The sequence below is a fragment of the Molothrus aeneus genome, chromosome 16 (assembly GCF_037042795.1).
Source record: "Molothrus aeneus isolate 106 chromosome 16, BPBGC_Maene_1.0, whole genome shotgun sequence".
In the NCBI taxonomy this organism is placed as follows: domain Eukaryota; kingdom Metazoa; phylum Chordata; class Aves; order Passeriformes; family Icteridae; genus Molothrus; species Molothrus aeneus.
In genome coordinates, this window is record NC_089661.1 from 6,622,367 (window position 1) to 6,766,545 (window position 144,179).

At 38.3% G+C, this 144,179-nt stretch overlaps 3 protein-coding genes and 1 non-coding gene across 11 annotated transcripts; 2 read left to right on the plus strand and 2 right to left on the minus strand.

The window, feature by feature from the left end:
• Positions 1-19,117: 19,117 nt before the first annotated feature.
• PLA2G10 (phospholipase A2 group X) lies at positions 19,118-28,384 on the plus strand. The gene is made up of 4 exons (XM_066560842.1): positions 19,118-19,217; positions 23,585-23,750; positions 25,253-25,359; positions 27,778-28,384. The coding sequence occupies exons 1-4, from the start codon at positions 19,169-19,171 to the stop codon at positions 27,936-27,938; spliced, it is 483 nt and encodes a 160-aa protein (XP_066416939.1). The 5' UTR covers positions 19,118-19,168; the 3' UTR covers positions 27,939-28,384.
• Positions 28,385-29,021: 637 nt separating this feature from the next.
• On the minus strand, positions 29,022-38,514 carry BFAR (bifunctional apoptosis regulator). Of its 7 annotated transcripts, none has more exons than XM_066560840.1 (8): positions 38,266-38,514; positions 34,391-34,668; positions 33,383-33,581; positions 32,873-33,042; positions 32,104-32,248; positions 31,675-31,845; positions 31,024-31,226; positions 29,022-30,208 (listed from the first exon to the last, which is right to left on the minus strand). In XM_066560840.1, exons 2-8 carry the CDS (start codon positions 34,654-34,656, stop codon positions 30,016-30,018), a joined length of 1,347 nt encoding a protein of 448 aa, XP_066416937.1. In that variant the 5' UTR covers positions 34,657-34,668; positions 38,266-38,514; the 3' UTR covers positions 29,022-30,015. The 7 variants fall into 7 exon arrangements, with proteins under 7 accessions (XP_066416937.1, XP_066416934.1, XP_066416933.1 ...); XM_066560837.1 differs by having other exon boundaries at positions 34,391-34,721; XM_066560836.1 differs by having other exon boundaries at positions 34,391-34,721; positions 38,144-38,514.
• A 105-nt stretch (positions 38,515-38,619) lies between these two features.
• PARN (poly(A)-specific ribonuclease) lies at positions 38,620-80,266 on the plus strand. 2 transcript variants are annotated; one of them, XM_066560998.1, is made up of 24 exons: positions 38,620-38,696; positions 38,967-39,044; positions 39,887-39,966; positions 40,319-40,386; positions 40,481-40,562; positions 41,209-41,269; positions 41,573-41,738; positions 41,943-42,008; positions 42,760-42,798; positions 44,610-44,652; positions 45,282-45,362; positions 47,159-47,215; positions 48,046-48,123; positions 49,209-49,252; positions 49,740-49,782; positions 51,456-51,531; positions 52,595-52,705; positions 52,791-52,860; positions 58,425-58,480; positions 61,148-61,234; positions 65,773-65,847; positions 71,345-71,534; positions 77,629-77,822; positions 79,368-80,266. In XM_066560998.1, the coding sequence occupies exons 1-24, from the start codon at positions 38,678-38,680 to the stop codon at positions 79,418-79,420; spliced, it is 1,917 nt and encodes a 638-aa protein (XP_066417095.1). In that variant the 5' UTR covers positions 38,620-38,677; the 3' UTR covers positions 79,421-80,266. The 2 variants fall into 2 exon arrangements, with proteins under 2 accessions (XP_066417095.1, XP_066417096.1); XM_066560999.1 differs by having other exon boundaries at positions 38,659-38,683.
• A 63,280-nt stretch (positions 80,267-143,546) lies between these two features.
• On the minus strand, positions 143,547-143,618 carry TRNAT-CGU (transfer RNA threonine (anticodon CGU)). Its single transcript has one exon. It is a non-coding gene; the product is annotated as a tRNA-Thr (tRNA).
• Between the last annotated feature and the right edge of the window lie 561 nt (positions 143,619-144,179).

Below are 144,179 nucleotides of genomic sequence, written 5' to 3' on the forward strand. Positions count from 1 at the left end.
TTCATGAGGGCCAGTGGAGGGGCAGACACTGATCTCTGCTCTGGTGACCAGTGGTGGCACTCAAGGGAATGGCTGAAGTTGTGTCAGGGGAAGTTTAGGTTGGATAGAAGGAAAAGGTTCTCCCCCAGAGGGTAATTGGGCACTGAAAAGGCTCCCCAAACCTGACAGAGCTCAAGGAATGTTTGGACAGGGCTCTCAGGCCCATGGTGGGATTCTTGGGGCTGTCCTGTGTAGGACCAGGAGCTGAACTCAGTGATTTTTATGGGTTCTTTACAACTAAGGATTTTCTGATTCTGTTTCATTTTATTCAGCATTAGTGATGGCAATGTCAGTAGTGCAGTTGACCAGTCTTGTACAGATGCCCCCACAAATACTGTGGTAACTGATGTGACCTGTATGGTAGGATTGCATAAAGAAATCTTTAGAAGTTCTAACCAGTATAGTATGAAGATTAAACTGCCACTAATCAAGACAGAAAGGAATGCAGCCAATTTGTAGTTTATCAGGTGAAGTTATGCTGATGGAAAGTTTGTTGATCTTGTGAGGCCTAAAACATTAATTATTAATAAATTAATGTATTAAACATTGTTCCAGTCTAATTATCCTAGAGGAACTGTGTCCAAAGTGTTGAAGCTTCGCCTTGAGGCTTTTCTCAGCTCCAAAGGGTGAATTACCTCCTGCTGATCTTAGCCCAGTGATTCTTGAGACTGTGACAATTCAATCACAGCAGTCAAATATTAAATTGTAGTGCTTAAGTGTATTAATTGTAGTGCTTAAGTGTATGGTATGGCATTTAAGAGATCCCTGAGAGTCATGGTGAATGAGAGTCATTGGCCCTTTGCTTACTGCAGGATCTAAAGGGACATGAGAGAAACAGAAAAAAAAGATCATGCATAGAAGAACAGTTATATCCATGGATCATAAACCATGAAATAGACCATAAAAATGGTAAGAAGGCTTATCCAATTCCAAATTGCAATTGTTTAAACACTAAGCAGCTTAAGAAAGCAAGCAGTGTGATCATTCTCATCCAGAACAACAAACCACTGCTGAGGCAAAACCTTTTGGCTGGTAGTAACTCAATGAAAATATTAATCTTAGCTGTTAATCCTTTTGATTTATAGGTATTACATAAATCATGCTGCTGATTTTTCCAAGACTGCTGTGAGATTTGCTGCATATTATTCATCTGGAGAGAATGGCCTGTTGGGAATTCCTGACTGCTTTGGGAATATTTCAGATGTAATACAGACTGCAAATGTGAGCTTGAAAATCACATCCGGTAAAGTTCAATTACTAAAATGTCTATATAAATATGCTGCCTTTCAAACTGTTAGAAAACAAAATAAATTTTGGGTTAGAATTAGGAGGTTATTGAACAAGTATCTGACTTTAAAAGTTACATTCCCATAAAATCTGGAATAAATTTATGAAACAAAGCAAGCAAAGGAACTTCTCTTGAACTCTAAACAAACTTTTGGAGAGGAGACAAAACCAGTCTGACGTTTTATGATTCAAGTATTATAAATTGTTTTGGAACCCATACTTATTATGTGCTTGCTGCTCAAGAGGATTACATTTGTGTGAATGATAGTTCCAGATGAGTGGAAGACAAGAACGTTTTTCCAGTGTATTCCTTAATCTGCAGCATGGGAAGTCCTTATCATGACATGAGGATTACAGTTCACTGGAATTTCTGATGTGAATAATATTTATGTGTGGAGATAATTTGAGGAATGTACTCCCTTCAAAATACTTTTGATTTTGCTGTTCCAATTTTTTTTCAATTTGAATCGATTTCTTGATCTTTCCCAGGCTCAGAATTACATACTAAATATATGGATGGTGACATTGCTCTCTTTCCTCCAACAGTGGTTATGGAATATATGGTTATTCTAGCTCTGCATGTGTCATGGGGAGGTAAAAAAAATCTCCTTGAATAATTAAACCTGCAAATTTCCATTTTTTTCCTTTAAACATGTCTAAAAAGAGTCAGATGTGATCAGACATGAATTTATGTTATAACTACTACCCAAGGAAATATTCCACAACAAAGAATGTATACAGTCTATAAATTTCACCAAAACAGAGCTTTATACAAAATGAGAGTATGAAAAGGAAAACCCCTTTGGCAAAGTCATACTTGGGGGTACTGACCTGAATTAACCAAAGTGAAATACTTAAACCATATGAAAACTTTATGAGAAGAGAAACCTGCAAAATTTAACTGAACTAAATTAGAGTATGCACAGTTCTCTTCCAATGGTCACTTAACTGAAATACTGCTGTTTAGTCAAGGTAATCATGTGTATATTAAATATAGTTCTAGTGTAATCCATTCTAAAAGTCAATTTGCAGTGGCTGTTGTTCGGTTTGCTGCCACCACTTGACACAGCTCTTTGCTTAGGATGCCCAGAGGTGAGTGAGCATTTCTCTGTGCAGAACAGGAGGATCTGTGGCACATTCTTGTGGCTGGTCAGCATATGGAGGAGGACTCTCACTAAAGGTGCTGCCAGGATTAGGGTTTGTGTCTGCTTTTTTGTTGGTAGTGATGGGTTCTTAATATCTCTGTGATAAAAAAATTGAGTATAGCATGCAAGTTATGCTCTTTGTGGTACTTTATTTGTTCTCTCATGTGCATACCATGCTTTTGAAAACCTTGACCCACTGCATCACTGGAACAGCAACAGGTTTTTCTTTTTAAATGCTATTGAAATTATACATTATAATTTCCAGCACTTACAGTCAAATTATGGGTTTGAGCCATGAAAATAGGACAGCTTTTACTGTCTAAAAACTACATCAGAACTACATCAGTCTATATGTTTTTCTAAATCCATGCAAGAAAAAATATCCTATAGCAGACAACACTTACCTGTGTATGAATGAAGAGGTTGTGGTGGTTTTTTTTTACTTTTTTTTATTATTCTTTCATAAACCTCTATATAGTATAACTTGGTTACCCTCAGACTTGAGCTAAACAGTGTATCAGAATCTTCCAGCTACACAAATGGATGCTGCAAAGCTGTGTTTGTGACTTGTCAGTCTAACAACCATTGAAGTTCAGTTGCTTTTTCCATACCATTCTCGCCCTGGCAGAGACTGATTTCTGCTGTCGCTGGGAGACTGACCGTGGTGGAGGGGGAGCAGAATGTTTGACAACAGTCACAGGACAAGTTAAACTGTAACTTTTGTGGTATGAACCCGAGGTTGCACTGAACCTTTAGTTTCCTTGGGAAACTATTTAGCATTTTTAACATTTAATTAAGATTTCTCGCACGTTAAAATTTTGTTGGAATTGGTGGAAGCCACTGAAACACCTGTAGGTTTTTTACAACAGATAATATCTTGGATTGATTTCAATGTCTCAATCGTAATCCGCAGCAAAAATGAGCCCCCTTAAAGAGCCACTCGGTACCGCCTCGCCGGGATTGTCTCAGTCGATCCAAGGGGAAATTCTCTGCCACGGGCCAGCAGGGGGAGCGAGTCCCGCCCGGGGCGCGTCTGAGCCGGCCCACGGCAGGACAGGAACAACCATTCCTCTGCGCTGGAAGGTGCAACGTTCAAAAGGATGGCTTGAATTTAAAAAAATAATAATAATAATAAAAAAGTCAAGCCGTTTCAGTGCAGTGTTTGAGCACAGAAAGCAGACATACTGAGCGGGGCTAAGCTGGGATGTGAATGCCAGCCACCAGCAGGAGCATTAGTTTCAGGCCTCAGGACAGCCTCAGAGAGAGTCATGAGTAAAATACGTTGCATTGTGACAAAGTCATGGATGACTGCTCTAATGTGAGCAGAAAGAACACAAAGCCATTTTTCAAATGGGTGACTGGTTAGAGATCTTCTGTTAGCCAGAAATAAAACAAAAAGGGTGTGGGGTACTGCCAGTCTCTGTGTTTAAACCTTCTCTAAAGGGTGGTAACAATTATAATGGCCAGGTAGGAGATGGATCCATGTTTTTTTCCCCAGCTAGCTTTACTCTCTGAGGTGTCTAAGTTACTCAAACCTCTCAGTATGTTTGGCAGCAAATCAAACTGCACCATCTCACTTTGGCAGGGGGGAGGATAAGAGACAGAATTGTTTGGCTGTGGGTGGTGTTACAGCTTAGATTGTCTCCTGATGGTGACACACACACTTGGAGAGGGGCAAAACTGAAACCATTCCTGAAAATGTCTCTACAGCAAATAGCCAAACCATCTCTTCCAGCACACTGTTCTAGAAATGCAGTAGTTAGTATTTTAATTGTCACACTCAAGGTGCCTAGCTAAGATAGCCTTCCTAAGCATTAGTTGACCAAAGTATGTAAAAATTTGCAAATAAAGCTTTTTGCTGGACTATGAAATTCAAGATTCATTTGCAGAGCCACACAGACAGAGAACTTTGAAAATTAAATTCAGTTTTCTACCTTACTGAGCCTTGACATTGCATACTCTGAAGATCCATAAATCTTTTAAAATGCTTTACTATTTGCTTAAGAGAGTCATATTTGTGCAAAATTTCTTACAATTGGAGAAATGTAGCTGTGTGGACAAAAAGGCTGTATTTCAATAGGAATCATATATACCTTGCTTCAATTCTTGATTTAACAATAACTTACTTATCCTAGCTATTACAGGTAATGAGCAATCAGAAGTTCAGATAGTTCTGTGAGCAGTTCTCACTTCATGTCCAGTGAGATAAAGAACCTTTCTGAAAGTGCAGGATAAGCACATAATGTTGTTTTTAGTTTGTCAACTCTTCTTTCAGAGACACTTCTCAGTTTGTTAATATTATGTTAGTCTTTCAGTTTCTCTAAAAAAAGAAAAACTGGAACTTTTCCTACCCTTTAAAAAGAATCCTTCTTTCCTTGTCATTTATTATTGTTAGGAATGATTAAACGTAGCAATCTATGTCCTATGTTATTTGATTATTTTGTTCTATTCCATTTTCTCAGAGGTGCTGTCTTATTTGTATGTAATAAACAGGCTTTAGAGATTAAGGTGAGGAAAATTACACCTATTTTCTGACCTGTTTGCTAATATAATATTTACTCACTGTTGTAACTAGCTAACCCATTATCATGAGCTTCAGCTGTTTACATCATGTCTCAATTTTAACATTTTCTTTTCTGTAACTGTGGCTGCACTAACTAATTTAACAATATAAGGTGTGTCTGATTACTTCCTTTGGAAGACAGAGACTGTCACTGCATCCACTGCTAGCATGAAACTCAGGAAGTGTTTTATTCAATGCATAATGCTCATGCAGCCATACTTTAGAGCTATGTTTTAGTTACTTTCAATATCTTGATTTTTCACCTGACCTCATCCATATTGCTTTGCTTTCTATTTAGAGGTTAACTACAGCAGGTCTTTAATGCTAGAGAACTCTGCTATAACTAGAAAGATGGAATAGGGGTAAAGTGAATTGATCTCTTTTCTATCACAGGTTATATATAAGATTTAAATCTTCCCATAAAGAAGATGGGGAGGGGGAACCAATGGTTTGTTGTCTAATTCAGTTAAAGAATGGTGCTTTGCCAAGTAACACAGCAGAACTGAGGAATACCTCTCTCCACAGGGAGTTCCCTGCCAGAATTGACCTTTCTTTGGTTTTTAGCTTTGCCAGGATCTAGAAGATCTCAATCTCTTGGTAATGTCAAAGGAAAGTTAGTGTGCCTTTTAGGAGTGTATATTTAGTACAAGCAGTCCAAGGGAGACCAGAGAGGAAGGTGTGTGTTGGTGCTGCTGGTTTTGCACGTGCTCATGCCTGTGTGCAAGCAGACTCATCCAAATCAAGCCTTTTTGTAAAGTAAATGTTGTATAGCTGTTGAATGCTCAGCCTCAATGCACATTTCAGGGGTTAACTTTGGAACAGCTTTAGTGTGAACACACAGATTGAATGTCATGGTTGGAGGACACCTTCCTGTCTTATTCCCCAAAGGAGTCCCATGCTCTGAGAGAGCTCCATCAAACAAACCAAAGCACAGTGCACGAGGACAATCAGTTTGGCTCAGTTGTGAGCCACAATGAAGTGCTAAATCACACACTTGGTGAGATGGATTGCTCTGAGCATGAGTGATCTCTCTGAAGCAAGTTTTGCAGGAGACTGCTAAGGGTTGCTTATAATCCTCTTGAAGCTGGCAAGCAGATTATCCTTTTCGTAGGTGAGCTAAGTAGGTTAAACATCTTCAAAGCCTCTAAACTGTTTCTCTCGTATCCTGAAAGCTCTTAACACATCAGCACTGAGTCTGCTGCAGTCTTAGGTCAAAGAGGCTGAATGTTACACCTCTCTTCCTCGCTTAACCATAGCCATGTGGCTAAACCAGAAATTTCCCAACGATCATATTGGCTCTTCTGAATTCTCAACTCTCTCCATGTGCGATGGAGGAAGCTCAGGCCTTCTATAGAGAATGGCACCATGATGCTCACTTATAGACCAATACCCTAATTCCTGCAAACAGGATAAGCATTTCTTCATCAGCTTATCTTAACTGTCATACTTATTCCAAAAGGTCAAAGAGTCGTCCAAATGGCAAAGTATCTTCAAGCTGTCTGTGTATAAAAACATACTTAAGGAATTCTTCAGCTTCACTTCTGACACTTTGCAAGCAATTGGAGTTTGAAGTCCCTAACAGTAATATTTGTTTTTTGCTTTCTTATGTTGCAGAAATACTGAAAAAAAATTAATAATGTCTCCTGAAATGTGGTGAAACAAAAGCCATGCTACAAAACTAACAATTTTATATATATACCGAATAATTCTGAATCTAAATAAAACTTTAAAAAAGGAGTGGACAGACTTGACTAGGATCTTTCAAAGAAAATACCTCTGCAAAAACACCAGGAGAATGAAGTTAGCTGATGCATTCAATGTACTTACTTCTGGTTTTATATTGCTGAGCATCAAACTGATAAGAGCTTTCTTTGTTTTCTTTACAATCGTTACCAAAATACAGGATTCAAAATGCATCTTCTTCAGAGGGCAGGGGCAAAAAGAGTCCTCCCACCCTTCTAAAACACTCACACTTCTCCAGATTAAACTTCTTTGTAGAATTCACCTTTCATTCCTTCCTGGCAATCTTCATTTCAATTCTTTACTCTTCTTGGGCAAATAAGTGTTTTAAAATACAAAAAGGGTAAAGAGTATTTTAATTGTAATTTGTTAAACTAGAAGGATTAGCATCCTTCTAGTATTAGGAAACTTTTTTAAAGAAAGTTAAGGAAATCACGTAAGTAGAGTAGGAAAACATGAGAATTCTTTGAATGCATCCCTAAAGCAACCTGTGCTAGTGGAATGTGTCCCTGCCTGTGACAGAGGGGGTTGGAACAAGATAATCTTTAAGGTTCCTTCCAACCCAAACCATTCCATGACCCTATGAATGCTGCCATAGATACCCTAGGAAAGTATTTTCCATAAAGAATTGTGCATCACATCCCCCTGTCCTGCATTCAAACCAATATGAGCCTAAAATTATAAAATCTCAGGCTAAAATTGATTTGCCATATAAGCAACACAATGCTTGGAAATTAGTGGTTCCTCAGAGAATTATTCTGAAGAAATTAATATATCTAAAAATAAAGTTAGCATTTTTTCCTCTTCTTTGAAATAGTCAGTATTCCCTAGTAAGCACACTGCCCAAGACTTTTGGGAAGCAAGTGTGAACTACTGTTTTAGCACTGCCTAATTTAGTAGTGCCGACAGAACTGCAGCTGTCAGCTGGATTGGAAGCATCCCAGAATATACAGATTACTCCTACAAACTGGCATTATCAGAAGTGATGAGAGTTCCATGACAGTGGACTGACAGACTAGCTCAGTACCCATGGCCCATGGAGTTCTAATTCTGAAGTATGGAAGAGAATCCAGAGGCACACAGAGCTTACAGCAGCCATTACCCATAATGGCACAGATGGAGCAGCAAAGACCTTTCACACACTCTTAGTGCCCACAGCTATTGCAAGGTAGCACATAGGTATGTGGAGTCATGTTTTCAAGAACAATTGTAGTTGCAACACAATTGCTCTGCCATTAAGATTGAAGTTGCTACAACAGGCAGAGCCCTGCTGTTTCTCATACTTCACTCTAATCAATTTTTCACTTTTTACATGCTTTTGAAATATGTTTTATAAATCCATTTTTGTGTTTCTAACATTGTAGGCTTTCACAAAATTTAAGGTTTGAGTTTGTGTGCTGTAAGACTCAAAACAAACCTTGGATGGTTGAGGTTTTAACTTGAATGCTGCACTCTCAAATATGGCACCCCACCCACGGGCTGCATAAAAAGGAGGTTTTTGATTGACAGGAGAGTTAACGTTCTTCCAAACCTCAGTCTGGAGCATGTGTAATTATGCTAAAGCATTGTTAGAAGCTATTTTAAAAGGAAATATTCCCTGCCTTCTGAGGCTTTTCTATATTCATGTAGTCTGGGCATGTCAGCCTTTCTTTAAAACCCAGCCTTGTTATTCTTGATCAATAAGCAGAACTAGCACAATTTAGCACAGAAATTGATAAGCAGCTGGGCTCTTCACATTTTCAGCTTGCCACTGACTTTGTAGAGAATTTCAGTTATCCTGAGTCTCACTACTTAAATTTGTAAGATGGGACTTATGCAGCTGTGATTATTTATTTAAAATGTACTTTCTTCTGTAAACTGCTGAATCTCAGGCATTAGATAATTTTATACATTTTTGTTACCTTTTAGGTATGTACTGGTTTAACTGAAGTCAGAACCTAACCTGTAACAAATGCTGTTTATATTTTCTGAAGACTAAACCTTCTCTGACTGTCAGTTGAAACATTTTAGTATTGAATTTACTACCATGGCTTCCTTTTCTCAAAGGTCCAAATCATTGTTTATAGCAAATATTTCAATTAACAGCCTGCCTTTTTTCTGAGGGGTTAAAAAAGTTGTATTTATTATTTTTTCTTTTTTTTACTATAAAAATATGACACACTCTGAATGTCTGTAGTCCCATTTTACTGTAAGTCAATCAGTTTTAAATAAATTTTTCCCTAATTAGGTTGGCCTGTCTCTGCCTCTGGTGCCTACTCCATTCAGCCTTTTTCCAGACACAGGCCCCTTACAAGATGCTCTTCTGATAACAGAAGAGGAAGTTCTTTATCTTCTAATGTTGTGTGACTCCAAATTTAATTATATGCTTTAAGCAGGTAGAAAATATGCCTTGCTCAAAGAGAAATGACTTGGGCTGGTATAAGAAATTTCAGGGCCTGTGGCATACAAGTCAGATTAAATGATCTGACCTTCAGCTCCTTGAACAAATGACAAGGGACTTAAGAAGCCAAAGATAAAAAAATGATGGGCAGAGGCCAGAAAAAAAAAAGTGATGAAAAACAAAATTCAAAGACCAAAACCTTGAAAGGAGCAGCACAGCAGTAAGCAGTGACACTTGTTTCAAGGCCAACCCTTCTCCAAGGGATTGTGATGCTTGGTGTTCTCACATAGGTTTCTAAGTCCAGTATTTCAAGTAAAATTAGGACTGCTGCAGCTCCTCCTCTTCCTTCAACTTGCTGTCATAATGATCATAAAAGGACCCACGTAATTCCAGTCCTTCCAGTTGTGCAGTAATCAGCGAACTATGCAGATTACAGAAAACCGAGCGAGGGGGGATGCAATAGGTGTGCTATGGTAGAAAATGTTTCTCTCCATACATGAAAGGAATGATCTTTTAGTGCTTGTATTATTTAGATCTTAAGATGCATTCTCTCCCCTAGGAACAGGAATTAAGTCATTGCAGAGAATTTACTGCTTTACATTGCTTTACATTTGAATTCAACTTTATTGTATGAAAATACAAAACATGTTTGCACACATCCATAGACAAACTATGTGTTGCTTCAACAAAAATAAGTAAATGAAAAAGCCCAGTTGATGGTAAGAAAAGGGATGTTCAGCAGCATCTCTGCTGTGAATGTCCCTGCATTTGGAAGAGTGATGTGCACTATTGGCCGTTGGGTTTTTTGATAAAAACTATACAGGTATTTTTTGTGTGGCTGTCAGAAAGAACCAATCTAAACAAAAATTCAATCTAGTATTTTATAGAATAAAAATTAGGCCTGTTTATATAATTAAGTTGACCCTCCATTCTAAATAAGACTTCAGCATAAGTGAAGATTATCTGTCCCAGGCAAATCCTTCCTAGGGATTACATGGTGCATAAACTAATAAGGGTTTATCTTTTCTTCTTTCTGAGAGGGGAGATAACTAGAGGAACTTTAAAACATTAATGTGGCATTAAAGAATTGCAAACAGAATTAGGAAATTAGATGCTTGTGAGCCTCACAGCAGCATCAAATCACCATTACGTTTCAGTATGCAGATGCTATGTGCAGACACACAAAATTCTGAATACTCCATGTACACAGAACTGTTTTGCTCTGTGAAGTAAAAACGTCAAGTGTGCATAAGCTGTTTATTTTAAAAGGTAATCTGAATATGGTCAGCATAAAATTTTGTATGTACCATATTACTCCTATTTTTGAGGTATCATAGCCACAAAAAGAAGCTAGATAAAATTTTTATTATTCAGTATAATTTAGATGAAGATACTTGTGGTTACGTAACTGAGACACAATTAAAATGTGCTGGTTTACACCCTAAAAAGGTAAAAATGTATTTAGTGCCTACCATCTGAAAGACTTTTCTGAAGACTGCTATATGGCAATTTAGGAAAATGTCTGTTTATTTAAAAGGCATTCAGTGAAGGCTATAACCTAGGCTTGGAACTAGAAAGCTACCAAAGAAGGCGTCAGAGGAGTGAACTACTTTACTTTGTAAAACCAACAGCCACTTTTTGACTGCTGGTTTGAGATCACCCTTGATTGGATGCTACGTATATGTATTGTAGGATAAGTACTACAGAAGAATTTAAATCTGTTTAGTAAGATTCACACCTCTAACAGCTGAAGATAAAAAAACTAATTTTAAAGCTTTCCTGGGACTGGTTCCTCACTCCCTTTTTTCTTTCTGTCTTGCACATCCTGATGTCAGTCAGCAAGGCCTGGTACACACAGTACAGCAAACTCCCTCATTCTATGCAGTAAATGCAAGGAGGCATTTTCTGTTTGGTATATTGCCATTTCATGGCATTTGCTCTCTTCATTTTATAATGGCATTTCATATGCAATTAAAACCTTTTCTCCTTTATATGTAGGAACAATAGTCTTCATAGATGTTATTTGAAAGAATGCAGTTCTACTTGTTTAGGTTGCTATGAACTTTATTAGTCACAGGATCTATAGATAAGAGTTTTTCTAGATGGCTCATGATGAAATTCTGTAAATATAGTATCACCATGAGGAACTTGTTTTATATTAAACCAAGGAAGCAATTTATGTATTTGGATCAGGTCAGAGACTCACAGAATGGGTAAGGTTGGAGGGGACTGCAGTGGGCCATCCAGTCTAACTCCCCTGCTCAAACAGGGTCATCCTGGAGCACGTGGCACAGGATTGCATCCAGCTGGTTCTGGAATATCTCCAGTGAGGGAAATTTTGCAATCACTCTGGGCAATCTGTTCTGGTGCTCGGTCACCAGACGATCATCCTCCTTGTATTAAAATAAAATCAAAAAGAATGACCAAATCTGAAGACTCCCATGCCCATTGGTGTGCTGGTTTTCAGTCTGTACTATGGAAATTATGCAACAGTTCTATTTGTCATTGAAGATTGATGATGAGTTAAATATCATCTTCCCTGAGCACTGTCACATGTAGAAGGTACTGGGATTTCAATTCAGCAGCTTCCTTCACACTCCACTGTTTCCTTAGCTCCTTGTGGCAATGAGTCTGCAAGTCATTTGCTCATAAGTGTCCTGAATATGTCTTCTTTTGTCCATAACTGATCTTTTTAAAGGAAATACAAAGTCTATAGAATTATAAAATCTTTCTTTGTTTTCGGAAAATGTATTCTTAAGACAGTAATTAATACTCCAAAGAAGCATAAGCTTAACTCTTTATAATTATAGGTTATATAAATTGTTCTAATTTGTTTATATTGTATAGTACCCATGGCATTTGTTGCATTCCAATGCAATACTGAGTCCCCACTTCTCACTGAAAATCAAGCACCTCCTGGTGCCTAAACAACATTTTATTGAGCATTAGCCTTCCTGTTGTGCACTGGCACTCTGTGCCTGCTCTCAGCAAATGACTCTTGCATCTTGTGGCTGATTTGAAGTATCTGGTTTATTCAGATATAGCAAATCATTATGTTGGTGCTGACAGTTCTCTGCTTCACTTACTCCTCATCCCAACTACTCTGCAAAAGTAAAGAATAAAAGTTGGGCTCCATCCCACAGAGACCTGGAGATGAGAGATTCAGGACCTACTTGACAAGTGACACATATTCAGTTCTTCAGCACTATCCAGCACCTTTTTGATCTTACATGTCTTAAGATACAGGTTTTCCTATACTCACTGTTCTCCTACTCCTAAATTCTCTAGCTAATCCCCATGTTCCCTACCCCTCAGTACTTCCAGGGATTTTTTGACCCTCAACAATAAATTCAGTAATTTCCCAGTTCCCAAAGTAGTCTGGATGGTGGTTAAACACAGAGGGCTCTTGTGCAGATTAGCCTGGAACAATCAAGGCCTACATTCCTTTGATGGAACATATTATTTAGGGATTTTATCTTGATGGGTTCAGTTGCCATAAAACTGCACAGATGCTCCTGAAAGAAAGCTGCAAGACAAGCAGCCCAGACCAATAGGGTGTTCACTGTTAACAGGGTGAGGAACAAAACAACTAAGAAGTGAACAAATAAACAGGGAATGAAAATATCTTAATTTTATTTTCAAGCAGTTTAAAACATTTAGAGACAATGAAAAAGCCAGTAGATATGGTAAAAGTTACACAGAACTGTGAATTCCTTTTCATTTGAATATAGTGAAATATAGTCTGCAGTCTCTATAAGTCCATGTTCTGTCTCTACCCTGGATACTGCATTCAATTCTGCAGCCTCCCCCCAGCCTCAGTAAAAATAGAACTGGAAGAAGATTCAGAAATGGTCAACAGGGACAAAGGCATAGAAAAGGGATTTCATAACAGTGAGTTAAAATGGTAGGAAAGTATGAAAATGGCACTGCTTCTGTTTGTGACAAAGCTGTCTAGATAATAAAAGCAGGCAAAATCTCAAGTCTCTTTGAATTCAGCACAGATGATTTCCCCATTGCATTTGCATCTTTTACTTGGTGATATATGGAAAAAATTAGTATCAATTAATTTGTTACTGCAGAACAGGCCTACTGCCTTCCCTGCCTACAGGCCATGGTTTCATAAAAACCTTTAGGCAAAAGGAAGTGATATTTGAGTCTCCTTCCTTGGCAGGGTGGAACTGCTAATTTGAAGGTATCTCTATCACATCACAATATCAGAATTGTGTAGGTGACAAGGGACTGCTGCAAGTTTTGTAGTCCAACTTTCTCCTTGTGGCAGGTCCCATTAAAGCAGGTTGCTTTTAGTCAATTCAAATGAGTTATGTGTATCTCAAAAGATGGAGTTGCCATAGCCTTTCAGGGCAAATTGCTTCAGTATTTGATCCTGAAAAAAATAAATTGTTTCCCATATTGAATTTCTGAGGTTGTGCTCATTGCTTCTTGAGCACCTTTGGGAAAAATGTGCTCAAGAATGTGCATCTCTTCTACACCCTTCCATTACAAAGTGCTTCACAGCACGATGATCTCCACTCACCATCTTCTTTAATCCTGGGCAAATCCAGCTCTCTCATCTTCTTGTATGTCATGATCTGCAGCTGCCTGAGCAGTTTGGTAGTCTTGCTTTAGTGTGTCAGTGGCTTTCTTAAAATGAGACACAGTGCTCCAGATGTGGTGTCACAAATGTCAGATGGAGGGGAAGAATCAGTTCCCTCCAAACCTACCAGTGGTACTCAGCCCAGTTGGCAGCTGGGCACATTAGCTCCAAGAGCACACAGCTGACTCACATTCAGCTTGTCCACCACAACCCTCAGCTCTTTTTCTACAAAGCTGTTCTCCATCCAGTCAGCCTGTGGCACTTGGGGGGTTATGCCAACCCAGCTGCAGGGCTTTGCATTTGCCTTTGCTGAACTTCATGAGGTCCCCAAAAGCTCATTTTTCCAGTCTGACTAGGTCTGTCTGAGTAGCAGCCCTGCCTTGCAGTGTATCAGCCACTCCTCCCAATTTGGTATCACCTACAAATGTGCTGAGAGGTCACTCTATCCCATCATCCTGGTCATTACATCAGCCATTTCAAGAATCCAAGTTGATGTAACCTATATAAAGAAAGCAAGTCAAATATCCTTCCAGAGATATGCTGGAGACTTCAAATTTTGTTTTAGAAACATGCACACATTGCATTGCCAAGTCTTTTTCTCAAGATATAAAAATAAGAAGTAGCCTTGGGTTCCACAAGAAGCAGGCCATGAGTCTTTTTTTGGATCCAAATGCTGAATGTAGAACTTGACTTAGAGAGTGCAAATCTTCTGGAAGGCAGAGATGACTGTCAGAACCTAAGAGCTAAGCAAGCTGCAAGTTATTTATAGAGTCCCCAGCATCCCCAGTGTGTGCCTTTGCTCAAAGATAGACAAGGTATTTCCATGCCATAAAAATGGACAGAACTGCATTGGTAAATAGGTGATGCTCTGAGGATGTTCTTGCAATCTCACTGCTTGCCTGGGTGGTTGGATGGATGGAATGGACTCTGTGCTAGCAGCTCTTGTACTAAAGGAGCAGAGGGGAGAATGGGGAGCAGGAGAAAAACAAAACTAGAAGGAAGAGAGAAGAAAACTGTAGGAGTAATTCAGCTCCTCTGCAGACATTATAGCAGTTTCAAGAACATTCTGTAATAAGAGCCTTTCCAGCACACAGCTGTCTGTTATGGGCAGTGACACACTGCATGGTGTTTTTGCAGCATGGACAGAGTGACACTGCTGCCAAAGGGTAGGAAAGGACAACACTACAGACATGATCCCCAAAATTCTCTTGGGACATAATGTGCCACTCAGAGACTTACTGTTACCAGAGACATTACAAGTTATGCTATAGGCTGGTAGAGTCTTAAAGTTGGATTTTGTTGTGTATGCTAGAACTGGATTTGAGATAATACATTTACAGTGCAAAATACTATAAAATGGCTCAGCAGAATGTTTTCTAATCTTCCACATGGAGCTTGTCTCTCCAAACTTGGCTTTATAACTCTTCTATGCTTTGGGACAACATTTCTAACAACATGAGCTGAAGAAAACATTGGTAAACAGGAAGCATTGGTTGTGAAAAGGAATTAAGAGAAGATGAAAGGACATGAAAGTGAGGAAACCCAGCCAAACCTCCAAAAACGGGAACAAAAGCACTGAATGTTTCCAAACACTCAGATAATTAAGGCTGTTTGGTTTGGGTTTTTTTCTGAAGACAACAATGATAAAGAAGTTGTGTACTACATGGACATTCAATATCTGAGGGAACATACACTTGTAAAGGACATATTCCAGGCAAAACCTGTGTCCCAGTCCAATGTTTAAGAAGATGTGGGATAACTCTGAGGCATTTGCCAAGTATAGCAACAAGTAAACACAGTCATTTGACTTAACTGCTGGGAAGCAACTCTTCAGTTCTAATTATTCTGATACCCTCACAGTAAGGCATGTGCTTCTTTCCTTATTTTCCTCCAGGAGACAGTGCCACAGAAGAACCTAATCTGGGACTTAACATGGGATGCAAAACATCAAATTCCTGTTTTCCAGCTCTGCTACAGACATCATAAAGCACCTTAAGCAAATCATCCTGCCTCCATTCCCATCTCTAAAAATGGGAAAATAATTTCTTTCACCATTCTTTATTCGTTCATTGATTCAGTGAGGCAGCAGGTATGCCTGATGGCTTAAATGCTATGTGCTATATGCTAAAAAATGCTCTAGGCATTTTTTAGGACTTTGCTTGGACACCTACAGACCCTAGTACTTCTGTACTCATCAGCAGCAACTTTACATTGGTTCACAACAAGCTAAATGCAGAGTATTTATAAATTTGACCAAGGTAGGTGCCATGCTATTTCATTACTCAGGAAAAATAACTGCTGTTACTAAATAAAAAATTTTAAAGGAACTATTATTAATACAAAAATACAGCTTTTCAGCTGTTAAGTCAGCAGTAAATCTACTGTTACACTTCTCCTAAGATCACTACCTTCACCTGATCAGAGGGTAGTGGATAACTTGCACTTACATTAACTATATTTTAGACCATTGTAGCACTTTTCATGAACATTTTAGCATTTTGGGTTATTCTATTCTGTCATTTTCCTGCATGTACATAATCCTGCACCCTGAGAAATGAGGCTTTTAGAACTCATTTAACAAGTTTCCCTATAACAGTGTTATGCTGTGAGAATGTTCCTCAGTACACAATTAGATTAATCTATTTCTCAGATTTAAAAACAGTTAAAGCAGTCAAAAGGCTCATGCAGCCTTTTTTGAGAAAGTATATTTGAAAAGCAAACACTTCTCCCCGCCTCTGCACAGCTCCAGTTGACAGACAGAAAGAATTCATCAGTGAGAGGGAAAATGCCATTTGTCACATAGGACTTAGGCCAGTTTCCAAGTGCTTCAAATAGAAGAAAAGAAACACTGCAAAAAAGAAATATGACAGGTCTACACTGCTACATAAGTTTTTAATTAAGAAATTTAAAGAGAACAAAATCTAATTTTAAAAATATGACTCAATCATTGTAATCCATAGGAACTTCCAGTCTGTTACTGGTATATTTTCTTAGCCATATGCCTGGCAATTAACTGGACAATCTAGCTCTGCCTCAATAAAAGTATTTCCTTCTATCAGATTTCCTCCCCTCTCACTGGGTGTTCTCCTTTGAACTTTTACTATACTCACAGGAATCAGAACTCATGACTTGCATTCCTTACTTCATCACTATATAGGGTTTCAGTCCCTACACATCTTTATGTACTTTCCGTGTAGTTTGAGCATTTCAGTCTCATTTGATTTTTCAGTGGTTCTAAGGCTACTTTCCTTTCTTCAGAGAAAAACATATCAGCTGCACTAACCCATTGCATCAGTCAGCGTCCTGAAGAACAAGATGAAATGTTATTCATCTTGCTCCCTTGGATACTGTTTTCATTGTCATATGCAATGGTATGCTGGATGGGACAGTGTTCAAGTGGAAGTTTCATTAGGCAGCTCTCGGACACACTGAAGTGTTCTAATAGGTGTGACTTATTGACCGGAAGAGTGGGTAAACAAATGAGGTGTAAGTGACAGTGCCAGACCAGGGTAACAGTAATTAGCGATGTGACTCCATGAGTAATAGCAAAATTGTCCTGACCCACTTGATGGCAATAGCAATGAAATCTTTAAAAAATGTAAAAAAAAAAAAATCCCCAATAGATGGGTTTTCTACCAGCACTTACAAGGCTCATGAGCACCTTTCTGGTTGCCGCACAAGCCACTTCACTCTTGTTCCACTCCAGCTGTGTTGGGGCACACAGTGACAGTTGTGCTCCCCATGCTGGCCAGAGCCAGGCACAGGGGTGGAAGGAGAGGGACGGGCTGGCAGCATTGTCCCAGCACACAGCACCTGTGGCTGCTTGGTACAGATCTGCAGGCATCAGGGAAGCCTCCAGCAACCTTCCCCTCTCTGCAGAACACCAGCAGAGAACCCTGCGTGGGAATCCTGCTTGTTTCTGCTGTGTGGAGTTCCCACAGGCACCCTCCGCCTTGCAAAGTGCCATGCACAGTCCTGGCTGAGCTGCCACACCTTGCCTGGTGTTCTGCAGGGGTTGCACAAAGGCCCACTAGGTGTTCAATGGCATATCAACATCCTGCCTCCAATCAATGTTCCACATTTATCCCATGCTACCCTCACTTCAGTGCCAACACAAACATTTCAGAGAGCTTGGATTAATGAGAGTGTTACAAAAACAAATCTGATCTGTCTGTGCATGCTTTTTGTTTCTTGGAATCATATCACATATGATCTTCTACCTCTCCTGAATAAAGACAAATGTTATAATGCAGAAGTCATAGCATTTTAATGCAAAATTAGAATTATTCCTCCGTATGTGCATGAAAAAAACTATTTCATTTCTTTGATGAAAATACCATACACAAAACCCCCCCACCAAACTGCCAGCTTCTCTCCAATAGTGAGATGACATGACAAATAAAAAATTCTTTGTAAGTTCCATAAATAAAACTGGTTTTATTTCTCTTTCCATATCCTAGCAGTGTAGGCCTCAATGGGATCCTATGGGGGTAATATCCTGGAATATAATAATGCCAATAAAACAAGAAAAAGTATAAGCACCACAAGACAAAACACATGCACACAAAATCAATACTCTAAATTTCAGGGCTCCTGATTGCTTGAACAACTGACAGGAAATGCACTCTGAAATGGTTTCAGTGTAATAATAAAAGGTCTGAAGAAATAGTTGGAAAGTATGAACACAGAAAAAAAAATCACATAAAAGCAAGTGGTATTGTCTGTGTGTTGAGAGAAGCAATGAAACTGCTTGTAATAAGACACCTAGTTGTATGTTTTACAAAGTAATACAAGAGTTGGAAAGGGAATGGAAAAATATGCAAATATACAATGTATAAAAAAATTACTTTGAGAGTTTATTTTGTTTGCAGTACAATTAAAAAGTTTTTATCAAGCTACAAATACCCGCAACCAGTTTAGGAGTTGGTTGTCCTTTAGTCATCCAAGGAAAGGAGCAATCAGTAGATGAAGTCTGGCTGATGCAGACTCCAGATAGAGCACGTCTTCAGCACTGGTTATAATTAACCACTAGACTAACTTACAACACAGTTCCTGCTTTCCTCTTCTAGATCTGGATTAAATTACCAAGGAACTGCTGTAATTCAAAAAGAAAATACAGCTGCCAGAGCAGGAAGGTGTGGAGGAGCGGAGAGGCGGCCCCATCAGAGACCTGCGGGGTGTGATCCCCGTGCCTGCACCGCGCTCCGCTGCCCGAGTGACAGCTCCCAGCTCCCGCCAGCGGCAGCTCCTCCCTTCTGGCCAGATGGACAGCACAGCCCGGACCTGGGCTCGGGGGGACCCGGCTCGGGGCAGAAAGCCGCCTTTTATAGCCGGCCCGCCGGGCTGCGGCTCACACCTACACACTGCGCCGCCGAGCGCAGCGCCGCTGCCGGGACCCGCGCCCCCGCCCGTCGCTGCCCATGGCGCCGCTGCCCCCGCTCCTGCTGCTGCTGCTGCTGCCGGTGGCCGGTGAGTAGAGCTCGGCACCCACACGGTCCTGCCCGCCAGGGCAGCGGCCGCGGGCTCTGCTGGATGCGCTCCCTTGGCCGGACCCGGCCGGATGGGGATGGCAGGTGGGAAGACGGGTACAGAAAGGAGTGTTGGGAGGAACGCTCCCGGCAGGTGCCCGTGTTCCAGGGAGAGCAGCCCCTGTGACAGGTGGGCAGCGCTCGGGCACAGCAGGGTGGGACTCGCCCAAGGGAACCCCCGGTTGGCCGCTGCCAGCGGCGGCTGGAGCCGCCCCGACAGCCCGGCCGATGCTCAGACCGCACCTGCACACGGCAGCGGGGCTAGAGGGGCGCACATGACTTCTGTAAAGCTCATCGGTAATGTTCAACTCCGCTAACGAAATTCCGTGTTTCAAATCAGATTGCAGCTTGCACGTGCAATGACAATATTTCTATAAAGTCAGTAGCTTTACCCCTGCTCTTCTCTGGGTATTGGAGTGAGCTGCCACGGAGCACTTGAGTTACTAAGCAGTTCGGAAGCAGGAATTGCTAGGACTGAGATCGCCTACAAAACCCTAACTGGGTTATTCTGAACAATGAATCAGTCTTCATGAATGAGTTATGATGTGAGAATATAATTAAAGGACCCCTGCCTCACACCTTCACACAGCCAATTAGTCACTTTGCAAATATTTAATTATTTTTTTGTTTCCTACATCCTATTTATTAATCAGTGTTAAAGACTGGTTGTAACAATTCACAGTCCATTTCCTCATAGGTTTTCTGAGGTATTCATCAGTACACTATCTGATTGTACTAATTTCTCTGAAACTATATTATCATCCCTCTTTTTCAGATAGGTATGTGGGCTGACACAAAAAAGCATCCTCTAATTTTAGGTTCCCATGGTGACATGGTAGAACCCAATTTAACTTACAACTACATAAAATGATGTGGAACTCCAACTACTCAAAGCCTGGTTCTCACTGAGTGCTGTGGTAGCTTGGTACTCCAACCCTGGGATATTCAGCAGGTTGGGAGCCTACTATTTGTAAACATCAATAGGCATTGTTTTAAAGTGATTAAATTAACTTCATGCTGAACCTTTGTGACAGCTGTAAGGATAAAATCCTGTCTTCCAGAATAGCAATCAACTGTCTTAAGTAAAAGATTCTCTTGCAGGTTTTCTTATACATTCCTACACAGTTTGCAAATTCACCACACCAAATCTTGCAAATAGCAGGACCCTAAAGAGCCTCAATTAATTCCTAGAACAGATTCTGGGCACAGAATGGAGCAGGGTCTGGGGGAAGGCAGTCCTGTGATTAAAGCCCATAAGGTAAGGTGCTTGCATAATGGGGCCAACTTAGGGCCCACCAAGCTCCCTGCCCCAATTCTACTCCTGACCTCAGATTGCCCCTTTGATTCCTTCTGCATTTTGATCATCCTCCAGACTTCCTCCTTTGCATGGGACAAACCCCAGAAGAATAGTAAGGAAAGCAGTGAAATCGCTGTTTCTGCCAGCCTGGAGTGCTCATTACAGAGCCTGGCTGCGCTCCGATAGCTCTGAGTCAGGCACCTCAGTCACCCACTCCGTGGGCAGTCAGGAGCACGGGAAATGCAATTCACCTGTTTCCCAACTGGTCCAAAGTATCAAGACAGGCAAATTTAACCTTTCAGAAAATTTACATGTGACCAGAATTTGTGGAGATAGCATGTAAGTTGTGTGGGCAATAAAATGAGGTGAAAAAGGCCATTCCTGATGGCTTATGAAACAAGAGGTAAAAAGATAAGCAAAACCTAAGGTTTCTATAAGGCATACAGTTATTTTTTGCAAGATTTTGGAAATGCATCAGAAAGTCTGCTTATTCCCAAGTATCAAGTTGAGAACTACTGGAGCACTATGACTGCATAGAGATATCCCTAAAGGAATTTTTACACATATTTACCATAAAAAATGTTTCTGTACCCTCAGTCTTTGAAAGAATGGCTTAAAAATTCTTTTTAAATCCACAAAACAGCATATATACTATCATCATCAACATATTGATACTCTGATTGTTTCCATAGCTCTGTGCATGGAAACAGATGGTATTTCATTGCTTTTATTAACTCAGCTCATAAAGCTGTTGAAACAGAGTATCACATTCAGAGTATCTATGCCATGCTGGTTTACAACTGGATGTCCAGATACTGTGACACAAATATATTACAAGGACAAAAAGTTTATGTCCTGTCCTTTAAGACACATGACATATTATACTTGAGCTCCTCAGGTCAGAGAGTTCATCACTTCTACTTGTCATGGATTTAAATCAAGGGACTGGGAATTGTCCCAGGTTAGCAAACAATTCTCTGATGAAACCAGGAATAGGATTTGGAAATTCTTATTTTCTTCTTAATGACTTGTATCTCTCCTACACCATCCTTCCCCAGTTACCAGGAACTAAGACACAAAAATTCTTCACTTTTTTCAGAATCTCCAAGATCATGCAGAGCAAACACAGCTCTGCCATTAACCATGGTTCCTCCAGACATTACTGGCTGTCTACAAGAGTAACCATTACTGACATTGAAGAGCATAACCAATTGTCACTTGTAATGCTGTGGCCTTATTGCAGGGTTTTCAGCTCAGAGTTTACTGAACTTGTACTGACAATGAAGATAACACTCTCAATGCTATCATAAAACAAATCTGTTTATAACCAAATGGATGCTTCTGCTACCCAGAACCAAAAGTTCCCACTAAACATACAGGTAATGTTTAGGAACAGGAGCCATGCACAACAGATCCTGTGGACTGTCTCAGCAAGGAAGTTCAGTGCCAACTCAGCAGTTTTGAAATGAAACTGTAATCAACTACATAGCAAGGAAGCTTTTCTTAATTCCTCAGGATATGATTGCTTTTAATCAATGGCCAAAGCTGCATGTGCAAGTTTAAACACCCTTGTTTCAACACTTCTGCCCCTAGATCACATGCCCAGAAAGCAGGAGAGACAAGATCTGGGAGTGGTCACCAGTCAGGAAAGTGATGCTGCCTCAGATTCTTCCTAAAGTGGTCTTTTTACCATTCTCACACACAAACCAATTTAATTTCTTACTGAGGTGATTTCATGAGGTGTTTAAATTCCACTGTTTCATGACATTACAAGTGTCAGAGGTCACCAGCATCCCACACATTTCAAGTTACTCAACTGTGCTGGGACCGGTATTTTTTCTGTCATATTTTCCATTAACTGATTATAGTTAATCATATAATCTATTATTATATAATCTATTACAAAAGATTACTCTATTATGCTATTATAATAGATTATGTGCTTATGCAGATTATATAAAAACTTCATAATCATATAGTTATTTTGTAGGAAAGTAACTATCAAAGCCTTCAACAATGAAATCTATTTTTTTTCTGCTGTCTGTCTCCATCACAGGTATTATCAATTATTAAATCTTAATGCCTTTTGTAATCTGTAACCAGTACTGGAGTTTAGGTTTACAAACTGTTCTCCCCATACCAAAATATGTAATTAGTTTAATTAATAAGAAACTCTAATCGGAAGCCTTCTAAAATGAATTTGTTTTGTAGCCATTCAGCTTCTTAAAATTTGCTGTAAATAGCTTGGAGCCTGCACTGCAAGGAAAGGCTGCCCATCACCATTGGGGTCTTCAGTGTGTTAGTTCAATCTCTCAGCATGACATGAACCCCTAAAAATGTCACCCAGAGTCTCAACAGTTTTCTGCTGCTTGGGATCTCTTGCTTTAGTACTGATATGGGATGGTTAAAATAGAGTTCCTAAAGTAAATTTTGTTCCGGAGAAATAGCAGTGAGAATCACTTCAACAACAACCCCAAAGAAAAGTAAACAGGAAAATAACTAAACCCCACCTTTCTCATTTCCCTGGAAAAAACTCCAAGCACCCATCTATTTCCCTGCCTTACATCCACCACACCATCCCCACCAGTTATTTGTCTAAAAATGAGGAAAACCAAAACCCTATCATAAAGGACCATTTCCTTCCAATGTAAAGCACTACATTCTACAAAATAATATGGGCAAAACTGCACATTATGTAAAAGAGAAAACACTGGAGCAGCTAATCTTAGCAACTGGGTGGGCCTGGGCCACAGAACATGTTGGCCCTCAGCAGCTGGAAATGACTGGTCTGCCATTGTACACTGCCTCCATGGCAGGAAACCACTGCAGCTGTTCTCAGGGTTCAGTATTCTGCTCACTATGGACTGGGTCATGCAGCGTGGCCCCAAAGTGTCAAAAATAAAACTGGATTATTTTCAAGTGCTGTCATTTCTTATCAACTCTTTAAAAACCCAAACGATCCCAACTATTTTATATTTGCATGTTGGATTGAATAACAGTTTTTCTTGCAGTTTCTAAGGGCACTGTTGGGGAAGGCCGTGTGAGAAGCCGAAGGGGAATCCTGGAGCTGGCCGGGGCCATCCGGTGCAGCACGGGGCGCTCGCCCTTCGCCTACCTGCGCTACGGCTGCTACTGCGGCCTGGGGGGAAAGGGATGGCCCATGGACAGAGTGGACTGGTGAGACAACCATTTATCTGAACGATTCGGTGCTGAATGCAGATGGCAAGTGAAAGGACTAAAATATAAATTAGGCCTATCTGAGAGAGGGAACGAAATTTAAACACAGCTCAGATTGCTAAGAAATTCTGAGGCATCCAAATTGTGTTGCTGTAGATCTACACGATCTTGCCTTTAATTCAAATTCTTATTGCATTAGTACAGGATTCACAGTACAACTGACTTTCTTTGCTGTTGTGTTTCAGCAAAGAGTTAAATAACTAAAGTCTTGTTGGAGAAGCTTTAAAGTTCAAACGTTGAAGCTATCTAAAGTAAAAATCAAAAAACAAAGGCAATAACAAATCTTTTGATTTTACTATCTTCCATTAGATTAGACAGTTCCATTCCATTATTAGTATTCAAAATAATACATAAGAATTATGCAAAATTCAACCTGCTGAAAAATAATTCTAAAACCCAAACCTTTCCATTTAGTACTAAATCATAGCATACTGACTATCATCAATGTAACTTATAATTGAACATTAACTGACAAGAAGATGATTTTGGGTTTTGTTCTGGTTTTGTTGTTGTGTGGTTTGGGGTTTTTAAAAAATTTCTATGCATGAAATGGATTTACTGAGCTGTGTTGTTCAACTGTTTTGTACCACAGGATCTTTACACAATGATTTGTGGGGAATGACCAAGTAATTACTTAATAAGCACAGGAAAAATAGTAATTGCAAAGTGAGAGCTCACAGCATTAACTTTTCCTTTTGCAGACACAAGTTCCTCAGGCAACCTAAACACCATCTACCTAACATAATCTGATGGTTTTAGTCTGTCAGGAGGAAACTGAATGAGTGAATGAATGAATGAATGAATGAGTGAATGAATGAATGAATGAATCCACTTTGTGGATAACTCCAGTTCTTCCAGCAAGTCAAAAAGAAAGGATGTCATTAGTTTGCAGCAAAAACTTACAAGCTGCATCATTACAGGTCCTCTACTTGCTTTTCTGGGCTTGCAGTGATTCCACAGCAGAGACACTACACCAGCATATTTTAATGCCTTTTTTAAGCATTAAATGCCATTAATTCTTACCTGTACTGTTCAGTTTCACAATGTCAATAGAAAGCCTAAAAATTCTTTGTGCCAATTATGACAAGAACAATTTTGAAACAACAATTTTGAGCATCTTTCCAAATTTTCTGATGATAATGAGCTAACAGTTCATTTTGTGGAAGGGGCTAGGAGAAAAGCATTCTCACATGTAACTGAGAATGCTCTGTGGATTCAAATAGCTCAATGTATATCAGACATTTTTCTCATCACTTATTACATGAAAAAGTAGTAATTTTTTCCAGGTGATCTATTAAACCATTACCCTGGTTTGGTTCTTGAGCAGGTAATGCTTGTACACTCACTGATGTTGAGTGTTTTATTATTCCACAGCTGTAGTAACCCACTGATAAACCCCACCAGACTGTGTGACCATAAATCACCATCTCTGTTCCTCTCAGGTGCTGCTTTCACCACGACTGCTGCTATGGGAGGGCAGAACAAGCAGGGTGTCAGCCAAAGACTGAAAGTTACCACTGGGAATGCAAAGACAATTCTGCTGTGTGTGGTGAGTGAGCACTTGGGAGTTTTTTGGTGTTATTGGTTTGGTTTGGTTGTTTCTTAGTTCTACTAATTATCTTTTAGAAAGGTATTTTCTTAATTAACTGTAAAACTCTTAGTTTACCATCCTTCCTTTTGTGACTTTTTTTGCCAGGATATATTGTGCCTCCAGAAAGCACAGCTAAACCAATCAACTGAATGCAGTTTCTTTTTCTTAATCCTCCCTCTGACTGACATAAGCAAACAAAACTGTGAGCTGCAAGCATCTATTGCCTTTTCAGAAAACACAACCACAACCATCCTTTTACTCAGCATTTACATTTGCTGAGGAACCCACGTTATGCAACTCCCTGCAAGTCTCCAGCTGGAGAGCAACTACAAACAGGAGACAGGAAAATTGTAACAGTTTAAAAAGGATGTTTTCCCTACTTAGCAGAAAATATTCCCCACTGTTTGTAAGTTTATAATGGACATGTTTTTGGCATATTTATCCTTGATCAGTTGCACTGATGAATTGCTAATTATAGGTTACAGTTTCAAACAATGAGGTAATAAAATATTTGATGAGTATGTTTATTTCTGGAATTTAAATTAACAAATATTAATTTGAAAATATCTACATAACACAAGTGTACAAATTGCAACAGATTGCTGACCACATCCTGATAAATTTTGTTGGATTGTTCCAAAATATACTTGCCATGCTGAGGTAAGGGAAGGACAAAGAAATCACAAAGAAAGAAAAACTCCAAAAAATGGTTAACAGGAAAAAGCAGCTTTTCTTTTGCATTATTTGTTCATAACTCCCAAAGTTTTAGCAAATGCTTTTCAATATATTTAAAGACTCATTAAAACTGTAGCTTCTCACAAGCCCCCAATATTTACAGGGTTTTTTTCTCGCTACATTTTTATATTGGTTTTTTGTTTGTGTGCTGTTTGGGATTTTGTTTGCTTGTTTTGTTTTTAAAATCAGATGCTCAGTCAGTTACTTTGGATATAATTTTATGCTTCTACCTAGAATGCAAATGCGCTTAAAAATTGGTTATTATCTGCACTACAGAAATGCAAAAACACTTACATAAACTTGTTTAAAACAAGTCTGAGTTTCTGACTACCATGTTTTAAAAGCAACAGTTGGCCATTTACAGAGAACACAAAACTCTCATTTCATACTCAATTTAGAATTTTCCTGACCTGAAAACAAATGAAAGTTTGGACATTACTTCCTTTCCTCTTTCATAGTCAATCTTTGCTTTTCCCAAGTGTCTACCTCACTCAGAATCTCTACTTGCTCAAATCTTGCCCTGCCCCAGATGGACAAAACATCTTGTCTCACACTAATTAATCTCATTACAGTCCACCCTGATTTGGCTGTAAAGATTTTGCTCCTGACAATATTCAAAATACTGGCCAAGATATGAGGCATGGGGTCAGGAAACCAAGTCCCTGGCATAGCATGGAGAAGATAAAGTCTGGAGCAATACCAGGAGAAGAAAGAAGAAGCAATAGTTCTCAGTTAACATGTTTTCATTTTTTATCCTATCATGTTGCTCATGCCACCTGTGTTACTGAGTAGCTAGCTGCAGCATAAACACATTTACATTAAGAATACTTCCCTTTCATGGCAGAATTTGAGTTCATTCACAAACTGAACACTTGTTCTGCTCCTGGACAAATCTCAAGCAGTGATTTGGCTAAGCTTTTAAAATGGTAAACACTCAGACAAAATGTAATCAAGGATTCTTCAGTTTACAGACAGTTACAGAGAGAAAAAAACCACACACTTCTGGGTTGGCACACTGAACCCAAAATACATTGCTGTAGAAGAAAATGTTCATGCCAAGAAGAAACACTCATGCCAAGAAATCTGTTAAGTTACAACACTACAATTATAAAACAAACATGACAAGACATGGATTAATCACACAAACACAGTTTCCCTAACTTCTTACTGAACCCCTTAATAAAAAAGGTGGGCAGTTTAGGCTGGACATGGAACACCTTTGCATGCCATGTATCTATCCCATGTATTATTTTTAATGCTATATCCTAGAGTAGATTATAAAGGGTATGTGAATGGAATATCTTCCCAAAATCAAGTTTCACTAGAGCAAGAGGAAAGGCAGGGAGGATCCCATACCACTTTCTAAAGAGAGATCAATTATCAGAGTTCCTTTATTAAAAAACTGTAAGAAGAGTATTTAAGACTTTATCTGGCTGTTGTAATTTCACCTGCCAGGATCAGTGATTAGTGACTGATGCACTAGGACTGATTCTCAGTCTTACCAAAGCTCAGTTCCTATTGCACTTGAAATGTAAGGCATTTGTACTGCAAATATGGAACATGAGGGAGCAATTCTTGGTATTCCATTGGGGATTTTTAATTTCTTCGGACTAATATCATACTCACTGTGTTTTCTTTCAGACTCACTAGAAGATAAATGTCAAAAAATGGCATGTGAATGTGACCGTGAAGCTGCCAGATGTTTTTCTAAAGCTCCCTACCACAGAAAATACCTTTTGTGGCCAGACTTTTTGTGTGGTGAGATTCAGCCTTTGTGTAGGTATCAGATACATGACTATTGAATATATTTAAATCTAAAATGACTTTTTTTTTGGCCACAGTAATGACAAGAAATGATTTTCCCCTTTCTTGATACTCCTTCATTCCATCTCAGCCTCTCCACCTCAAAACGGGCAAAGTAAACATTTTTCCTGTTATTTACTTTCTCCCACACACTTATCATTGACTAAATAGAAATCTGAGTTTATCAGCTTAAGGAGTAACTGACAATGTTAATTTTTGTTTAATTCAGATTCACAGATTTTTCAGATTGATAATATCATTCACTATCAACTTTTTATCCCCCCTCCACTGGCTATAAGATACAAATCAAACTTCTCCACTAACAAATTTTAGCATTTGTTAACTTTGAACTGACTGGAAAAAGTTCATGAAGTGGCAGTGTCAGCACAAAGAGCCCTCTCATCTACATTAAACACTTACTACAAAGCCTGATTTAAGTGTTGAATTTCATTCACCTGGAGTAATGCTACCTGCATTGAAGAATCATATGATTGGGGTTTTTTCCTAGCATTTACTTTTTAAATTGAGTTTTCTAAACAGCTGATTATTTCATAAGGCTCAGACTCCTTACTCTATGTACACCCTGAATTTCCTGCAAGCACAGGGAGGAATTCTACCCCTAGAACTTTAGAGCCAGATTTTAAAATGCAAATGCAAACCATCACCAAAACAGAAACATGAAAAAAATGTAGAAGTTGCTGGGACCAAGTGGCTTTCTCACAAGTGTTTGATCCTGCACAGCAAGAGTTTATGAAGCTCAGAATTACATACACCTCATCAGGATGTAAAGCTGATTCTAGCTAGGGTCACTTCAGATATTTTTAACCCTTTAACCCTTTGGGAAGAGAAATCAGTACCCTGAACTGATAAATAATACACTGTTTTGTACCTGCTGATTTGAAGATTTATAGATCCAGGAATGTTTTATGTCTACTTTCACCCACCTCAACTTACTCAAAGATGCAGGGCTAAAGAACAAGTTTGCACAAGTCAAAGCCAATGACATGTACTTCAATATTAAAAGTAATACATAAAATCAAAACCCAAACAAAAATCAAAACCCAAATTCTCTATAGGAATAGTGAAGATTTCAAGAGAGATCTTTAATCATGAAAAATATTCATAGGCAAATTTAGTTCACATTACTGACACAAACGAAATAAACAAAAAAACCAAACCAATGCAGACTACAGGGGCACAAAGTTCTTGAAAAAAAAAATCTTACCTTTTGATTCAGTCAAAGGAACATACATTTACAAATGTCAATCCTGCTTACACAAATAACCTTCCAGTCAATACTTGCTCACAGACATAGATACACACATTATATTGCCGTAAGTAATTACAGTGTCAGGTCACTTTTCCAAAATAATCCTTTTTTGTGAGATATTTAAGAATTAGCAACAGAATTCAAGAAGAGAGAATGAAAGGAGCTTTGATGAAGTCTAACTGAGCTGAATAAAAAATTTCCATGGTAATTATCACATTTTCCAAGACACAAGAAAATTCAAGTAGCCTTTGCCTTCAATTGCAGGAATTTTGGAACAAGCTGTACTGTGAGACTGTATAGGGCAGTCACAGTGCTACATGTAAAGGAGACTGAGATAAATGAAGTTCTTTCAAATCAAGCCTATCCAGGAAGGGCATTCCTTTGGCAAACTGAAGTTGAGGAACACACTGCTGGTATGAAATGCTAAGTTTAAAAAGAAAAGAAAAATCACTGTAGCAGTGCAGAAGACACTGACTTTAAGGCAGGCTTGAAAATACACAGAATGCTCAGGACAGAATAAAGAAATTTATCTGATACACATAGGGTGAGATGTGAGATGACTGTATGAGTTTTACATGGCTATACAGGAATGTGCTTTTTTTTTTCCAACAGAAATTTAATTTTTCCTTCATCCTCCAATTTGGAATCAGCTGGTTTAAGAGTAACTTATCTTAAAGCTTTTTCATATGTTTAAAATAACATAATCCACGATTTTCACTGCCACATACATAAAGAAGAAAAGCAAAGTTTATTCAAAATGTCCATTTTTAGAAGCTAAACAGCTCAAGAGTTCCAATGCCAATCAATCACTGCACTTGTGTCTCCAGACGCCTTATTTCTGTAACCACAAGATCAATGTTTATAACGGGGTTAAAATACAAGGCCCAGTAAAACAAACAATTGCAGACAAACTGAGGAATAAAAGGCCAAAAAATGGCAACAAAAAGTCCCTGGGTTGAGACTTTCCAGAAATGTCTCCACATTCTGTGAGGAATAGTCCTGTGAAAAAGGAAAGGGAAAGGCTTAGAGGAACTTTCTGGTTTGTTTTTACCCAGCTGTAAGAAAACCTAACAGGTGCTACAGTTTTGCATTACTTAGCCTGTCCTCGGGTAACTGTAAAAAACACCATTTTGCACTCCAGGAAAAGCTTCCCTAGAACCCAGTAGCAGCAGATCTGAGGAGGAAGCAGTGTCAGTGCACTTAGACCCCAAAGCCAGCAGGTTCCAGTTCCCACCACAGCTCAGCCGCAGGCTGTCCCCTGCTCCCGCTCTGGGCACGCTCTGCCCTCTACTGGCTGGCAAAGGGAAAACCCAGTGCACACCAAAACAAGAATTTCTCCCATACCATTTCCAAGTATCACACCAACTATGAATGTTAATATGTTTGAATTAAGACTGAAGTAGGAACAGAAAACAGAAATTCTGATAAATTATCAGAACTAGTGTCAGCATAACTGAATTTATTTATGATTCTGAGGACTCATCCCATAATAACTACACTGTCTCATGACTAAATTCTAATTTATTTAGTTCTCAGCTGACAGCTAATACCATAAGAGGCAGTTCTCAAGGTAAGGTTTAAGGCACCATAAGAGGTAGTTCTCAAGGTAAGGTTTAATATCTCCCAGTGGTTAAGAACATGCTTGTTGCTGTTTCCATATTTGCTACATCTGATGAGTAAAACCACCTCTAAGAAACCCTTGGAAGCATGCACAGAAATAAAGATATTCCAGTGAGCAACTGTGAAATTGTAAAGCTGTTACTTTCTAAGGCTGTGTACTTCCCACCCTCTTCCACAAGCTTTGTAAGACTTACTTCAATTCTCTTCTTGACCACAGCCTCCAAAAGGAGAATAATTCCAGAACAGAAAGCAACATGGCATTTACAATTATAAATCTTGAGGTCCAGTAATGCACATCTAGCCAATCCCAAGCAAATTCAGCTATCAGCTGGTATGGCAAAAATAAATACTTTACAGTGAATTCTCTCCATTGCCTCCAAGAAGGATCTTTAAGGTCCTGTAAATTAGAATAAAGAGACTGTTAATCAATTTTCTATTAAACTTACTTAATACTGGCTTATTTTCACTAGTCTTTTATTGAAAAGCTGGGGGTTTTATACACTGAAAGCAGTAATTCATTATACCTGCTAGTAGGCAATACTGTAATGCAATAATTTCCATTAGATTAGAACATCACTTTCTGTAGTCATGTGAGGTTGAGAAGAATCAGTTTCACACATTTAAAGTCTTAAAAGCCTAAAATCAATCCTATTAAAGATAATGGTTGCAACACTGGTGATTGCATACAATAAAATCAAAGAACCACTTACTCTGTAGATCTGTTGTTTTTAAAGTCATAGTGTAGAGATGAAATGATGAATAATTACATCATGTGTTTTTATGCTGCTAGTCTTAAAATGCTTATAACTAAAGCAAGTAGCATATTTAATGCTTTGAATACTTACAACTAGTTTTGTGACAGTATCTTCATACTTGTCTTCTTGCATAGGACAAATTGTGTGGATGAAAGGTAGGAAAGCTTCTGTGTAATCAAACAAATACAGGTATAACATACTGAGTCTTGGAGAACTCTTCAGTGCATACAGAAGAAAGAGTGATTTTCCAGGGTTTACGGCCTAAAAGATATCAAATTATTAAGTTTCAATCAGTAAAATAATAACATGAAAGGGACATGCCACTTAGATTTTCTGACAATCATTTTTCAAAGGTTTTTTTTTTTTTTCAAATACAACAGGTCAGTAAACTTAGCACTTTTTACACAGGTAATTCCATTACTTTAACACTCCTCCTGGTTTTAAGAGAATCTTCTTTTAAAGGTATTACTTTAAAAATAATTAATATACATGACATGACACCCTTTATATAAAATTTACCTTATATTCCCAAAGGTTCTGTGGTGGTTTAACACCTAAAGTTTTCACACATTCCAGTTCTGCTATAATAGCTCTCCTGTGGTTACTGTTCTCTATACTGTAAGGCTCTTTGGTGAAATCCTCTTCAGTCAGTGTTAGGAGGAGTCTACAAAAGCAGAAGAATTAAGAATGTAAACAGTGCCTATTCACCAAAAAAGATGACTAACAAATACACAACTGCATACTGAAACAATAAGCTACTGATACAAGGTAGCACCTTTTGGGTTAAAGAATCAGAGAATACTTTGGGTTGGCAAACTTTGGGACTTTAAAAGATCATCATTACATTGCCTATCAAGTGTTCTATGCCAACTGCATCTCAGAGCCTGGGTTTTAAATTTCCTTCTTTTCCAGTTTCCTCTTGCCTGCTTTCAGCACGGCTCTTGGGTGGAATACATATGCATATATAGCACATGCACATTTCCACAAGAAAGGAAAGGTGCAAGGGGTGGATAATACATCAGTAGATTTACTCTTGGTATCATTTCAGTCTGCATTGTCAGCATTTTAACAAGTTCTTAGACATTTTTCAGGTAGCTTGCTAAGTATCTACTACTAAAAGTTTTCAACAGCAACTGTTAAAATTTCTTCTGAAATTTATTCTGATACATCAACAGAATGTTCCCACAATCTATGTCACACAGTATGGTCATTTCACAACAAGACACCCCTCATGAATCTGTCACAGTCCAATCACATAATAGCTGTCCTTGACCACAAGGCCTCTCACCTTCCATTCACTTTCTCCAGTAAAAATCCTTCTTTGTAAAGTGAAGCCCACGGGCCCAGCTGCTCCAGCCACAGTATCACTTCCTCAGCAGTCCACTTAGCAACAGGCTTGTGGACAAGAAGATCATCTTCAAATTCTCTGCTACTCCAGTGATAGCCAAGTAGAACCACCTACAAAGAGAAATAAACAAAGCTTCTTTACTTGCAAAGCAAATACATGAATGATATAAATAAACACACAATAAGAGGCTCCACACGTAGAGTCTTCCATTTCATGGAGACTAGAACACTCAGGTTTTAAGAAAGTATTTTGAAGTTTTACCCACTAACTTCCATTTGCTGTACACTGCAGTTGTAGTTCCTGACAGACAGCTCTGAAGGCCACTTTACTTACTCTGCCCAGCTGGAGTCTCTTCTGTGCTCACAATGTTTTTACTGTGCATGTAATTCAAGAATATTTGATTGCATGCTTAAGGAAGCAAATAGGGAAAACCAACCAGATGAAACTTACTGCTACACAAGTTAAAGCTGTCAGAACGCCTGAGAAAAACCCTCCTCGAGGATTAATTCTTCCTGTGTTTGGAACTGTAGGCATCTGGTCGTTCCCATGCTTTTGGAAAGTTGCTAAGCTGCGTGCTACATCACTGTTCTGTTGAATATCTTCTTTTCTTTGTTCAATGGCATCAGAAAATAGCTTTTCAATAACATCCCTGATAGAAAAAAATTTGTCATTATACTGTAACCATTGAGGCTTAATATTCAGAAAACAGAGTAATTTTTGGATTTTTGTTTTCCAGCCTTTAATAAAGACTTAAAAGCAAGAAAAAATTAGTTATTAAAGCTTAGTTAACTTAGAATTTTATCAATCACTGCCAAAAAACCATTTCCTTAGCTTCTAAAGTTAAATATCACATAACTCCCAAGTTATTTCTTATATAAAATTAGAATTCTGTGTGCTACTGGCAAGCCTCAATTATTAAAAAATGCTAAACAAAAGACAACATAAAAACCTACAATCAATCCTACCATCTATTTATTTAAACATTATTAACCCCAGAAAAAGTATTATTAACAAAACAACTTGTGAGTAATTCAAGACAGCAAGTAGATGTTTTTAGTTTTGTTCTGCAATATCACACTTCTTCCAAAAAACAATTCCAATTACAGAAATTACTACACAATTACCCAAGATCAATCTAACTCCGAATTACTAGAAAACAACCAGCTATATTAGAAGACTGAGGTTCCCGCCTCTCCATCTCCCAAAAAATGTAGAAGGGAGGGGGAAAGCCCTCCCCAAAACAAACCTGAAAACAAAACCAAGCAACCCCACCCCTTAATTCCATGTGCTTGAACAGTTCATTACAAGTGCACAATCTGAAAGTCTTTAGGATTTAAATTTCTTTGTGACAGTTCAGATTACCAGTTATCTGTATCTGCAGCAAACTGAGGAAACCAGACAGCTAATTTCTGTGGTTTCATTTATGTAAAAAAGACATTCACAAAATAGTTCCCTCACCTGAGGAGGATGTTGACTTTGGGGAATCCTTCCCATTTTTCTCTGCATTCCGGGCATTCATTCTTCTTGGACGACACCCACCACAAGGCCAAGCAATGCCTGCAGAAGCTGTGCCCACAGTTCAGGGTGGTGGGATTGATCAGAATGTCGTAGCAGCAGTGGCACAGGAACTCACTGACTGATATCTGCCGGCCCAGGCCAGGAGTAGCACATGGTTCAACTTTTGCCCTCTCTGTTTCCCCTCGTAAAGTCTCACTTTCTTCCATTTTCCTTTATGCCTTACACAAACAGAAAGCTCTCTTAGATCTTCAAACCAGATAAGGCACTACTTCTGCAAAGCAACATGAAAACAGCTATTACAGAAGTTTAGAATTGTGAGCAATGTGATTTATCATTGCACCGCTTTTGACACTCGGATGGTTTTAAATTTTCTAAGTAACTCAGCCCTCCCCAAAATAAAACGTGATCTACTTTTTCAACAATATATTCATTGCCAACTACAATCAAAAGCAGATTCTAGATGTAAATAGCTGGGCTCAATCTCCCTATGCTTTCTTCTCCCATGTTATAAAATGAAAGTGAAACAAAATAATTCACTATGATTCACTATGACTTTTGACAGTAGCTTTAATCAAAGTTTTAGTAAAAGAAACCAGTCAAAGAAAATATAATTTAAAAGTATAATCAGGATACAAAAATAAAATACCAGTATAATGTAATGATCTAATTCACTTCATCCCTCTTCTTTCAGAGTATATGGAATAAAACATTACTAACAGAGGTCAATGCTAGACATTGCTGGGCAATGTTAAAAAAAAAAAAAGTTTGATCCACCAAGTCATATGCTTCATAATCATAAGGGATTGACCTGCACACCTTGTCAGCCAAGGTCTAAACTCCACATTAACTTTACTTGTAGTTACTTTGTTAACATTACAGAAAATGCACAGATAAGAGTTTAAGACAGTTGCAAGTTTACAAAAAATATATTTGCTTGATGTTCCTACTCCATTCTCTTAGTCAGCAGTATATTTCTTAAGAAAAACACTGATCCAGATCATTCACTCATCACTCATGATATGTTAGAAGACACCAAGAACTAGACAATTTTCTTCTCAGACACTACCAAACCAAAACATGATTACACTCTCCACTTTGTGGCTCCTGCTTACCACTAAATTACCAACTTGTCACCCAGATCAAACACGAAGAGGTAAACACGCAAGCAGGTAAAAAACAGAAATTACGAAAAAAGCACAAGTTCAAAAACAGAAACCGATAGTGAAATCAGAAACCTTAGACTTCCAAATCTGTATTTTCATGGCAAAGCACGGGCTGTTTGCTTTCTAAAAACTGAAACGGCACTTTTAAGAGGAGAAATAAGGACAAGATTTTGCCCCTAAAAACATCCTTTTAGTTTTCCTGAAAGAGGCAAGAGAATTTCTGTGGAAAATACAGGAAAAATATTTCACCGCTCAGTCTGCGCCAAGTAAGAGGCAGCAGCAGAATGATTCCCAGCTCCTCTCCTGTCTCTTCCCAGCTCCAGTTTCTGCACCCCGCGCTGCTTCTTCAGGCACAGCACTGCTGGTCCGGGTCCGGGTCCGGGCCCGCGGCGTTTCCCGGTCGGACCGGCGGGGGCGGCCCCAGCCCGATGCCCGGCACACGCTCGGGCCCCGCGGCGCTCCAGCTGCAGCCCCGGGCCGAGCAGGGGCCGGGCCGGGCCGGGCCCGCGGCGTTTCCCGGCAGAGGCGGCCCCGGCCCGATGCCCGGCACACGCTCGGGCCCCGCGGCGCTCCAGCTGCAGCCCCGGGCCGAGCAGGGGCCGGGCCCGCCCCGCCGCTTCCGCCCCGCGAGCACGGCGGCAGCGCCGCTCCTCCCTCGGCACGGCCGCCGGCCAACACCGCCGCCGCTCGCCTTTTATTTCAGGCGTTATCAGCGGACATGAGCGCTGCTACGCTCCATTTCTGGGAATACACACACTTCTGTATTCGTGAGAACTGAGGTACGCTTGCTTACTGTACACTGCGCACCCAGACAGCATTCCTTCGCAGAAATTATTCAAGGTTGATTTTACAGTAGAGATTCGAGGTGTAATCTTAGGAGTAAATGAGACTTTCAGGTGCTAGTTTTACTGCAGTGCTAACGCATCGTGCACAGAGACTATTCTTACCACGTAAGAGTCAATCTACACATGCACAATTACTTCTATCAGTCACTGCTCCCTTACTGAAATTCTTTTTACTAGTCCAAAAAAATTTGATTCACTCTCTACAACACCCTGACGGGAGGTTGTAGCCAGGTGGGGATGGACCTCTTCTCCCAGGGAATGAGTGACAGGACTTGCTTTACTCTGCACCAGGGCAGGTTTAGGTTAGGCATTAAGAAAGGGTACCAGATATTGGAATGGGCTGCACTGGGAGGTGGTGGAATCACCGTCCCTGGAGGCGTTTAAGGACTGGACAAAGCACTGAGTGCCACGGTCTAAATGGTGGTGTTTGGTCACTGGTGGGACTCAATGATCCCAGAGGTTTTTTCCAATCTAATTGATTCTGTGATTTTTTAAAGTATTCCTCTGAGATGTATTTTTTCAACTGTCAAAAGTGACATTTTAAGATTCTGTTTCAGTTTGATACAAACTACAAGCCCAGTTCAAATGACATTTAATTATTCCAGCCTATTTCAAGAAAGAAAATAGTCTCTCATTGTTTTCTCTCTCATATTATCCAGATATGATATGATTTTTTTCCAGAGAACCAATCAACAGATCTTTAAACTACTCTAGCATGAAAGAATTCAACCTCTTCTAGATGTGAGGAAGTGCATCTAGATCTAGCCTAGTATGCAAGATGAAAATGCGGCCCAGAATACTTGTTCTAGAATATAGTTTTTTACTACTTTTTTGTGTCTTTTCACTTAGTTTCACATTCAATGTTCAGTAAAGTAAAAGAGCATACAAATGTTTGATAGTCTGTGCAGCAGACTTGAATGATGTGAAAACATGGCCTTTCTGTTCCAGTTTATAAAACTTTTGACATATAAAAGGCCATGGAATCTTGAACTAACTGCTTATATTGTGCTCTCATTTTTAGGTGCTCCTTCCACTTACATAACAATGCATACATGTTGAAGTAAAAAATGTCTAATCTGTAAGACACAGTACTTCAACTCCTATTGAAGTACTTAATTACAGTATATTACTGTTTGACTTGCAGTTTATTTTGTGGGTGAGGGAAGCAAAGAGTTCCCAGATTTGTCAGCTACTTGTGGGAAAATGTCAGGCTTCTAAAACAGCCATCAACCAATTTAAAGTGCCATAAGCACTTTAATTAGAAAGCGCAGAAATGCATCTTAAAAAACTGAGGAGTAACATAAAAATTTTAGGCTTCAGCCAATTTACTGCAAAATAAAAACTTCTCTACCATTTTAACTAACACCTTACTGGGAGTCATTTAATCATACTAGATGAATTGCTGGGAATGTCTGTTGAATAAATTGCTTATACTGAAAAGGCAAAGCTTAATATTGAAGAATCTTTAAAAGCTCTCTCCGTTACATCCTGCATAATTATTTATCTTTTTCTGTATGCAGAAATTACCCCGCACAATTTGTGGATAATTTTTCATTTGTTTCCATTATGCCGGAATTCTGGAAAAGATGATTTATGAGCCATGTGAACTGCAGCCCTGCAGCACAACCTCTGAACTCTTCTGGCGCCAGTGCCCACAGCTCCTGCCCTGTGTCCCTGTGCAGCACCTGCTCCGGGGCAGCTCTTCCCTGCACGGCGCTGCTGCGAGCCCATCCTGCTCCTCTTCTGCAGCGAGCTCTCAAAGTGCCGCTTCTAACAGGAGAACGCTCCTTCTGTAATACGGCAATACCTCCAGTTCCGCTGGAATTATCATCCTTAAGGCACCATCGCTAGCAGTTCTCCACCGTCCTGCCGGTGTCTCCTAGGCAGAGTCCCATGCCTTCCTCCTGGCTGCTGCTAGTTTCGTTTTGAGGGCGAGGCCCACATCCGTGACATTTCACCACAGAACCACGGCTGGTGTAAGACTTCCTTATCCCCCGGCAGCCCTGCCGCGGCCCGCTCGGAGCACAGACCAAGCTACTGAAGGCGCCGAGCCCGCGGGCGGACAGGGCGGGGCGGCCCTGAGGGCTCCGCCCCGGTAGGAAATGGCGGCGGCCCGGGCTCACGTGCGCGCTCACGTGCGGCGCGCGGGGCGGCCCCGGAAGCGCTCGGCGGCGGCGGCGGGCGGTGCCGGGCCGAGCTCCGGCGGGCGGGGGCGCGGGATGGAGGTGATCAGGAGCAGTGAGTGACAACCCGGCCCTGCGTCCCCAGCTCTGTGCCGCTGGCGCTGTGCTGTCCCGGTGTCCCTGCCCTGGGCTGGCGGCCGCTCCGGCCTCAGCCTCTCCTTCATGGCGAAGGGGTCCCCATTACCCCGCTCACCCATGAGGCGCAGCCCTGGGCGGGGAGGCGCGGCCCCGAGGCTGGGGGGGCGGCGGGCAGGCCCTGAGGGGCGCCGGGCTCCCGGAGGATGTCGGTTGTAGTCTCAAATGTGTTTTAACCCTTTACCCGCAGATTTTAAGGATAACCTAAACAAAGTGTATGAAGCCATTGAAGAGTCGGACTTCCTGGCCATCGATGGAGAGTTTTCAGGTACAGTTGCACCTGTTTTGTCACTGTGAACTGTTGGCAGTCTCTGAGGGGAGGTGGTTTGACCTCGCTGCCTGAGTTCACTCCTGTGATGTGTCTCAGGGTTGGCTTGAAAAAGCTGAGCTACCACAAAGTGATTAAACCACCTGTTACATGTGCAATAGCAAGGGTTTGGTCAGATAAATGTCATACTTGTGCTCCCACAGAAATCTTTCAGCATGGCAACTGATAGTTGTTGCAGCTCAAGGTAACAAAACCAGAAGGTGTTATGTGTGCCATGGAAGCACACGTTGGGACTGGGATAAGTGAGGGAGATCCCGCAAGTGTTAGGACAGGGAAAGGCAGCACTAAGAAGGTGTGTGCTTGTGAAACCGTGAGAGTATGGGCAGCAGAGAGATGCTTTAGTCGGTACTTCACTTTTGGGATGCAGAGTTCAGTTCACTGATGAGACTAGGTTTTGTTACATGTGGTGTTTGTGGAAGTACAGTTGTTGCATAGTGCTTAAGGTGACTAAGTTATTCAATAAATCTCAGGGTAACACTCTTCCCATTTTTAGTTTGGCTTTGATCCTGCATTGTGTTGTGAAGCCCATTTACATTAGGGTACTGGTAGGTCTTGGCTGCTACTGACATATTGAATAGGAGCCAGAATAGAGAGCTTTTGCAGAAGAGTTTTAATTCTAGAATGCCCCTATTAAAATGAGTAGCTTATTGCAGTAGTATTTTTCTCAAATTAAATAATCGTAATACATGCTTTAAGTGAAAGCAATTGCCAGTTGTTGCATTTCTTTGCTGTGGTTAATTTTGAAAAGCTTACCCAAAGCAAAATATGTTCTGCTTTTTCAGGGATCAGTGATGGGCCTTCAGTTAGTGCATTAACAAATGGCTTTGACACTCCAGAAGAAAGGTATCAGAAACTTAAAAAGGTAAAGTCTTTACATGGACTAAAATGAAAACTGAAGCTGCTGTGGGTGCAGCATCTTGTTTGTATGACCAACAGGAGGAAAGAGAGATGGAACTTCCCTCAGTTCTTGTCTCTTTGTGGAATGGAGCTGCATACTAAAGTTATCTTGGGCCAATAGGAAGATGATTAAATGGGGATGAAAACTAGCAGAAAAACTCTGGTGTATCTACTTTCAAATTACCAGCAAAATAAACGTTGGTTAAGAAGATTCACTTTATTTTGAAATGGAGAGAAATCATATTTGGATGCACCCTGGTAATATTTAAATGTGTACATGTTTTATTCTCATGCAAAATTTTTCTTTCATTTTACAGCATTCCATGGATTTTTTGCTCTTTCAGTTTGGCCTTTGCACTTTTAAATATGATGACACAGAAGAAAAGTATGTTATTCTCTTATTTCTTGTTTTCTTAATTGAGGATTTTCTAAAGTAATACTGACAAGCTGTATTGACATGTAACTCATCTTTTCTACAGGTATATAATGAAGTCATTTAATTTCTATATTTTTCCAAAACCCTTTAACAGAAATTCACCAGATGTCAAGTTTGTCTGTCAGGTTAGTAGAAAAGCAGTTTAATTTTATTTGGTTAAGGTATACCTGAAACAAACTTCAGCTTAAAAGGTAGAAAAATGTAAGTTTCTGGGTTGGGTTTTTTTCCTTATAAAATAAATAAGCATCAGTTAAGAGCAATCCCAAAAATGAGAGCTTGAAGGGAATATCCTTGACTTCAGTTTTTAAAACTTGTTATGTGTGATTTCTGGAATTTGAGATAATGTTCCAAACTTGGCAAGACGATTCTATTTTTTTCCCTCTTCTCATTGAACTTCCAGTTTCCTTGCTTTTTTAATCCTTTATTCTCATCTGCTTATCTTGCTTTCATTGCTTCCTAGGCAATTGCCAACATTTTTCTGGTCTCAGATTTGTTCTCCTGAACCACATTTTGCTTTCTTTTGTTTCCTCTCTCCACATAGTTTGTTCTTTCATCTTTATTCTTTGCCATATTCATGGTTCTTGTACCTTATGGAAGTTGAAAATCAATAAGAAAAGTAGCAGAGCCTAAACTCTCAGTGGCTTCTTTAGGGTCACAAACTTGGTTGTTCTTGGCTTTGGACTTTGTATAATTTATTTAAAAGTGTGAAAATAACTTAAGTGATGCCACAGCTACTTTTACCAATTGTAAAGCCTTTTTCTCTTGTTGCAGAGTTCAAGTATAGATTTTTTAGCAAACCAAGGATTTGATTTTAATAAAGTTTTTCGCAACGGTGAGTTGTTTTGGTTTGTTTTCAATTTCTTTCAATGCCTGCAAAATTTGTGATGACACCTTTCATTGTTTTCTGCAAAAGAAAAAAGGCTGCCATCCATGATACTGTCTTAACACGTAATGAAGTTCTTGAATTATTCTTATCCAGTCTACTGTTGTGCCAATGGTGACTCCCTTTCCAAGAATCACTGAAAGGGAAGGTTTGCTTTCAGTCTGCAGGGGTGTAACAGAGGCAAATGCTTCAATCCCTGTACATCTCTAATTAGTCTCTAATTATGATGAGCTTTTCCTTTGTTTTTGTTAGGAATTCCGTATTTAAATCAGGAAGAAGAGAGACAGCTAAGGGAACAGTATGATGAAAAACGTTCTCAAGCCAATGGTGCAGGATCTCTGTCATACATTTCTCCTAATTCCACAAAGTGCCCTGTAACAATTCCTGAAGATCAGAAAAAATTTGTAGAGAAAGTAGTGTAAGTAGCCCTATTTAATATCTTCTGATGTTGTTAAAACTAAAATGTGGACCGTGGTGATATTTTCACATGTTGAAGCCATGTCTCTTATCTGACTGTGTGTAAAATGCTGCTCTTTTTGCTATTTCTTGTCTTTTGGAGAGAGCTGTAAACTTCCAAAAAATAGAGTAGTAGATGCAGAAGCAAATAATCTGTTTCTTCCAGGGAACAGATAGAAGACTTATTAAAGAATGAAGAAAGTGAAAGTTTGGAACTGGAGCCATGTACAGGGTCAGTTTCTGAAATTGCATTTCTTCTAAAAATCTTTTTTAATTTGGTCATATGGAATTAGGGGAGTGACAGGGAAGAATATGTTTACTTGGGTTAACTGTAGCAAAATCTACATTTGACTAATTTTTGAATGTTAAGAACATGTGATAATGTGTACAGGTGTTGTAATTTATTTTGAGCTGTTCTGCATGTAGTGGCAAAATACTTAAGTATAGTCAAGAAATGTCTTTTATGTGTGAGCTGCCTTTTGTTACTGCTGAAGTGATCCAGATGCATTTTATAAAGAAACTTTTAAAATCTATTGAGCTATTGGTTGTTCACAGTTGGCAGTGTGTGACTGTTTTAAGTAGGTTTCCTTCCCAAAATTCTATTTAGCTTTGGAAACTAGATATTTGGAGAGTATGATTATTTAAAAAAAAAGTTAAAAACTAATTTAGGAATAGTAGAACATGGTGAAGCTGGGGATAAGGTACCGTCACTGTATCTGTACTGAGTGATCATGACTACAGAATACTCTCTGATGAGAGGATACATGGCTGACCTTAAAACATGATGTAAATGCTTGTACAGTTTGGCAGCTGAACATCAGAATTCAGTCCATTTCTTCCTAGCCTATAGTTCTGCTAGCAGTGACTCTTGCTTGAAAAAACTTTCTACAAATGAACACTTAGAGTCAGCTTAAACTGGAAATTGTTGCTAGGAGACACTCTGTAAAAGGATTGTTAGTAACATGATTGTCTTTTGATTTTAGATTTCAAAGGAAATTAATTTATCAGACCTTGAGCTGGAAGTAAGTTACTGGTAATACTGCCTTGCTGTATATTTTTAGTACTTTTGATAAGAAATCTGGGTAAGATATATATCTACGTAACCTTGGTGTGATTGATTTACACTTTATTTTTCCCTTTAAAAGAAGACTTCTGTAATGTTCTGAAGATGAATTACATTAAATTATTTGTAATGATTAATTTAGATATTAAAGCTTAATATTTGTTTTATCCTACGTAAAATCTCTGAATAGACCAGCACAGCCTAGAATTATGTAACAAATGCAGCATGCTAGGTTTTTAGTGAGCAGAAAGTGCATGTGCTTATATAGATTGTGGGCTTTAACTGAAAAAATAGCACTTCTGTGGTAGGTACTGGTATGGTTATAGTTTTCTGTTGGATGCCAAGCATAAACACTTCTGATAACTTTGTATATTGCCTGAATGTATCTCTTAAGGCCTTAGGGGAAACTCCAAGGCTTTAGAGTAAGATTTTCACTCTTCTGACTGCAGTAGTAAGATGTGGAAAATATGCAAGTCTTTTTTTGTATATTTAGTTAATTCAGTGTTTCAGCACTGAATCTGCCACTCTGATACTTACACTGGAAGCAGATAAAATAAAGCTTATCTCTAGAAAATAGGATCTCAAGAAGTGAGCTCGAGAACTAATCTGAAAAAAGCAGTTGTGTTTTCAACAATTTTTCAGTGTCATTTTTTACCATGTCTATAGCTTCCTGTAGCATGTAGTTTTGTTTGTCTGATACTTATCATTACATCTTCTCTGAGTGGATGGAAGAATGTGTTCTTGTGCTTTTTTAACATTCAGCAGTGTTGCTTTATGAGAGCACAGCTGTGTACACTGTGTGTGTGTGTTGGAGAGAGAAAGCCAAGCTGTGAAGGTAGCATGGAGCTAATTAAAGCAGAAGAATGAAGTTATTGATTGCCCTTGTGTCCTGGCCTCTTCACAGGTCGTTTTCCCTATTGAAGTATTCTCTTGTGCATCAGCGTTTTGATGCATCCAAGGTTTGTGGCATGAGGCAGCTCATAAATGAGATGGAGATCAAAACTGTGTGAGGAGTCAGGGTGGAAAGGACACAACAGTGTTTGGAATGTGCTCTCCAGTACTAAATCTGGGAGTAGCCAGAGGCCAGGGAAACTTGCTGGTTCTGAAGTGGTTGTGCAGTTGTGGTTAGTTCATTATAATGAGATTATGAGAGTAATTGCTACTGGTTAAGCAGGAAGAGGCAATATTCTCTTACTTTTGCTATCAGTTGGATGCTCTGTGTATGGTGTTATTTGGAAAATAAATGTGATTGTAGTGGTGTGATGCAACCCTGTAGCAGAGGTGATGACATTTGAGTTAATAATTCCTACTAAAATCTACTGGTAGCAGAAAGTTCAGGGTTGTTAATAAGTCCTCAAATAAGTGAGGTAGTAAAGAGATGCCGTCTTCAAAGAAGCTGTCTTGGAGTTGCAAGTAAATGAAAGCATTCTTGTTTTGGATTTCTTGAAAGCAAAGATTCTAGATTGTAATGAAATATCTATATGATATTTACTTAATATCACCAAAATAAGAAATTACAGGTTCCACAATAGCATGGGAAATTGTGTAAGTGCCAGTTGCTGTTAGGTAATGTAAGGAGGCCAGTTAAACTAGCCTATTGCTTCAAAGTTTGCACAATTAAAATTAAAGAGAAACGTGTAATCGTTCTTTTATGCCTAAGACTTACAGAAATAATTAAACATGAAATTACTAAATTACTGTTGTGGTTTCAATATGCTAAATGCCAAGTGAATAACTATTAATATTTACTTTTCATTTGTTTTGATGTAGGTATCCAAAAGGTATCCACGTGGAAACTCTGGAGTCAGATAAGGTAGCTAGGCCTGTTACTGCCTCTAACATTTGTTCTATTGAAAGGAAATTGTATTCTCAGTTTCACCATCTCTCCTGATTTTTAGATCTAACTTGAGCTTTTTTATGCAAATTCAAAGCATTTGAAATTGAACGCAGTGAACTAGTTTCTATCTGACCAACATATGGAGTGTGGGCATCTATTTGTGTGGCTTAATACTACTTTTTAAATGGATACGAAAAGGTGTTTTAAAATACAGTGGGTCTGATGTGCAGTATTAGTTCAGGTTGTGATCTCAGAGGAAAACCAGCAGCATCATGTGCTGTGTCCTCACTTCCCAGCATAGATCTCTGCTTCAAAAGGTATTTGAAACAAACTATTTACAAGGAAATGCTGATAATCTTTTTTGAGAAGTAAAAAGTGGGTTTAGAAAAAATTAGGTTTGGTGGATGAAGCAAATAGAGCTTTCTGAAATAGGCTTCTGGGAGTAGGTGATAATGTGGTGCCCACAATAGAAACAGCTGTGTTGCCAAGTAACTGCTGCTGAGGTATGACAGTTTTCTTTACAATGTAAATTTACAGAAACTTGCAGCAGCCTTAAATCTGAACTTCTCAGAGTCATTCCTCAAACTATACATTTTTTGTTTTAGAAGGAGAGATATATTGTTATTACTAAGGTAGATGAAGAGGAACGAAAAAGAAGAGAGCAGCAGAAACAAGCAAAAGAACAGGTAAATAAATTCAATGCCATTAGTTTGTGTGAGAGAGGAAGGGTGAGAATATCTGACTTCACTCAGCAATGCAAAAATGCAGGATAGGGTTTGGTATTGTTTCCCTTTAGTTCGCTGTGGCTGGCTGAATTTGATTTTATAAATTCTACTAGATAACTGAGGCCTTGCAACAGAGCAAAAAGAGTTGCAAGACTCAAGTTTGTTTTTTTTTTTGAAAAAAAAAACTCAAGTTTTTTTTTTGAAATCAGAATTTGTGGAATACTGAATGAGTATTCTGGAGTTGTGACTACCTCCTTATATGACTCTCTGCTCTCACAGAAGTGTGTCTCAGTAAGAGGAAACACCAGTTTCTTGCAGAAATTCTTGAGCAAGTTGTTACATGGTTTGGATTCAGAGTCTCCCCTTCTCTTACAAAGCTTGCTTGCTCTTGGCTGGCTGAGTTAGTGTCCTTTACAGTGAATGTGCCTTTTCCTGATAGAACCACACTACTGTGGTAACAAACTGACCAGGAGGTCACCCCTGGTGTATTCAGACACTCTCACTGCTTATTAGACTTTTATTTTGCTTACTGAGTGATGCAGATTTCAGGAGGTCATAAGACTTGAATTGTGGGAGTTCCTGATCAAACTCCTGTGATTTGTGATAAAATCAGTGTGGGTGGAGCAAACAATACTTCTATGCAGATATCCTTTTAAGAGGAAAAGAGATCTCTAAAGAGACATTAACTAATATGACATCTCTTTATCCAGAAGGCAGGTTGGGAGCAATTTACCACTACAGCAGGGTTTTTAGTGGGGGTATTACTTGCTCAAACAGCAGCATTCAGAGCTGAACTAAAGTAACAGTGAATGTTTTTATTGAATTTTAGTTCTGGTTGAATAAAGACAGATAACACAAGGCAGAAATTGCTTCCCTAGACCTGAGAAGGAAAAATCTGTTACAGAGCAGTTTGTGCTGTAGTCAGAACCTCCCAAATTAATCAAAAGTCAGTCTATACAACTACAGCATTATATAATGTGAGTTGCACATTTTAATTTTTCTCCTTGGTTTTGTTTATATAAATAATGAAGAATGTTTCTTCCTCAATCTGTGGTAGTGTAAAAGTATGGGCTGATTTAATAGGAGTGACAATCAGGATTCACCCTGTTGCATATGTAACAATGTATGTAAAAAGTACAGCTGAAAGTACCTAGGTTAATTTTAATTCCTTGGGAGCTGTTTGCAGTGTCACAGCTGCTGAGCACTATTGGAGATCGTGTGCTGACAATGAACTGACTGCAGCTGTTGCTGCTCTGGCTGGGGAGAGGTTTCCCTTCCTTGCAGCAGCCTTTATTTTGCTGTATTTTGCTTTGTGGCTAGAACACCAGTCATATCATCCGTGTGTTTTGTCTGCTGCTGAACAGCACTTGCACAGTGCCAAGGCTTTCCCTCCCACCCTCCCCCAGGAGCAAGGAGGCTGGAGGGGATGGCCTCTCCTTATCCATATCCACAAATCTTATTGTCTGCTTTTGAATTTCAGGTGAGGGGAGTGAGCAAAGGGCAGAGTGGCTGCTTGGGGCAACCCAGGACAGCAGCTTGTGACTCATCCTACTTGACAGTGAACTAGAGCTACATGTAAAATGGAAATTCTGTGAGCAGCATCCTGCTTTAACCTTTTGTGTCTTCCAAATATTGATACTTCCTTCATGTCTGTTCTTGGTCTGTTTGAGGCAAACTGGGGGCATCTGGCAGTTTGCAGGTACAGTTGTAGCAGTATTTGTATTTGTGTCTCGCTAATGTCAGATTCTTTCTTACAGGAAGAGTTGAATGATGCTGTAGGATTTTCCAGAGTTGTTCATGCCATTGCTAATTCTGTAAGTTAATGTGATTTTTAAACTACCTTTGTTTGTGAGAAAAAATAAATAATTTAAAGAAAGGATTCTTTTGCTGTTATATTTTGGAGGAGAAGATGAAATATTAGTTAAAGTGGCATTTTAAGTTTATGTTGTTTCATTTCTTACAGCGGTTGAGTGTAGTAGGTTAAGTAAGCTCAAACTAAAGAATGACATGAAGAATCTTAGTATCTGTAAGAGTCAAGAATAGCAATTTCTTAGAGCTCTGAGGTAAATGAGCTTTGGTGGATTTTTCTTTCTCTGTTCTGAAAAGATTTTGGTGTTTTTTTCCTTTTTTTTTTCTTGGCAGTTAAAGGCTGTCAAAGAAGGACTGTTATGTCAAATGAATGAAAGTTAACATTTTAAAAAACTGCTTGAGCTTTTTCAAAGAGCTTGCTTGTACAACATATGGCACGAAAGGTTCTGCACTGTGAGAAGCCAGACCATGCCCTTAATAACTATTGCATGTTATAACCATAAGGAATATATTGTGTGTTGTTGTATAAGTAAATTAAAAGGTAATGGACAGAAATGCCTTGACTTCAATCCTAAATAGATGACATTTGGAAACCAAGTAGCTCTTCTAGTGCATCTTCTCAACATATGAAGGTGCTGTGAAAGCCTGTGATAAATGGTGGGGTAGAGGAAAAAGGAGTGGCTGCTCTGAGAGAATGAAGGAGTGTGTGGGGCAGGCAGAGAGCAAATGGGGAGGTTTGATGTGTTCTTGTTCCCATGTGCCCTTGGCTGGCATCTGGGATAGAGGTTTTCACAGATGCCCTGTGTAAACCAGGCATTTAATGTTATTTTCACAGGGCAAGCTTGTTATTGGGCACAACATGCTGCTGGATGTTATGCACACCATACATCAGTTCTATTGCCCCCTACCTGATGTAAGTAATCTTTTGAGTGTTCAGATGATGAAATAAGTGCCTTAATGTATTTGTCTTTTAATATTATCTCCACGCTTTCTTCTGAATGGAAGAATTGGTCAGCCTGTGAACAAGTGTCGAAAAGTCTTTTAAAAAAATCAGTTTGGTACTTCTGGCCTTATTGTCATAAATATTTATGTAGAAAGTTTAGATGGATTGTTCTCCTTTGCATTTTTAAAATGTTCAGATCAGATAGTAGAATTGTGGTTTTTGCTTATGTCAGGTATATTTGACTGATGTGTTATAAGATACTGGTATGGAGCTTCAGCACAATTATGTGGCATTTTCTCCTTTGTAGTTTACAAAATGGAAATGTGTGGTTTTAAATAATACAGTACACTTTCTAAAGTGATAAGCAGTCTTGTAGCAGGATGATGTTCACTGAGATGAAGAGTTATAATGTCAGAATAATTAGAGGGAGCACACTTAGACTGCAGCAGGGCTGTTCTAACAGTTCATGACTGGACTATTCAGTTAAACTAAGCAGTGTATTGGCACCAAAACCATTGTCTGAGGAAGCCAAAGGTCTTATTAGAAGGATGGCTCACATGGTGTTTGGGGAAAGACTTGATCATAAGATGGGAAAAAGATGATTGGGACCAGTGTGGATGTTGTTGGAATGTAAACAGTTGTCAGTAGTTGCTGTATTTTTGACCCTTGGCAGATCTAAACCTGTAGGCAGTCCCGCATACCTGGAGTGGCTGCTGATATTCCATTGAAATACAAAATGCTGGGAACACTTAGAACAGTTAACTGGGCTGGAATCAGAAGTAGTCTAGGGTATAAAACAGGATAAGGTGTTGGCAGTGAGAGAACATTTTATTACTAATGACAGACAAATCAGAAATACTTAGTCTGTACTGGTGTGTAATTGCAGGTGGTGTCTATGGTAGTGCTGACAAATACATCTCTTACAGTGAGAATTCAGTAACTGTAGTTCACTTTTAGAGGCTGGTTGGGTAATTGTAGCTACTGCTCTCTGTCCTCCTGAGACTGCAAACAGTTCACTGACTTGGATTTTATCTTCTGGTTTAATGTTAAATTAGGACCTAAGTGAGTTCAAGGAAGTAACATCATGTGTCTTTCCCCGGTAAGTTCTTAGTTCAAACTTTCATCCATTTCAGTATAGTTGTAGCAAGCTGATGTTTTTTGTCCTAGCCCTGTACCCTAGCTGTTACTGGAAAAGAAATTGGGATCAAGCTAGATAAATACAATTTTTAAAGTAATTTTGAGCAGCTTTTTTCCAGAAAAGCAGTGTTGTTGGTTCACTTCTTGGCAGTAGTTGCACCCTTGCTGTTCCCCTGGGTTTGGCATCATGTTTGGTGTTTTGAATCTACGCTTCATTTGGAACAAGATTTATTTGCTACTGATTGTTTGCATCTCTTGCTGTTCCTTGGTTGCTCTCCTTTTTCATGCTGAACAAAGCCAAGGAATGTTTTGGCTGTTCCAAATCCAACAGTAATTTTCAGTAGGGTGTATCTGCTGTTTCCCAGCTAACACACTAAAACATTTTTTGAGGGTTTGGCAAAATGGGCATTCTTCTGTTACAACCTATTTAGCTCTTATTTTGTTTCTAGGTTACTGGATACTAAACTGATGGCAAGTACACAACCTTTTAAGGTAAGTTAATATTATAGAATGATTTGAAGATACAAAATTGCATTAATACATGTGTATTGAAACAAATGGTACTTCTTTGTGGAGAAAGATGGTGAATAATATTTTCTGTGACGCTCCTTTTATTGTAGACAAATGATTTTTCTTTACCCCTTATCTAAACTTACAGAATTTATAGAATGCAAATTTTTACTTTCCTACTAGTGGCTTTTGTCAATTTTGTTTGAAGCATTATGGTAACTTGGCAGCTTTGAATTCCAAAATATGTCAAGTTTTTGCTAGGTAAAATGTGATTGGTAGATTATTTTCTTCTTGTTAAGTAGCATGTCCCCTCAGGAGATAAAAAATGCTGTTCATGAACAAATAGGATCTGGAAGCTGCTTGTATATTCAAAGCCTTAGAGTACTGTGAATGCTGACTTAGATTTGTCTGGAAAAATGCTTTATCATCATTAGGTTCTCTTGTGGCCTTTGCTCAGTGGGCAGGCAGCAGGAGGAAAAAAAATTACAGGTTTCTCTGAAAATCTCTTACAGCCTGAGTTTTATTCCTCTAAAGAAGTATTGAGATAAGTGTTCATAAGCTCTTGTTTTCCCAGGTGCCCTTGAATTAATTAAAAAACATGCTGAGGAAGCAGCATCTCTCTTTGTGCATAGCTCTGTGACTCCAGAGCATTGCATAAAGAAGTGCTATTAAATGCACTTGTAGGTATTGTCAGGTTTGTGTTGCACACTGCTGTGGTAAGAATAGAGGTTTGGCATTCTGAAAAGTAAGAAACCTCCACAAGTTTTATGTTTGGTACAGCTATGTGATATTTGTGATTCTACAGCAGATACTTGGGATTTTAGCCTGCTGTTATGAAACCCTGCTTTTGGGATGCCAAATGAATGCATCATTGGAGCTTGTTCATTGTACATAGCTCTTGATAACTTTTCAGTCTGCAGACTTGATGAGTGTAAACAGCTAAGCTTGATTGAGAACCAAAGGAAATCTGGTCCTCATAGATCTCAGACAACTTTAGGAAAGATTGTGTGAGATGTTCTGCTTTCTCTGGCTGTTGATTCTTCATGTTTCTGTTGTACTGATTGACAACATATATTTGATTAAGAACTTCAGTAAGGAATTCATCTGTAATACATCTTTGTGGCTCTTTATTCTATGCATATAATTCATCAGTAGATTCACGAATGCTGCTCAACTAAGTTGATGTGTAGGAGCAAATTTCTGATTGTCAGACTCCTTTCACTGTCTGTATTACTTTAAATCAGCAGTATTTACACTTCTAAAACTATTCAAGAATGTCCAGTCAGCAAGCACATTTCAATACTCACCTTGAATACCTTAACCATTATGATCAGTATTTAGAATGCTTGCCCTGCTGTTTGTGCTGCCTTTTCCCTTGTCACATGTACCCTGCATGAAACCAGATACAAATAGAAATACTACTTTGGCATAATCCCTCAATAATTCTGAGCAGCATTAATAAATGTTTATGATGCAAGTGAGGCAAGGTAACTGAAATTTGTCTTGCCACACCTCTGGTGCATTGAAATAGGACTATGTGCAAATCCTTAGAGAACACCAGGTGGCAGCAGTAAATTCTCGTTTGATCCTGTTTGATTTCAGTTTCCAGGGAAAATGTGCTTGGCATTGGCAATTAATGATGGCTTTTCTTGCAGGAGCTCATTAATAATACATCACTTGCAGAACTGGAAAAACGTTTAAAAGAGGTTCCATTCAGCCCTCCTAAAGTTGGTAAGGATATATCAAAATGCTCTTTATTTCTGAAATGTTTTGATGATTTTTGTTCTTGATCTGAATTATAAATTCCCTGCTAATACTCAGTGTTTTGAGGAAGGGACTTTAAATGAAGGCACTGTACGTACAGTGCAATTATATTTAGAAGTATACCTGGAACTTAATAGGAATCTAGACAGAAAAGAATGGATGAGTTCAGTGAACAGCAATTTCATCATCTTTTAATGATGGATTTGTTTTCTTTTAGGTTAATTTGAAATTTGTTTAAAACTTTCATTTGATGGTTGTCCTTTAGATCAAAGCCAGAGCACTATAGGAGGCACTAGGACAAACAAAACTAAGAAAACTTCTACAGCAGCAACCAGTTGTGTGTGTTCTAGAAATTACTAAAGTTCTTTTAGTAGGAAAAAGGGGGTTTTGCCTTGAGGTGAACAGAAGGATATTTAATCAAAGGGCAAGCTTAGCTCAAGGGTCTGGAATTTTTCTAAAGCTGCTAATTTAGAAAAGGGAGAGCAATACTGTAGAGTGGAGTATGCTGAAAGGGAAAGTTTCAATGCTTGATCAAAATCATGATGAGCAGTACTTTTTTATATTGCTGAATGTGCAGAGCATAAACACCAAGTGCATTTGTCAATAAAGACATCTTTAAATCACTCCTTTTAGTCTTCATTTAAATATCTTGAAAAATCTGACCTATCTATCTGGTTAATAGTGAAGCTTTTAATTAGACTGTTCTCTTAAATGCAAGTCAGGAAAAAAGAGACTCTTTGTGGGGAATTCTGCTGTCACTGTCTTACAATTAATGCTCCATTTTGGCTGAGCAGGTCTGGGGATTAAGGGCTTTTTAATAGGAAGGACTTTCCATCTTATGAACCTATTCTAATTTTAAAATGCCAAACAAAACTGCTTTTTTACGAACTTAAGAATATTCAAAGATTCCGCAAGTTGTATAAATTTCCCCAAGTGATGTTATGCTCTAACAAAATAAGCCTGTGGGTAAGCATACAGGGCTGGCTTTATCTTCTCTTACAGTTATTTATAAATGCCTTTTTCCCCTCAGAAAGTGCAGAAGGATTTCCAAGTTACGATACAGCATCTGAACAACTCCATGAAGCAGGATATGATGCTTACATTACTGGACTGTGCTTCATTTCCATGGCTAATTTCCTAGGTACATGTGAAATCTTTTCCAAACCTTCTTCCTGGTGCTCTCTGTAGCTGCATATTACATACTGAATTTATTCTTCATTCATCAGGTTCATTCCTCAGTCCTCCGAAAAACCATGTGTCTGCTAGATCAAAACTCATTGAACCTTTTTTTAACAAGTAAGTAGTTGTATGAAAAACCTGCTAAAACAAGGAAGTACACCACCAGCTGCAGCAGATCTACCTCTAGCCATGGAATCAATAGCTAACTGCATTTTTCTTTAAACTGAAGTTTTTTTGGTTTTCTGATTCATCCTGGTAATGCTGGAGAGGCTATGAAATAACTACCTCTTCTTTTGAGGAGGATGGTTTACTTTCTGCTGACCTGTGAAAGGAAACTTAGAAGAGTACCTGGACTGCTTTAATGGCTTTGCCATTATTTCTGGAGTAAACTTTGGAAGTGGTGGAACTGAAGAAAAACTGGTCAGGTGTTCTTTATGTTGTAGGACCCTCAGTAACTGGTGAAAACTGAGTGTGCTCATCAGGCTGGAAAAACTAAAATATCCCTATGGTAACGTCAGTCCAAATAACACAAAGCATTGGTATTGACATTGTTGGGTAACCCATTTTTAAGATGGCATAAGAAATATACATGTATGATTTATGGGATGATGCTGTAAGCAGTATTTTGCTTTTGAATTGAATCTTCTTGCAAACTCCTTGAACAAATTGAAGTAAGACTTGGGGAATCTAGAATTCTTTATTCACAGAGTCAATCCTTTACGTAATTAATCTGTAGATTTTACCCTAGGAAACTTCTAAAGATGCTGCAATCTGTCACATAAAGAAAAAAGACTTGAAATTAAAAAGATTCTAGTGCTTACTCTGTCTGTTTAAATTCAGGAGAAATTCCATCCTTTCAAACCTGTAATACAAGAGTTGGCAAAATTAATTATTTTAGCTTCAGATGGCCCACACATATGAGAAAATAATTGTGATCAGTGGCTTTCACCTTTCATTGTTCTGAAAATCATATCTTTATAGTGACAGCAGCTCTGTGATTCTCTTGACACTGAGACATGTGAGTCAGCAACTGCATTTATTTTAGCAGATGCTACAAATATTCCCTAGATGAAACAGGGACCCACAGTGACTGCTTGATTTGAATGTGAGGGTGAAGATAGAATTGATCAGCACAATTTCATTTTAGGATGGGATTTGTCACTAGGTTTTTGGTACACACATGCCAAGTAGTAAGTGCCAATTGAGCAGGATAATTTTTGGTTTAAGTAAGAAACCAAAATTCTTCCTAGAAATGCATATTTGCAACAAGTACAAACAGCAACTTCTAGAGCTGTCACAATAGTACATTCAATTTAAGCTTTTCAAATTAATTGTTTTCTTGAAGTGTGACATTCCTCTAGGAGTGGCATTTCAAAGTTGTGAGAGTGAGTGAGAAGAAGCCTGCTGTGTCTGTTCTGGCTTCAGGGTTAACTGCCTGACTGTAAAGAAAGGAAGAGTTAACAAACTGTAGGGAGAACAGCTCCCCCTTTTTTTTTTTTTCTTTTTTAAGCAAGAAATGAAAATTACTGTTTGCAAGAAAAGAGTGTTTGTCCATTCTGCCATTATTGAGAACTTGTAGCTTCTTGTTTTAGAAAAGCTGTGTATTATTTTTAAATCATGGAAACTTGGAAGACTTACCATGTCTTACCTTCACATAATTTTAGAAGCTTTGCCATATTCTAACTAACATCTGCCACATCACCTAAGTCAGAGCCTAGAGGTGAGACTCTCTCACCTTTTCCTTACAGTGAACAGACCAAGGCTTGTACTTTTCAAGCTAGTTGTCTTTCTCCTATAATGTAAAACTAGCAAACCAGAATAAGACAACTCTTTTTTTTCTTTTTTTGGTTTAGATAAAGAATGTTTAAGTACATGTCAGAAGTCAGAGCTGTGGGGTGTTTAAATGAACAAGTCTTTTGCTCTGTTCAGTCAGTCCTTGCAGGGCTCTGTGTGCAGCACATGGTGTTTTTAGCCCCTGTAGTAGCACCCAGGGCTCTGCACAGTTCCCTGATACCCCTTGGTGAGTGTGCTGCTCCTGGGCCTTTTTGGCAGGTGTGCTCTGGGCTGCCAGCCAGCTCCTGTGGACCTACTTGGCTCCAGTTTATGGTCTAGCCTCTTTCCCCCGCTGAGCATGCTCTTCCTGCTGGGGAGACAAAAAACTATCTTCCTCCTTCCTCCAGAAGTTCTACCTGATGCTGTGGGCAGCAGTCAGAACAAGGAAAACTTTTCCTTTGTGCTGTAGTCACATTCTTCAAGCAAAACACAAACTACAACATGCAAACAGTAAGCTGAACAAATGACAGTTATACTTTGTGACACAAGTTTTTCCTGAAAGAAGCTGAGCAGAGGAGTTTAGTGTAAGGCAGCTGTTTAGAAGCAGTGTTCTCAGTTTGAACTTTTTAAAATAGACCATGATTTTTTGGGTTGTGTATAAAGTCTTAATTTCAAGACATCTGTGTATTAGATGTTAATACTTAACTACAGTTTAGTGATTAAACTTTCACGTCATTGCTAGGACTTTGGAAATGTTTCCTGTTTGAATGGGCTTGTCACTAATGTGATTTAAATTAGTAAATTTAAAATTAAAAAATCAAGCTTTGATTTTTATGAACTTAGCTTTCAAATGAAGGTAATGGACATCAAAGTTACTCTTGAAAACCTTTCATTATGTCAGCAAAATTATGGAACTTCCTGGCTGGCTGTTCAACAATGATGGCCAGGATATATGTTAATGTTCATATAGACTAATGATGAACATAGGTAAAATCTTTAGTTTTAGGGCTTTTGTGAGAGTGGAACTGATTAAAAACAGACTTTCCCTTAGGGTTGTTTGGCTCTTTTAGGCATAATGCAGTAAGTTATATGATAAACAGCTCAATAAAGCAGGAATTCCAGAGATGCATTTCTGTAATCTTTATGCTTTATTGTATATACAACATCTTTGAAAAATCCTGTTTGTCTGCTGTGAGTAATCCCCAATGAACATTTATGAGTTGAGATGATGGGACTCTTTATTGCAGTATCTAAACTCTTATGTGTATAATTTGGATACTGTTATTGTCTCTCATACTTTCGAGTTGGTTTGAAATTTTTTGACTGGTTTAGGTCAATGGCTCTTCCATTTCTTCCTGCCCCCACCCACAAGCCCCACAAACTTTTAATGACAATGTTCTTTTGTATCTCCTTGGGTTGTTTGAATGCTGTTTATTCTTTTGATGTAGCTGGAGGCAGGGGGTGGAAGAGGTGTAGAGAAATGAGAACACCATGTTTTATTGAGATGAATAGCATCATGATCTGTAGAAATAGAAATTAGCTTAGAAATGTTTTTATACAATGGATACCAGAAACCAAAATCCGTGCAAATCACTTGGGTTTGTGCTATATTTGTAGAGAGTTTCTCATAGAGAGCTGTGTTCTCTGGCATGTACTGGAAATCCCTCAGCTTTTCTATATTAATTTACTTTTCTTTGCAAAATTACTGCAAAAAGAGATTGGTGTGTTTTTGTGTAGTTTGACCAATGAGTTCCCACTCTCACTGTAGGAATAAAGAGTTGCTGTTCTTGTGCTTGCAGCCACGTGTGGCTGAAGTAGTCACTGACCTGGACTGGTAAACTGAGCTGGGTTAAAAAAAAAAAATCTCTTTTCTTTTTTCAGCTAGGTCTGTTTGTGTGCACAGTTCACCACACACCTGTGAAAGCTTTCATCCTAGCTCAGTGCAGAGGAACAATGGTGACTCCTTGAGACTGTTTATGCACTGCTGTGACTGGCAATGATGGCCTTCCTCTCCTCGCTCTCTTTGACTTGCCACAGAAACAACTGTTTTCCAAGTGGCTCCCTCAAAATACCCCAGAGTTCTTACTGAGAAATGGATTTCTGTCCTCTGCCTGTGTGATCTGGCTGTAGTCCCTAAACAGTGTAGGAAATAACATTTTTTAGCTTGGTCTGATTTGCTTTTAAAGAAGTATAGCTATGGCACTGATTCTCACAGCACTAACTCACAACTTCATGAATCCAGCTAATTTAATATAGAGCTCATGGTGTCATACAGAAAAGTCTTATCAATTTAAATGTTCTGCAGATAGATGAGGAATCTTAGAACCATAGTTATGGATACTTAATTATGGATTCTGTTGGAGCTCAGTGTTCATAATCCATGGGGTGTAAGTTAGTGCTGCAAGCTGCAGCTACTTCTGTTCCACACCTGAAGTGCACTAAAATCAGTATTTAGGCTGCAGGGAGTGTGTGTGTATGTGCTGTTTAGTGACATAATTGTTTGGCCAAACAAATAAATGTAGATTTGTCTCAGGGAATAAAAAATTAATCCTAATTAATTTCAGGTAAATGTATTTTTTGGCATAAGTGTGTTCTTGCAGTTGGCCACTGTATTGCTTTCCTCAATATGATAAAACCTGAGGGAGGGAAGCTTAACTAGTCTTCTCCCCAGAGGTTTTTGTTGTGTTTTTAGTAGACTTCATCTTTATTTTTATGAAAACGTACATCTTTATTTTTATGAAAACTAACTATTTGAGTGCTTTCAAAAGTAGTAGATTCTGAGAAATTGGCAAAAGTTTGTTCAGATAATAATAAGTCAGCTTAAAAAAACCCCCTTTTTTTAAATAAAACCTCCCACTTTTGTTGAGACTCAGAGGATAAATTAGGTGGGCCAGTGTGTGGCACAAGTGGTGCCAGTTCTCACACCCTGTGGCTCACCTGTAAAGCTGCCATACAGTACATTTTACCCCAGTGTTTGCTTTTTTTTTTCTTTCTTCTGTTGGTAGCAAAACCAAGGTAACAACTGCATTCCAGTAGACTTATCAGTGATACAGGGAATCATAAGGGCATGATATTCAAACTGTTAGGAACTACTAGTGACTGTGGTGTGATACAAAGAATCTCTAGGGAATTACAGAACAGAATTACGTCTGTTCACATCAGTTAGTACTTAGTTGAATGCTGTAACTGCAATCTGAAAAGCATTTTAGAAGCTTTTTAAAGTTATGAAAAAGTTATTTATTTTAGCCTTCCAGTGAACACTATACACAGCAAATGTTTTGTAACATCAAAGTGGCATCTGTACCTGTGACAGGATTTTAAGCTGTTCATCTTACTTTGGAAGGAAATAGTTTTCAGAGCTGAGTAAGAGCTTTTCTTGAAAGCATTTCTTGAATGTTCTGAGAAACTCTTCAGATACATGTCAAAGAGGAAAAGACTCATTCCAGTTATCTCCAAAGAAGTCATGATGGCTTTTGCAGTTTTAGGGTTTTAAGATCAGTTCTGTCTAAAGCATGTTGAAGTGCTCAGAAAATGGGGAGATTTGTGTGTATTTGGAATGATGGCAATGTTTGCACCACCCACTGTGCAAGGGGCTCTTACTGCACAGAGCTGCCACTTGTTAAATGTCCCGTCCTCACTTGTCCTTATTGGTTTTAGCAGTAACAAATTGGGCCTTTTTGCCTTTGTTTTCTTGAATAAGTAAAATTCCTGGCATGATGCCAAGTAGTTTGAATCGGGTTGTTAGATAAGAGATTGGGCTTAGAGGGTCTGTTTTGTTTTAATGTACTTTAGGATAAGTTTGGGATGGTTATTCTGCTTCTTTAGAAGAAACATGTAAAAAAACTATAAAAAGGAAGAGGTCTTCGGGCAGAAATTTGCTAATGATTCTTTTCCATTTTGCTTTCTAGGCTCTTTCTTATGAGAGTAATGGACATACCATATCTCAATTTGGAAGGACCAGACTGTAAGTAGCTTCTCTCATTGTAAAAGTAGTACCATTCTGACACCCTTCCTGGAGAAGGAAGTGTAAAGATTAATTGTGTATGTCTAAAGCAAGGATATCAGCATATTTATCAGCTGTGTTTAGGTTATTAGCTACTTATGAAATGATTTAAATGTGTCTGCTCCCTTGTTTTCCTTTAACAAAATACTAAACCCAGAAATTCTTCAACTTTGACCAGAGAATCTGCATTATAAAGGGGACTGAAGAGAACAAATTAAGTTAATGTAACTAAATGAGAGAGTTTGAAATCAACAGCTTTATTGTTGTTTTGGGTTACTATTCTTATGTACCATATCACATAAAAAATGGGATCTTCACACTGTCCCCTCACCCCAGCAGTAAATAAAAAATGCAAACTAGTGAGTAGCAAATGGTTCTGAAAATCTTGTGGCCACTTTGCTTCTCAATTGCTGTGCAGTAGTACCTCTCCTTAACTTCAGCCTGAACATCAGGATCCTTTAGCCACATGGGATTATGATAATGGAAAAATAAGATTTAAAACATTTTTACCTTTCTGGTTTTTTCAATTTACAGACCTGGAGCTGTAATTAGTTGATAATACATTTAAATACTAATGTAAATGTCCTTACTGTTAGGGGATGTTTCATTATGAGGGGGAAAACTTTGGATGAGGGCTCCCACTGATGCCTTCACTTAGGAAAATGTGAGGCCCTGGAGGTCAGTCTGGTCCTGCATTAGATAAAAGCTTACTTTTATATTGAGGAGTCAGATACACAGTGTCTTGCAAATGATACCCATTTGGAAGCAGTCCTGATGTGGACACATTTTCCACTCCTTGCATTGGAAAGCTTGACTGGAGGGTGACTCTATTAGATGCCAGTGTAATAGTAACAGAATGCAGTTGTAGAGAGATGGAAGTAACTGTTGGAAAGTACATGCTGTAAGGGCATAAATTTAATTTTAAATTCAGTTAGGTGGTCAGATCACTGAGCTCTGGCTCTGCTGGAATGGTAATCTAATTACATTGCATCTTCCTTCCCCAACTGTTTGATACTGAGTGGAAGAATGGCTAAATACTTTGGGTCATTGAGAGAGTGCCAAAGCTACTAATTTGTAAAGATGCTACTTCCACTTGCTGGCCAACTTACAGGATTGTTTTGATACTTTGCCAAGAAGGGTTGCCAAAAAAGAGTCTGCCTCTGAAAGTCTGTCTCTTTTATCTGAAAGCCACTCCTGTAGAACAGCCTGATGCAGATATTCTAGGAGAACCTGAGCCAAGGAGGCTCTCTAAGGCTCAAAACAGAAAGCATTGCAGGGTTGGCACGTTGGGCTGGCTGGTGTAGCCACTTCAGTTGCTGTTCTGAGATGGAAACCCCAATGTGGGTTGAGGAAGCAGTCTGGTGGTTGTTTTTGGGGGACCGTTTTGCACAGAAGCAAAGGCACCTAAAGAGTACAGCCAGGTTTCTGTGAGAGGTGCACTTGGGGTCTGTGTTCTTAAAAAAAGAGATGAGGCACAACTGACTAGGTGACTGTTGTAATTTGTGTGTTTCTGTTTGTCAGGTAGTGAAATAGCAAGTTTGTGCAATTTTTCCTGAAATAATGGATTTCAGTAACATGTGCTAAGTTAACTAGTATTGAATATGTGAATGTGACTTGCATCGTACTGTGTGTTAAAAACTCATTTAAAAGAATGAAGTTGCTGCAAAAAATTACTGGAAAAAAAAGAAAACTAAGCAAATATTTTTCACCTGAGTAAGGAGAGGTTAGAGATTTTAAGAGCAGATTCACTGTGAATTTAAGAATAAACGGATACAAGAAAGTTAGGAATATTTTATTTTCTCTAATCAATATAAAAGGGCTGTAATATCTGAAAGTGGAATTGTTCATGCCATGACTTTCTACGACTGGAATACAAATAATTTAACTATGAGTTTCCCTCTGTTCAGTAAGCTGTACAGTGATGAATCAATCAGTTGCTTGTTGGGTTTTGCTGTTTCACTTGTATAGTGCAAAAAAATTGAATTTTAGTCCTTAAAAAAGTTGTGTCCTTTTTGTTTAAGTAGCAGACTTAGGGAACAGGATTTCACCTGTGCTCATGAAGGGACTGCTTTCCTTTAACTATTTGTGTCTCTGTCCAGCCTGACTGCACCCTCAGTGCTCATGTACACCTGTAATTTATCATTAGGGAGTTTCTGGTCAACTCAGAATAATCCACTTGTTTAGGTGAAACAGATTAAAACACTTAGCAATAACAAGTGGCTGATGGTCTGATTTTGGACACCTGCTCTATGAATGAGATGCACCTTGGAAAGCTCTCCTGTTTTAATGCTGAAAGCTGAGGAGATCAGAAACTAGAAAAGTTCTGTCCTGGAGCTTGGTTTGGTGCAAGGGATGAGGAGGACTACACTTGTGGACATTTCCCACTGCAGGAAATGCTGTTTCAATTTCTTAAGCAGATGAGCTAGTAGGATTTAGTATATCTCTCATGCCTAAGTGAAGGCGCATTCTCACTGTACCTGATGCAGTTTCATAAATCTTGGCCTGTTATCGTATTTAAAAAGGAAAGGGAAGAAAAAAGCTACAGGACCACATTAGATGACTGTTTTAGGATATTCTAAAGATCCTAGCAGTGACTCTTATTTTAACAAAAGCGTTTTTGTTTTGTAGTGCAGCCCAAACGAGATCATGTTCTTCATGTTACTTTTCCCAAAGAGTGGAAGACTAGTGACCTATACCAGCTTTTCAGTGCCTTTGGTGAGTGATGTGGTCTGTCTTGGTGGTGGTGGTGCTGGTTTTTGTTTGGTTTTTTTTGTTATTATTAATAAGGTAAACTTCTGGTTTGTTTTGTTATTTTTAGTCTGTGGGTGCAGACTTATTCCTGGTATAGGTAATGATGAATCTCTTTGTGTAATTTTTGAATTTCATGTCTTGTGGACTTTGTAATGATGTGCTGAAAATTACTGTTCTTATTAACTGCTCTTTGGAAATCTTTAGTTTGGTGCTTGTTGAATATTGTGGATCTTTTATCCTTTTATTTACAGTCTCTCCTGATAGGAAGCAAGAATTTATATAGGTGGAAAAACAGAATGGGGATTGGTGTGGGACAGATGGAGGCTTTAGGAACAAAGTTCATCCTGCAGTCAGTGTAAAGCCAAACTCCAGCATGTGAGTCTGGGCAAGCAATTAAGCTTGAAAATAGCCAAGTTGATTTCCAGATTGTGAACCATCTAAGCGAGAAGAAACAGCAAAAAGGGTAGTTAATAACTGGACCAGTAGTCCTGTTGTTGCTCTAAGTATGAAATGTAGGTACCTGGACAGCTGAGCTAATAGATGATGTGGAAGAAGAGACCTTATCTCTTGTGGCTTGGCACTCTGTCTGTGCAGGTTCTCTGGAGCTGCATCCAGCTCCCTCAGTTCCTTGTGAGCATTCGGTCTTCACTGCAGCGGGGGTCAGTGGAGTGGCTAGGATTTAATAGCCCCGACTGGGAGATGTAGGAAGAGAGAATGTAGAAATGGCAGGATCCTCGCGGAGCTGCTCTTCGGGGTGAGGAACGCGGTTTGGCCTCGGCTCCCGGCGCTTTGTGCCCCTCGGCTCCCGGCGCTTTGTGCCCCTCGGCTCCCGGCGCTTTGTGCCCCTCGGCTCCCGGCGCTTTGTGCCCCTCGGCTCCCGGCGCTTTGTGCCCCTCGGCTCCCGGTTTCCTCCCCTCGGTTCCCGGCGGTTTGTGCCCTCAGCTCCCGGTTTCCTCCCCTCGGTTCCCGGCGGTTTGTGCCCTCAGCTCCCGGTTTCCTCCCCTCGGCTCCCGGCGGTTTGTGCCCTCATTGCCGGCGCTTGCCGTGCGTGGGACGGGCACGGCCGCCAGGGGGCGCGCTCACACACAGCTCAAGGCTCGCTTTGGGACTTGCCAATTCCCGCACTTCTGCAGATTTTAGAGCTGAATGTTTTAATATTTCTATCTAAAAACTTTAGGTTCGGTAATTAATTAATTAATCTATATTTTTTAAAGTATTCTTGCCATGGTATCTCAAAACAAACTGCAGATTATTCCTTCCAAAATTCTGGAATACAGAAGTACCCATGGTTTTCCAGTTGTAGGTGGGTGGGGGCAGAGTGGTACAGCGTGAGGTTGAGTGATTTGCCAAAAGCTACAAAAAAAAAAAAAAGGCAGTAGCAGACATGAATTATCCTAAGGCATTACATCAGTTAAAACAAAGTGTCTTGAAATCAAGCAGTATTAGTCGAATTTTGCAGAAAAATTATTTTAGAATGAAGACAAGCAGAGTTATAATCTTCCATGGAGCTTCTAACAAACTATGGTGAAACAGCTGAAAGGGCTGCAGTGTCACACTTGGAACTGGTTTGCATTTGCTACTCTAGAAGGGGGTGTTCATGATTCTGAAATCCTTCAGGACTGCCTGCATACCAAGTGGACACCTGTTCATGCAAGATGTTTTTATAGTCTCAGGGGTGAATGTAGTTTCACTGTACAAGTACTTGCAGCACTATGCAGTCTCTTAGAAGACTTTAGATTCTTAAATTTGCATTGTTTATTTGGTCATGCTGATGTGAAATGGAAAGTCATTAAAACAGGACTTGCTGGAATACAGCTTTAGTGTATAGCCTTAAGTTCTACTTAAATTAATGTGTTTGGGCTTTTGATTAAAACTCATACTATCGAAGTATTATAAAAGCTACTGCTTAATTACCAGTAGAAGTCATGTAGGAAATGTACAAGAACAGAGTATAAAAAGGAAAATGTTTCAATGATGTGATCCATCAGTATGATTTTATTCTGTGGATTTAATCTTATTTGCATGTTTGAGTTAATACATGGAGAATTTTCAAATTTCTTTATAGAAGAAATACATTTTACTTGCACCTTCATGTCATAGTCCACCAGTGGCATTCTTCAAAGTATTGAAGACTTGATGTATTCTAGAAGTGCAGAGAGAGAAATTTCCTGGTTTATTTCTCTAGGGTTGGTGTTCCATTACATTACTGTCCATGGCTTATCTGCACTGGCCTTGCAGTGAGCTGGCACAGGGCTCTGGTGATTGCTAAATATTGTACTGCAGCTGCATTTGCTTTCCAGATCTTTATTTGCATTTCACCATACTTCTGAAATGCACAATATTTACTGAGTGCTTAGCAGTATTGCTGAATGATTTAATTTATTCATCTTATCTCTCCTAAATTCTTACTTCTTAATAATGATGAAATGTGGCAGTCTGAAGAGAGCATTTCTTAAGCATGGAGAGTTGCATAAGAGCATTTGTTGAGGTTTGCTTCAGATTGGAACTCAGTGTCTGCTATTTAATGTTTGACTTTGTTTAAATTCTGTATTTAAAATGTATAAATCTGAGTATAAAAGCAAGATATGTTGGCAGGTGTTGAAACCCTTTATTAGCTAAAAATACAAAGTCAGAAGTCAAATGGAATGCATCAACCCTTCTGCAACAATAAATAAGGATCTGATACTGAAATTATGTGCCACCAATAGGTTGGATTTTTATTAATTTATTTTTATTTGGCACTTAGTGAAAATATGGATTCTGAAGTCCATCTGAATAATAGCTGAATTCCTTTAGGAAATTTTTTTTGTCTATCACTGATCTTATTTTATACTGAGGGCACAATTGCAAGGTATTCAGGAGAATTTTTCTTTCTGATCTATCTTTCAGTCTGCTCGGGTAGGTTGAAATTAATAAACTGTATATATAGGAAAAGGACACAATCTGGACAGCATTTCTGTGTTCCAGAGTTACAACAGAATATGGTCTCGGATGTCTGAAATGATTGTTTAGCAAATTTTGTAATTAGTAATACAAAATTGGAGAACGTTATACACAAATAATTTTAGAGCAAAGACTTACCAATGCATGTAGAGCAATATGAATTTGTACAGTAATTTCTGTCCTTTAAAGGAAACTGCATGTTGGTTATATACCAAATTGCACTGCAGTTCTGAGCTGCAGTCACAGCTCAGGCCTTGCTTGTGTTGTGAAATGTTAATGTCCTGCCAAAAGGATGTTCTCCCTACACCAAAGAGCCTTACCCATAGGCAGCAAAGTTCTTCAAAGGCAAAATTATTAGAAATTGAATTTATGTGCCCTAAAATATGTTTAAAGAAATTCTAACTTCACGGTGTAGGCTCATCTTAATAGCAACCTTAGCCCTTCAGTACAGGGAGATGTCAGAAACCATACTGAATTAATTAGGGTTTTGGCAATGATCAAAATGATTATAACTTAAACTCCTAAATAGCTGGCTACTCAAATGTATAGCATGCGAATGAAATCTAGCTAGGCTTTTATTTTTTATAATTAGAAAATCTGTTTATAATCTGGCTGGATTTCAGAAGAGATTTCTATAACCTTGTAACCCATAGACTAAATTAGATTTCAATAGATTAAACAACTGAGAATAAATGTATTTTAAGCCATTTTGCATCGTTGTTTTTAACCTTGTAATGTCTGAAGGTTAAATGGTGGTGTAATATTATATATAACTTGATTTTCTAGTCTACGTGAAAAAAAGGCACCAGTTTTCAATATCTGAATTGTACTAACAGTAAAGCACTTAGATAAGGACAGGAGATGTAAATGGATTTCAGACTATAATAAGACCTTGTGTCTGGAATGGGAATCCTTTCCTCTGCTTTTGCTTGATTATGAGCTCTTTTAGTGCTAATGTGACATTTTAAGCCATTCACATAGAAAATGCACTAACTGCTTGATGAATAGGGGGACTCATTTCCAGTCACTGTTCTATTGTAACAGCTTCCAAATGAGGTCCATGATTTTGTGCATTTGTCCTCATATTGACTCAAATTAAGTTTTTAGTTCACATCCAGGAAATTATGTATAGTGGGATTCAAACAAATCAGAGTTTGACAATTTAGTATCTCAACAGTGGAGTTCTCCATTGGTGTGATCAATCCTCCACTTACCCCTTTCGACTGGAATTTATCATCACTCAAAGAGCTGTTATTTATTTGAATAAAGGGCTGCAATTCCCAGAAAATCATTTCAGTTTATTTCATAGACTCGTGTAGAAGCCACAAAGGGAGGATGTGAGGGTCTGGGGTGTACAGGGTGCTCATGCTGCCCTGACTTTCTGAACAGTTCCAGGCCCTTGTGCAACTGGGTATGAGCTACACACCTGTACAGTGGACAAAAGCCTTCTCAAGTGCAGTTACTCTTATTTGGCTTTTTTATGTCTTGGCATATCAGATAAAAATCTGTGACTGAGTCTAAAATAAAAATAGTCATAAAAATTTCTTTTGCTTTTCTAGGTAACATTCAGGTTTCATGGATTGATGATACATCAGCATTTGTCTCACTGAGCCAGCCAGAGCAAGTACAAATAGGTGAGTGTTGGGTTTGCTTCAGCATTAAGATTTTAACTGGCTCCAGCAAAATGCTCTGAGCCAGCAGGGTCTTGATTCTAATGGCAAAACCACTGACTTGCTTGGAGGAACTGGACTTCCATGGCAGCAGCAGCACGTGTGTGGCAGCAAAGACAAGCCCAAACTGGACTTGCTTGAGAGTTTTGTGTTTCATTCCATGATCCTCCCAGTACTTAAAGCTGTATGTAGAATAGTGCTGGTTTCTTCACTTGGTGCAGTATTTATTGAGGCTATTTACTGTTACTTTGCACAGAGTATAACTGTCAAAGACTTTGTGGTCTTCACCTCTAAGTACCCTTTGGACTGCTGCACGTTTGGTTTAGTTTACATTTACAAGGAATAAATGCAGTGAGAAGCCTTTTGGTGCATTGTAGAGCACACACAAAAGAACAGTTGTCCAAAGAACTTGGACTGTTAACGTGCCTACACTCCGTGTCTGAGCAATGTGCAGTCTCTCCAGACATAAGTTTTAAAATTTTTATTTGAATATTTGAAAATATTGCTGGTAGTTATGTGGGAAAACAGTCTTCTTGGTGTGTTGGGTTTTAGGTTGGGTTTGTTTGTGGTTTGGAGATTTTATGTTGTTTTGGGGGTGGCTTTGGGGTGGAATTTTAAAAAGATTTTTGATTGATTGTAGCTGAATCCAGAAGCTCTTAGTGATTTCTCTGGTTCTTTTGGGCATTTATTTGAGTTCTGACCCATGACCTTACTTCAGGGAACAATGGCTGGAAGTAGCCATTATAGATGATCATTTGGGATATGTTCTGGTACTTTCACCCCCATTTACTGAAATGCTTGCATCAAATGCTGTGTGGCCAGTGAGAGCAGCAGTATAAGTAACACTTCTGATTAACTGGCTAAAATTTTGTTGCACTTAAGAGCTATTCAGACAGAATTCCCACAAATAAAAAAAATAAATAAAACAGATTAGAAAACCCCATTGAGTTTACATCATCTATCCTTACTAAGCCCAACTAAAGAAGCTTTCAGGGCCTGGATGTCCAATCAGTGCATTTCTGTAATTCCTTATGAACATCCTGGGAGTGTCTTTCATACTTCCTCATACACTCATAGCTCTGCAGAGGATATTGAGGGTTCACCAGCAGCGTCCTTATAGCAATTGCTCCATAGCAGCAAGAGCCATTGTTTCTTCATCCATATATAGATATATAAGAATGAAATAACTTCTAATGAGAAGTTCCAGATAAAGAATTATGTCAATTAAAGCCTTCCTAGATGCTGCTGCAGTAAATTCCCCACTGCTGTCACCTCAGGTACTTATCCATTGTGTAAATGCTTGGCATATACATGATCACCACTACTTTTTGTAGTTGTTGTTAGGTTTGGTTTTGGTTTTTTTGTTCTGTTTTGGTTATAGCAAATACATATTTTGGGAAGAACTGAATTATTGAAATTGAATCTTTCTGGCACTGCTCTGTGTCTTTTTTTTTGTGCTTGGACAAGCAGGGAGGCTTGTTCTGTGGCCTACATGCTGGGAAATGTTATTTGTTTGAAAGCTCAGGTGATTATAGTCTTTCATAGATTTTCATGAAATCAGGTTAATAGAAATTCATATACTGAAAGCAGTGAGTCAACCAAGCTGATAAATTAAAGCAACCTCAGTTATCAAAAATTGTGTGATTTGTACTGTAAAATTGCTTAAAATTCTTGGTATTTTGTTGGTTTGGGAGCTGTTGTTTTTTTCTGTAATAAATGCATTTTAAAATAAATTCTGTTCTATTCCCTCATCTTAAATTCTTTAATGAATTGTTTTAGTAATAAAAGTCACTATTTGTACTTGTGATCTAGTGAGATATGCTTAAGTGAAGAACCTAGGAAAAACTATAATGTTGACCTGGTTTTTAACCTGTTCCTATAAATGTCTGCATCTTCTGGACTTTGTAAAAAGCCTTGGAGGACTGTGAAACAATATGAATACAAGGCAAGATGTTCCTGTGGGTGTACTTCTGTGCTTATCTCTTGAAGAGGTTTCTGATTTTGAGGTGCTATTTAGAATCTGTATAGGCACCTTCTATCTTAAGCTGATACAGGAGAGGAGAACAAAGGGATGGGCAGCACCATGTACAAATTGGTGTTACCAGTTTGGGTACAGCCTGCAGATAGTTGCTCTTATCAAATATACTTGAGATACTCTGGTCAGCTAATCAGTCACATATGTTAACATTTTAATGCCTTGCAGCAGAAATTGTCCAGGTATGCTTGAAAGACTGAAAACTGTATATAGGTTAACAAAAGGGGCCATTAATGTTACATTGAAAGTTAGACTAATATTTAACAAAATATAGTTGAATTGTGCTTACATCTTGGTAATGTCTATGGTTACATCATCATGTACATGTTTCTTTAGGCTTTATGGCTTCTCTGGGAGTAAGTTTGTACATTTGCTGTGGAAGAACTCAGCCCTGAATGTTGTGTAGGGGACAATTTAATTCCATTTAGGTTAATTTAAAAGATGCCTTCTGCTTTGGGATGTTGAGTCTTCTGCTTTCTGTTGATAAAATAGGCACACAGCACTGCTGCTTCCATTCCTGAGTTTTACTTTGAAATACTGGACTATGCATGTGCACTTTTGTCATCATGGCAAACTTCTGGATTGTTACATGTGGCATGAATAGCCCTAGTAGTCAATAAATAAGGCTGTGGAACCATATGGTGAGTATTGAGAGTAAAACAAAATGCCACCTTAGCTACTCATAAGTGCATACTGTTGCTGTGGCTGAGGCAGTGCTCCCATGTTTTGAGGAGAACACGATCAGATAAGGTTAATGCAGCATCACTTAAAGGCTTCACAGGTGAAATTTTACTGAAGTATTTCATAAGCTTAAGTGTTTAGAATTGCAGCCTTAATCTCTATAGCTCTGTGTGTTTATTGTATTTGTGTATTGTGGCTTTTCTTTTACCTACACGGTTCACCAACATATTTGTCTTTTTATTAAGAGGCTTAATATTATCAGGGGCCATCTGTCAGGATGTTGCTCTGCATAAAAGCAAGGACTTGACAAAAAGGTGTCTTTGTAAACATTCCTCTTGACCACTCAATGGCAGTCAGCCTGTTTGATGTCTTCCCTAGTAAAGAGGGAAGGTGCCATCCTCTAGAAATGCTTTTCCTAAAATAATTTGCAATTACTGTTACTCTGCTATGAGACAGAAACTTTGGGGCTGCACTTAATGTGAAATGCAGCCACATGGTGTTGGTTACTTGGTCAGGTTTGTCACAGAAAGATTTGTCTCATCTCTTAAAATTTAAAGAAATAAATAAATAGCCCCCCTGAGTTCTCTTTAGTTTTTTAGAATTCACAGAGCATTCTAGCAGTGCATTTCTTCTGTTGGGAGTGCAGAACGACCTGACTGTATTTGCTTTGTTGGCAATATGGACAGCATCCATCAAAAAAGCATCAGAGGAGCTGCTCTTCAATTTAAGACCATGCAAGATTGTTTTATCTCTGTGGCTCCTTAGACTTCTCCATATGGCTTCATTTCGGTTTTTCAATGATGAAGTAAAATATTCAGCATGTAACATTTTATATTAAATATATATGCTATATATGTATATACATATATTTGTGTTTATGTACCATATGAATGGTTTGCTGTAAAATACATGCCTTATTTCAAGAAAGTAGACTTGACTTTGTACAAAAATACTGACTCTTGCACAGATTTATTTTAGAATTATATTTAGGCCTCAAATGATTTGTTTTTCTTCCCTGAGAAAGGGCTGAGTTTATCAAGGAATTAAATGGCAGACCCATAACTTTGGCTCATATCTTGTAGCAAAACAAATAATGTTATTGTGTTTTAACAAATGAGTATGTATCAGATGATCCATGGTAACTTTTGTGCTTGATTTTAGCAAGTAAAAACACGCTTGAGTTTAACTAAACAAATTTTCCCCCAAAGAATGTTGGCCGGCATGCAGTAAACTCCAGTGAGCCTTATTAATTCATTCATGATGCCTGCCCCATAACTTCATGGGCAATAAATATTGTCCTAATTCTTACAAACAGATCCTTCAAAGCTCAAAACAAATATAAGGGAGATGAAAGGAGGTATGTCTGACACTTGCTGGTTAATGCAACTATCTCATGGGGCTGTTAATAATACAGACTACTGCTGTCTGTACTTGGGATTAAAATTAAATAGTCAACACTCCTGCCTGGTCTTATGTATGTTGCAACAGCAGCATCTATATACCATGACAGGTATTATAGATATCTCATTTCACTGTTATACAGCAAATATTTCACTGTTACACAGCAAAGTGGATGATCTGTCCTGAAAGAGGAGAAAAAACCACATCCACCCATCTTCCTCACCTTTTCTGAAATTTGGTGTTGGAGCTTGCCATCTCTAGTGCTTGCACCAGAGGTTGCACAGAATACCTGTATTTATAACAGCTCAGCTAGAATCCCAAAGTGGGATATGCATCTGAAATGGTTCTAAAAAATGGGAAGTAGATAATAAAATCAGGATTTTTGTCTCCATTACAATGGCAGTATTTTAAAATGTGCAGAAAAACAATCTGAGGTTGGAAGGGGGGGGGGTTATTTTGTTTTGTTTACATTTAAACTGGTTTACTGCTTGGTTTACAATACTTTCTTTCAGAGAGCTAGGCTGAAAGCAGCAGAAGACACCAGTTGACAGTCAGTTTAATTTGCTGATTCATCTGTTACAGGGATGGCGTCAGGCCAGAGCTTGGCTCGCAGACTAAAGGCTGAGAGCTGTGAAGAGCTGGGGCTTGAAGGAATGTTGTTAAATTGTTACTGAGTGGAGGCAGTGAAAGTTTTTTTCTTTAGTTTTAAAGTGCTTCTAATTTTGCATTGACAGAAATCTTTCTACCTTGAACTCGAAGTGTTTTTCGGTTAAAGGGAGATCAGACATTAGAAAGATACAAGGATGGAACAGCTGGCTGTTAGTTAAGTGCTTCTTCCATGGATATCTTGTGCAACCAAAAATGCAGCTCAAATAAGCTTATGTTTCACAGCAATCAAACAGAGTTTTGGCAAAGGCTTTGCAAATGTCGTCTTTTCCTGGCAGGCTTGCAAAATAAACCTGCTGGGTTAAGTAATGAGACTAAAAGGGAAAAAATCCAGGAAATCTTTTCTTGCCAACAAGCAATCTGGAAGAGGGTTATGACTGAAGAATTGATAGTTTCTAATTTAAAAGAAATGTCTTAAGTAGATTTAACTCTTTTTGCACAAAGTCTGACTTTGAGAAGAGCTTTGAGCATCTAGTTCAGACATTGTGACTTCTAGAGAATATGGCATTTTGGGTTTGTTTTGTTATGTTTTTTTAATTGCTAACAATGGAACTAGAAATTGTTTTATGAACAGAACAAATAGCTTGCAGCCTTCTGCTTTTCAAAATAAGTTATTTCAGTAGAGGGCATGCTGTCATTTAAGTGTTTTGTATATAATATCATTCTCCTCCTCCATAGCTGTAAACACCAGCCGGTATGCTGAAAGTTATAGGATCCAGACATATGCAGAATATGTGGAGAAAAAACATGAAGAAAAACAGGCCAAGAGAAAATGTACAGAAGATAGTTGGAAGGAGATGGAGAGGAAGAGGTTAAAAACCCAGTGCACACCTTACGTTTCCCAGAGTCGATACTACTGTGTTAACAGGTGAGATGTCTGTGCTGCCAGCTCGTGTTCTTACTGCATTTCTATCCAAAACCAAGCCATTTTCAGGTACTTCTTAACTAATCCAGGACATTTTTTCTGTAGGTATTTCTTTCCATATAAATCAGCAGTGGTACATCAGCAGTCACAAGATGATAGGTAAAGCAACAGAAGGAATTTCATCGTATAATAATGATGAATACCAAATGTGATCAGACTTTTAAATGCTGGGATCTTGAGGGCAGGTCACATCACAGCTTCTGAGCTTGATGTAGCAGCATAATATCTTATAACCAAAATTTCGAAATTATTTTCTTTAGTTTTATGACACTTGTGAATGGCTTGTGTCACGTGGACGCTTAGTTGTCATCATATATCCTTTTAAAGACCATGTTGGTTTTGGGCTGGTGATAATAGTGCCACAAAGAATGGTATAAATTCCATGGTAATAATAATGCCACAAAGAATGGTATAAATTCTCTTCTAGAGCAGTCCTGATGAAGTTGTCCTTATGCTTCAGAAATAGGATGGCAAATGATGATACTTGCATGGCATTAAGCTTTTAGTATAAAGCTTGAAAAGGGCTTTAGTTCATTATTTAAGGACAAAATTAAGTCAGGACATGATGCTTTTGGTTCTGGTACAGTATGTTCCCTGTGTTGCTGTGTGTATTTCTTGTTCCATATTTATCTGCTGATATTAATGACAGGTTTTGGATATGATGGTAACAGTCAGCTTCTTCCTCAGTCATCTGTGTAGCTGAGCATGTGAAGAGATTTTTAGTGTTAATATAATTGTATAAATAATTTACCAAGTTATTGCCATTCTTCGCCCTCCCTTCTCCTGCACTGTCCCCCCAGTTCTATGAATTCTGCATGAGAATAAGTTTAAATGGAGTGTGTAAGTTACACTTCTCTAAGCAGATGTTTTGGTTTGTTTTGGGGGGATTTTGTCTCTTCTCCTCCCTGCCCTGTGGTTACACAAACCAAATTTGGTGGTAATAAAACCAGTGCTGAGGTATTTCTGCTTTATCTTTCTTGGAATGCTACATTAAGTTCTAGTTCTCATTATATCTTCCTGTAAATGTTAATCTGTCGAGTAACAAATTCACTAAAATTGTTCTGTTCTTTTCTCAACCTTATAATTTTGCAGGTGTGTATTTTGGCAAGCTGTCCGATGTTCATGACTTTTGTCATGCTGGGTATTCTAAATGTGTTATAGACGTGTTTGATTCAAAAAAACATATGGAGGAATGATGATACAATCCATATCAAATGAAGTTAGGTTAATGGAACTGTAGTACTCAGGGATCCTGGGGAGCCCATGCTGTGGAGATGAGGATCTCTAAGGTTTCTCCTGGCACCAGCCTGCACGTGGCTAAGGCTTAGCTCTGTAACTAAGGTGGTAGACTATTTAATAGTCTGGAAGTACTTACTACACCTTGAGTTTGCTGCAAAGAAACACTAAGTTCTAGTTTTGCTCCTGCCAGAGGAAGTGCCTCCTCTCAATGAGTGCTGGGGTTTGGGTACCTCACAGGTTGCAGGCAGATGGTAATGATGGCAGCTCATGAAGAGCAGGAAGTGCAGAAAGCTGATTTGCTGATCTCTTGCACAGAAGTTTACGATGCACCGCAAATGTGTCATTTGGAAAACTGCTGAACAAAATTTTCAGTAAATTCACTAAAAGTTGACATAGCCCAGTGAGTTATCTGTCTAAGCACTTATTCTCCTTGAAATTTTTTAATACCTTTTTTTCACCTAGTGTTGTAAAATTCTAGAAGAAGTAGCTTTTTGTTTCACATGATCAACAACTTGATAGCCTTGGATAGCAGCCTTTATTTTGCTGACAGATCTCTTATAATTGATGTTACATAATTTTTTGTTCTCTTATTATTCCATTAGTAAAGTGATTTGGTTCTGTCCCACATTGCCTCTCATGCAGGTCTTTTGACATGTTTTTCTTCATTTAGTTTTATTTTTTACTGGTTATATTAAATTCTTTTGTCAATTTATGTTTTGTAAATGCTTCCTCTGAAGTATAACCTGTTTAGATAGAACATGGAACTGCAAACCATGATCTTTGATTTCACTCAAGATGAACTCTTTGTTTTCCAGAAGAAGGTATATAAAAATATTTCTATCTAAAGGTATATAAAATATTTCTATTTTATCTATTATATACAATAATTTTAATATAAAATGCAATATCAATATTTATATAAACAATTGGGACAATTATGTATGAATGCATGTATATTTATCCAGATTAGCTGAAGTCTTACGTAGCTGAGCACTCAACTGAGCTGGATACTGTGAAGTATCCAGCAGCTGATCCCTTATAATAGCTTCATGTTACTGCATCCTTTATTTATTTATTATTTAATGAGCTTGCTGCATCAGCTTCTGCCAAGGAGCACAGCTGCAGGATAGCAGTTTGTCTCCATGATGACAATGTGTCCTGGTTACTTTTTCATTCAGTAAGGAAGTTGTTGAGTATTTCTTGTAAGGAACTTTTGTCTTAAATTGACAGATTGATAAATATGTAACAAAGGTTCTTTAATTCTTGTCTTGTTGATAAAACAGTAGTTCTATATTGTAGAGGAACTTCTCTTCAGAAAATAAAGTTTAATAGTATTAATAGCTGTCACAAGGTAAAATAATTTATAATTAATATGTATCCCTTGCATATAACTTAATACTACCCTTAAATAGAAAAATTGATTTCAATGGAAATATGCCTAATTATTAATGTAAGATGGAGAAGTCGATGAAAAACTGTTGCATTTGACAAAACTTCAAGTAGTAAATAAGATCCCCTTGTCCAGACTGTTGCTATTCAGAACACACATAGGAAACAGATGGAACTGGCTGTGTTGTGCTTAGCAAAGGACTGCCTGCCAGCTCTGCCATGACTGTTACATGCATGGCTTTAAGAGCTTTTCCTTAGCAAAACAGTGTTAAACCATAGCAGGAAAAGTCAAATAGGTTTGCTCTATGGAAAACTAGGTACCCTGCCCTGTTTGTACTTACTTATTCTCCTGATCATCATCTGGAAAGAGTAAGGAAGAGTAAGGGCAATGCCAAAAGACAGTGTACAAGGAAAGGATACAATACTCTGCCTAAAACTGTGAGTGATGCATCTTCTGTCAAGTCAGGGTGCTGTTTGTAGCACCACTTCATTGAATGTCTTCATTTTGCCAAAGATATATAATTCTTGAAATGTGCAAGTGTTTCTACTTGGTTTATTGATGATGATTCTTTTGGTTTATTACAGAAATGGTTGTTTACAGTGGTTTATTACCTGCTAAGGAATAGGAATTGCAAAAGCTGAGGTATTAAGGGTATAGATAACAAATACTGCAAGTAAATTATTATAGTATTCCTGCTTGTAGTGTTATTTTAGGGGAATTCACCTGCTCTTCAGCTGAAATGACTGATTTTTATGATGGATCAGTATCTACTCCCACCCCTCAATGTTGTTTCAAGTGTCAAGAGAACTTAGTTTTGTGTAAATGAAATTTATTTGAAATTGTAGGAACTCATATATCCAGGCCAGTTACAAATACCTTGTTGTGATGAAGTGTTTCTTTGAAAAATCAGACATGCTTTTCCAAAACAGAAAATGCTAAATGCTACATCATCATAATTGTTTTCCTACATTTTGCTCCCCTCCACATGCTGATTCTTTCAATTTAATTACCATAGTACTATTTGGATTGCTGCTATTTAGTACATCTTGAAATATCTTCTCTAGAAAATAAAATGAGTTATTGCCTGGACAGCTGTTGTACAGGTGTGTTTTGAAACCTGAGTGTTACATGGTTAGAGGATGGTGTAAATCTGTGTCTCTAAATGGTCATAAGGATCATAGAAGAAGTCTGTCTGCATTGGGCAATGACTGAAAGCTATTACTGTGTTCCAGTCTTTAACTTTGTTCAGTTGTTTCTCAGCTGAATGAAGAAGTTGAGGCAGAAATGTGGACATGTCCAAAATAACTGTTCTAAGTAGAAAACTGAACTTGGAGTAGTGCTCTAACTCTTATATGCAACCATACTCATTTACTGCTAGGTACATAAATAATGTTGCTGTAATCTTAAATCTTATTTAAGGTTAAAGAAAAACAAGACATAAAAAAATTAACCCTTTCCCCTCCAGAAGCCATGCAATCAATGAATGAATAGCAAATAATTTTATTTGGGAGAAAGGAAGACAATGGTTCTTCATTATAAAATATGTTTATTTTGTATTTTGTGCTGCCCCTTTTTGGTGGTGGGCTTTTTTTTTCCCCATAAGGTATCTGCAGGAGGACCATAATGCCTAAAATTAATTTTTATGTTGTTCTTTGGTACGCAGCTAAATGTGCACTGAAGGTCAAGAATTTGTTTCTCTTTATTTGCAATAACTTCACAGGAGTCTCATGTTGGAAAAAATTAAATTCAGCCATAAGACCATTCAAGAAGGGATCTTCTTCCTACAGTGAGTGCAAGTTCCCTTCTGAGAGCCAAGTGCTGAAGAAATCCTGCGATCATAATTTGTGGTTCCTGAGATTTTTCTTCCTAATGTATTTTTCAGAATGGCTTTCCCCAAAGTAGAATTCTTACAAGCTTTTCTAAACTTTATTTTTAAAAAAATAGTAGTTTTTCATTTCCTAATGCTACTTCTTCCCTAGTTTTTTTTCTTTCCAACCCTAGTTTTTGCCTGTTTTGCAATCTTGAAGTGTGTACATAGGATTAACAGTTCTATCCAGCTTTTTATTGGTGGTGGTTATGGTATGACTCAAAATGATGATTTGTAAGAAATCATGCAAGAAGGCCTTCTGTGTGTGAATGTTTGGAGGAAAAACCAGCTATTCATCAAAGTAAATGGTGTTTGTGCTCCTAAAGTGGATGTAAGAGCATGAGACGTAATCATATGTTTCATCTTTGTTTATTGCCTTTGGACATCCCAGACAGACTCTGTTTTAAGTTGCAAAATGTTCAGCTGAAGAAATTCCATTTCAAAGCCAAAAGTATACTGCAAAATTTAACAGTTCTTCCTTTAGCTGAAACCATACTGAAACACTGCAATTCCCTGCTGTTGATTGAAAAGAAAAAAAATACCTTGTAAAGCTTTACTTTATAACTTAGTATTAAGATTTATTTAACTCACAGAATAGAACATGGCTTAGATGCATACAGCCATATTGTGTAGTTCTAATTAAAAAATAAAAGTTCATAAATCTAAAACTACCCTTTATAAAATTGGTTGTTCTAAAAGCATTATATTAGACATTTAATTAGCTGGTGTTTACATATCTAGAAGTTTATAATGGGAATTGCTTTTTAATTAGCCCCTTTGCTACCTCATTCTGTTTTATACTCATGCTAATTTGATTTTAATATTGTCAGTTGTCTTTTAAGGAAATTTAACAATAGCATTGCAGTGGAACAAAAGCCTACACAAGGTTATTTCAGTATGTGCTGAATGGAGTGGAGCTCTGAGTTCATCTTTATACTCTGTTAGTCAGACTTCATTCAAATGCTGCTAATTAAATGAGTGTGCAGTTTTTTGTGCTCTTTATTTTACTGGTCCCATGAATAACAGGACTCTGCACTTGAAAGCCAGATTTAAATTTTATATGTGGAGCTTGATATTTTCCTCTACCTTTATATATAAATGCTTTTAAAACTACCTGTAGTTCCAGGAGAGAGGTGAAGTGAGCCTGTAGACTCCTTCAATTTCAAGATGTGGTTTTGAGGCTTCAGTTGTGCATGATTTGGTGTCTATTGACAGTGCTTTAAAGAGCTTGCTTAACTATGAGAATAAAATGTAAAACTGTGCAGGGATAGAGAACTGATTAATTACATTTCAGATGAGTGATCTCATCAGAATAGTAGCTGAGACATCAGTAGTACAGAAATGAATACCTTGATCTACAGAAGATCAGATTAGATAGCAAATTTGAGGAATTTTATAGTTAGGCCAAATCTTTCAGATAATGTAATTTCATGGTACACCACTTAGGACAGTTTATTCTTCTACCTTCATGTACAGCAATGTGTACCTATGTACCTATGTCTTCTTGACTTTTTCATAATCATCTTTCTTCTATGTTCCAGTTTTACAGGTACCAGTACAGTGGGAAAGAGAAGCATGAGTCCTATTGAGGAAGAAACTGTTTCTGATGATATGGAAGAGGGAGAAGGCCAAGATCCAGAAAATGATCAGACAGACTCCTGTGCAGAGTCCCTTCCAGATGGCAAGAAGAGAGCCAAAAAGTTGAAAAAGATCAAGACAGAACAAGTTCCAGCAGGTAAGTGCTGGAACCATGTTAATGCACTTGGTTTTCTGTTCTGTTTGGAAATGTTCTAGGCCTGAACAGAACTGAAATTCTTTTCTTGAAAGTCATTGCTTCTAGCAGTAACTTACTCCATTACATTCAAAGTTCTTCTTGAAACTGAAGACTGCATCACATAAAAATTGTAAAAAAACTCAACAAACAAACTCAAAACAACATCAAAAAGCAAAGAACTCAGCCCAAACCAAAAAACTCACAACCAACCAAAGGAATCAGAATGTAGTTGATTTATTACTTTTGCTTGCTTTCTTCCTTAAAATAAAGCTTTTTGAATATTTTTTAGGTATTCTTTTTTTTTTAATGTGACTTTGTAGATAAGGTTACTAAAGGTGTTTTGCATTGTAAGCAAAATTGAAGGCACTCTGTTTTGATGTATGCATTAATTCATTCAGTGTTCTGTGTGATGTTTGTAACCATAATTTTTATTTGGCTTCATTTGACTGAAAACTTTTCACCTAGGGTTGATGTGAAGGTGGGTGTTTTCAGATTTTAATACCTATTTTTTTTTTTTTGGCCAAAATACTTTGAACTGAACATCTGACTAAATGCAGACAGGTTACAATCAGATGATTATGTTTCACCTTGTAATTTTTGCTGTTTTGTGAGTTAGTGCAGCTTGTGCAAAAAAAGTAAATAACTATCCTTAGATCACATGAATTTAAACATGAAAATATTTTAATTTTATTGATCTATTTCTTGTTGATTCTATTTCAATGTTTGTTAGCAATTTCTTGCAGAAATTGGACTATAATAAAAATTAAATCATATTTTAATTTGGTCCAGATGACCATACCATATTAGTCATCTGGAGCACTGCCTTATTGAAGTATATTCAAATATTCATAATTAAAACTTTGTTTCAATAACTGCACTAGCAGCTTTTATCCAGAAAGCAGTATTGTGTACCAGACATCCTTTCTCCCAACTTGGTAGAGTAAAATCTTTCTTAGCTGATTCAAAAGCTGTGCTTGGAAATTATTTTCTTCTTTTTGTTCAGTAGGGCAGTTGGGGCCTGTAAGCATATGCAAAATGACAAGAGTGTCTGTAATTCTGAGTATAAATTTCAGGTTCTTATTTGGCATTATGGGAATATATGTTATCGGTATTAATGATTCATCTTTATTCTCCAGTTAATTTGGGATGGAAATATTCTTCCCTGTCTTAACAGCCTAAATAAAAATAATGACAAGCACACTTGGGAAAATAGTATTGAACTTTATCATCCCAGTAATTGCAAAACCAAAATTACCTAATTACTAGGGTTAAAAATACATTATTTACCATTTATGTAAGAAACTTGAAATTAACCTTTACTTTTTCCCCTTTTTTTTAAAAGTACCTATTCATAAACAGTCTCTTGGTTCCTCTTTGTAAATATTGACTTGCCAGTAATGTATCTAGAGCCTCCCTCTTTAGGAAAATGTGTCTTAATATCCTCTGAAAGAACAACAACAACAAAAAATCTTGATGTAATTTTTATTCCATGATTCTGTCTTCTAGGAAGCCTCACAACTAGTTCCACTGGAATTTTTGAGGTCCCTGAAACATGGTAGGAAACAACTGCCTTAAAAAGTGGAATTGATTGAAAGCAGTTGAGAGAATACACCTCTTGGAAGCCATACTTTATTTAAATAAAGTGGTGTTAACAAAGCAGTATGTGTCCTGAAAATCAGTTTAATTATTTTAAACTGTTTCTTGAACAATCACTGTCAATTTTACTCGTGTGTACATCACCTAGTATATGACTTGTCGTTGATCCTGTGAAATCCTTGCTGTTGTAACTGATGTTAGGTTTAAGAAGCAAGACTCAATGTCCTTTGGTCACCTCCCTTGGCATGCTGGCTGTGAACTGTACAAGAACTGGGACTCTGTGATTTTGTGCTAGGCTGTTTCCTTTGCTTGGGGAGTTTCCACAGCTCTCCTAATATTTAACTGTTTTTTCAGGCAGCTTCAGTATGCTGTCAGCATTCTGGAAACAGGTAAAACTGCAGTTTTACTTATTGCTTTCTACCTGTTACTTTATCCAGGAACATTTTCTGAATTTCTGTTCTCTACCCCCACCTCCAGTGCAGTTGGTATTCATCTAAATACCAGCCTTACACATACCTACCCTTTCAAAAAACTGTAACTTAAAAGTTTCTCAAACATTAATTTCCTGGTGGGAGGTAGTTTTTCATTGTTTTCACATCTGTTGTTCCCACTTTTAAATCCTGACTCTGTAAAAAACGTTTTTGGTAAATGTGATAAACCTGCTAACTGCACCAGCCCTTTATTTGTTTAAAAAAGGATCTGCATTGGTAGATTTCAGAAAATGTTTGATATTTAAATTTTTGTATCATGGAAATAAAACCAAAATATGTATTTCCATAACATGAAAATTAAAGACATTTTCTTAGGAACTGGTTTGTTTTTATTTATTAGCGTCTGAAATGGTTTGAGTGAGATCTTCTTTTTGTTTTCCTTCTTCCTAATATAACAATTTTTTGTCATCCTGTGAGTAGCAGACCCTTTTATTCCATTGACTGTTTTCAAGATATTTGTGAAACGTAACCAAGAAAAGCAAGCCTATTGTCATAAGATTTAAATTGCTATGTGTATCCCTTGGAGGGGTGAAAACAAAAGAATTCTACAAATCAGCAAATTCAGAACCATTCCTGTGGAAGAGTGGAATATTAAGAAGGCTTCATTATCTTATATTTACACTAGAGTGGGAACCACTGTCTGTTAAACATGGAATAACCTGTTTGAACGTATGTCAAAATTTGTGGGTTTTTAAATGATTGTGAACTTGCATTGCCAAGAGGAAAAATAATTTCAAGATGTTAAATGTGAAATGTTGCATTTCTAACCTTAGAATGCTCCCAGAAGTACTGTAATTAAATTGTTTAATAGCAGTTCTATCATCACATTCTCACACTAAAATGTGGGAAAGGAGACTTGTTATTAGTGATGCAAGGGAAAATTAGTAACTGAACTCTTGTGCTCTCCAGAATCCAGAGACTTTTCTTCCCCAAGACTCACGATCTTGGAACTAAATACTTAAATCACTTTCACCTTGAGTATCCAAACCAATTGTAAATTTAGTTCTCAGAGTATGTGCAACACCTAGTAACAGTCAAATGGAGTCTTCATCTCTCCTTGAGGTGATTCAGGTAAATCACATGGTGTTCTATCCAAATGTTGGAGTGAGTTATTAACTGTATATCCTAAAGAATTGGCTTGGCATGATTTGGGACAGAGCTCGAGTCATGATGACAAAAGAGCACAGAAGCATTTAAGGGGATTGTCAGAAGTACAGGTTAAGGGGCAAGGCATTAGCTGCTCAAGAGACACAGAGGGCAACAGTGTCACAGAGAATCCACCTGGAGTCTGTACCCTGAGGCCTGTAGGATCTTTGCTCTTGAACAGCAATGCTTACGTACCTGCAGGGAATATGTAAGTCTTAATTACATTACAATCCAATCCCCTAAAACTTGTTTCTTCAGCGTAGGCTACACTACAAAGGTTAACAGCTGTACCCACTATTTCTGTGCACCTCCTCTCAGGTGTCACTTTGAGAAGCTGGATGCTATTGATCTCTATCAGTAATTAATACCACTTAAGAAAACAGGATTGTTGCATGCCCTAGTCTTTACATGTGTTTGATTTTACCAGTTGACACCTGGGTAAGCTGCTGAACGGTGCTGGATGGGCCTGTAATATTTCTGACACTAAATGTGGCTGGATGAGTGTCAGAGCTCAGGGCTGGTGGTGTCCTGAGCAGGGGCTGACGCCGCTCATCCTGCACCAGACCCTGCTGTTGTGTGGAGCTTGGTCCGCTTCCCTGTGCCTTAAATGAAATCATTAATTCTAGGAGGGAAAGAATGTAGCTTAAATTAGATCCACATTTATTTCATAATGTATGTTTAAAATACGTGCATAGAATTTGTTTTGGGAAAGCAAAGCTGTCATCACTAGTTGTGATGGCTCTGGGGCTTCCTGGTCGCTGGGGGTTTGTGCTGTTGCTGACTCCAGAGGTCAGTGAATCGCACAATATCCTGAGGATCGTCGAGTCCCGCTCCTGGCCCTGCACCGGCCAGCCCCGAGCTCCGCCGTGTGCCTGAGAGCGCTGGCCCGGCGTTGTCCCGGCGCCTCTCGCCCTCGGCTGCTCCGCTCCCCTCAGGGCCGGGCGGGCGCTGGCGGCGCGGCCGCCGCCTCTCCCCTCCCCGCCGGCCGTGTGGGGCTGCGGGCTGCAGCCGCCCTCAGGAATTGTGCTTGTGCCTTCCCTCTGACTGAAGGAGCCGACATGACCTTGCCCTCGGTAGTGCTGAGGTGGAACATTTTCCTCAGCAGCCGGGCGGCGGTGGGTTCCCCGCGTGCCCGCCTGGGGCAGGCTCAGGAGCGGCCGGTCCTCACCGCCGGCTCTGAGGGGACGGAGCTGGGGAACGCTGAGGAGGGTGTAGGAAGCAACAAGCAACAATGTATAGAAGTGCTGGAAGTAGGTGTTGAGAGGATTGAGGAATTGCCTTGAGAAAATGACGGAATTTTGTAAGAAGTGTTTAAAAAAAGACACTTGGAAGTGTAGGCCTGAACATGGGAGTATCTGACGAAATGGTGTGGAGAAACGTGAGGGAGGTGAGCTGAAACCCTGCCACTGCACAGCAACGAGAATTGGCTTATTTGGCTGGAACTTAGACTTGACAGTGATAATTTATCTGTGGCAATGGATTACTTCATTGCTCACCTCAGAAAGCACACTAAACTGTATTTGATATAATAATTATCGAATTCATCTCAAGTATTTATGGGCAGGAAGTGTTAATGAGTCAAAATGCCCAGGATTGCAGCACAGGATGTAGGAAGTTGCTGGTAAATAGAAATAGAGAGAATTGTATCATGTAGACTAAGGGAAGAGTGTCAGTGTCCCTAAAGCATGGCTTTGAGTGGGGACAGGTAAGAGACTGAATGAATTTTATATGAAATTAAGATTGCTGTGAATGCAACAGCCCATTCTTGGTCTCTGATTTGAGCTTATGGTTTGGAGCAAAAAGTTAAAAGCTTCAGATGATTTAGATGGAGACCTAAATTTTATTCTGGAACCAGTGGTAAAACCAAGAGAGAGCTAGCAAGCTAAAACTTCTGGTGATTGTGGGAGAAAGTAAATGTTGTAATTCTTTCTTTCTTTAAACTTTTGAGTTCTGTCATGGTGCCCAGAAAATGTCTGGTACCCTGGATGTGTTCACTGTCTTTAAATCATAGTAAGTGTAATGCAGACAAAAATGTCCTCTGCAATTCAGCGTCGGAGCCTAAAGACTCCTGACAATCAAAAGTTCTTGGCTTCCAATGTGTTTAGACTACTGCCAGCTGAGCAGATGTGTACATTGAAGAAGATTCCTCAAGTTACTGCACAGTACATTTAGTAAATGAATAAACATTTGCTTGTTTGTATTGTACTGTTACAGCTTTAAACTTACACTAAACTAACACTGCATGTGTGCTTTACAGATATACTGCTACGTGTTCATTGGATGAGGAGCAATGGATGGTGGGTTAGACTGAGTTTTGTCAATGTATTCATATTTAGGATGTTCTTTTTGCTGCAATAGGTATGCAGGAAGCTCATTTTTAAAATGGTTTTTTTCCATCAGGGTAATTATTGGCAGCTATGTGCTTCCTTGAGTGCTATAGCAGAGCACAGGTCAGTCCCAGCTCAAGGCAAACTCGTATGGAACACATCTATTCAGAAATGCAGTATAGAAAACATTCAGCCAAACTGGGAAAAGTTAGATTTCCCTGCACTTATATTAATTTCTTAAAAGAGATGATACTTGTAGTTGTACATGAGCAGTCTACAGTCTGCAAGTTTTGCAAACAAAACAAGTTTGTTGTGGTTTATTACCAGAGTGACCCTGGATGATGGGGTAGGTAGTGGTGTGCAGCTGAACATGAATGTCTGGAGGTTGTGGCTGAGCTGAGCCACTTGAACCCTAATCTAATGGGTTTTCAACCCATCAAATGACTGAAAATACAATTGTATTAAAGCTGATTGCTTAAAAAAACCCTTTTGAAGTTACCAATTCCTTTTATTAGCCTCAAAAGCTTTGCACTGTTCCTGAGGTAAGAATGGCTGTTTTATTTGATTCTAAATATGTATTATAACTTTGAATATTTCTTTCAGATGGGATTTTAAACTTAGAATGTTTAATGATGACTGAACATGTTTAGTTCATGTATATACTCAGGGGTGAGGTTTTTTTTTAATTTGTTGTTCTGTTTTTTATTAGATATTAGGTGACTTAATTGTAGGATGCTTCTTACTTCAAAAATAAGTCTGCTCCAAGCATATGCATGTGTCTACAATTTAAAATTTTTGCATTAGGGGAAGTTGCTTGCCTCATTTGCAATAAATAACTGATACATGTTTGCTAACATTCCCACAGCAATTTAAAGTTGAAACCCTCCATTCTGTTTAGAAAAGGTCTATGCTTCAGCCTTCCCTTCCAATTCTCTCATATGCTCGATTTAATTTCAGTTATCCAATTTTTGATGTGCTGTTGAGAAGCTGCCAGTTACCATCAGAAAGTTGCTGCAATGGTGTAGAACTGCTGAAAGTGGAAATCATAGTTCAGATGTTTGCTCCCGTGCTGAGCACGCTGTCTTCAATGAATAATGCAGTGTTGCAAAGAGATGATTTGCCAGAGAATTTCCCCTCAGTATTACTGGACTCCCTCACCATAGACTGGTAACCCTTTCTGCTGGGCTGTGCCATACTCCCCTGGGCTTTTATTGAAATTGTTAGAACAGATTAAAAGATGATCTACTAAATGCTGGGTCTGTGAAGAAGTTAATGGGAACTGGCAAATTTTAGGAGGTAAATGAGGTGTTGCTTGAAGTGTTTAATATTCCATTCTCAGAGAACAGATCACTGTATTTTTAGTACTTCAGTCATGTTCCTTCATTGAAGCAAATTCTTCTGTCTTGTAGAGGATGCAGCTCTAAGGTGATCTAAAGTGGTTATAACATTTAATAATAATTTCTAACAGATATTTGCAATTATGTGCCAAAGAATTTTTGAGACTCAGACCTTTGGTTGTAATCACGTCCAAGAACAGGAGTTTAAAATCTAATTGTTCATTTAATTCATGTCTAATATGAAATTTAGCATGAGGATATGTCTAAAGTAAAATGGAGATTTAGTGGCAGAATCACTTGTTTAATACCTTTTGGTCTTTTTATGCCTTCTTTTTGCTTTTTGAAGAAAGAATTAGAAGAATTAGACTAAATATAAACTAAATATGAAAACATTTTAGACTGATGGTTTTATCAAACACCTCTTTTCCTTACAACCACTCTGAAAGACATTTTGAAACCCTTATGATGACAGTAGCAGTAAGTCAATTCCATATGAGTACTAGTTCATAACAAAATCTAAATTAATGTAGTTTATCCTGAAAAAAATATAGCAGCAGCTATACAAACTCTTACAAAACTGTTGGATTTCTAAGAAGACCAAAGAATAGAATGATGCTCAATTTAATATATTTCCATACTAGTTGCACTCAAATATTAGCGGGTGGAGCTGTTTTTTACTTTGAAAGTAATCTGTGAAAGACATGCATCTGAAATTGCTACTCCAACATATAAAATAGGTCTAATAAGCAACAGTAAAAAGTAGCATTTTCTGAGGAAAGTGCACTATTTGTCATGGCAAAAAAAGGCTTCAGTGTTCTGGGAGGATTCCCAGTATAGTCTGGCAGTTTTCAAAGACTTGCTGAATGTACAAACTCATATTTGAAGGATCCTTGTCTGGGGTTTTTTATATATATGATGCCTAATCTTAGGGTATGTGTGTTATGAGCAAGAGCTCGAAGCTTTTGTGCATGGGTTCCAGCATCTTAAAAAGCACAGACTTTCTTATTCTGGCTTGACAAAACAGGCACTCAGGTCTGTGGATTTTGGTGAAACAGATTTTCTGTCAGTAGATGCTTTTCAATTTAATAAGATATATTAATAAATTTTCAATTTTAAGATGTTTTCTCAGTTCATAGAAGGAATTTGGAACGTTCTGTGTTCTGCTTCTACAGGAGTTCAGACAAGACAAGAATTATGAAAAGTTCTGAATTCCAGTTTCTTAAATAAAGGTACTTCCCTGCCTTCCATCCCAAGCATATCTCAACTATTTAAGGTAATGCACAACAAATTTCAAGGTGGCTATCACACTCTCATCTATTTCTCTATACAAAATGCTTGCTTATGTTAAATGAACCACTTTTTAATTTCTTGAATACATTTCTGAAAAGCAAGCACACACATAAACACAGCATTTGAAAATGCAGTAAAAAAAGCTTTGAAAAATGTTGAATGTTTGCATTACATGCAAATGTGTTTTGCTTGTGTCTATTTTACCTTTTGGGAATAAATTATTGGCATAAAAATTCTGCTGTGAATTGATAATGGAGTACAATTTCAAATGCAGTCGCACAGTTTAAGGTAGATTTGTGAACTGTAATCAGTATTTATTGCTCCATTACTCATTTTGACAAATAGGTTTCACGTTGTTTCTCTCTGCAAGAACTGAAATTATCACTGTGTTTAAAACTGCAGTCTCTTTACCTCTCACAGGCTGTTGTATGACTCAGGCAACCTGTGTAATCTCAGTGTGTTCATGGGTAGAGCACTACATTTCCATGTGCAGAGTATTTATGAGAAGTGGAAGATAAAATGAATAATCTGGCATGATGACTGTTAACGTACTGCAAGGATTGTGTTCAGCCATGCTGCTGAAAGGGATTCCTGCAAGCAGGAAGGCTGGGGGCACTGACAAACAGCTCATCTGACAGTCTGAGAGCTGTACATTGTCAAACATGATAAAAATTACAGAACACTTTTCCTTGGAGGTTGAAGAGCTAACCCAAACCCCAAAGAAATCTTACAACTGCTGAGAAAAATTGAACAGAGGTTATAAGTAAACATGAGAAGTTAGTTAGTTAGTTAGTTAGTTAGTTAGTTAGTTAGTTAGTTAGTTAGTTCGTTCGTTCGTTCGTTCGTTCGTTGTTGAACTCTTGCCTGTGTCTTCACATTTAAGGTTTCTTAAACAGAACTGAAAAGTCTTGTGCAGGTAAGATTTCATGCAGGGATGCCCTTTTACAAATGTAACCCTAGGGTGAAAAAAGGTAGAATTGTTTTCCTGTCTTGTTGAATAGCATGCAACTCTATCAACACTGGAAGTGCTGAGCACTCAGCTGGACCACAGGATATAGAGCTTCACACTGGGGAAGATTTTATGTGTCTTGTCCTTATTAGGGCCAATGAATTCATAGTCACTGACATTACTGTTTGACATGCATTAATAGTGTAACAAGCTCTAAGGTTACTAATACTTGTTTGCACAGCTCTTTTATTAAATGCCAATACTATGGAATTTATATCACAAACCTTTACAAGAACCTACTTTGTTTGATGTTAGCAAACAATACACAAACTTTTAGTGAAATAGGCACAGGAAAATGAACAAATGGTTCGTATTATCCAAAATCCTTTACTTGATTCTTTTTATATCCTTAAGAAGAATCCTCATTATCATTTATATCCTTAAGAAGAATCGTCATTTAATCATTTAATTTTAGCTTGTAAAGGTAAAAATAGAGAATAGAGAAATATTTTCTTATCAAGCATTCCTAGTAGGTTTACTATCTGTATGTTTCTTTGAGACAATTGGAAGATTCTGTATCTACTTTAAGTTTTTCAGCTTTCTGCTTAGTTTTTCAGTTTATAGATAATTACTGAGACTGTGAGCAGATTTTGCTGAGAAAGACATCACTGTAAGAAGACATGTTTGTCTGAGCAGTCTTTGAAGAGAATATTCAATTTTTATTCCACCCTGGTCTTGGGAATTCTTGGTTGTATTGCAATGCATATTCTAAAAATAAGGTACAAAAATGTGTTGTCTAGCCCTAGATGGGAGTATGTGATGAGTGCAGATGTGTATATGACGTGCACTGGAAGAATAAGGCCAAGCATTGGCATCTCAGCACTGTGGGAAACAGAACGGAGTAAGGGATCTTTCTGGCCATAAATCTGCCTGGAGTTGCATTTGCTAACACTCCAACTGTAGAAACTTCTGGGAAAAAACAGCAGGAAGCTGACACTTGTCTAGTGTTCTGAGTAATGTAAGTGCCAGCTAACTCATTTTCAGGCAACTTGGGGGTTTGTCCTTTTTCCTTAATGCTGAAATGTATTTGCATCTCACATAGGTTTAGAGTCCAGTCTGGCAAAAAGGTCAGATGATGTTTAAGATTCCTCTAAGGAGAAGTGAGTTCCTTGTCACATTTAATGTAGTCTAACCTAGAAAAACAGAAAGTAAAAATTTTTACTGTAGTGAGATGTAAATACAAGTACTTGTAGTAGATCAGAAAAGTTTTCAGGACTTGTCACGTTTATTAATTTCCTATTGCTGCTCTTGCTTTGTGTATTCTGAACCTACCAGACATCAGTGTTTACTCTGTAGATTAGGAGAGCCCTACTAAGATCTATCCACATTCAAACTAAGAAAAATCCCATCACACGGACTTTTGAAAGCTTTTAGTGTAAGCAGCGCAGAGTTATTATTGTAGATAACAAACTGGGAGTGCTGCCATGTTCCAGACTTTTTTCTGTGGAATAGAAATCAATGTGAATGATCCTGAGAGAAAATCTGAACTGTGACAGTGATCCCTCTGGCTGGGTGGATCCATTTTAACATGCTCTGGCTGGGTTTTAGGTAACTGAAATTACTACTGGAAACTGGAATGGAAAAAATGGGTAATGTAAATAAGTTAAAGCATCCATAATGATAGCTACACAGTATCTGCTTAATAAAAAAAACAAGGCAGGGATTGAACAGCCTTTATAAAATTCAGAATATCCAAACAGAAGAACAAATGGAGAATTGACATAGTTTAGTTGAAAATCATGAGTGCTTTTCTTATGTTTCATTAGAAGAAGGTAATGGCTTAGTGATTAAATAATATTATGCCACGTTCAAAAGCACAGTCTCCCACTCCCCCTTCATTTCCTGGAGTTTGAGCCCTGTTTAAATCACTGTGGAACTGCTTGGCACTTAGTCATACTCAGACATGCCAGTTCATGCGCTTCTGTGATCCAGCTCACTCTCACGTGGCTGCAACTGTCTCGCACCTTTCATGCTCTTTTTTTTCCTTTTAGCACGGACTTGAGTAGGAGCTACAAATGCAAGGCTTGGAGTTTGAGAAATGCATGAGTCCCCTTGTACAACACCCAGTTCTTATGCCATACGTGCTACTGAATATTATATTCTACAGCATCCAGAACTTGGAAGCTAAAAAGATTCAGAAATCATTTGTCTGAAATGAAAACAATTCTTCATAGAGTGATTTGTCTCTATTCCACCCTGGGATGTTTATCACAAGTTTAACACTGAAATTCATGGTTGGTGGGAATCTGCAAACATTTTGATCTTTGTTTTTATATGTACTTGCTTGAGATTTTATAACAAATATGAATAATGAACTTTTCTTCTCTTTTAGTTTATTTGTATTTCCACTGCTCTGTTGAGGATTATACAGCAGCATACAACTTAACCAGAACAGTTCACAAATGTATTTTCAAATTTAGTGTAGAATAAGATTCAGTTTAAGGGAGCTCTTGCTTTCACAGTGCTTCTTATTCTTGTGACATAATCTTATTCTCAAAAGACAGAAATCCTTCATTTTTTGGAACTGTATGTAAGTAGCTATGGCTGGAGTACTCAACACTGAGTCAGCCTGCAGAGATTTAAAGTGTCTTGTAAATGTGAATTTAATACTGTATTCAGCTAAATTTTTAGTTGAGCATGGTTCTTCAGGGAAGATTTACAGTATTGTAAGGGGAAACAGTACAGTATTTCCTGTCTTTGCTAGGTCTACATAGGGTAATTGCTCTGTCAATTTTACTGGCACTTCTTTCAGTTTACTATAAAATCATATCACAATGAATTTCACATTCTTCCAACAAAATCAAACCAGAAAAATTAATATTTCAATATATCCCAGGGCTAGAATGGCTCCAACACTTAACCTGATGGTCACTGTAGAGCTGTTTTAATGTTACAAACTTTCTAGAGGATGTTCAACTTGACTTATGTTTCATTAGTGTAATATAAGTGTGTTCTATTGTCTGGTTTTCTTCTGTTATTCTTCCCTTTAATAGCCACCTAAAAGGAACAGCCACTGAATTGGTAAAAATGAGGATGAATGACACATTGTAAGGAAGGAGGCTCTGTGCCAAATTCCACACATTTACACTGCCAACATTTATCCACAATGTTGGCAAAGTGGAGAAACACTTCTGAGCTGCTCTGTTATTTATGAGACAGATAATTTCTTTCCCTGGTAGGATGGTGCTGGATAATCTGATTTTTGTCACCATCAGCTTAGCCACCAGTTTTTAGGGTGCCATTGGGCAGCACACTTTAACCCTTCTGTGTCTCTGGTTTCTCCACCTGTAAAATGGAAGTGATAGTTACATATCTGATGTTTCTCTGAGGTTGAGTTCAGTTAAGCTCCATAAGTATATTTTATTCTCATGTGAGGCATTATTGCATATTAAAAGAATCATTGCTTAAATGAATTTAGTACTTATTTACTCAGTATTATGTGAATTTTTTCCATGAAAGCAGTGCATGGTGAATTAACTTGTTTTACATCTATTATAAAGTGTTTGACAAAATCAGGTATGACAGACAATATGACCATACTCACTGAAAGATATTCTGCCTCATTTGTTCTTTCTGAAATCTTTCCAGGATCCATCTGCACAAAATATGTGAAATACCATGGTTTTGTGTCTTGCTCCTTTCCCCTTCGCTCTGCCTCCACAGTGTTTTAACTGAACTGTGTTATTGAACTAAACTCTGTCATTCTGTATTTTAATCCAACGCATAGGGACAGTGTTGTTTTATGGAGTCGTAGTTTATGCAGTGATCTCACTCCCTGCCCCCACCACCACCTTGTCCTGAAAAGACCTGCGGTGCAGCTTTTCCTGGGATTGTAAACTCCCAGCTCAGAGCATGCAGTCAGAAATGTGTGCTCATTCAGTGAGGACATTGGTTTGAACAATGTGTACTAAGGCTTTGTGGATTTGGAAGTTAATTACTGTGTAAGAGATCTCTTAGAGAAGTTTGTTCTGAGCAGTTGCCTTAGGCAAAAAACAAACTCTTACTTTTTGAGATGTCTTCACAACAGCAGGCACTGAAAGCGTGCCCGAGGTCCCACAGATAAATATTCACTGTAAACCTGACCTGGGCAGTAACTCTGCTGCACAGAAACTGGTTTTTTTATGCAGCTGAATGCTACTCAGGAATTATGCAGTACTGGGAGGAGGCAGGGGAAATGAAATAAAAGAACAATTAGAATAGCTGTTCTTTGAAATCATAGTCTAGGTTTCCTTGGATAATATTTGTGTACTCGTGTAGGAATGGAGGTCTGTGGGACAACACAGCCTTTTCATCTTGATAGTTGTAGGAAAAGGCCCAAAGCTTTTTTAAATTTCCTTGAATAAATACACAAAAAAAAAATACTCTCCAGTGATGTTTAGTACTTGCTACAGTTCTCTTTAAATATTTTCCTGGTGTACTTTAAGCATCATGTAAGCACAAAGAGAAGGGTTTATCCTGCTGCCTGTGGTCGGTGTTGTGAGACATACTAACTTCAGTTCATCTCCAGTGCATTCCCTCTTCCCTAACAGATAGACCAGGACTCTAAGGTTCAGGCCACTTATTTGTAATGCTCTGATTGCATTACAAATGGGAGTAAATTGAATTTGGATTTTTGTTTGTTTGTTTCAATAATCTAATTATAATTTTTGCTTTTGAGTTTGTGTGGAAGACAGAGCATAGCAAAAAGGAAAGCATGGTTCATTTTTTTTCTTTTCAACTTCCACATATGCTCTCTTTGTGTCCTTATAGTTTTATTTCTTGAATGAAAATTTTAACACTAATTTCACGTTCAATTTTTAAGTTTCAACAAAGTCTTTCTTTCATTTTATTCCAATACAGTGTTTTCTCTTGTGCTGTGTTTGGACTTATTAGGGCATCTAAGCAAAAACTAAATGTTGTTTTTTTTAAAGGTCATGTACATTTTGCCAACTATGCACATTGCTGGTGAGCCAGATATCTCCAGGAGAGGGCTTATGAAGGTGGCTTGAAAGTGTCTGGGATTTAAAAACCATGCAGAGTAGACACTCATAAAATACATTATTTATGCAGAGTTCTTTGAGTGTAGAGAAAAAGTCTCTGGGACTCACAAAGAAAGGTAGCTAACTACAAAAAATATTTTTAATTTGCTTAGGATTTAACTCTCCATGTAATATATGCAGTGCCTGCAAAGTGCAGTATCCAGCTCTGTAATAGAAACACCTCACATTTGAACTTGAACTTAATTTGGTCCAAAATAATTTAGCCAAGTTGAACCATACATAAGTCACTTATACCTTTTTTTAATTTACAGTGCAAAGTTTGAAAATATTTTGCTGTGATTTCAATGTTGAATGTGTGCAGTAAGAGAGGGACTTTTGTGCAAATTTACTTTAGCATTTACAGCTTCCTGACCTTCAACTGACTTTTTTCCAAGTTGTATTCTTAGATTGCTGCAACAGAAAATCACCTTTATAAACAGGTGAAATAATATAATTAACACTTCTGATTAAAAGCTTGTGTAGTCCTAGTGGACACAGTGCTCTCAATTTAAAAGGTGATTGTTAGTTTTCACATTATTTCCCTTGCCCTGAAGTAGTGGTGTCAGACACGCACGTAGCTTTAGGAGCACAAGAACTTGTAGAGAAATCTTTCATGTCCTAGGGCTGCTGTGCCCTCATGTGACAATGGGACACAAGGCATTGTTGGAAAATGAGTGTGCATGGGGAGTGACTTCACCACCTTATGAAGCCTTGGAGGTAAAGAAAGGGGGAAAGGAAAAACAAATGTGATCAAGTAATGGAATTGCAGCACTGGAACACCATGTAACAGGCTTACTTCAGTTTGAGGTTCTTTCTCCTTAAATATATGGAGTAGATTTGTTAATATAAAGTAAAACTACAAAAACATTTTAAAAATTCTTTTTAAAAGCCACCTTTAATTAGTTTCTTTAGTGTAGATCACATAAATGAGATCAGGACTTTTTCCATGATGAGGGAATATGAAGATGCTACAAACTGAATTGTAGGAATTATCTCCTCTAAAGCTACATCTTAGATGAAAAATTACCATTACACTAAAAGTAATCAGAGTAATCTTCAGACCGTGCTAACATTGAATTATTTGGATTTTATGAGGGATTGATCATATGCAACAGAGTTGGACTTTGTGATTGATAATTCACTACTTTTGTATGACAAGTCCCTTTGAATAAAGGTACCCATCAAAATGTGACTGTGGTTAAAACATCTGGGTGATTCTAAACAGCAAGCTTTCCCTTTGGTGGAAGATAGCAGGCAGGAAAAGTGTCTTTAAACCACCTATTTAAAATAATTTTGAACCAGATAGCAAATTTTCCTATACAGTATGGTGCTTAGGATTTCAAGAAGCATTTGCACAACGCTCTCAGGAGCATGGTGGGATTGTTGGGGTGTCCTGTGCCGGACCAGGGCTTGGACTCAGTGATCCTTGTGGGTCCCTTCCAACACAGGATATTCTATGATTCCATGAAAATACATAAAAAATAAGTGGGAAATAATAAAATATCATTTTTATTTACAGAAGAGCCAAGTGATGTAAAAAGCTACTTTTTATTTCAGGATGACCTAATTAGGACATTAAGGCCAGGGTTTCCAAAGATTCATTGGTTTGACCTTCCTGAAAACTTTGCTTCTTTCCCAAAAACACACTGTAATTTCTTTGACCTCAATTTTAAAATTCTCCAGTGCAGAATTCATTAGAGACTTTGTATAAAGTACATACTGTGTGGTATTAAATGCATTTTAATTAAAAGACCAATTTTATAAAAAAGACGCTCAAACCAAATGTATTCAGGGCTGGGAATTTTACTTTTGCACAGCCTATGCAAGCCAATAAATGTTTGAAATGGCTGAATCAATAAATAGCAGTATTTAGTGAGATTTTGGTAACCAAATCAACTTCAGACAAGTTAGAGTTCAAGCCTTGTGCAAACAGGTGCAGTTGAAGTGGCTTGAATGGATCTGATTATTGACATTTCTTGGGAGGCTGAAAGAGACTGAGAGAAAGCTTTTTGAAAGGCTGCACATAAGGGGTAGTTGCCAGTGTGTTTCCCCACAGAATTTTAACATGTTTTACCTCCTGGGGAAATTTCTGATTTGAAATGTTATAAATTTGCCATTGTTGCACTTCCAATGTTGCCACATTTGCAGCATGAAATTTCCTAACTTACTGCACATTAGCTTCAGCTATTTTGCACATATACAATTAGAAATTATTAAATGGGGTTCAGTTAAACAATTTTCCTCTGAAAAACTCAAGTGGACTTTTATTTCAATAAACAGAACCATTAGGAAGCCTTCTGTTTAAAAAGATCTAGGACTTGGAATCTAACATTGGTGTCTGCATTATCTGGTATTGCATTGTTGACTCTCGTATTCGTAATTATGTGAAACTCACCCCCAGGATATAGAAATATGGGGGTTTATTTAGTAACTCTAAGAAATGTTTGGGATTGTTTGTTTGCTGCTATTAATTTTCAGAATATCATCAGTTGGTCTCCTAACCTGAATTTCCCTAAAGAACCGTAATGTTCACAGTCTCCATCACATTCCTAACCTGTAATTATTTTTCATAAGTTAAATGGAGAAATAATGTCATACACATGGCAAACTGTTAAAGACCTCATGTTTTGTTACTTTTTACTTAGCAGTTTCCCACTTGGTACTTTACTTTGGATGGTATATTAAGCCAATAAGCAGGTTGAAATTGGGTCATAGGAATCTTTCTGGTGCCAAAAACCAACTTAATGGAAATTGTTAAACATAGCTGTATTTTGTAAAGGAGCTTTACTGTTCTCATCTGAATTTGGCATAATGTTCTGCATTATGTATGTTTGAAACAATTGTAAATTAATGCTGAATCCACTGGCTCTCATCAGCCCCTGTCAACAGCAATCACATTTCATACAGATATATGTTCACTGGAAATAGGAAGTCTTTTATTTGAAAGGTTACAGCTTTACTTTTACATTTTTATGTTATTTAAATTTCAATATTCTTTATTTAGACAAGAGGTGAAGCTGTAAAATTTATCTACTGAAAGCTGTTTATTAGCTTAATGCTTACTTTAAAAATTATTAAATAAAACCAGGTTTTTGAGTAGGACTGACAGTTGAATGGGTAATATGTAATGCTGTACAGAAGCCTTAAATTTCCTGCTACCTTCATACTTGACTGATTATCCTTAAAGATTGATTTTTTGAAAGTCAGTACACAACAACTGCTGTTGTACTCTTGCTGTGTGCTTTTGTTATACAAACATGGTAATTCAGTGAATAATCTCAGAGGCTGACTTTGACATCCTGGAGTGAAGGGCGATTTTCTACATGGGTATGGAATTCCAAAGGATATCCAAACTTCATATTGCATTCAGCTTTGCTTTTCCATGTTCTTCTCCCTTGAGATTCAAGCCTCCAATTCAAATGTTTCCTCTAGCAGATACTCAGAAAATAAATGAGAATGCATTCTGTAATATTTAGAGTACTAGTTACAGGTCTTAGCTATTTGAATTATGTAATTATTTATTTGTAATTTAATGGGTTCTACATTCAATTACATAATCCCTTTCTCTTTCAAAATATTTCTTTAATATGAAGATTTTATAGGGTATATCCTATCCTACTCTGAAATAATTGTGTTCCCTTATATAGCTGAAATAATAAATCAGGTTTATATCTGCAAAAAAAAATTGAAATGCCATAGAGGAAATATTTCTGGAGAAGTATTGTACTAAGCAAGATTTTGCAGGATTTGCTGTACAGTTGAAAGATCAGTTTGCTTCTGAATGTTTGGACAGATGAGAAATTTTTTTTGAGGACATGCAGATCTTTTATTAAACTTGAAATGCCTTTCAAAAGAAAATACAAACATTTCATAATCTCTGTATCAGAATTTGTGGCAATGCAAATTCATAATGTATGTTAATGCTTCCTTCATTAGCTTTGATGTCTAATTTTGCGAAGCACTAAATTTTCTATGAGCTAAGTGACATAAATTTTTCCATACTTTAATTTTTTTCTGAGTAATAAACCCAAAACAAGCTAGAATGCTCAGAAGTGACTTACACCAAACCGTCAAATTTATTGATATAAAATGTTTCAGGGTTTGTTTGTCAGAGTTAGGACTGAGTTAAGTCTGTATCTGGAATTTTGACATGTGAGTCACAGTGAGATCTTCAATAACAAATGTTTTGACTGGGTGTCCCAGGTGGAAAAAAAGGCCAACCACTTAGATCTCACTGAAGAATAGTTCTATAGTTCTCTCTTGACCTCACTTCTTTATTAATGTTTTATTGTTTCCTGTATGGAGAGAAAAAACCCAACCAACATTCACACAGCTTCTTTTATGGTCATGATTCACCACCATGGCAATCGAGCAACCCTTGGAAGAACACTGTGTGGGGCTTTGCCAGGGCTTTGAAGTGCAGGCAGCCAGAGCTGTTTGGACATGGTTTGACTTGAATGTTGTGCTAATGTGTGATTTCCAAAGTTCTTGCTTGTGGTTCTCCACCCAAAAAAAAAAAAAAAAAGAAGACAATCACAATGCATCCTCATACTTTTTTCCTATGAACAAATAAGAAATACATAATAATGAAGAGGCATTGAAAACACTAAGAATGCAAACTGCTCTCTTACAAATAAATTATTCTTATGACTAAAGAAGTGAAGGACAGAATTAGTTACCTGTAATGTCAAGGAAATGACTCTGAATGTTGTCCTGACCCTATTTTTGGTAGATCTACAAATGGCATGAAATTCCATCTTAGTAGCTTGGGTGGAATTTTACAATAGGGAAGAATATAGATTTCACTGGGAACAAGTATGTGTCTCAGGTAGGAAATCTTCCTCTGGCATTCGGCTAAAACCATAGGAAGAATAGACAAGTAACAGCACAAATTCTGTAAAAATTATTTAATGAAGAGCATCACTGTAGTGAAGAGCCATTTGTAGGTATGAATGCATGGAAGGTTTCCTATAAATAATCATAATTATGTTAAATTTTATTGAAAGTGAAAATTTGACAACTGGCCTGCAAATTTCAACTGATACAGTAGTGATAAGAAACAGGCTTGTGACAGGCTTCATAATGTCCAGTCAGCTGCAAATGGACAGGATTGCTTTTTTTCCATTCTTTCTCTTGAAGCCCATATACCTTTAAGCTTTATTTGAGGTAAGTGGAAAGCAGATTTCTCTCTGGTTCATTTTCCAGTCAGATTATTTGTCTTCTATTCCTTGGTAAATGTGAGACTTTGCTGGCAGCTTGCACTTGTGCCCCAGCCCCAAGGATGAGCACTGACAGCTGTGTTGCTACATTCTCTGAAAGATTAAGCACAGCTTTTCCTTTTACCCCCCTTTTATGCACTCAGGGTTTATAGAAAGATGTGATAGTTGAGGGAGACAAGCACAGGTGTAAAACTTCCATAAAATCAATGATTCTTTGTATTAGCTGGCATCTATCATACAGCTGAGAAAACACTGGCTGTAGTGTATATACTTCCCTTCCTCGGTTCTAATGTTGTTTTGGGCATAGTCTGTGTACTCTGTGCCATCCCCTTCTGTACAGAGCTTTGCTAAATTATGTTGCATGCATGTCTGTGTCACAGTTCTGAAGCCAGTTTCCTTCTCATTTGGCTTGGCCCTCAGTTAGCAAAGCACACCTCACTGTTCCTTGTCCATGCGTAAGTTTTCTTTCTTTCTGTGATTCATAGCATTTCTCAAATGATTTAGCTTTTAAGGGTTGTAGGTGTTGATCTTCCTTTCAAATTTGGGAAAAATCTGTAGCATAAGACCCTGCCTTGCAGGAAGAGTTTGGGTGAATATGTGGTCATCTGGCTCAGACACCCCATTGTCCTTTTATGTTCCCTCTTATTAAATGGGAGCTGCTAGGGTGGGACATGTTCCACAGCCCCATGTCTGAGACATGGATGACTCAGCCCTGACAGCATATGGCTGATTTCACATCCTCTGAGATATTTAATGATACAGCAGTTTCATGACCACAACCACGATTCCTGCTTTGCACACAGACAGATTTCCCACGTCGGCACAGATGCTTTCTCAAAGGCAGTTTTTTAACACTTCTGAGTATTTTACCTACAAGCTGTACTGGTGGCATTCTCTATTTCATAAAATACTTATTCACCTCACTGCTTCTTATGAGCAGAGTATGTAAGAGGTGTCAGAGTGGAATAAAATATGAAAAGTGAGCGTTATCACACCACATAACTTCTAAGTAGAAAGGTGATTTTCAAAGCCAGCAGCTGGTTTATATAAATCTTAAGATATAACCAATACTTCTCTAAGCAAAAGAATCTCAGACTGATTACGAATCAGAAACATGAGAAAAACTAATAGACACATAGAAGGCTAGAAGCTTGGAAGCAAAATTTTGGCTTCAGAAGTTGTGGCTTCAAAAGCCACATCTTTTTCTTCCCTGCTGTTGTTTCCAATGGCATGATCTGTTATTTTTGACTTGCACACAGTGAATGTCCAGACAGGAATGGTCATCTTGATCCTGGCTTCATATTCCTACCTTGCTATTATACCAGTTCAGGGAAGTGAACTGGCAGAAAATAATTCCCTTGTTTGTGAGGATAACATCTTGTTTGCTTCACTTCTTGAGCTTACTTAGAAAGATGAGCAGAGTCTTTCTGAGCAGCATCATGTCAGGAAATGCAGGTTTGGGGGGAGGGAATGAGAATGTGTGACCAGAGATGAGGGAAGCCCCTAATGTTAGTGCCTAAGGAATTGCATTGCATTGTAAGCTCTGTGATCCCCGCTTTCTCTGTCATGTTGAGCATTTTCAAATGAAATTGCTGTACTTAGATTTTCCCAGACTATTGGACATGTGAACTTTTGTGTTAAAACCCATTGTGTTAAAACCCATTGTGTTAAAAACTTTTTAGAAATTGAAAGAGCACTGAGAAGGAAGAAATACTAAGAGGCAATTTGAAGTGTTCTAATTTTATATCAGTGTACATTATATCTGCTTGTATCTTGTAATGTTAAATATATTTCTTGCATATGAAGAATATAATTGAAAGAAATTTTAAACTTCAGATTCTGCAGAATTCATGTTTTGGCACTCAGTCCTAATGTCTACAAATTCTAAATGAGTATTCCTAGAAGTTATGCTGCTCTACCCAATAGCCACATGTGATAGTCTGGGATGTAGTTTGGGTAACTATGAATACCATAGCAATCCTTGAAACAAACAAACACACAAAAGCCAAAGAAACAACTTAGAAAATCAACATGGTAAATGTCTTAAATTTTTTTTCTTATAAGTAAGCTAGGGATGTGTGTTCTATACTGTCCTTATTGGAAAAAAGGTCTGGCAACTTTATTCTTTGAAATACTGGAATGACCCAAAGGCTTGGAATTGAGATTTGATGTTGGCAGAAAAGTGACCTGCCTGTTGAGCATGTGCTTTTTGTTATTTCTGTGAAAAATCTACATATTTAACCAAGTTTTAACCCTTTTGGGCATAACTCCTACTATGATCTCTGCTTGCTAGAGTTAAACAGTGACATCTTTGATGATTTTATTCCAGACTATTTCCATAATCTCTCTCAAATGAAGCATGGGCATATGAGCTCCACTGAGCTGTTGGATACACTCTGTCCCTCACAGGTCTCAGTGTGACTGGTCTGCAGACATTCTGGCAAAATGAAATGAGAAATCTTTAACTGGTGTAGAAGGTAATTCAGCTGAACCCAACTGGCTCAGGAAGGCAGTTCCATTTACTGGAGCTTGAGCATGATACAAAGTTAGTAAAAGGGGTGACATCTCAAGGCTTATCCCAACTGTCTCTGCAGTGTTTGACCACAGCTGAAGAACCCAGGTAGGTGAATTTCTTGGTTCCAGAGTTCAATTCATCTGTCAGCTCTGCAGCTCATCTGTCCCATTCCAGGGCTGCAGAACCAAAGGAATGTTGGCTTTGTGGTCATTGCAGGTCATGGGTCTGTGTGTTAAAATTTAACAAATAGCAGCTTTTTTTTTTTGACTTGCTCACCACTGGACTGTAGATTTCCTCCCCGATTTTTATCCTGAGGAATTAGCATAAAAGGTTATGAACCTAAATTTTGGATGTGGCTAGCATGAAAAAAGTAGTGTGTGAAAGGTTGACCTTATTTGATATTACCAGCAGTTAATGGTTACAAAGTGTTTGCAGTTACTCAACCTTTTCACCTGCTGCTAAGAGAGTTAAGAGACATGACAGTTAAATCTTATTTTAATCCTTTAAAGGATGTGTTCTGTCCAAGGAATTCTGCAAAACTACTGAATTGCAAAAGTTCGGAACTTGCTTTGTCAGTTAGAGATTTTTCTTTACAGAATCAACTTTATGTATGAACCACCTTTCATGAGTTACTGTATGTATAAATTAATTGTTTTCAATGATTTAGCATTAATTCTGCTGTCTGTAATTCCTGTCACTCCTTGTAGTAGTTATTAAATAAGTATGGAGAGGAATGATTTTAATTTTACAGAACTTGTAAGTAATTTTGCATTTATTTAAGAATCCAGATGCTCGAAAAAAGCGTTTTTAAAAAAGAAATAATTCACTGGGAACATCAGTTTAATGTCTTTCTCAAGCCTTTATCATCTCTTAATCTCTTAAGATTTTTGTTGACTAATTTTTTATGATTTGTCTGTTTAAATATTGGGTTCCTGACTGCACTATGACTAAGCAGTGTAGATGCTTACATCTTAAACTGAGAGCAGAAAGAATTCATCACTCATATAAAACTGTGCAGTGAAATAAATCTCAAGCAACAAAATTCCAATCATCTCATAAGCACACATAAGTGCATTTGTAAAGCTACAAGTGGAGCTTGCAAAGGGGAATCAAGAAATCACCTCTCACTTTGTGCTGTCTCCAGTGTCTGCCAAAAATTAATGCAAATGATTGTTAGAAATACTGAGTACAAAATCTTGGTTTAACTTGCAGTTTGCACACAAATGAACATGTATGTCAAGTGCCACAAAGGAGAGAATAAGGCCCCCAAAATCACTTTCCTTTAACTCCAGGTACTTGTTATTTTATGCTTTCCTTTTTATTGACATAAACATAATATTTAGAATTAAATAATCTACATGTAAACAATTCTTTTATGTTGATTATCTTTTTCTCCTGAGCCAATTCAATCTTTCCAAAGCTTGTGCAGGGATTCTCGAATGCTCCTCAGTATTAGGCTTGTCTGCCAAGAACACTCTCCAATTGTGCTGAAAAGCTTCTCAGTTCCTGTCAGTCTGTGGAAAATCCTGTTTTTCTTGTAGCTCAAAACATTTTGGATAACTTGTTTTTTGATAAGACAGTGCCATAATTAAACTCCAGTGAGTTTGCTGCAACCCTTTGAATCTTATCTATTAAATCCACCCTTTTTTAAAACATCTTTTCAGTAATACTGCATTTCCTGAAAACAGCAAGATTATTTATAATTTAAAAATATGAAATTACTATTACATAATGTTACTTCAGAAGAAGTTAACAATTTGTCCTTTATATCAGTTGATCTGTATGGGCAATCTATTAGAAAATTATAACTAAAGAGACAGAAAATGAAGTGGTATTTTTCCTTTTCTTTTTAAGCATTCCAGTCAGTCAGTAATTATTCCATGGTCTCCCTACTCCACAATTTAAGTATTCAAATAGTTTGATATATATTCCAATAAGAAACTAAGCAGGTTTTTTGGATGTTAATGGTAGTTTATGGTAGTGAGGAGGACAGTTGTATTTTAAATATGAAGAAAATATAAAGCAGGTCTCCATTTAGTGAAAAAAGAAATACATAGACAATCCCATGCATTGCTGCCAAAAGCATGACTTATAAATTAATAAAAATAGTGTAAGTGTTGAATTCCATTCCTTATGTTTTCCCTTGGAGAATGGGATGTTTTCTTTTTTGCATGAGTGGCAATGAAAGTGCATGAATTAAAAAACCCAAAACAAAACAGAAAAAACCCAAAACAAAACAAACTAACTAACAAAACAACCACCCAAAAAGAACCCCCCAAAACAAAGGCAGTTATTTAATAGAGCAACTTCTGGCTCATGGAGACCACAGTCTGAGCTTTGATTGGAAAGGTTAGATTTTAACCACCTGAATTTCATTGAAAACTTGGAGAATGAGAGAAATGGCAGTTATAATGTAATTTATCTTGATAACCAGAGAGAGAGAGACACCACATTCCCATAGTGCAAATATTTGTTTGACTAGGTTTGCTGGTTCTTTTTTTGCCTACTCTGAGTCCTTGACAGCTTTTCTGGGTGGCTTTCTAATGTGGATTTCTTCTGGGCTTTTCCTAGAGATGTATTGAAGAACATGAGAGAAGCACAAAGATTTTATTTCTCATGTTTTATTACAGCTCCTCATTACCTATTACCTTTACCTGCTGTATTATAAATGCACAGTGAGATAATCCAAACAAAGGCACAGCACATAACAGAGGTGTATAGAGAGTTTCAGAAAGCAGAGGTTCTAACCTAGGGGAATTATTTTGTACCTGTGATTTGGGACTATGGAAAAAGAATTAGAAGTCACGTTTAAAACTTCTGAAATTACTCAGGATTTATTGGAGTGTTTAATTCAGATGTTTTTATTTCAAATTGTTTAAATCTAAAAGCTAGCTAAAGTACTTGACAAAGGTATGTAATTTTGTCAGTGATCAACTGTATAGAAGAATATATCTTCAATGTCAAAATAGATTAAAATTCATAATGGTTATATTTTAGTTTCACAAGCTTTTCAGATAGTGAGAAACAACAAAAAATGAGTGAATATGTGTGGTTTTGAATTAAGTTTTAAGATATGAAAATGAATCTTTGAACAGCTGTGGTATGTCAGGGACTTGAGTGGATAAAGGAGAAATAAGCTAACAGCAACTGAATATTTGTGAGGATTTTAAATATTATATAAATAACATGTGCCCTCTTAGAAGCAATGTTACAGGAGATATTCAGGACAGATTTGGGCAGCCATTGGTGTTCTTCCCAGGGGAGTTCTGTTCCCCACTGCTGCAGTCCATGGCCATGAGGGTGTCCCTGAGTGCCCTCCATGTGTCACCTCCTCTTGAGGAGCAGCCATCCCCGGAAAGCGCAAGGGACACCTCTGTCCCCCAGGTCAGAACTGCTGCTGGCACACATTGGGGGCACCTGGCTGGGGTTTTTCTGACTGTATCCAGCCTAAAGTACCAGAATATGTACCCAGTAGCTGTTAAATCCAGTGTACTCCCAAGGGACAAGAACCCGTTACCAATTCTCACTAGTAGAGAAAAAATGCTGTGCTAGGACCACAGTGCTTTTCCTCAAGCTTCTCGGGAAATACTTTGTACCCATTTTAGCACTGCCAGGCCACCAATCAGACTATACAAATTTGTTTTACCAAGAAGCTAGGCAGGAAAGGTAGTCAGTGTCACAAATTATTTTCTTATCAGATTCAGGTTTGCTATCGCACTTAACTGTTCCAAACTCAACATTGACAAATTCCATTTTAGCAATCTGGAATTTGTCCCCTTTACTTCTGAAGTCAGATGAGAGGGAGATGTCTGTATATTTCCAATTATCAAAGAAATCTTTTACAGAAATCTTCATCATTCTTTTTTAATTTCCTTTCTACTGAATCCGTTCTTTTAGGAAATTTTATTAACTTGTTTTGAGGGAGTGGGAGGGAATTTAAAAAAAACCTCCTACTAATATGACTATATCAAATGAACATACCATCATCACCATCATCATCATTAAATATTAGAATGGAGTAGAGAGGCATTGACAATAACATATTGGAAAATTAAGATTAAAATTCTATGAGTCCTACTAATTGTTTACACTCAGCTTGATGTTATCAGAGATTCTCAATACAGAAATTGTAGCAGGAGTTTATATTTGCAGGACACATGTAGTACTTACCATCTTATATATTCCTTACAAGACAATTCTCAGATATTATGATGAACCAAAATGGGGAAAACAAAAAGTTATTTTCTGTAGGATTTTTTTGTTGTAGGTTTTGAGGGGTTTTTAATGAAAAGGTAGAACTTTCCTTTCAAAAATATGAAAAGTACAGTAATAACTATAAAATAACAGACTTGTTGAGGCAAACACATTGAAGTCATTCAGAAAAATAACTGCATGACATCATGGGAGAAAGATAGAACCAAAAAAGGATAAGTTTTGCAGGCCAAGTAGCTTCTATTCATTCCCAAAGAATTTGTCCTATTCACACAAGAATTGGGAGAAAGCAAAAAAAAGAAATAAAACCTTCATCCTTGGAAGCTCACAAAACACAAATATGTTGTCCCAGATAGAAAAGGTCAAAAAAGTTTAAAAATATGAAATAAAGCTATGACTCTAATCAGGAATGCTTACTGAGAAATACTGACTTCCTGCTTAAAAAAACAGTTCAAGTTACTCCCAGTAGTCCAAAGAACTCCTGGAGCAATTGTGAATCACTATAAGCTTTTATTATCTTACATTTTCAGCAAACTAGTATTTGCATATTAAAGGATGATTTTTGACACATTTTTCTATCTCCATCACTCAGAGCAGCAGGAAGCATTTTACACTTTATGAATTTAGCAAGGTGATTCCCAGGCACTTGCTTGGCACTAGGAAATGTCAGAAACCTGAGCTGCTCATCTGCCCTGTAGCTTATCCTGTGTCTAGGTGAATAATTGTGTTGTCTATACCAACACACACAGTTCAGGAGGAAATGAATCATTTGGGTTCAGAAGGCTTCCAGGACTGAAGTGCTACATCATCTCAGGTTTTCTGCCCCTTGACATACCCAGGCTACTTTGAAATAAATGCCATGCTAAATACCATGAGGTAACTCTTACTCTTCTGCCACAGGCCTGTTTATCTGCTCTGTTTCTTTACCTGCCCTATTATTATTTTGTGGCTTTCTGTACTTCAGGGGCATCTGTCTCTGAACAGGTACCTGCTCCCTGCCTTGTCTAATGATGGCCAGTTGCCATTACTGCTCCTTCCCTCCTGTTTGCAATTTTCACATCATGTAGTTCAATCCATTATCTTAATAGAAATCTTATTTGTCCTTGAATGTGTGCAATATGTTTAAAAATTAGTATATTATCATATTAACATATGAAAGTCCTTGAAATTGATGCTCCTGAGGATGTTGTTAAGCTCGTGCACTGTGTTAGTCACAGCATTCTCCTTTCATTAAACAGAGTGAAGGAGCTGCTGTTGTTGAGAGGAAAATAGAACAGAAAGAAAAGTGTCAGAAGTTTCCAAAAGCAGGGAGGTAATAGCAAGAGGGAAGTGGCTGTGTTGTCTGAAAGCTGCAAAGGATCTTGTTTAAATGGATACAGCTGGACAAGGTTAGGATAGCCGGATACCTTTCAGTGTGCATACATAAGTAATCACAATTATTTTCTTGAATCGTACTGGGGCTACCTTCAGAAGGTGGTGCATCTTAAAATAGTGTTACTGTCATGTAGGCATGTAATTTTCAGAAATAAGACCTAAAGCTTCAGAGATATATTGGTGCTTAAAAGCAGATTTTCTGGCTGCCTGGCATACAGACTTTGATAAGATTTATAGATAAAATAATGACATAGAATATTTGAGACACTCTTGGCTTTGTGATTTAAAGCCAAACAACAGTAGTCCTAAAGTGCCAAAGCACTAGAAAGGAAGTGCCATTATTAGAGGAGCTTAGAATTCCTAGATAATGAAAATTGCTCTTTAAGACTATGCCGAGTTTGAAGGCAGCAGTCCAAAACAGACTAAGAATGTGACTGTAAAGATGAGCAGTGCCATTTGAACTTTTTACAGTATTAATATGAGATTTCTAAACTTCTAGGCACAAGCTTTGCAATGTGAAAACATGATATTACTGTTACCAATCATTTTGGTTGAATTTATTTATATGCATGTGTGGATTTAAAATCACAGTTTTACTGTGGCATGTATTTATCTTAGGTATTTCCTATGTATTGTCTTAAAGAAAAAGTTTAAATGTAAGGTTAAGGAACGTTTCTCACTTGTGAAGAATGTGAGTCTAAACTTCTCAGCAATTTTTTGATAAGTCAAGGTGCATCCTTTACGTGACTTTTGGAGGGAGGTGAAATTACCAACATTACCCTACACACATTCAGATGAAAGCTGCATTCAGCTGCAAATTCAAAAAGTGTTAGTTTAAAACAATTTTTTGCTATCATTATGCTTACAAAAAAATTTCCTAGTAGCAATGTCGTTGATGTGAAAGTCTTCAATGCTGCATGATGTGCTACACCATACAAACTGGCCACTGCCTGTAGGCTTACATTTGGTTGGCAGCTGTCTGTAGTTCTGTGGAAAAGACACCCAAAACCAGTATTAATTTCAGAGCAATGAGTTGTGTGTATTCAAACTCCATTTGTGATGGACCAGTTCCCAGGTAATTTCTGTGAGCTGATTGTTCTCATCCTTGCTTAACTCAGAGATTAAGTTTGTATCTCTTCTGTAACAATGTTCTCACTCCACCTTTTTAAATATTGGCTGTTTAGTCTCAGCTAGTTACTCTGGAGTTCCTGAAGGCAGTTCCCAGGGAATGGCCCTTTACAGGTTTTTTCCTGTAACAAAGCAGTCACTTCTGGAAGGCAGCTTTTCTTCTTTCCATCTTTCCCCAGACTGTACAGACAGTGCAGATTTAGATGAACAATTTTATTGGCATACCTACAAAAAATCAGTTCCCCCAAATCATGATAGCGATGGTCCTGCTTCTTCTGCCTTGTTTTCTTGCAATGATAGAAAGCACTGAGAAAGTCTTCCAAGTAGTATTTTATGCTGGCAGAGTCCTCTTTAGAAAGCCTGTGTGAAATATGCATACGTGGTAGGAACTAAAAAAGGAAAGACCTTTTCTTTTGCACTGTCCAGAAAGAATTTCTCATCCTTGTTTCACTCTAAATTCACTCTAAAATGTAATTGAACAAGCCTGCAGATTTACTTAGTTAATTGGCATCTTAATCCATTGAGCAAAGTGTTTACTTGTAATAGTCTAGAAATCTTTATAAATTTAATAGTTAATTCCTTACAATTCAGGCCCAACAAAAATGTATGCCAATATTACTTTGTCATAATTGAAGCCTATTCATCTTTCTAAACAGATGAAATGCATTTTTCATATTTATCAGGAAATCTAGGGAGAAAAACACAGCCTTCTATCTGAATCTTTAGTAAGAATAAGGGAGTTGTAGGTGGGACATAAAAAAAAAAGAGTCATGACAATTTTATTTTTTCATGTAGGTACAAAGAAACACCACCCACAAAGGTAATCAAGGTCTATATTAAGGAATAGCTTTCAAAAGCTTATGGTTCAGATTATTTCAATTGCCAGCACTTCAGAGCCTGATTCCCCAAATGAGAAAATGACACACGGAGAATAAATAGAAGAACATTCAGTGTTTCATTTTTTGGCATTATTAGTACATTTTAGATGGCATGTAAAAGTCAGAGCACAGCATTGGAATTTGGATCAAATAATCTGTTTTATTTCTTCCAACAGAGAGAAATTAAAACAAATCCTGTGTGAGCTGGTTTGAGTTCAGCATTTTGCAATCAGTGCAGTTAAGTAAGCAACTGAACTAACCTATACACTGTGTCAAGTCTTTCCTTATAAACAAATGCATTTGAGTACATAAAAAGCACTTACTGTTATATTCCAAATGGTGCATGTAGTGATACATAAAATAAACATCTATAGAGATAAACCACTTTAGTTTTTATAGTTTGTAGAGTGATGTTAAAAAGAAATCTAAAACTCCCTGCAAATTAATTTTATCCCATAAGACCAGTAAAACAATGGCAAGTATGCAATCTGCCTCACAAAAAGATAATTTAATGTCTTCATGGCTCTAAAAGAGCTTGGTGTGGCCTTCAATCTCAAAGACAATTTCACCTGTTGCGGAGCTTGACAGAATTTTCAAAACATGTCATAAATAAAAAGTTCAAAGTGTTATTTCTTTTATTTCTTAAAGCCATGTGCAGCTTTAAAGGTTTTGCTTCTGCACATTGGAATAGAAAGAAGAGTTTTCACATGACAATATTATTGCAAAGGGTTTTAGGCATGAACTGATTGTGTATTTTTAAACTATTCTGAAGATTAGCAATATTAGAAACATATTTTAATAATAATGCCCTTAATGATGTATTTGTTGAAAAAGTGGAAGATTTAAAAATGGTTAGTAATAGGATAACATGCAACTGAATTTTGTGGGGGATGGTCAAAAAGGAACGAGACAGAACACAAAGCTGCTACATCATTATCCTGTTGGAGTTGGAAAGGGTAGTCAGACATGTTAAAAACAATATAAGGTTAAGAGGAAAAATGTAGAAACAAACCCATTTTAAATGCATTTGATCAAATTAGATGTCTTTTACTATTGCAGACTACAAAGACAGGAGATTTTTCCTGTAACTTAACTGCAAATACTACTTTTATTCAAGAATCCAACTCATTTCTCTTTCACTAAGTATAAAAATTAAAAAATGTGGAATAAACTAGGAAAAATAATTTGCTGTCATCTGGAAGATCAGCAGGAAGTGAGAAACAGGATGGATTTGTGAACAACACACCAAGTTAATCAAGCTGGATTTCCCTCTACAACAGGGTAGCAGCTCTTGTGAATGAGGGATAGGCAGTTGTATATTTTCATTTTATTATAACCCTTTTGAAAAATCTCTCAAATAACATTCTCATAAACCATCTAGGGAAATGCAGTCTAGGTCATACACTGGCAACATTAAGGGCTGTATGCCAGATTTAATTTCCCTCTCCAAATTCTATGATTAAGAACCTAGTGCAAGTTGTGAGACGTCACATCTCACACAAGATGCTTTGTGCTGCTCGTGTCACCTCTGTCAAGATGGTGGCTTCTCACATGTATCCCTGGGAGTGTGCAGTGAGCCCTGCTGGCAGGGCAGGCATGAGAACAGACACACAAATGGAGGGGGAGAGCCCTGTACCAAACAACAGCTCCCAGAAGCTGAGCTCTGCCTGCTAGCCAGCTTTCTGAGCTCTCCGGATGGCAACTGGAAAGGCTGCTGAAAACCCAATATTAATGTGGCCTCCTTTGAACAGGTGCAATATAACTGTGCATCCATCTTCTGGCCTTTCTTGCAGCAAGTCAAAATACAGACATACGGCTTTGTGTTACTCTTGCTGTACATTTAGTAGTGGTTGAAAAGTACTCATTTTATCAAGTTTACTTATAGTTATATAAGTATATATAACTATAACTATATATAGAGAGAGTATATATATACTATATATAACTATATATATAAAATTATACTCATTTTATCAAGTTTACTTATAGTTATATAAGTATATATAACTATAACTATATATATATATAGTATATATATATATAATACATAACTATATATATAAAATTATACTCATTTTATCAATTTTATCAAAGTACTCAAGTTATCAGCTGTGGAAACCTCTTGTTGCGTGGTCCATAGCAAGTGGAACTGCTCAGCAGTGAAAATGTGAAGAGATGTATTTGGAATCAATGCTGACAGCTTGAGAAAGCACAGGTAATAATGAATCAGCACCAACAGCTAACTGTTCATTCTCCTCTAAACCATCCAAAGCTTGGCTTAGAAGTACAAGAATTAATTAGCTGATGTCAGGATTAGAAGCAATGATCAGAAATGGACCACCTGGGCATATTCATGTCCACTGAAGTCAGTGGATAATGCTGTAAGAGAGAGCAGGACTGATGCAAGCCAGGAAAGTAAGAGTGACCTGGCTCTGCTTCTGAGTTTTGTTTTGGAGGTAGATTAGTAGCAGAGTTTTCTGTCTGGTGAATGACTCTGATCTGTTACTCCTCAACTAAACAAGCCAACACAGAATTAAAACAAAGCAACTCTCCTGCAAATGAAGCAGAGTGTGGGTGGCAGCTTGTGCCCAGCTCTTGCTCCAGAGTGAACCTGTCAGCCTGCACTTGCAGACAGTTGTTATCACTGTATGTGAGGAAGAGCACTGGGGAACTGTTTTGGAAGCCAGGGCTTTCTGACACTTTTATTAGCTGATCCAGACATTTCTTGATCCAATCAAGATGTGATCCTATGCAATCTGCTCTAGGTGGACCTGCTTCAGCAGGGGGATTGGACTGCACAATCTCCAGGGGTCCCTTCCAATCCCAGCTGTTCAATGCTTCTGTGTGACAAATGTCTGAGAGGGCCATTGTCCTGCCTAGCACAGCCAGCCACAGAGCAAAGAATGACTCAGCTGAGAAAAGGCAACATCTCATTAACTCATCTGCTGTACAAGCATGAGGAATGCAGAAAAGCTGTGAAAAGTACAATAAAGCTTTACCAGAAGATCCCAGAAGACCATAGTAGAGGTGAAGAGAATATAGTCAGCCTTTATGAAATCTTGGTTAACCAACATTGGGCTGAACAAGATAAAAAATGGGGTATATACAGAAGTTTACTCCTATGATCTGGTTTATTGACATACTTGTGTACAAACACCTTGACCAGCATGGGTAATAACAATAACTTAAATTTATTAAAAATCCTAGCAAGAAATTGCTATAAGACACTACAATTAATAAATCACATTTTTAAAATGTTGACAAAACAGCAGAAGTCAGCAAGGCTGCTGTTTTTTCAGGACATTAAAGGATAGCTATTAAAACTTTTTGCCCTGCACATGAGTATTTTGAATGATGCAAATTACAGTTCTGTGCTTCCCTTCAAAGGTCTGTAGGCAATAAGATTTCTCTTTCCAAATGTTACTTTTTTTCTTTAAAGAATGTGTGTACATGATTAAACCAAGCTTGCTCTTCTACCTAATTTTTTGGAGAAGAACCATCTTTCTATTGGTGTATTATAGGAATGAAGCTCCCTCCCCCTTCACAGAAGATGGCACAATTCAGAAGAAGTTGTTTCAGAACATACTCAGTTTAATTACAGGATCAGTGAACACAGCAACATTTTCTTGGCAACAGGTAGAAAAGCTGGCAGTTATTCATTTTCTCTGGAGCAGTTTCTTGGCACTACATCGCTGCATTAGAAACTTGGATTTCATTTCTCACTTTGTTTTTCTGTTCCCCTGCTTCATTTCCTCTTTATCAGTTTTCTCCTAGTGGTACATAAAAATAACATGCTGCATTCTTTGTTATGAAGAAAAAATTAACTCATTTGCTTTTAAATCATAAGCAGGAATGTAATGTGGTAGGAATCCTATGCATATACATATGCATTATCTGATAATAAATAAGGTAGACAAATGAAGATCATGAAGAAGAGAGAAATGTTGAATGTTAAACTGATGCAATTGCCGTTGCTGAACTTATATATTAAAATATATTACCTGCATAAGAAAAAATCAGGTTGATAATGTAAATTTACTGGTATATCAAGCAAGAGAAAACCCTTAGGGTAGAAAAAGAACAGCCACCAGCAGTCCTTGTGACATGATAGAGTTTAATTGCTGTAGCCTTACTGCCCCACTGCCCCATGAAGTCCATATCTATTGATCACTGCATATATTAAGTTGCATTTAATACTTGGAATTAGACATCATATATGGAGAGCAGTATTTTTCAGAGAAAATTTATTGTTCTCCTTCCTTTGTCCCTTTGAGAGATTAAACAAAACCAATAAGAGAAGTAACTTCTGACTGAAAAGAAAGATGGTGTAAACCCTGTGTATCTTTATTTTCCTATATTTTAATATAATGATATGAAGAATTAATGAACAATCTGCACTGGATCAATGATGGAGCTCTCTGGGCAAAGATGAGCCACAAAGAATGACACACTTAATAGTAACCGATAGAAGTTTTAGGAAATAATTTTTATATCTGTCTAGCATTCAAAACCATCTTGCTTTTTGCTATATGCATACCTTTATTTTGTTTTCATTGTTGCTTTTAATGCTATCTCAAAATAGTTTTATTAATAATTTTCTCTTCATAAATAAAAAGTATTTTTGCTCAGATACATCATTATTTTTGTGTTTGTACAGCATATGGAAGATGGAAACAGATTCTTCTTTAGGATCATGCCATGCCTGTACTCTGGCCTTATAATTTTAGTTCCTTTTTGTAACTCTACACAAGCTCATTTTATCCAAAGATAAAAAACAGCACTGGAAATGTTTCTTTTCTGTTGTCCTTTCTGATCACTTAATGCCATTGTAGAGCAGCAATTGAATGTGGCTCCTGTTACTGATCTGCATCATGTACATTGTCGTGTCTCAAAACAGTCTGATTCTGCAGTTTCTAGGACTGAAAGGAGTACCAAGATAAGGTAATTTTTTTCAATTTTTTTTTCTTAGGAAGCAATTTTGCCCCAATGCCAAAGTAAAATATTTATCCTCCTTTTTTGAAGTCTGCAAATCCGAAAGTAGGGCAGTACTTTATTAGGTTAAGATGTTATGCTGTGTTTTGTTGAAAGCATAGCTTTACAGTTGGGGTTTTTTTAATATGAATTGTGAAACAATTTCTTCCATTAAAAAACCCCAAAATATTTTCAGAGATAGTGAGGAACAGGATAAAAAGAGTTAATTATCAAACAGAACAGCTTCTGGAGAACTTTAAACTTCTTCTCTAAACATTCAACACGGTGGTGGCCTAAAATTTTAATTTAAAGTTTTGCATGATGCTGTGAAGTGTTTATAAGACTTTGCAGTGTTTTTCACAAAGTCTGGAAAAAATTCAGTCACTTTTATAGCAGAAGTGTTGCTTATCTCTCTGTAGCTCTTACTTAAGTGGCTTGAGTTTATCCCTAGCAAATAATGGTTTTTAAGAGAGGGATGGCATAGATCTCTACCCACAGATGCTAGGTTTTCTGCCTGATTTCTGTATACTGTATTTTTCAGGAAAACATTTATTAGAACTAGAGAATGTTTCTTTTTCTGCAGAGACACCTTCATTCTGGAGCAAGATTCTGTTTATCTGTTTACAGACACAGCAAACACTAAATTCAGTGCTCTGTACCCTGTGTCTTCAAATAGTTTATTGAATCAGGCTGGTATTACTTAGAGTCATTTCCTGAACCTGGTTGCTAAATTATGCAAGTCCTTGGAAGCAAGACTCATGTTCAGCTACTCACTTGCTCAAGTATGTCACTGAATTATGCCTCAAAAAAGGGCTATACTGAATCTTTATGATAATTTTATACATTTTAAAAATTTGTAAATATCTACATAGAATATCTGAATTTGATTTCAAAGGATTTGTCTGGAAAACATAAACTAGAATGTTATTCCACTGGTTTAAGTTCTTTTTCAGAACTCATTTGAGTGCTTAAAGAAGAACTTTCTATTTAGTGCTTCTTTAGTAGTACTCTTCTCAAATTTCAGTACTCTTCTCAAATATTCTTTCTTTGGAAAGAATATTAAAGATGGATTTGCTCTCTTAATCTCTTTTCTTCATTTCCTCTTCACTGCATTCTTACAGTACAGTTTATAGAAAGATAAATATGAGAGTAACGCCTGCTGATTTTGACTCACTTTGGATGATAAATATGAGAGTAACCACTAATGATTTTGACTCACTTCTGATTTCCTTTCGGGGCTTTCTCCCTTTATTTTCAGGCTTAATCACTGCTATTGTAAAAATATTTGCTGTCTTCACAGAAGTTCCCAAAGGATTTTTGACTATGACTTGGGTGTGTCCTGTTATTCATACATATAGAATTGATCCACCTATGCATGTTGTTAATTAACTGCCAGTTAAGTACAAATATTCTTATTTTTTTCCAAATATAAAATACACTTTTTTCTATCATGCTGTGCCACACTTAAAATAGTGTTTGAGGAATTTCCCTAATCTTTATTTAGATAGGCTCATCCTGCTAAAAGATAAAAAAATATATTTTTGGTAGCTAAACAAAATAGGCTTTTACTAGACTTAGTATCTGAATTTAGTGCAAGAATATAAATATTTTCCTGAGATGTCCAGGGTCGTCAGGTTTCCAGATTGAAAGTACTTGGAAGTCCAGACTTATTTCAGCAATTTTCTGTACTCTGAATCTAGAGTGAATGTTCTGTTTCCACTTTCAAATGTTAATAGTTTCTTTTTCTTTTAAAAGTCATGATCTTATTTATTTCTAACAGAATGCTTACTTAATCACATAGTATTTACTATGACTTCTCAATAGTGTGTGTGCTTCTGCAAAAGTTGCAGGAGTCATTTATTTCCAGAGTAGAGGCTTACTATTAGTCTGGTTATCTTACAATTTTCTGATCATCAATGTGAGAAAAAAGCTTCTTCTGAACAGAAATTGTGGTCATGTATAGCTTACTTTTGACCCATTCTAGTGTAGAAAGCAAGCAAATTTGTTTCCAATTTCCATATATCTAATTTTCAGTTCGAATTATATTTTTCATAATCCTTTTCATATGTTGTTATCTTTTAACTGAGTTGTATTATTGCCATTTACAATATCAGCCCAAATAAGAGTGAGGAATAGAGGACACAAAGGAAAAGTAAGAATAAACAACTTACAGTCTTAGTAACTCTTAATTAGCCGCTACTTTGGATCCTTTAAGCATGGTGATAATGAACGTGGAAAGCTCTGGAAGCCTTGGTAAGCTAGCCTGATCATCTGAAGAATGCTGGTACTTATTAGGCAAAGTTCATGATTCATACACCAGGATTAAGCCAGGAGAATCTTGTGACCTAAGCAGCCTGGCTCTCCAGTGGTAAAAATGGGATTTTCTTATCTTAAAAAAAAAATGATAATTGTGACAGACAGCAGGGATGGGAGCAGACAGGACACGTTTGGTGAGGCTGTAGGAATCGCTGGTTGGGCACATTGCTCGTACCATGACAGAAATACAAAGTTAAACTGCAGCACACAAAGTGTTCCACAGGGATGAATCAGAACATTCCTGAGAAATGGCAGTGAGGAGAATTGTAACATGAAATGTGTGGGGGTTTCATGTTCAACATCTGACTTATCCTTAAGAAATTTTTAGTAATTTTCCTGATTGCTTTTCCATGGATCTAAGCACTTAAACCCAAACACATGAACATTTATCTCATTGTGGTAGGTGGACAATTCTGGATGTAAGATTTGGAGGCATGACATGAAATCTAACCCTTCTTCTAACAGTAAATATTGACTTGACAGAGTCAGTCAGCTTCAATACTTCAATTTCCACAACTGAGTTAATAATTAAACTTTTGATATGTATGTTTAGAGCCTTGGAAAAAAAAGGGCCTTTGAAATTTGAACAATAAGGGATGCACAGCATAAATGAGCATTGCAAACCAACTCACTGAGACAGTCACATAAACACACTATCCTTTTGCAGAGCTCATTGACATAAACAATCTTGGATATATTTAGAAGCCTTGCCACCTCTATTCTTCCCTCCTTTTTTTAGTGCTCTCACTGCATTTGACAAATTGGAGGGTAAAATGGAAGTACAAAAGCTGTAACCTAAATCATCACTTTTTAACTGGAATCTGCAGTCACAAGCATGAGAAAAGTAAAACACATATTGCTTTCATTTCTTTTTAAAAATTGATTAATATCAGCAGGCAAAAATGTAATCATTGTATGTAACTGATGATCCTCTTGGCTTCCTTTAAAACCATGCTGGCAAATTCCTTAGAATTCTCAATGCTGAGATTTCTGGCAGGCATTTGAGGGTTTCAGTGGTAGCTTTTGTGGGAACCTCAGGGGTGGGGTCACAGCAAACTCCTTTCTGTGCAGTCGTGTATTGTACAAAGCAGTTATAAGGAATGATGATGTAAGGGACATACACACACAGGCCACTCACTTTAATATTACATCAGGAGGTTGGTTTGAGTTCTGTGGAGGAAATACATTTAATGCTTCATGCAAAGAGATGATTTGTAGGAAAAATTTCCCATCGTTACACTCCTGTGCTTAGTCACAGCATCTCACATTTCTGTGTATTCACACTTTCCTTTGCCATCCTGTTGAGTTGTGGTTGAAATAAAAAAGTCATACAATGAAAATCATAATCCATAGCAGTACGTACAGCAAGTTCCATTACTACAATAGTTTATATCTTTGGTACTATTAGCTAGAGATGTTTTATTTACTAGCATCTATTCATATAATGAGTGTAAGTACCAGAAGGTGTCTGCAACAGGCAAAAGTGGGCCCTAGAATTTTTGTGAGGATTATATAGTCTTTCAAAAATCTGTACAGTTTGTATTGGGAAAAGTATTTCATTAATGTTTTATTCTCATTCCAAAGTTATACTCATTATGAATATCTAAATATACAGGATATACATAATCCTGACACTTGCACAGACATGAATCACCTCACTTTTCAACATAGCTTTAAATAACAGAATAGAATATTTTACCCATAAGAAAAGAATAAGCAAAACAAGGATTATGGCAAAATTTAGATTTTTAAAATTTTCCCATAAGCATTGTAAAACAATAGCAAAACATACTTTTATTTATTTTCTGTTGCGTAAAAAGAATAAAAATTCCTCAGTTCTACGTGGCATTGTATCCAGGCAGTCCTGTTCCTCTGGGGAGTTCCATCACTGAATTATGTTCAATGAAGGTTGCAGGGCTCCTTGCAAAAGCACAGTTTGCACAGGAAAGAATAAGACATTTATATACCATTAAAAAACCTACTTCTCCAATGTTATACAGGTTTAGGATTTAGATTTTGAGCCAAAGCCACCGCTATACTTATTGTCTACTTCTTAATGGGTATTGCCACTATCCATAACTCAGAATTAGAAAGGATTTCTTCATAATAGGAAATGGGCTGAACAACTCAATTTTACAAATACCTGGAAAATAGAGATTCTGCTAAAAACAATGCTGCATTTTGCTGAGTTTTACCTTGCAGTATTTATTTTGACAACGTTTAAAAATTTGATGTAAGTAACGGAAACTCAGTCTTTATCAACATTTTAGGAATGCCATGTATGGACTCTGTAAATTCCACCAGTGCCTTTAAAATCCAGACAGTGGGGTTCCATACAGAGTGCTCTGCAGCAGGCTTGTATCAGAAAATAGCTATTTGCTAAATCTTTTCTAAATATATGTAACTTGGGCATTTTTGTTAGCAGTAGTTGATTTGAACAATCTCATTGTAATTGGGAAAAGTATTTCATTTATATTTTATTCTCATTGTAATGTGTCTTAATTAGGAGAAAACCCATTTTCCCAACTATAAGTCATTTTAGATATCAAACCAATCCAGGTTTTCAAAGTTCTGACATTAGGCTGAAATGCATTTTTCAAATGGAGCAGATTCCATTATTAAATCAAACCTTCCCACAAACAGAACAGATAGCAGGAACATTAATTACACATCCAGAAGTCTTTCATTAAAAGCTGACATTAGATATAATAATGACAATTAAAATCATGTGGTTATTTAAAAAGACTTTTCAGAGTATAAATATTTTTGCAGTGAAAATATAGTCAATTCTCTCAGAAAATTGTTGTAAAGCTGATTTTCTTGTAAAAGTGAGAGAGATTTCTGCATTATTTATATACTCCTACACATGATAAATGGTGTCAGTGCTGTCTTTTTTATTAGCATGTCTTTCCTACAGTATTTATGACATTAGAGGATTAATAGTATTGGCTGCAGTCAAGTCAAGTGCAGAGAGCACCATGAAGGCTTCTCCTATGTAGTTTAACTAAACTATTGCATTTTAGGGCAGACTCTTAGGCTAATAGCTGAGATTGCCTTTTCCAGTAAATCCTTAAAAGATTTTCTATTGCAATTTGTCCATGCTGGTAAAGACTTGAGGAATTCTGATGGAATTGTGTATGTGTGCTTTGTTTTACTGACTAAGTGGTTATCACAATTAATTCAAGCTAGTGAACATTTTGCCAGAAAACTTTAATCCAAGAATTGAAAGATCTTACAGTGAACTATAACCACATTGTTTTCTGTCACCAATCACAAGTGATTCATGGAGGTCATTGTTTGAAAATGTGATTTTTACATTTTTCATTCTAGTCAAGCAGTTGCTTCTGGATAATCCTTATGCTACAGGTAAAAATCCATTCTACAATAGGAAGTAAGGGTTACATTAATAATGGGTGTGTAGGAAGAGTGTAAATATTGAGTGAAAATGTACATTTGTATAAATGAAACATATTTGTTGTGCAAAGTGTGAAATAACACCTACAAGCAATACTTTTGAATGTTACTTTTAAGGACAAAAGGCAGTTTTCCTAGATGATTTCTGGATTATGCTACTCATTTGACAGTGTTCTGCAGATCAAAGCAAGTACCTGAGATGTGTCTCTGGGATTACGTCACAACAGCTCTTTATTTGGTCCAACTACTGGAATAATGCAAAAATAATTTTCCAGTTATCATTCAACATGCTTTTTTATATGAAAGTCAAGCAATCGCCTTCTTGCCTGAGGTCACAGCCTGGCCCAGGCAGTGTTTGGTGTAAAGAGATTTACAGATACACAGCCATGGGACACTGTCCTCACACACACAATTTCTCATTGCAGTGGCAGCTCCCACTGCAGCAAAGGAGCCTGTTTAAATGTGGAATTAAGCATAGGATTTATGCTTAATTTGTTCTGTCCTCTCCTCCTAAACCAATAGGAGTATTCCAGAGGAATGAGTACAAAGAAATTGCCAGTAGTAATATCTAAAAAGTCATCATCCTTATTTATTCAGTGTGTTAATCCAGCTATCAGAGTCTGTGTTCAGAGAGAACCTCCTCTGGGACAGGCACCAGCCATTTTTATCAGCCAGCATTTCCAGTCTCCAATGTTCAATCACTCTGCATTTAATAGGAGAGGGACCCTTCCTGTTCAGTACAGTTGTAAAAATTGGGATTTTAGTTTTATGAATATAGCAAAAACCTTTCACTTTGGTAAATAATTAGGCATGAAAAGGTTAGCATGGATAATTCCTTCACTTTTGTACCAGTTTCACATACTTCAGACTTACTAGTTCTCCAGATTCTGCAAGAATCACGGCCAAAATCTCTTGAGTTTCATGTTATTGCCTGTCACCAGTACTATTTGCTGTGTTGAAATGAAACCAAAATCAGCTTAGGCACACTGAATATGTTAAAGGGAATTTGGTCTGGGTTTCCAGTTGATTTAAAAGCAAAACAGCCTATTCAAATTAGGACTCTTTTCATGGATTGAGATTTGGTTTTTAAGTCACACTGGTCTCTGTGACATTTGTAATTTATAAAAGTGATTTTTAGGATGAAATATAGAAATAGGGACTCAGAATAAAATGTTCTGTCAAAAGAACATTTTACTGTATTTCATTATAAGTAAAACGGTCTCACAAATCCACTTATTTAAAGGCATGCTACACTTATGGTTGTGCAGATCAGTTTCTGATTTCAAAGCCTTGTAGAGCTGTCAGGTAATAGAGACACCTGTTTCTGCTGGGGTTTTTTTATGACTCATACCACAGGGATTTTTACAACACAATATTTAGTGTATACTTTTATACTGTAGAAAGTTTTACCAATATGATAACAATGACATAAAATCTTACCGCCAGTAATTTTACAGAGACAATTACTGATTGTTTTGTCATTTAGACTTTATCTTTGATCATGTTACTTCCTGTGAGTTAAATGTCTAGTTACTTTATTTTTTTTATGTGATATGAGCCTTGTCTAGTTCAATTTAGAATGTGTTTATAGATAGAAATTATTTCTGCATGATAAATGCAGTATGTTTTCTATATTGATGCTCAATTTTATTTTGTCATTTAGAGTATCTGTAGGTTGCAGGAATAGATTTGTGCAGTTTATAAAGTGGTGTCATATATAGAATAGGCAGCCACAATGAGACAATATTAGAATACTTTTTTTCAGGATTTCTTCTGATCTTGTATGTAAGAAAAATAATGTGCTGACTTTTCATTTTTTAATCCTCTAAGGAACATAGTGACTTTAAGGATAATTAATCCCTCCTTACTTTGGGTATCTAAAATCTAGGGACCATGATGAACAAGAGGACTATTTATCAGTGAAGAGTAATGGTACTGTCAAAGAGTTATTCATCCCCTCACTTGATAAGCCTCTAAGGTAGGTAGGACTCAAAGATGAATTTGCTGAGTTTTGAAAGATTCTACTCTGAATCTGGATTTACCTACAAAACCAGACACCATCCTTAGGGGGGTTAAGCTGTTAAGTCACCCTACAAACATTAAAATGTGGGTTTTATAGAAAAGAGGTATTTCCTTTGCATCTCCTAAAGGAAACTGTAAGTGTGTGTATATATATAGCTATATATAACTAAATAGGTACTGGTTAAATGATCATTTAAATGATCATTTGTTGCCATGGGGCAGAACCAATTACAATGCATTACCTGCATTCTGAAATGTTTGCTCATTATTTTAATCACTTACATTTAGACCTTGGCTAACAACCTATATGGCTGTAAATCTAAAAATTATGTAGAAATAGATACTTCATTTATAGAACTACATATAATGTACTTCCCATATTATCAAAGATCACTTAATAAAGATTTCTTAAATTTTTAAAATTTGTTACTTCACTAAGAACTAAACTAGTCCTGCTCTGTAGGAATGCTTTCTAATACTCTCCTCAGTTTATACTCCTCTGTACAGAACTTACCACTCAGCTCTGTAGTATTTTTTTTCCATAGAGAAGGACTATAGTCTTTCAGTTCCATTCATGGTTACATTCCATTTGCTGCTTTACTAGGATGTCCTGGTTTAGGGCACACAGGATTAACAAAGCGTTCCAAGTGGTGTAACAGGAAAGTAACACATTCACAAAAATTCTTATTAAAGTCCTTATCTTCAAGTTACAAAAGACTGCACTTTTTAATGATTAAAAACCACATACTGAAGCAGCACATACTGAGAGAATGATTCTGACAGTACTTGGGTTGCATGGATTTGGGAAGATCCTCTCTTTGCTACCCCATTCTTGTGTCTTGGAGGTCTTTTACTGCAGTAATAAATACTGAACTATTACTCAGGAACATAATATCTGTTTAGCAATGCTTAACTAACACATCTCCTATTAAAACAATTTCAATATGGAAACACACAGTTTTAAATGTAGAAGATCAAATTATATTTGGGGTTGTACAAGGTGAGTAAGGCTACAAGTACAACTAAATAGCAGCTTTGCATCAAAGGTGCTATTTATTTCTTACACTTTATATATTGCAAGATTTGTCTGTTTCATAATAATCTGTGAGGATTCTTAATTCATACTATATTTTTTTTAAATTCAGAAAGAACTCTATGTAATTCTAACCACAACTGGAATACATCATGTAAGAGCAGACTAGGTGCATTATCTGAGCAGAGATAAACATCAGAGCTTGTTGGGATAAATTCCTGTGCAGTGCTCCTGGTGCACCACCTCAGAGCCATTACTTCAGAACAGCTTCTCCACCTCCAAATTCCCTCCAATACATTCTGAAATCATGAGTTTCTGAATCAGGGCCTGCTTCCAATATGCATCCTCCAAAAAAACGAACAAATAAGCAAAAAAACCCCAACCTCCTGCTGGCCTATTGTTTTAAATGAAGGGGTCCTTGAAGTGCCTTTGTAGATTACTTTTGCAGTGATGTGTGAGACCCAACCTAATCTAATAGAACCCAATTTAAAAAGTAAAAAAAAAATCTGCTTTAGGCAGGAAAATGAGTCTAAGTGCTAGATAAGTGGTCTTTTATGATATATGAGCTTTATTCAACCCTAAACATTGAATCTGTCAGACCCAATATAAGACAAATGTTATCAAACAATATTCGCTTCCATTTTATCTTCATTTTATTAGCTCCTTACAGCACAGACTAGGCAAAATATTCATAAACCTCAGAAGACAAATGCTATCTGTCTGTTTTCTGTGCTTGCCTTATGTGATCTATTCATCTTAGGAAATACCCTCAGCTAAGCTGGTGTGAAGTTGAAAGAGCTGATTCTTTAAGCAGTGTGATGCTCCTGTAGGCAGCCAGTCAGCTCATCTGGGACATTTCTCCTTGTTCCTGCATTCTCACCGGTGACTATTTATGATACAGGCCTGCATAAATTCCCATAATGATCCATTAGTATCCTGCTTCCTTCATGTCACAGCCAAGGTACAGTAGTTTCATAGATTGTTACCTGCTGATTATCACAAAAGAGACTTTGACAAAACAGATATCTGCTGATTGTCACACAAAGGTCTGCTGGTGTTAAACACCACATCCTTTGGAGGAATTCCATCGCACTGCAAGAAGCTTTTAGCTTCACAAAAGACTTAAATTGAAATGTACACCTTATAGACCATCTTCTCAGACTGCTCACATTCTGAATCTTAGAACTGCTCTTAGCACCAGTTGTTTAATAGTGGAACTGTCTCCTGTACCAAGAGACCTCTAAGTTTAGTGCCCTGTTTTATAAAGGCCATATCCCACCCCTCAATTTACATGTGTGTCCCTGTCTGGTCTGTTGTCTAAGTTTTAATATTCTAGACTGCAGAATCAGAGGAAGCCAGAATAAGCAACTACATATGTGAATTTCATAAATGAGTAAAAAATAAATTTATTAAATTATTGAACTTATTTAGTTAATGGAAAATATTTAACATGCCAATAGCAATACTTCTGTGCTATTAGCCTCAGAGTAGTTCAACTTCAAAAATAGTAACCCCTAGTTGACTAATATTAATATGGTGAATAAATATGCTACCAAGAAAATTTAATATTTTCAAGGAATCCAAGCATCTGCACATAAACAATTTCTGCCTTTTAGCAGAATGTGATTTAGTGTCTAATTATACAGAGGGGGAAAAGCCCTTGCTCTTTCTCCTTCAAAACAGACAGGAGTTTGTTTACTTTCACCAAATATCTGTATGTGTGACACTGTCATGAGCATTCAGTTGTTATAAAACTTTTTATTCTTTTCCATAAACATCCTGCACATGCATCTCCCGTGCCTGTGCCTTTAGTAAAGGAGGAAGGAAGGCCTGAAAGACTGTCAGTGTATTCAGTCTGAGCTCCCAGTGGGAAGCCAAGGCAAAGGACACAATTCTTATACAATGGGCAAAGGTACCTACATTCCACAGTGCCAAGCAACCATCAAATCCAGAAGTTCCTAGTCTTTACCCTTGCCCTACTTCAGGCATCTGGGAATCATTGAGGTCTTGCAAATAACTGAAAATATTACCTGACTGGTTACTGATCACATCTTGCTAACGTGTACATTTGATCTTATCCTAATTTTGTGGTCCCTTTTACCCCATATTGTGAGACAGGATATTAAAGTAAGTTCTTATGCCTTTGACAAAGTGTAACAACATTTGCCAGACAAAATGTCAGAATTTTCTCCTAGATGTGTTGTTATTATTTCTCTAGAGCCAAAAAAATTGGCATACCACAAATGTTAACGGAGCCTTAAAGTCTGTCTTAGTGGGGGAAAGGGACTATAGAATAGTATGGTTACTTTTGTAAGGGAAAAACCCCAAAAATTTTCTAAAATAATTGTTCGATAAAACAAAGGATACAAAAAAGTCATTACAGTGTAGGATATAGGTCTCTTCCTGCAGTCTAGGAAGACCTTTTTGCTTTTATCATCTGTGATTAATATACCACACACAGGTTTTGCCAGTAAACTCTGATCCTACATCACTGTGTTATCTCTTTGTTTCTCCTTGTTTATATTGTACTGCATTGCCTTATAAAAAGGAAACTAAAAGTGCCATTTGGGATGTATGGCAGGATTTTTAATATTTGTTTTGGCAGGTCTTAGTTCAAATACAGATTTAGTGACAATATCAAGAGTCAAACACTATCAATTTGTTGTAAGGCATATATGCCTACATCAGAAAAATAATCAGGCAAGAATTTAATTAGACAAGTGCTAAATTAAAGGATACTTAAATACACTGTATTTTGTTTTCAATAACTACAACAGACAAAAACATGGAGACAAGATCTCAACATCTACAGTTAATGTGAAAAGACACCAAGCAGAAGAGACTGTCACTAAACCAAATTCTGCCTGTTGTGCCATGACTTTAACAGAGGTCCTTGTGAGTGTAGAATTCAGTCTGCTATATCTGTACCACTTGAAAACATAGACCCACAGAGCAATGGTGTAATTTTACAAAGGAGGCAGACACATTGAGGAATTTACTACAAACAGAAAGAAAAATTGTCTATAGCAATGAAAGCTCCAGTCACTAAGAATAGAAACCCTTTTTTCAGCAGAACTGTTTTTGGCATTGACCAGTCATTTTTCATTTTTCAGCAGCACATCAGAACTTTCTACCATGTTTATCTCTTGCTCAAATGAACTAATAAACTCCTGATACAACTCTTAATACCCCTTATCAAATTGTCATGCATGGCAGTGTTTGTTAACTTGCAACAAGAAAATGTTTATCTTTTTGCTACAGTCAAAGCAAGCAGCAGAATTGAATGTTGATGTAAGGAGCAGCTGGCAAGTCTAGAAACTTTGCTTTACTCTTCTATTTTTCAGTTCCCATGCCTTTTCTCAGCCTAAATTTTTCTGTATTCCTGATGCTAAAGATTGGCAACAATAATTTATAGTCTAAAACTATTCCAAAAGCAGGTACAGCACCTTGAATTTATTATTTGTTCTTTCCAACTTTTTAACACCTGAGTGTTAAATGCATATACCAGGACTGGGAGATGCAGAATCATCATACAGAACAGAAACAAAGTCCCTGTCTCCCAATATATCTAAAACTCCACGTTTCTGCTGGAGTAATTCTGTAATACTGCAATAGTCTGGTGCCTTAGCATAAAATATGTAATTATTTTCAAGTGTTCTGTAGGCAGAATAGGAAAATATATTTTTATGTTCTCCATAAAAAGATGGAAATTTATAATAATGTCAATACCACCCAATATCATGCTTCATTAGAAATGTTTTGTGGTGGTTTTTTTTTGCGCAATGAGATAAAACTTGCTATTACAGGAATTGTAATATACTCTGTGGAATTGCTGTTCAAGGATATATATAATATATAATATATAATACTCTACTGGTGTTAGCTCCTAGAGAAATCAGTTAAAACTGTGTCATTAAAGCATGACTGTTTTGTTTGCCAACCAGAGTTGAAGGCAGTTTTCCAGTTCCATTATTAACAGTGATAAAGGAAATTCTCCTTGGGAGTTGCTTTAGATGAAACTCAAGATGCAGCAGTTCACCATCTCTTGCTGTCTTGTGGGTGACATCTGAGAAAAAGTGAAACGATAGAACAGCAGTGACAGGAGTGCCCTGTGCTGTGCCTGCTGAGCAGCTGAGCTGCAGCACAAAGGACAGAGGCACAGGGCGGCCCTGCTGAGCGATGGGGGCGGCCGGGCTGCCACACTGCCTCCACAGTGGGGTGCTGTGACAGCTAAAGGTGGCCTTTGGGACACTGCCTCCACACTGGGGTGTGTGTGACAGCCTGGCAAAGGTGGCCTTTGGGACACTGCCTCCACACCGGGGTGCTGTGACAGGTAAAGGTGGCCTTTGGGACACTGCCTCCACACTGGGGTGTGCTGTGACAGCTAAAGGTGGCCTTTGGGACACTGCCTCCACACTGGGGTGTGTGTGACAGCTAAAGGTGGCCTTTGGGACACTGCCTCCACACCGGGGTGCTGTGACAGGTAAAGGTGGCCTTTGGGACACTGCCTCCACACCGGGGTGTGTGTGACAGCCTGGCAAAGGTGGCCTTTGGGACACTGCCTCCACACTGGGGTGTGTGTGACAGCTAAAGGTGGCCTTTGGGACACTGCCTCCACACCGGGGTGCTGTGACAGGTAAAGGTGGCCTTTGGGACACTGCCTCCACACTGGGGTGTGTGTGACAGCTAAAGGTGGCCTTTGGGACACTGCCTCCACACTGGGGTGTGTGTGACAGCTAAAGGTGGCCTTTGGGACACTGCCTCCACACCGGGGTGCTGTGACAGGTAAAGGTGGCCTTTGGGACACTGCCTCCACACCGGGGTGTGTGTGACAGCCTGGCAAAGGTGGCCTTTGGGACACTGCAGGCATGGCCGGGTCCTGCTTTACACGAAAATCCAGAGCCTTGAGCAGCCTAATTGGTGTCACTTTTCCACTCACAGTCCCCTCCGGGATGTTTGCAAGGGTTGTTATCAGGAAATTGCAGCTGTGGCTCCATCTTTACTTACCTCTGGTTTTGGGTGGGTTTTTTGACTTCTTGGAACTTTCTGTTTATGAACTAGCTAATCTGGAAAGGAGGAGGCAGGAATGGAGCTGGTACAGAAAGATATGGTGTTTAAGGCCAGAGCTGACTATTCCACATCAAAACACATTCTGGAATCGGGTGGCAGCTGTATTGCTCCCTCGGACAGGTGAAGTGCTGGCACATGCTGGCACATGCTGGCACGTGCCACCCGACCTCACCTGGGTTCCACTCAGGCATTTGGCACCTCCCTGTCACTGTCCAGAAGGCAAATCAAGGCCTAGACTTCAAATGCAGAACCTCCTGCTGAAACATTCACCTCCTGATGCTCAGACTGGAAACAGAACTCTGGAGATGTTTTCATTTCAGATATGTTTGAAGAAGGGATTTGTTTCCTTTTTTGTTTTAGACACACCCAGAGTTTTAAAAGAATAAAATGGTGACATTCTGGTACAAGTTAGAATAAATCCATAAAACAAGATTTTATATGAATTATCAAAATACTAAAGCTAGACTATTTGAGTATGAGCCCAGATTAAAGCACAAAGTCCACATTTGATTCAAACTACAGTCTGGGGATCTTGTGGGCTCCCTCAGTTGTCCATATTGCCAACTGCAGTCGTGGGATAATTTTGTTATGGATTAGTTCAGCACTCCAAAAATGACCAGCACAGATTCCCTGGATTCATATAGGAATATCTTATTGCTTCCTCTGAATCAAAATTAACCTGCTGCAATCTTGTTTGGTATTTACACTGCTCTCACAGTTGAGATCTCCAAAAGCCTCAGACAGCAGTCACAGCAAGGCTGTAGATTTTGCTTTTAAAGGAATATAAAAAATACAATCTGTCATTGGAAAAGTAAGGAAAATTTTGAAGTGGCTTTTCCTTAAAAAAATCCAAGACCCAGTAGTCAACAAAATTAATTTTGGTTAGGAATTCCAGTTTTTCAGTAAATTATTGGGTAATCTCACCTGTTAAGTCTAACTACCGAAGAACTTAATAATCCCCTAACATTTCAGCTTTTATTTTAATTTCTTAAGTATAAAATAGGTCATAGCTTGATAAAAGTCTGATTATAAAATATGTAGTTTCTTTCAATGATTTATATTCACTTTCATTGATTCCTTGTGTTGCTAAAGTGTATGTACACAGTTTTCTTCCAGCTATAGCTGAAATTATGTCAGCCATAGACTTCAAACTGACATTTGCACTTGTTGATAATACAATGATAAAGATCCACTTTAGTCAGAATCTTAGCACTAATTATTTAAATATGGGAATAAAATTGTATACATTCAAAAGTTAAGGAAAAATAAAACCATTTAACCATCTTTAATCAGCCATCAATGGCAACAAATTAACAAAGTCTGAAACAATTTAATATAATTGATAAATGTAGTAGTAACCATTTATTCATGGAGCTTATTTTTGTATGCACTTCTGCTTCCATAATTAAGCATTCAGTGAAAAAAGCTCCACTGCAGGCTGTGATGAAGCCTTCCTTCCCCTTTACTTCTGGCCACATTCTTCTGCTTTATTCTATATTTCATATATTATTCTACATTCTATATTTATTCTGCTCTTTATTCTATAGACTTACAGCATGTGAGTAGTGGTTTCTCTCTTGCAGTTGCTACTCCCTTTGCTAGAGCTCTTCCCTTTCCCACCTCTTTCTCTAGCCCATTGTGGAATTAGGTGCCTTTATCTGAGCTTTCCTGAGCAGCCTCCTTGTGCCACAGCCCAGAGCTGCTGCCTGTGCTCAGAGCCTGACTCTGGAGTCACCTCCCCACAGGTGACAGCACAGCAGCTGCACAGGGACCCCTCAGAACGGGCTGGAGCAGAACTGACACTCTCTTCATTTGGTAACAAACTGGATCTGACACACTGGAAGTGAAATAACATAGCAAATAAATAAATAAACACTATTACAATGGATCAGCCAAGTTCTGTATTCTGAATCATGTCTTAAATAGTCTACATACAGTTGAGGCAGTGTTCAAAACCTGAGATAAAAATGGGCTTATTCAATACATAAATGAGATTAATGTCTCTTATTCAGTCTATTTAATAATTGCATGTCCTTTCTTCTGCTTTTGTTTCTCTATTATGAGACTGTTGGTAATCAAGAATTTTATATATAATAAAAACCTAAAATGTTGTTAATGCTCTTCCATTTTGTAAAAGAATCTAAATATTCTTGTATTACTCATTTCTTGGCACATAACAAATACTTAATATCTTTTCCACTGTGGAAATTCTACTCGAAAAATTACCTACGTGCTACTGTTCTAACTTTTAGAGCAATTTGCTTGTTCTTGTTAATGTCTCTTGGCCCTATAATTAAAAGAAACTAAACTCTCTAAGAAGAGGCTAATAGAAATCTGTGCTTTGCTAACATTTAAGAAAACAAACAGAGAAAGAGTATTATCTTTTACAAAATGACACTGAAACCTACTCACAGCCTATTCCCAATGTGCTGTTAGCTGCAGTGGACACTTTTACAGATGAGTTTTGCAGTCATTCCTCTGAGGCTGTATCAGATCCAAAGATTTTTGTGACATACTGTTTCATACCAAATGATTTAAATATTTAAAATAAATTATTTGAAGCAAGTATTTGAATTCAGAAATTTAAGTACACATCTCAAACCTTATGCTTGACTCTCATTTTCTAATTCTTATTCTTCAGTGAAAAAAATGCGTAAAACCAAATTACAGTTATATGTTATTTGCTGTTGTGTGCTTTTTTTAAAAAACATTTTCTATTAGATGCAGAGTCTTTACCTAGGAGTGTCACTTGGGAATAAAAAGAATGCTGAACATACCCCTTGGCATGTTTAGAATAAAAACATGCAAAAAAACTCTAAGGAGTTTTTGACTAATGACTAATATTAGTAGTTCAATTAGTTTCATACCTTATAAGTAACTGTAATTATAAAGGCTGGATAAGACTCAAGCCAGTCTGTGTTACACCTTCCATTTAAGTCAGAAGGTGCTAGGGATCATCTTGTGATTAGCAGTCCAAACAGGAGCACTGAAATATTGATATGAAAATTTCAAATTAATGTAATGGCTGTTTTCTATTCTCTGTCTATACATTAATTTGAAATGCTGTTGCATCTTGCAGTGTTTTATGTTGAAGGACATATTCCAGTGTGTTTTGACCTGTGAATACAAAATTGTTTAACACTGCTCATTCCATCCTTCCAGAAAGGAGTTTTCTTGTTCCTGTACTATTTCTCTGGGCAGCAAAAGTTCTGAGCCTCAGTCATACCAGCAAGCCTGCTTTGCGACCTGGAGGACGTGACCTGTAAGATTTTGCTGTGTGAAAAGTGAGACACATTCCTACAGCAGAATGAAGAAGAGCATCTCCCTGGAGATTAAACTTTTATATTAAAGTGGTATGGTGAATCCACCCAGTTAGTTTCTTTCCTATCTCACCAAATATTTTGAAGGGTATTTAAAGATATGAGCAGACCCTGTCAGAGGGACCCTGCAACACCATGTATAATTTCTGTTAAACGAGTCAGTGAAGTCAAGAGTACATTTACCACAAAGCAGTGGCAGTACTGCGTGTGCCCCACACTCAGCTACTCAAATAAATGTTACCAGCACTGCACATGTCAAACTGATGATGTATTGCTCTGCAAGACCCAGACAACAACAAACCATGTTTACGTGTGTATCTTCTGCCTTCTCCTTCCAGAACTGAAACACTGCCGGCTCCAGGGGAACCTGCCACCCAGCAGGAATAAACTGTGCCTGGGCCATCCATCCCTGGGCATCTCTCCCTTCCTGGGAGGGGACTGCATTCCCAATGGACCGTGCCTTCCCCAGAAGCCTCAGCAAGAGGTACGGCCACACAAAGACCTTCTGAGCTGAGTAAGCATAGAACACCTGACAACCCACAATGTCTTCTGCAGGTATAATCATAATTTTATTTTGAGACTGTATTAAAACATGATTTTAATATTTTGGTGCATTTAAAGAAATGTACTGGACAGATCTATGCATTTGATAAATGACCTGATGTGTGTTTCCAAAAGCAGTAAATATTCTAAGTGAGGCTCACTTACAGCAGTCATTTGAGTTAGCTTGCAAAACAGCTGTCATATTTTCAGATACATAAATGCTAAATTCTTACGTAAAAAACAAGTTCGTTGTACCCAAAAAATGAAGCTCTCACTCTTAAACCCAAACAGACCCCTCTTGATAATCCCATGCAGTTACCAGCATGTCCCTTGGATTTATGACTTATGACATTTATTTACCAACAGGTGGTTGCATATCTTGCCATTTATATTTTAAGCAACAGTAAACACAACTAAAAATAATATAAGACAAGCAAAATAAAACTCAGTGGTGTTTTTAAAGTGTTTTTAGAGAAAAGCTGTATTTATAAGCTAGGTCTTCAAGTAGTTCTCACCAGGCCCAGCAATACAGAAGAATACTGCAAGAGCAATAAGGATTTTTAGGGGCATTATGATAGTGTAATGGAAACACATCTGCCCCCAAAAGTCCCTCATTTTCCCTGCGGTTAAAAGCCATGCAGGAAGTGGTGAATGCTGTGGAACATCAAGAATGAAACTATAAAGAAAAGATTTTTAAGTTAGAACAACTTTCCAACCATACCTCAGGATTTCATAATTTTCTGTTAGTCCACTGGAGAGTAAAACTGTAGTTTTTCAAGGATCCTCTAATTCATTAGCTCTGGATGTAGAAAATGGTTCTGTCCATGCAATAAAGTGAATTTTGAGGCAGCTATCTTAGAAATACTATTTTTGGGAAGTAAAATACATTTTGCATGAAGACAAGACAGGACAAGATTTCTTCTTTCAGCTCTCAAAAAAACCCACCAAAACAAAACCCCAAGATAATCATCATTAACTGTTGACCTGCATTTCTCATTTTTAAGGATACTTCATTGACAGAGTGAACATTAGTTTATAGAAGAAAGTTATACATAATAGAATAATAGAACATCTTTCATTTTAAAGAATTTTAAGATATTTTCCAATGAACTGTCTGGGCAGTTTTCCATACATACAGAAGGACCAGTCAGAGTGAAAATACAAAGTGGAATCCCAATTTAGTAGGCTGAATTATCCCCATATTTATAAATATCATTAGTAGAACAGGTAGCACATTAAGTTATGCCCATTCAATTGGCATGCCCAGTGAAAAGTTACTATTTTAAAACAATCCACACTGAATAGCACCTAACAGGCATATTCTTCACAGATTCTTGTAGTACAAAGCATAAAATATAACAATAATATTGTTGAAAAAAGCAATGCTCAATTCTTCACATTATTTAGTACTATGTTCTGTGTAATTCATTTGTCCTTTGTTCGTGTTAAAATATGAAAAATTAAATTATTTTCTCAGGTTCCAGAAACTTTAACATGATCTCACTTGCATTTTTTATGGCTGTAAATCCAGTGAATTCAGTGGAGATACTTCTGACTTAGAGCAGCATCCAGGCACCTACTGACAGAGGTGTGTGTGCTTTGTGTGATTTCAAATAGGCCTTTGATACAAAAAAAAGCTTTAATACAAACAGCAGCAGCATCAAAGCAGAAAGCCAGATTTTGCTGACCATAAAACAGAAATTTTTAACAGCAGCAATGTGTAACATCTAGAAATGCCCTTTCAGTACAATTACTGCATTGACTTATTTTTCCTGATGCATATGGGCCAGTCCTGAAACATCCTGGAATTATTTTTCTCACCTTGTCCTACAACTTTGCCTTGCCAATACATGCCTTGTTGTAGATGACAAAATACATTTTATATTTTGGGGGGGGGTGTATGTGTTCTTTTTTAATTCTTGTCCTGACCTACAAATGAAAATCTCTACTTAAAAAATTAGTGTCCAGATACTATTTTATATTGGTTCATATAGAAAGGCCATGATTGCAGTAAAAGATTTGGACTGTCTGACTGAAGCTGAAATACTTCAAACAGCAAAAATACTACTTTATACTGTTGAATTGTAGTCTCCCCCATTAACAGCTAAATCAAATTTAACAGTATTAACTGAAAATATCAAAACAGTTTTGTTCAAGAGTTTTTCATTTATATCAACAATGTAAGTATTCAGGATACTAGGAAATCAGATAGGACTCAAATTTTTATGACTTCTTTTGAGCTGAGCTAGGAGCAGGTATACTCCAAACAGGAAAAAAAACCAAAAAAACCAACAAAACTCTAGAGCCTATCTGTAGAGAATTACAATTACAATATTAAAAAAAATGTTGGTAATTAAAGAGCCTTGTATCCAACAGGGAGTCAGAGATCAGGGGTAACCTTCTGGAGCCAACTGCTAAGGTGTAGCCCTGTCAGCTACCTCACAAAGCCAGTTCCCTCACTAATGCATGGGGCTTTAGTTCTGCTGATATTATCTTTATTTACTCAGTAGGTGTTTTAGGAAAGGTCCTGAAAAAAATTCCCAAGCTGAATAAGGCCTATCCATTCACACTTGAATACAGAATTATTGCCCTTGCCCCCAAACCTTGGAAACAGGAACTATTTGGGCATTTTGACAACAGGCAAAACCCTGTTTCTTTGTTTCTTTTTTCCATGTTTATACCTTTACCAAATTCCCTACATGTTTGCACTGTTTGACTGAGAATAGCATATGGCATTGCAGCAAGGGATTAGTGTAGTTATTACCTGATGTGCACTGTGAATTGGGCAAATGATGTTTAAATTCATTGATTCCACCAGAAGCTCAAGCCACAGGGTCTGAACCACTTTTCTACCATGTCTTCCACTACAGCTGCAGCTTCCAGGTGCTAGCAGTGGTTTTCCCCAAATCTCTTAAAGCCATTTACAAAAATCCACTTCTTTGTTTTGTTTTTGCTTCATAGGCTTCTTATACAATTTCCAAGGCAGGTAAAATGATCTTTTGAGTAATGTCCTTAAAAAATATGCCTGAAGAGGCTGGTTTGTGTTTGCATAGACCTTTCCTGCAGCCTGAGCTCCAGGTTCTCCCCAGGGAAGCAGGGCTGGTGTGTAACACTGCAACAGGGAGCAAAGAACAAGGCACAGTTTAAAATTCAGACCTCGGGGGTCTGTGCTCTTGCCCAGAAAAACTCTGGATAAAAGGACAACTGATTCTGCAGCCTTTAGTAAGGCAAAATTTTAATTGTTCCAGGTCATGAGTTTCCAAACTTGGGGTCGTTAGCTCTCTGTCTCTTTTTCTGTGGCTGGATCAGAGGGGAGTCACAAAACTTTTCTGTTGCAATACAGGATCAGGAGGTGTCAAAGGCTGAGGCCTTGCTGCAGAAAATATAGGCCCCAGAGCAAGCTCCAAACCATGCCACAGGATTCCAGGGGAGATCCTGATCTTTTCAATAAAATTTCAAAAGTAAACAGATTAGGCCATTTGGTAATCCTCTGCTGATTCAGTGTGTTTGTGAGCTGGTTTTTTAAAGATTTGCTTAAAAATGCAGAAAAGTAATTCTAAAAATGTAGTTTTAAATTTATTCTAAATAGAAAGACAGCTAGTAGGACTTTCAATTTTGTAAATTATAAATGCAATAAATAATTGTGGTTGATATTTCTAAATTTTTTTTCAATAATTAATGACATTTTTATCTGAAGAAAATTTAATTTTTATTACAAACATACCATCTACTTTTTATCTTCTGTAAATTTCTTTTTTCATATCAAATGGCAAGATAGACTGATCCCAGGTATTTAATTATTAATACTGTGGGTACACAGTGCACTTCAGGAGTCTCAGCTCTGAGGCCAGCACCCCAAGCTGCACACAAACCTGCTGGGAAAACCAGTGTGAGGGAAAGAGATCAAATTTTTATAACACAGATGTTTAGGAAATCTATCAATGTTTTCTCTAATAATCATTAATTTAAGTAACACATGCAAAATGAACATCCATTCAAAGTTTAAAATATATGCATGATATCTATAGCAGCAGCAAACTGTCTGTTCTACTGCACACCAGAGACAAACAGGAGCTCTTTCTGTAAGCTTATTGATGGGAAAAAATGTGAATAAAAATATTGTATGAGGAAGGCCTACAGAAGCATAACTGTGTTCTTTAACACTGCTCATTGATCATTTAAATAGTGTATTAATTCTATAGCTAGGTTATTGGTGCTAGAAGCAATGCAAGTGAATTTTATATATCCTCAATAGAGAGCCAGATAGCAGATAGAATCTATTTGAAAAAATAATCTAAAAATAGCTGATTAACAAAGTGTGATCTTTACATCTTACTGGAAGTAGCTGCACAAAATTACATTTTAATTTAAGAGCTTTTAAGTAACAGTTGGTAAGAAGCAACTGTGGTATTTCAGCAGAGCAGAGCTATCTTTGCTGATGTTTGGATGTGTTTCTCTGTTCCCTTAAAGCAAGATCCTCACATTGATCCACTTTCTCATCTCTGATTCTCTGCTCTTACATTCTCAGAATACTGGAGAACAGACCACAGGAATTAAACCAGTCCAAATCTGACAATTATGAAGACTGGACAAGTCTGGAATGTATTCACAAACTAAGTACTAATATACTCTAGTATAAGTCAAAAAAAAAAAAATTTCTACAGTTATGTTTTTAACTTAATTGGCTTATGAAAATTTAACCTTTCATAAATGCTGCTTCTGAACAGTATTATTTTCATGGAAAATAGTAGCTAAAAAGCACATCAGCACCACAGTTCTGACCTAAGCTCCTCCAAATCAGATTTCAGTCTTAAACAAGCGAGGAATTTATTGCACTGAGGTTTGGACACATCCTATTCCACTTTTGTTGCAATTATGTTGCTATAAAATGTAAAATATGAGAATTCTATAGAAAAACTTGATAACTGATCCTGATATTCACTTGCATAAATGTACAGATCCTGCACATAGTCATCAGATAAATCACATGCCAACAACTTTGCTTTAACGGTGCGTCACTGTCTCGCTTCAGCTGAATTTCCAGGCCTTTTTGAAATACTCAAATTGATTCAGTCTGTATAGGTCAACTCTTAAAATTAACCTGACTGTAGTGACAATATGATCACAATGTGAATGTCTGGATGTTTATGTGCAGCTCAAGCAGGTGATTAGCTGGCATTAAATGTCAAAACTACGGCAGACACATTTACACTAGCTGAGCTCCTGCATGTATTTTGTGTGAATATGCTGCATATGTGAAACACTGTATAAATTACATTGTGTATCATGTGTTCATTCAGTGTTAAATATCTGTGCAGTGTATTTGGAACCATGAGAAAGTTCAGTACCTCTACCAGTGTTTTCAACACTTTCTAGAATCCCATGAGCAAAGTACAGCTATGTAACTTTTAAGTAAAAATAATACTTCAATACTTTAGGATATTGATACCAAAATGTAAATAGTAACATGAACTTAAACAGCTCTACCAAGCTCAGGTTTACACTGCCTTACTCACAATAATATATTTCACAACTTTTAACAGTACAAAAATCAGCAGTCTTTAAATTGAATCATAGATAAAGACTGTACACATGTGGACACACATAGACACACAGAAGGAACGTTCAAGAGATACATCACAACTGAATACTTTGTAAGCAAAAAAAAAAATGAGGTGGGGGTTGACAATACAAATGCTACCAGTGTTTAAAAGATTTTTTCAATGTTTAAACTGTCTCTCTTTTCTAGGGACCATCTTTTCTCCCAATTCACCTCTATTGCACCCTTTGAAAGGTGACTTTTTCTGCAGCATTTGCTGGCTTTTTAAGAGAAAAACATCACCAATAGTTAGAAAACTGTTATGTTTAACTTTCGGAATTATTTTCTTTTCTATCCACCTTTTTATTGCTGAAGACAACACTAAAGCTAGAACATGATTATTTATTTAAAGTGTATAATAGCCCTTTACTAAGTGCAGCAGTAGTTTACTACTAAGTTTACTGTCCAATGTAAGAGCCATAATGTGCTGTTTTCTTTTGCAGAACAAAGTGACCACCAAAAGCGGGACTTTGTGGGCCAGTTGGATAAAACATAAGCTCATCTCGCCCCCAAAACCCCGACTCTGGAACCACAGCCTTCCAAGATTCAATTTGTAAGTAAAGTATCTTTGTGAGATATGCCCAATCAACTGAGTCATTGCTTATAGAGTGGGTAATTTTCAGCCTAATCAAAAGAGAACGTTATAGCCCAGTCGCAATACATCCTCCTTCACTTTCTGGACAGCAAGAATTGCTAACAGATACTAACTGATTTTATTAATATTTTATGAATTATTTATCAAGCAGGTAAGAAGTAACTTTTCTAAGTGTCTATAAAATGACACAGAATAACAGTTATTAGACTCAGCATTCAAAATATCTATTAAGACTTCTCAAAGTGTGTAACAAGTTATTATTTATCTGTTTCACTGTATTTCAGAATAAAGTTGACACATTATAGAGAAATAGCTGTCATTATTCTAAATTTGTTATTTGTACAATAAACTATAATTTATTTTCACTTTACTTGAAAACAGGTCTCTTCCTACTAACAATGATAGTCTCAAGTATTCAGCTCTACATCATCTTCTTACTACCCTCAATATTGTTTCATAAGATCTTTTAAAGATGAGAGGAAAAGTAGAAATTCACAGACAAAAGGAAAATAGTCTAAATCTTCACTTTATAATTCCAACAGAGCTTCTATATAAAATCCATGTTTAAAAGCATTATAGTTTACACTTGGATGGCTGAAGTAGGTTAATGCCGTCAGTTACTTTAAAAGAAACTAATTATTGTCCTTGAAAAGCCACTATTACATTCATTCTACTTTTGATAATCAAAATGTGGAGCTGAAGAATGCTGTCCTAGCTGGACTGCTTTATAAACACCTTTATAAATACATCCTGAAAGGAAAACGCAGAGAAGTTGATGGAAATTCTGGCTAAGTAGAAATGTTTAAATAATTCCTCTTTCTACAGACTATACATTTTAACTGATTTATTTACGGCTGTGATGATTTAGGAGGTTTTTCTGGCTTTCACACGACCTGATCAGACGGTGCGTATCGACCCCCTCCGCACGCGCATTTGGAGTTATTTGTGCCTGGCCAAAGTCGCCGCAGCAGCCACGCGGAGGCAGCGGGACGGGAGCGGTGGCCGGACACCGTGGGGAGCGGACACCGTGGGGAGCGGACACCTGTGGCTGCCGAGGGTGCCGGCACGGCGGCGAGCCGCCCCTTCCCCGCGGGGCGCGGCGGGCCCGGCGCCCCGCCCGGCGCGCACCTTCCGCGGCCTGCGGCAGGTGGGCGCGGGGCCGCGCCGGGAGCTGTCCGGGGCCGCGCGCCCGCCGATGCGCGGCCCCGCGGCGCCGCCGCCGCCGCCGCTCCCGGGGCGCCTTTCCGCGACCGCGGTGCCTCGGCCGCGCCCGCACGCCCCGGTGCCCGCCCGCCGCGGAGCCGCCCCATCCCCGCGCAGGGCGCGGCCCCGGCTGCCCGCGGAAGGGGGCGCGGGGCGGCGGCCGCACCTGCGGCCTCGGCGGGGGCGTCGCGGGGCCGCGCTGCTCCCCGCGGGCGGGCGGGCGGCGCGGAGCGGGGGCGCGGAGGGAGAGCGCAACTCACCGCTTGTCAGTGCCCGCGGCGGTGCCCCGGAGAGCCGGGAACGGGAACGGATCAGCGCCCGCAGCGAGCGGGGATCCCGCGCGCAGGGAGCCGCTCGCCGGGCAGGTCCCCGTTCTTGAAAGGAGACAGCCCTCCGGTCCTCGCTCCGAGCCGGCTCCTTCCGTTGGCAAAATCCTGACTCATTACATAAAAAGATCACCCTGCCAGGCGCCCTGAAACATTTCTTCATCACGGTCACGCCACAAGCTAAACAAGAGGCCACATCAAGGGGAGGGGGAGAGGGGGGAAGCGGAGAGAGAAAAAAATCCTGAGGGTTTTTTTTTCTTTCATTAAGATCCTCTTCCTTGAAAAAAGGAAAAAAAAAAAAGTGCTGGGGAAAAAAAAACCAACCAAAAAAACAAAGAGCAGCAGCCGGGAAAAAAACTAGAGAAGATTCACTCATTGTTGCCACAAAGACACCTCTCCCCTTCCCACTCCTTCTCCATGCTCATTCCTCCAACAGTGCTACAAAGACGTGCAGTCTGCGCCGGGAGTTGTGAGCCCGAGCCGTGAGCTCCTCAACTCCGTGGGGGCCGTGCCAGGAGACCCGGGGCGCACAGTCCTCTGCGAGGAGGTGTGGTGAGTCCAAGACCGTCCGAAAATTATTTTTTTTCCTAGAAACTACCACCAAATATAGTAACAGGGAAGGGGTATTCCTAGAAATTCGGGAGACGTCAGAAAGGGAAGATTTGTGAAATTCAGCTTCACTTCCTGCAGAGGGCTCCTAGCACAGGGATAAAAAAAAGGCAATAAAGTGCTTTTCATGCTTCTCTGATCAGATAATGGTTAAAAAAAAAAGAACGGTAAAACACTTAAGTCACATTTCTCTGATACAATCTAATAGTTTTATATGGGAAGAATGCTAATCAGTCACCTCCTTTCCTCATTTTCTAATAATATTTATTAGATGTCTATCTCCTGTATTTATTTTCTTCACATCCTCATATCAGACCTATGCACGCAGCAAATGAAAGGAATACGCATATGAGTGAAAAATGGGCCAAATGATAACCTTCCCACATATCAGAGAAACATTGAGTGTTTGTGTGTTATTTTAAACAGGCTTTGCCGTTTGCATCTTTCGTGCTACACTGATGTGAATAATTCATGTCCCCACTGTAGATGTGTGCAATATTGTTACTCGCATGAATCGGAATTTGTAGGTTGGCTTTTATTTAAGGGCTTTAACACCAAGTACTGCTGAGCACTGTCAGTCCCCATGGACCTAATGGTATCTTAGGCTCTTAATTAATTCAGCTCAGCAACTGACAGGATCAGGCCCTGACCGACAAACGGAGACCCGCACGCTGTCAGGAGCCACATTATTCCTCGTGTGTCTCCTAAATCTCTGTTTGCTTTGTGCTGGTGTCTAACACCCAATCCTGACTCATATCTTCTTTAAAAACACTATTTCATATGTTTCATAGGAAGCAGAATTGAATGTTTGCAAAGCAGAGACAAATGAAGATGTTATTATAATCTTAATTATATAAAGATGTCAGTGCATTTGTAATAAAGCATTATTTATCCAGGAATAGCAAAGGTTGCTATAAAAACCACAAAGCCAGCTTTTGGGGGAAGATAATAGATTTCAATGTGTGTAACTCTTGCAGGTTAATTGGATTTCCTTAATGAAATTCCCCTCAGCCATATGAAATCCTTGAGTTTGTTCTTTGAATTTCATTATGACTTGCAGAGTCTTCTCTGCCCCCAAATCAAAATGCAATAAAAACACTGGAGTTGGCTTCACTTCAGTGTTTTATGAACACTCACATTTAATCAAAACTTGGTTACAGACACCTTGTCTTTCAGCAGCTTGGAAGGGGAATTAGTTGAGTTTACCTGACACTCCTGAGTGTGCTTTTACTCCTAAGTGTGTTTTAACTGTTATTGCAGTGCTCAGTAAACAAACGCATCAAAATACAGACTCAGGTTTCACCAACATGCACCCACAGTGTTTCGTTAGCAATAATGCCTGGTTAGAAGTAGATTTACTTTTGAGTAATCTCCTGGAATTCAAAACAGCTCTAGTTAATTGCAAAAAGGCCTTTTTAATCTGGCTGGCTTACTTAACGGCACACTGCTCCACTCTGCCTGCCACTCTCATTTCCTGAGTGAAAAAGTGAATGGCAGCTTCAAGCTCAGGATCTTTTAATCATTAAAAGAAATGGATGTGCTGTCCTCTGTTGGTCATGCTGGTTGTCACAAGTAAAATTGAATTTAAAAGGCAGGCAAGAGGCTGTTATAGCGACAAAAAAAAAAAAAAGAATATGAAACTAAATTAAATTTTCTTCACCTTCTGCATTCACCAATAGCACTGCACAGTGTAAGGGATTTTTTTTTTTTTTAATTATGCAATGATAGAAACTGGATTATGGAGAGGACTCATTTCATATGACTGTAGTATAAATTGTCCCCTGGCATTCCCTGGTCGCCGGCTGCTGGTTCACGCTCTGTGCCCGGCGTGTGGGTGCCACTATGAGCTGCAGGTGCCCTTGGGAGCCAGGGCTGCAGGGGGGTGTGGTGCTGGCAAGCACGTGGCCACAGAGGAGGTTTGGGGTTTAAATTTCACATCCCCCGGTCTGGTCTGGGGACAGGGCCGTGCGTGCCAGTCCACGCTCAGTGTGTGACCCATGTGCCCCTCAGTGCTGTGTGTGACCCGTGTGCCCCACAGTGCTCAGTGTGTGACCCATGTGCCCCTCAGTGCTGTGTGTGACCCGTGTGCCCCACAGTGCTCAGTGTGTCACCCATGTGCCCCTCAGTGCTCAGTGTGTGACCCGTGTGCCCCACAGTGCTCAGTGTGTCACCCATGTGCCCCTCAGTGCTGTGTGTGACCCGTGTGCCCCACAGTGCTCAGTGTGTGACCCGTGTGCCCCTCAGTGCTCAGTGTGTCACCCGTGTGCCCCACAGTGCTCAGTGTGTGACCCGTGTGCCCCACAGTGCTCAGTGTGTGACCCGTGTGCCCCTCAGTGCTCAGTGTGTCACCCGTGTGCCCCTCAGTGCTGTGTGTGACCCGCGTGCCCCACAGTGCTCAGTGTGTGACCCGTGTGCCCCTCAGTGCTCAGTGTGTGCCCCACCGTGCTCAGTGTGTGACCCGTGTGCCCCACAGTGCTGTGTGTGACCCGTGTGCCCCACAGTGCTCAGTGTGTGACCCGTGTGCCCCACAGTGCTCAGTGTGTGACCCGTGTGCCCCTCAGTGCTCAGTGTGTGCCCCACCGTGCTCAGTGTGTGACCCGTGTGCCCCACAGTGCTGTGTGTGACCCGTGTGCCCCACAGTGCTCAGTGTGTGACCCATGTGCCCCACAGTGCTGTGTGTGACCCGTGTGCCCCTCAGTGCTGTGTGTGACCCGTGTGCCCCTCAGTGCTCAGTGTGTGACCCATGTGCCCCACAGTGCTGTGTGTGACCCGTGTGCCCCTCAGTGCTGTGTGTCACCCGTGTGCCCCACAGTGCTCAGTGTGTGACCCATGTGCCCCACAGTGCTGTGTGTGACCCGTGTGCCCCTCAGTGCTGTGTGTGACCCGTGTGCCCCTCAGTGCTCAGTGTGTGACCCATGTGCCCCACAGTGCTCAGTGTGTGACCCGTGTGCCCCTCAGTGCTCAGTGTGTCACCCGTGTGCCCCTCAGTGCTGTGTGTGACCCGTGTGCCCCACAGTGCTCAGTGTGTGACCTGTGTGCCCCTCAGTGCTGTGTGTGACCCATGTGCCCCTCAGTGCTGTGTGTGACCCGTGTGCCTCTCAGTGCTGTGTTTTTAAATTTGGGCATTGTATTGTCTAAAAAGAAGAAAGTTGAAGGCAAATAGCGCAACACTGAAAAAAGGTTTAACATCAAGTAAATGAATCCATTGTGGCAGTAAACCCGTGTGATATGTTAATTATTTCTACCTCTTAACTGCTGCTGGAGTTACTATTTCTGGGCTGCACAAGTTTCTCCTAGGCTTTGAGTGCACAGATAGTTTTCTAATTACAAAATTAATTTCAAGTAGATAACCACAAGACATTTCTTAAAATGTTACTTAGCAACATTGTTATCATGCTAATAGTTCAGCAATGTTACTCAACAGAATGTAAGTTCTGTCTGCAAACTGTGGAAAAACAGGCTCCGTGTTACCTGATTTCTGTGTCATCTAACACAGACTCACAGGCCTCAAACCATCATTAAGAGGGTTGGAATCAGCCACAGCTCTTGTGCATACCTGGCTTTGTCCTATATTATTTCCAAAAAACAAGCACAAATTTATGAAAGCTTTACTCATCAGTGGCAAGGTGGCTCATCTCCACCCTCCCTGAGAGGCTTATCCTTGAGACTGTAGTAAACAGAAAGCAGTATTTAACAGATATGTGTTTTGTCCTTGAGTTTGATTTTTGCATTTAGTTTTTACAACCCTCCTATGAAAGTAGTTTCAGGGACGTGGATGTACCTCACTATCCTTTGTATCCCTCTAAGTAAAAATATCTAAGAATGTTTGCAAAATCCAGTGTAAATAGTTAAGGACATTTATTTCTGTTCATACAACAAATATACAGTTTATATTCCTGCCAACAATGGTGCAGAATATGAAAGGAAGATTTGTCAGACAGAGAACAAAATTGATTGTGTGGACACAGTGATCAGTAAAATTTCAAATGGTAAGTAAATATCAAACATGAATCAACAAAGATTTCCTTCAATTAGTAATTCTTTTCCTATTTACACTGTTAGGATGCATTTAAGTGCTGTCAACCCTTAACTGTGTGTTAAGGTTTGCTCCCTGGTCCTGTCAGTGTCACTGAATTGGACCTCCTGGCCACTTGTGGTGCTGCTGGATCAGCTGGATCAGTGTCCAAAGCACTCAGTGTTTGTTTCACCAGGAGGAGGGGAGCACTGCTGGGCTCCTGTGAGCATTACCACTGCACCCTTTCCTTACCCATTTTTCAGTGTCACAGGGAGTTTTTTCTGTTAGAAAATAGGAAATGTAAAGTACGCACTAATCAGATTGCAAATAATCCTGCTAAGTGGTTAGTGATACAGATGAAGAAACCTCATGGTTTACCAATCAGAAGAAAGAACCAAATTAATAAATACTTAATTTCATGGTGGTAGGGTGGGGTGAACCAATGAAAGGGACCTGGGGGATTACAGGATGATCCTGATAGCTGCAGCCTCTGGAGAAGGCTCTCTTCAAACTCTCTTCAAGAGTTTGAAGGAGCTGGAGGATCTCTTCAAACAAGATTCTGCAGAGGCTCCACTTGTTCCTCCCAGGAATGACTGTGTGATAAGGTAGGCACCAGCACTTCCCTCAATAGTGCTGTGCGGAAAAGGCGTTTGACATGACTTCCACTAGACCACAGCAGTCATCTGGGCCTTTCGCATTTCAAACTCTTTTTTGTTTCTTCAGGCTCAGCTGAGGGCCTCTTGAAAGCAGGATTACAATCCAAGGAAAAACGAAGGAAAACTGTTCTGTTCTTGCAGATGTGAGAAGGGCGGTCATGCAGCCGCTGAGACATGGGCAGGAATGACCGAGGAGGAGGCACAGCTGGCACGACATCCACCAGAAGCCGTTGCTGGGGCCGGAGGAGCCGCTGCCGCCGGTGCGAGAGCCGGGGCTGGGTACCGGCGCTCGGGGGTAGCGGGGACCCGCCCGGGGGCGTGGCTCTACTGCTGCCGGGCGCGCACCGCAGCTCTGCGGAGACGCCATGCCCGGGCTCCCTGGAGGGTCCCGGGGCCGGGGCTCCGCCTTCCCCTAAAAATGAGGGGAGAATTCCCGCCTTCGTGGACCCACCAAGGCACGGACGGGGTTCGAACCCGTGATCTTCGGTTTACGAGACCGACGCCTTACCACTTGGCCACCGCGCCTGCGTTAAGTGCTCTTCCTGACGCCTTTCTATCGCTGGCGCCACTCCCGCACGCCCGCCCACGGCCCACCCTCGCGCGCGCCTGGGCTGCCACCTGCCGGGGGCGCGAGGCGCTGAGGGCACGGCGGCGGCTGAGGGGGCGGAACGGGAGGGAGGGACCGACCCGGACTGACCCCGCTCCCGCTCTCCTTCTGGCCCTCGCTCTCCCTTCGTCTCCCTCTGGCCCTCGCTCTCCCTTCGTCTCCCTCTGGCTCTCGCTCTTGGAGCTGCCAGGAGCCTCCCCTCTGGCTGTGGAGGCGTTCTGAGGGCAGCGCCCCTGCAGCGTCCGCCCCGGGGCTGTGAGGGCGCGGTACCCGCAGGCGGCACTCGAGGCCTCACATCGGCTAGCACGGCAAGGAGAGGGAGAAAAAAGCGGGATTAAAGTTTTCCTTCTCCAAGAAGAGAATGCAAAACGTTGGGATAACTAAATGGTAAATACTGAACTAAAAACACTTGCTGCCTGGTAGCTGTTCCCTCAAAAAACTCAGTGTTGTGAATTGCAGAAAAGATACTAGATATTTTC

What these genes read in the sequence shown, in the direction of transcription:
- BFAR (XM_066560840.1), bottom strand. Translation starts at nt 34,656, where the DNA reads ATGGAAGAAAGTGAGACTTTACGAGGGGAAACAGAGAGGGCAAAAGTT. An exon ending in CTGGAGAAAGTGAATGGAAG is followed by an intron (nt 32,249 to 32,872) that starts GTGAGAGGCCTT and finishes CTGCTTTTGTAG; the next exon opens with ACTCCTCCTAACACTGACTG. An exon ending in TGGTCAAGAAGAGAATTGAA is followed by an intron (nt 30,209 to 31,023) that starts GTAAGTCTTACA and finishes CCTTTTTCACAG; the next exon opens with GACTATTCCTCACAGAATGT.
- PLA2G10 (XM_066560842.1), top strand. Translation starts at nt 19,169, where the DNA reads ATGGCGCCGCTGCCCCCGCTCCTGCTGCTGCTGCTGCTGCCGGTGGCC. An exon ending in GCTGCTGCTGCCGGTGGCCG is followed by an intron (nt 19,218 to 23,584) that starts GTGAGTAGAGCT and finishes TTTTTCTTGCAG; the next exon opens with TTTCTAAGGGCACTGTTGGG. An exon ending in AGACAATTCTGCTGTGTGTG is followed by an intron (nt 25,360 to 27,777) that starts GTGAGTGAGCAC and finishes GTTTTCTTTCAG; the next exon opens with ACTCACTAGAAGATAAATGT.
- PARN (XM_066560998.1), top strand. An exon ending in TATGATGACACAGAAGAAAA is followed by an intron (nt 40,387 to 40,480) that starts GTATGTTATTCT and finishes TCTTTTCTACAG; the next exon opens with GTATATAATGAAGTCATTTA. An exon ending in AAACTCTGGAGTCAGATAAG is followed by an intron (nt 44,653 to 45,281) that starts GTAGCTAGGCCT and finishes TTTTTGTTTTAG; the next exon opens with AAGGAGAGATATATTGTTAT.